At 36.5% G+C, this 144,179-nt stretch overlaps 7 protein-coding genes across 17 annotated transcripts; 4 read left to right on the top strand and 3 right to left on the bottom strand.

Annotated features, from left to right (window-relative positions):
• Nucleotides 1-9,739: 9,739 nt before the first annotated feature.
• Nucleotides 9,740-10,921, top strand: LOC129237666 (Krueppel-like factor 13). The gene is made up of 2 exons (XM_054872545.1): nt 9,740-10,595; nt 10,683-10,921. Exons 1-2 carry the CDS (start codon nt 9,740-9,742, stop codon nt 10,919-10,921), a joined length of 1,095 nt encoding a protein of 364 aa, XP_054728520.1.
• Nucleotides 10,922-60,328: 49,407 nt separating this feature from the next.
• LOC129236421 (uncharacterized) lies at nt 60,329-64,265 on the bottom strand. 2 transcript variants are annotated; one of them, XM_054870805.1, is made up of 5 exons: nt 64,181-64,265; nt 63,993-64,116; nt 63,273-63,578; nt 63,114-63,201; nt 60,329-61,171 (listed from the first exon to the last, which is right to left on the bottom strand). In XM_054870805.1, the coding sequence occupies exons 3-5, from the start codon at nt 63,399-63,401 to the stop codon at nt 60,717-60,719; spliced, it is 672 nt and encodes a 223-aa protein (XP_054726780.1). In that variant the 5' UTR covers nt 63,402-63,578; nt 63,993-64,116; nt 64,181-64,265; the 3' UTR covers nt 60,329-60,716. The 2 variants fall into 2 exon arrangements, with proteins under 2 accessions (XP_054726780.1, XP_054726779.1); XM_054870804.1 differs by having other exon boundaries at nt 63,993-64,245.
• A 1,977-nt stretch (nt 64,266-66,242) lies between these two features.
• Nucleotides 66,243-74,773, top strand: LOC129236420 (ubiquitin thioesterase trabid). The gene is made up of 10 exons (XM_054870803.1): nt 66,243-66,568; nt 67,034-67,441; nt 67,512-68,280; nt 68,346-68,565; nt 68,642-68,749; nt 68,826-69,444; nt 69,510-69,754; nt 70,028-70,239; nt 71,975-72,123; nt 73,860-74,773. The coding sequence occupies exons 2-10, from the start codon at nt 67,311-67,313 to the stop codon at nt 73,936-73,938; spliced, it is 2,532 nt and encodes an 843-aa protein (XP_054726778.1). The 5' UTR covers nt 66,243-66,568; nt 67,034-67,310; the 3' UTR covers nt 73,939-74,773.
• Nucleotides 74,774-79,077: 4,304 nt separating this feature from the next.
• LOC129236419 (actin-binding LIM protein 2) lies at nt 79,078-125,601 on the top strand. Of its 10 annotated transcripts, none has more exons than XM_054870795.1 (12): nt 79,078-79,792; nt 106,560-106,870; nt 109,425-110,102; nt 110,589-110,645; nt 110,975-111,501; nt 111,568-111,741; nt 115,472-115,611; nt 122,186-122,301; nt 124,088-124,154; nt 124,257-124,276; nt 124,337-124,537; nt 124,604-125,601. In XM_054870795.1, exons 1-12 carry the CDS (start codon nt 79,789-79,791, stop codon nt 124,715-124,717), a joined length of 2,409 nt encoding a protein of 802 aa, XP_054726770.1. In that variant the 5' UTR covers nt 79,078-79,788; the 3' UTR covers nt 124,718-125,601. The 10 variants fall into 10 exon arrangements, 9 of the variants coding, with proteins under 9 accessions (XP_054726770.1, XP_054726769.1, XP_054726773.1 ...); XM_054870794.1 differs by having other exon boundaries at nt 124,236-124,276; XM_054870797.1 differs by lacking the exon at nt 122,186-122,301 and adding an exon at nt 117,922-118,010 and having other exon boundaries at nt 79,079-79,792.
• Nucleotides 125,602-131,318: 5,717 nt separating this feature from the next.
• LOC129253012 (uncharacterized) lies at nt 131,319-132,720 on the bottom strand. The gene is made up of 5 exons (XM_054891224.1): nt 132,433-132,720; nt 132,154-132,309; nt 131,955-132,092; nt 131,668-131,882; nt 131,319-131,608 (listed from the first exon to the last, which is right to left on the bottom strand). The coding sequence occupies exons 1-5, from the start codon at nt 132,574-132,576 to the stop codon at nt 131,479-131,481; spliced, it is 783 nt and encodes a 260-aa protein (XP_054747199.1). The 5' UTR covers nt 132,577-132,720; the 3' UTR covers nt 131,319-131,478.
• Nucleotides 132,721-136,031: 3,311 nt separating this feature from the next.
• Nucleotides 136,032-141,019, top strand: LOC129236416 (protein O-GlcNAcase). The gene is made up of 12 exons (XM_054870791.1): nt 136,032-136,448; nt 136,517-136,568; nt 136,630-136,739; nt 136,843-137,066; nt 137,128-137,563; nt 137,638-137,752; nt 137,826-137,911; nt 137,978-138,885; nt 138,960-139,030; nt 139,092-139,537; nt 139,609-139,694; nt 139,760-141,019. Exons 1-12 carry the CDS (start codon nt 136,310-136,312, stop codon nt 140,549-140,551), a joined length of 3,465 nt encoding a protein of 1,154 aa, XP_054726766.1. The 5' UTR covers nt 136,032-136,309; the 3' UTR covers nt 140,552-141,019.
• Nucleotides 140,824-141,938, bottom strand: LOC129236417 (ATP synthase subunit C lysine N-methyltransferase). Its single transcript, XM_054870792.1, has 3 exons — nt 141,572-141,938; nt 141,302-141,483; nt 140,824-141,240 (listed from the first exon to the last, which is right to left on the bottom strand). The coding sequence occupies exons 1-3, from the start codon at nt 141,831-141,833 to the stop codon at nt 141,064-141,066; spliced, it is 621 nt and encodes a 206-aa protein (XP_054726767.1). The 5' UTR covers nt 141,834-141,938; the 3' UTR covers nt 140,824-141,063.
• Nucleotides 141,939-144,179: the final 2,241 nt, after the last annotated feature.

Below are 144,179 nucleotides of genomic sequence, written 5' to 3'. Positions count from 1 at the left end.
TTCGTTGTTCGCATCCTCGTTTAGGCCTTCAAGGTTTATAGGCTTTGTCAAGGCATCGCGTCAATATTAAAGTTGCTCATTTTTGACACCTTGACGATTTTTTGGTTTTATATGACTTAAGTGTACATCTGTATGTATGTCTATGCGCATTTCAACATTTCTCAGTATAAGACGAAATTTAGCAGGATCTTCAGCATTTAAAATTAAGAGAATAGATTGGTGAAAGCAGGCCGAATAAATGTCGTACCGCCAAATGAAAATCACTGTAATACCTCTAATTACTAGTACCGCTCATGATCGAAAATTCTACCAATAATATTTCCCGTTGGCGGGTGCCGTAGCCGAATGGGTTGGTGCGTGACTACCATTCGGAAATGCATGAAACACCAAATGGCCGCAAAAGCGGTCGCCCTTAGGGCAAGCAATGGCAACCCTCACCACCTGACATTTATGTTTTCATAGATCTTTTTTAACATAATCTATAAAAGGTGTAGATGTGGAGTTATGGAAAAACGCGACAACCATGACTTCGGAGTGGTTCTAAATTCTGCATCACTATATTCCTTTTGGGTGAAAATTCTAGAAAAAGTTTGAAATAAATTCTAAGCAGCCTAAATTCCTTTGGCTTACAAATCAGTAAAGACAAAATAATATAGAATTAATATTCTGGGTATAAGAATTCTGTATACAAATTTGTTTTGGGTCATAATTCTGTATTTTGTAAAATACTGCAAAGAAAAATGTTTGTCATGTTTTCAATGAATACTCAAAATGAAGAGAAAGCAGTTGGCAACTCAACAAAAATATATAGATGCTAAAATATATACAAATGTTTCCCTGAAATTGCTTTTATTGTTATTTATATATTTAATTAAAATGTAGAAAATATAAAAATTTCCTTCCAAAGTAATTACAGTTAATAAATACAAAATAATTACTAATTATGTAAAAAAATCTATGTGGGTGATTCTCCGCGCAGAATTCGGTTCATATTATTATTGGCTTTTTTTACAATTAAATAAAAATCAAAACGTAATCTTCACAGTTACGGGTCAAGAATTAAATATGCATAGTGGGCCGAACAAAATGTTTATAATTTTTGTGTTTTTATAAACAATTTAATTGGTGTACACTATGATATATACATACATATGTAGCTATTGACCAACCATTCTTTACCAAAGTAAGCTGTTGGATTGTAGGAGAATTAAAAAAGACTTACCCTTATATTGTACTTTTAAATTTTTAATTGTTTAACAGTAATTGTTTATACAAATTATGAAAAAATTACACTTTTTTCAAAACTATGAATATCACTCGATTATGCAGGAAAAGCTAGAAGGATTTGCTAATGGAAATATTTTTCTTTACGTCATATTTTGTTTACAAATCATTATAGCGCTTCAAATGTCTCCAATTCAGGCTTCATTTTCAGCGCATTAATTAGATCTATTGAACTATTGAATTCATAGGCAAATTAGAATAAATCAGTTTAAAAGTTTGGACATATTTTTATAATTTGTTTAAACAATGATTATTCAATAGTTAGAAATTATTCAATGAAAAGGATAATTTTTACTCGTTTGTGAATTCAACGGTTATTTTGTTTATGGAAATTTATGCGGTAATTTATTATTATTTATCAAACTAGATTTAAATAAAAAACATTTGATTTAGGAAATTTACCTTAGCTTTGATTCTCTTAATAATTTTTTTTTGTCTTTATTTGTTTACATAAATTCACTAAACTTGCACGTGTAACTATTTGAATAAAGCACACGGTTTAATACAAAAAGGCTTCACCATACGCAGAGGCTTCACCGTGACGCACATCTAATACTGATTTTTTCAACAAATTGTCGGCGATTTTCAATTTTTTTCATGTTGAGACCATTTACATTCACTAGACTAATAGTACCACACATTATTTAAGATTAATTATAAATCATTATTAATTTTAATGCAAAATATATGGAGGCTTCACCGTGACGATTCAGTTATTCCCAATACAAGGGTATAAAAGCCAAAAACTTCAATCATGAGATTAATTTCTGCCTTAGTGGATCAAGTTAATTAGTAAAGTTAAATGTTGTTTTTACTAGGGTAAAACTAATTTGGCATTTTATTTTTATGTAAAAAATCAAATTTTTTTGATAGGATTCACCGTGACGCAAAAAAATGGGGACCAGAAATGTCACCCAAAAAAGCATTCAATTTTTTTTTTTTTAATAAGTGTTTTATATTTCTCAATTCTACTACCTTGCACAATACCAAAATGTCAATAACAGTTATACTGATTATTATACTTCACTAAAATATTGGTTTTTATTTTATAACTGATGCTGGGGACAGGCTTCACCGTGACGTTTTGGCACCTTAAACTGCACTTTTGAAGAAAATTCTTTTTTTTTTTTAATATATACGAGTATAACTACTGTTTTTTGTTTGTAAACGCAGAAATTACTTTTTCACGTTGGATTCATTACTGTAAATACTATTTATTTATTTAAAAACGTCTGAGACATGGAATTCTGCGCTACGCCGAGAATCACAATAATTACAAATATTCCCTTAGTTGATTTGTCGCGGATTTGAAAAAAAATTGTAATAAAAATAACGAACAAAATAATAATTTTGAGCTTCCAGGGAGAAGAGAGAGAAAAGGAGCTTTTTCATGGCAGAAATACACCCGGAGTATTGTCATTACCCGCCGAGGGACGACCGCTATTACAAAAACTTTTTCTTCATTTTGGTCTTTCACCGAGATTCGAACCGAAGTTCTCTCTGTGAATTCCGAATTGTAATCACGCACCAACCCATTCGGCTACAGCATTAGGAGAAGGAAATTGGTACTTCGAAATAGCTGAATTCTGCATTTTTGACAGTTCTATGTGGTGTGAATTGTGCAAACAATTAAATTGTTTCATTAAAAGTTGCTTAAAACAAAAGTGAGCAACAGTAAATATAATTATTAACCAAAGCATAATACAGTAGAGCGCCGATTATCCGAAACAATTGGTGCAGAGGGTGTTCGGATAATCGATTTTTCGGATAAACGAACATTGGGGAAATTCCAGTTGTTTGTTGAGGGTAGGGTAATAAAACACGTCATTGGATTAGGAATACATATTATGTATGTAATGCCTTTTAATGATACACTAGAGTACAGTACATATTATGAATAGACACATACACATACATAAATTTTCCATCTTCTCTCTCAAGTGAAAGATTTGAGGGATGACTTGGAGCATTATCAATCACTAATAAAACATTTCCAGTATCTCCAGTTTCTATCTGATGTTTTTTAACCTCTGACCTCTAACTTTTTTTATTCCTTTGAAGCATCTTGGATTATTAAATTTTCCTATGATCAGCAAAGGTAGTCTATGTGTGCCCATATTGTTTCCACATACCATGGCTGTTATGCGGGATTTGCTTGCTTTGAATCCAGGCGCTGCCATTTCTTTTTCGAGGCAGATGATTTGGTTGGCATTCTCTTCCAGTATAACCCAGTTTCGTCTGCATTGTAGAAGTTACTGTCCTTATAACACTTCTTTACAAACAAACTCTTAAAACTTCTTTGAACTTTTTAGCAGATCCAATGTCAGCTGACAGCTTTTCCCCTTGAATATCTAGCTCTTTAATTCCGTGCCTAGACTTGAATCTTTTGAGCCAACCAGCAGATGCTTTAAAATCATTGTCACACCCAAGCTTTCTGTTCATTTCTAATGCCTTTTCGCAAATCAAAGGACCATTTATTGGTTGACCTGGAGCACGTATCTGCATGAACCATGAGTAAACTGCAGTGTCTAGGTTTTGATTTTCTGCCATTTTCATTGTTTTTCTATGCAAGCTTCCATCTTCACTGTCCAGCACGCAAGCAAATTTTGTGATAGATTCACTGTTTTTTTTTTTTAATGTCAGTTATCGTTGAATTCCCAACACCAAACTCTCTAGCTAAACTTGATCCACTTGCACCTTTTTTTAATCGTTCCAAAATTTAAAATTTGTCAGAAAGACTAAGCACAACTCGTTTACGTTTCGGCATTGCTAGGAGTCACACAGCACAAAAAAAAAACCAGCACGGACCGTTAAAACAACACTGAAGCCTGTCAACGTCAATAGTGAAACAAACTGATTAGGCGGATCCGTACTTCTGCCGGCCGCTCGTGTTTTAATGAGAGATTGCCCAAACAAAACTGTCGGTGTCGGATGCGCGTTCGTTTCGCGGCACGATAACACCACCGACGCTGTTATATTTAGGAACTGCGATACTAACTTAACTTCATAAGGTGCGTGACAGAAAGCAAGTATGTACATATGTACAACGCTGTCAATACCTATGAATCATGTTCTAAATATAACATGCTATCGATGAAGACACGGAAAATGCCAAAATCACGATGCTCCTTTGCGTCGCTCTCTGAGTCATTTCTATTAAACGTTTCTATTTCATTTGTACATACTTTTTTCCGAAAAAGACGTCATGTTTCCTTTCGGTTAACCGACGTTTCGGATGACCGGCTTTCGGATGACCGGCTTTCGGATAATCGACGCTCTACTGTATAGCTTTCGGAATAGTAGCAGAACAGGAAACCATTAAGTTAGAGCGTCAGACACTGGCAGCAGCTTTAAGAAGGCATATTCGTGATGAATCAAACTCGTTTGGATTGTCGCATTATTAAAGTTTGCATCATTTTCTATTTTTACAGGTTGAGAAGTAGAAATAGTCGCTTTCAGTATTTGTTGGAGTTGCTTCGAATGCATATACAGCCAAATAAAAAACTTGTTGCTTCTTTTTGCTGAAGGTGGATATCGGACGGGCGGACGTTTATTTGGCTAAGTCCCAAATCAAGTGGTTGAGATGTTTGAAGAACATTTATGTATAGTATGTCCAAAGTGGAGAAATGTATGTAAAGCGGAAGCAATGAGAAATTTGTACTGCGTGCTATTGACACCTGCATCAAAACGTCAAAAAGTGGTTTAGTGCCTAATGCCCTTTTTAGAGTATTTTTCTAAACTCAAACGCAATCTACAAGCATTTCTCACAGATAGTTCAGACCACGAAATCATTGGAAATACATATTTAAAGTTGTGGCTGCTCTGAATTTTCAAGAGTCTACTAATTTAAATATGCTAACGAATCAGATGGCCTGAATTCATTTGGAAATATATGTAGCAAATTTGGCAATTCGGCTCTTGTCATATGCAGAAGTTGAGCGAGTTTTCAGCACCATAAATACTTTTAAAAGCAAACTTTGTAATGGTTTATCCCTTCATACATGAAATGCATTTTTCACTACTTAAAAAAATAATTAAATAGAAAAAATGGTTGGGTTATTTATTTTGCGCCACCAATCCAAATAAGCAGTAAAAAATACATAAATGCGCAAAAACTCAAAGCATAGTATCTAAATGAAACTATCAAAAATTGAAAGACAAAGAAAATATATATTTGCATTCGAGAATAGCAGTTTGGCCAGGAAGGGAAGTATCAAATTATTTTGAAGCCTGCACAGAAGTGTCAATAGATACCGCCAGCAGTGTGTGCTAGTCGATTCTAACAAAACCTAAACGTCATAAACCAAGCTTACACATATGGTAAACAAACTGTTTCGACACATCAGTGATTTTGTTTTGGTATCATATACTGTTGGTTTTGTGAAAATGTCTGATTTTGTGCCGCATAATCGTCATTTTCGGGAAGTGTTGATTTTCCTCTTTCATTCGGAAAACACGGCGGCTGAAGCGCATCGAGAGCTACAAAAAATTTATGGAGATGCTGATTTAAGTGAAACAAAGTGCCGAAATTGATTCCGTCGCTTCCAAGATGGTGATTTTAATGTTGACGACCGTCCGCGTGAAGGAAGGCCAAAAACCTTCGAAGACGCTGAATTGGAGGCATTGCTCAATGAGGATCCGTGTCAAACCCAAGAATAGCTTGCTTCAGTACTAGGAGTTACCCGCCAATCCATTTCCAAGCGATTGCATGATTTGGGAATGTTTCAGAAACAGGGGACTTGGGTTCCTTATGAGTTAAAACCAAGAGATGTTGAACGTCATTTTTTCGCCTGTGAACAACTGCTCCAGCGGCAAAAAAGGAAGGGTTTTCTTTTTCGCATCGTGACGGGTGATGAAAAATGGATTCATTACAGCAAGCCAAAAAAAAAAAACAGTCATGGGGACTGCCCGGTCATGCTTCTTCGTCGTCGCCTCGGCCGAATATTCATGCTGCGAAGGTTATGCTATGTACATATTTGGTGGGACCAAGTTGGTGTTATTTCTTATGAACTGTTAAAATCAAGCGAAACCATCACTGGGGATCGGTATCGACTTCAATTGATCCGATTGAGTCGAGCACTGCGCTAGAAGCGGCCGCAATACGCGGAGAGTTAAGAAAAAGTGATTTTCAGCATGACAACAGTCGGCCTCACGTTGCCAAACCCGTTAAAACCTACCTGGAAACACTGAAATGGGAAATCCTACCCCACCCACCACCTTCTCCAGATATTGCGCCGTCCAATTATCACCTGTTGCGATCGATGGCACATGGTCTAGCTGACCAGCAGTTCCATTCAGCCTCATTTAGCCTCAAAAGATGAAAAGTTTTACCGCGACGGTATACGAGATCTACCGAAAAGATGGGAAAAAGCAGTAGCTAGCGATGGGCAATACTTTCAATGATTCACTTGTAACCATTTTTTCAGAATAAAGTTGTATTTTCATCGAAAAAACAGCGAGAACTTAGTTGCGCACCTAATACATAAATGATCAACACGACTATTTGGAAGCTGGTCTACTGATTGATGGAATAAATGTACCTGCGCCTTTATCTATATGCTGATGATATTCTCTTGCTGGCAGATAATCCCAATGTTATGCAATCTATGATTGAAAAACTGGACAAATATTGCGCTGAGTGGAACATAGAAGTAAATTCAATGAAATCTGAGATGATGGTCTTTAGAAAAGGTGGTCAACTAGCAAAGGTTGAAAAATGTTGGTACAAAGGCAGAGAAATTAAAGTGGTGGCAGAATATAAATATCGTGGTGTCATTCTCACACCCAAAATGGCGTTTGCTAAGCATTTGGAAGCCAGAAATAATTCAGCAAAGGCCATACAAAAATATGCCGCTCAAATCTTTAGCTGACCTCTCACACCACTACTACTACTATTCCACCCAATCACTTTTTTAAACAGTTTTTGTGAAAATATCTCCTTCTCATACAAAACTTGTATGCCCTCTAAGCATTCAGAAATATGTAAATGAAGATTACATCTAAACTTTTCGATTGTATTTAATACATATAAGGTACAGTGTGTATCAGAAGAAAAAGAACCAGTTTTTTCTTTTAACTTAAAGATATATTTCGTTCTGCTTTTGCTGCGTAATAGTCCCACTCAAGGGCTACGACGCCAGTGCTAACTCAGGTTAGTGTCGTTCGAAACTTTCCCGGAAACGCAACCAAACAAAAATGAGTGAGAACGACGCGAAGCGTTTTGAGGCGGTATTTTTATGCACGCATTCGAAAGGACTGAAATTATCTTACGCCGTGGCTGCAAAAGTGATTAAAAAATCAAACAAGTCTGTTGTGATGTGGAATTAGCGGTATAAGGTGTACAAAAATGTTAATGACTTTTTCGAGTGAAGCGAGTGACGACAAAAAAGCAGGATAAAGTGATCGCCCAACTTTTTAAGCGGGTCTTTTCTTTGTGACTACGCCAAGCACGATCAGTTCTTGCTAAAAAGTGAATAGATGTGAGTATCAACACCATCGAACGTCGACTGAAGGAGGCGAACATATCCTACCGTACCACATCATCAAAACCACTGCTCTCAGAAAAACACATTGAGAAACAACAAAACAAGAAAATGGCGTCATAGTATTGGACTGGCATTTTCAGTCCCCAGACGCCAACCCCATTGAAAATGTGTGGAGAACTATAAAAACGCATATTTCCGGAAGACCACTCCCTGATTTAAAGCAACTCGTGCGTAAAGTTCGCAAAATCTAGTCCCATTTGTCGACGAGCTACGCAGAAAAGCTGGTTCAAAGCATGAAGAAGATGCAAGGCTATACTCGACAACGATGGAGACACACGGCTTATTGAGTAATTGCTACTCGTAGTTTTGTACATACTGTCATGTAAAAAAAATTAAATATATATCTTTTATACTTCATGAATAATCGCGGTTCCTTTTTTCTGACACAGACTGTATGTAAAAAAGTAAAACTCACCAGGTGACGTTAGTAATTCAGTGTTAAATCTTACAGAATTTAGCTTTCTTTTACCTGTTTACCTGTTGTTTTACCTGTTTTAAATAGAATTTCCTTAATAGATGCTGCCCAAACCAAACGATGGCTCAACCAGAATAATCATGAATGTGCAATTGATGGTTATGAAAATGAGTTCCATTTTATCCGAGCCCCATCACCCTAACGCCATACCGAAAGTTGCGACATGCCCGCAAAATCGAGGGCGCGCTTAATATGTAAGCCCCCTCGCACATAAACTTAACGACCAACATTATCAACAACAGCAGTGAGTGTGCACACACATAAATACACACACACACGTATACGAACAGCTTTAGCAAATGGCAGAAACCCGCTTTAAATATGAGATCGAGATTGAAAACAATAACAAAAATAGCAATAGCAGAACTTCGATACACTCACCACAACCGTTACGAGGGGGAAAGTTCCTAGGGCGCGCGTTATGGTGTCGCTGTGGGTCGGCGGAAAATAGGATGGGGGTAGGTTGGAACAGAGGCTGATAACTTTTTCAAAAATTGAGCATCCAGTGGTGGGTTTGTCGGTGGGAAAGCGTAAAATTCATAATCAGAAAAAAAGCGTCAGTTAAAGTGCTGTAGCAACACGGCGCATTGACTTTTTGGTATTCGCTCAGAAACACAATTATTATGATCTTCCAACTCAGTACACACACGGCTCATACTAACAGCAACAACAACAACAACTGTGATACAAGAGTAAGCGCTCTAATGTAATGTAATAAATTAAATTTCGCAAAGCATAAAAAGACGATACATACCAGAAGGAAAATAGCTTGGGCAAAGGCAGGAAGCGCTTCAGTAGCCATTGCTGAAAAAATCATCCCCGAATTTCGACAAGCACTTATGTGTGTGAGTGTGCATGTGTATGTGTGAACGCTGTCTGCGAATTGACGAAGGGCACGCAGCCAGCTAACCAGTCAGACAGACAGACAAACATGCAGGCAGGCGAACCTGCCACTCACGAAGGCTCGAACCAGGCAAGATAGAGGCAGGCGACAAAACCGCAGGGATTGCTCTTGTTCATGAATGAATCGAGTCGAGCATTTAAGGGTGGAGTGTAAAAGTGCGCCAATGGCTGTGTGTTTGTGTGTATATGTGTGTGTGTGAGGCCAAGAAGATGGCAGATAAGTTGATTAGTGTAGGTAGTCGAAGGCTCATGTCCTGCCTTAGGACTCTACACATAAATGCTGCGTTCGCTGCTACAGCAGTCAGTTATCGTTGAGATTTCGTACTGTTCGAACGCAGGTGTCGCGCCACCACGGCATTGTCCGCAAGCATTTCGCATTATTTTTTTAAATTTAGTTTCCTTGTTTTTTATTTAATTTTATTGCGTGTTCTGTGAAATTTGGAAAATTATAGCCAATTGAGTACAAAAATATTTTCTTAAAAGTGAAACTACAAACTTTAATTATAAATTGAAAATTTGCAAAAAAAATCAAATGTCTTCGCTGAAAATTCAATTTCCCCCACATACTTTTTCACGTCTCTTCCGCCCCTGGGACATGGCGCCCAACGCAGACGCTGCTAACGCCAACAACGAGACCAGCAACCCCACAATGCCACAGAATCTAAGCATTCATGGTGTGGATACAACACCCACAGCTGCAAAAACAATTAAGGTAGAAGATGAGGAGGTGGAAGTGGATGATGATTATTACCTGCATACGAGTCGTACCTCTGAATGTGCTTCCAACCAAAGTAATTGTAGTCGTCTCAGCGACGAGACCGAACTCTACCAGCGTGAACAGTCTACCACTGACGGCAGAAATTTACTAACACGAATCACTCCAACTACCGCCATATGTCCGACGCAAACGCCCGAGAATGGCTACATTGCAAGACCCACATTAAATAGGGAAATATTTGCGACGCCGCATCACTTTCGCAGCAGAGAAGTGCTTGAATCGCAGCATCAATATCAACTGCACTTGTTGGCACAGAATGTTATGCCACCAACGACGACGGCCCCAGTAGCAATGCCTAACGAATACTTTTATGCGACTAGTACGGCAGCTGCTATGAGCAGAACCAGCGAAGTCATTACAGCGTTGCCTCCCACATCCATCCTGCCCACGTCCAATAGCGCCACGGCTGTAGCAGCAGCAGGATTTGCCGATATGGATGCGTACGCGCTCGATTTAATGGGACGCGAATATGCACGCATTATGGCCGAAGAGGCGCAAACCAAGGCTTTCAATGCGAGAAAACAGCGTCCAAAGAAATTTCGATGCCCACAATGCGAGGTGGCTTTCTCAAATAATGGACAACTAAAGGGACACATACGGATACATACCGGTAAGTTGAGTGACAAAAGTGTTAATCATGTTTCGAAATTACAAAATCGAGATATAAAAATTACTCTTTAAATTTTTATTCTTTAAGGCGAACGTCCTTTCAAATGCCACGTCGAGTCTTGCGGTAAGACATTTACGCGCAATGAGGAGCTGACGCGACACAAACGCATACACACAGGACTACGACCATATCCATGTGCAGTTTGCGGTAAGAAGTTTGGCCGTCGCGACCATCTTAAAAAACACATGAAGACCCATATGCCACAAGAGCGTCAACTGCGACCTGCCATATTAATGCCTATCTACCCGTACCTCTATGGATACTAAGAGACCTTGCAATTTCGCTTCCACCATCATATTGAGCCGGTGTTCTAGCCACAATCCTAGGTAGACACACCGAGTACCTATACCAAACATTGTGTAAATAATGCATAAATGGAAGCAGTCGTAATATTTCAACAAACCCAATAGACGTGTTTACATTTAGCGTTGTCAAAGCCAAGAATTTACTTCAAAAATATTGTATAAATACCCTAAGCAAATATACAGTGGCGAGCTACAAACAAGCATTCATTTAACTAACATTTTCTACAGACTCAGATTAAAAAGTACAAAATTTAAATGAAAACTTGTAGAATTTTTCCAAATTCGGTATAAAACTGGAAAGTATGATTTATATCGTATATATATACGAAAACAAATAACAAAAAAATTCGAAATCGAAAAACATTGTAAATATTAAAAGAAAAATCATCATGCACTCAGTCCTGCCCGCCACTGTACATAAATAAGTAAGTAGACATACTTCTGTGCTTGTATTTTGGATAAAAGGATAAAGGATTCACCTTACAACTACAATTGCCCATAATCGTTCACACAAATGCACAAAAACGCCAAAGTGATGCTCTGACAATGCTTACTCAATTTTGAATACCTACACGTAAATAAAATGCAATCTTATTGATATTAAATTTTGTACTCGGCACTGCTTTATGAATGCATATTTAAGCCATACTTGCACACAATATACACAAATACATAGAAAATATAATATAGAAAGTAAATAGAATATAAGACCTTCAAGCATAAGTAGATTTTAAGTTACACAAAATGAAAATACAGATAATTTTATATAAACTTGTTGTTGTTTCATATAGGGTTTGCTCATAAACTCAGTACACCACCTTGATCCCGGAATATTTTCAGAAAATTCAAAATACAAAGTTTATTTCTGAAAAGTGATATTATCGCCTCACCACCAACTGCCTCGCACTTATGCCAGCGTTTGATCCAGGTAAGGTTAGGTATTTCTGGCTGATCTGAAGAGATCTCACATAGACCACACGGGTCCGTAGTGTTACCAGCGTTGTTGGTGATACATGTCTTGGTGAGTTTTAATAACAGTTTAAAATTTTGTCGGCAATATCCTTCAGAGATGAAAAGTGTATCGATCCCAGGCAGTTGAAACGAGTTCTGCTTAGAGCATGACAGTGGCAAAGGAGGTGTTCTAAGGTAGCCCTTGCTTCTTCGCATAAATTACACGCAACATTCTGGAACAATCCCATTTTAGCTGCTGATATGGAGTGAGACAATGTCCCATCAGCATTTATTTTGGCACTTAGTTCATAGCATTATTTTGGCAATCCTGTAGGAGGTTGAAGCTTCCCATATAGACTGTGCTTCCAGAGTTAGTTCCTCGTCTAGTTCCGTCTTCAAAAGTGAGAGTGAGGCAAATATGTTCGATGTACTCATCCTAGGCAAGCGAGTGCCCGCTTTGGCAAACTCGTCGTCAAATCTCTCATTTTCCTATATTAACACCGTGCGCTGGTATCCAGAAAATTGTGATCTGTCTAATCTCGCAGAGCTCATCCATTTAAGATCTACAGTGTTGCATACATTCCGACCTAGTCATTACAGCCATTATTGCGTTAATTTCAGCTTGACTATCCATGATGATGTTAGTGCGAGTGTTTACTGCAGTAAAGAATGCGGTCTAAAACGCAACCAAAATATATCTGTGTATGTAAAATGTGAACATTTATGTCAGCTGCATCGTATGTCAAATCTGCAACGTTACTAGTTAAGCGGATACTGCAAATCGTGTTGCATTTCAGAAAAGTCCCACAATTCTACGCTCTCATTTTGCCCTTCGCTTTCCTTTTTCGCTTTTTCTTTCAAAAAATCGAGTGTCTCATTGGCAATTGGTTGAACTATTTTCACCCGCCTCATTGGTAACATCATCCAGAGGGGATAAAGCGGCTTAAAATTTTCAGGAGGGATATTAATGGAATGCTTTGTGCTATAAATTTCCTCGAAATCTTGGAAAAAATCCCACGTAGTTGCATCACGCCCTCTTAAATTATTCCTGATTTTTATTCTCTTGTAGGTTGTGAAAGAGATTAACATTAAATTTTCGGAAAATCTGTATTTTGATAAATTATATTCCGGTCGCACCCGCTGAAGTAAATGCTGGTTTCATAGCCAGTCTTACCTTCTACTCAAATATGAACGAGACGTTATCAATAAAACGGTCCGCGGATGACATATGGCAAAAATAAATTTTTTGTTTTTTGGTAGGACTGTTATAAGCTTACATGGCAAATTTCAGCGTGATATGTCACATAGTTTGTTTTCTGTGCTACTGTAAACAAGTCAAGCTCGAGTGTGTTCTTCGAATTTAACGATGGAAATTCAAGTTGAGCAAAGAATTTGTTTGAAATTTTGTTATTCCAACAAAATTTCGGCTTCAGACGCCTTAAAAATGTTGCAGACAACCTATGGGGACTCTGCTCTAGGTTATTGCCTACGCGGATGACGTGGCACTAATTTTTAGACGAGAATTTGTGGATACTCTGTACAATTTGAAGCAGGGATATCTGAACGTAGTTGTTAGATGGGCAACGGATTGTGGCCTGTCGGTGAATCCTCTCAAGACGGAGCTCGTCCTATCTACAAGGAAATATAAAATACCTCGAGCTCAATTTCCCTCAATAGGGGGCGCTCAACTGATGCTTTCTGACAAGGTGAAGTACCTAGATATTATCCTTGACAGTAAGCTTACATGGAAGCCAAATATTGAGGAAAGAGTAAGGAACGTGACAATCGCCTTGTATGGCTGTTATGTTTTTTAGCTATATAATACCATTATAAAGCCAATCTTGTTACATGGAGATGACTTCATGTGGAACTGGTGGAACTCCCTAGAGAGGACGACGTTGGTGAAGAAGGTGGAGAGAGTTCAAAGATCAGTACTCATTGGAATAAATGGGGTGCTTCGAACGACTCCCAATTTGGCGCTCAACGCAATATTAAATGTGGTACCCGTAGACCTCGCAGGCAGAATCGCCACTGCACGTACCGCAATCAGACTGAGGGGTTCGGGCTATAGGCTCAACCTCACTTATGGACGCTCAAGCATTTGACTTTGACAACCAGAACTTTTTCCACTCACATTCCATCAAGGGGAGAGTGGACGGGGGCTACACTCGGAGACAGGGCCTGGTGAACTTGTTCATGGATGGAACGAAGTTGGAAGGAAAGGTTGGCGGAGGAGTTTTTTGCGAGAAGCTCATCATCAGACTCAAATTCAGGTTACCGGACCACTGCAGTATGTTCCAAGCAGAGGGAGCCGCAATCAAGGAAGCAGCTGATTGGCTGCTCACATGCATACTAACTGTTAAGTGGCATTAAATCCAACAGTCTTGGTGGCCAAATTCCTGAATATTGTGAGCTCATTTCTCTCGGGAGTTTCGTTTGATACAAATTAACTGATTCGTTGGCTGTATGACATATTCCAACGCCACATATCGGAATATCTGCCAAAAGAGATCCCATTAAAATATGACAGCAGTCAAAATAAAACAGTGCTAAACAATAAATGGTCAGATCATCTTTAAAGAGTAAACTCAGTAGAGTAGAGCTAGACTCACACCGCAGTAGGAACGAAGTAGTTGCGGCTGAAGTGACAGTAATGTAAATGCATTAACACAGAATGCTACGTGCCACGTAATTTGGAAAGACCTACTTTCCTTCTCTTTTATTCCCGAATTTTCGGTTTTTGTCTTTAGTCTTTCGGATTTGTTTGAAAAACTGTTTATTTCGGAACCACCATAGTTACAAGTTCACGCGCCCCTGAAGTAAAATTCGCCTATACGTGGACATTAGACCGTACCACGGTGCAGGATTTCATTTACTGGTAATAAGGCGGTATGTTAGGGTGGTGGGTAAGTACTAGAACGGAGAATTTCAGTCCAGCGCACTTTGGAACAAAAAAATTATCTTCTCAAAGCAAAAACATTGATATGTCATACTTTAAGATCCGACTATACTATAAATTCTGAAGACATAAGGAAAAAAGTAAAAAGATTGACTCCTACGCTTGGCAAAAAATATTTTTTTTCGAAATTACCTTGCAAAAATACTATAGAACGGCGAACTTTTTTTCGGTACGATCTAGTGCAGATACTCGTACAAATATATTGTCACCGCTTTAAAATACATACATATGTATGTACATATATTATATGAACGAGAATGTAGTTTAAAGTAAGGTATTGAAGGATACTCGTATGTGGTTGTTCGTATTTCGCAAGGTAATGATCAACAATGATGAATACAGTTGACGCTCGCCAACAAAGGGTTCAGCATTTGGATGTGGTATCGCTTGCAAGAGTGGCAAGCGGAACAATATCAAAGGGATTGTGGTCCTTTGTGTGGGAAGAATGGGAAAAATCGAAACTGGCGTCGGAAAAGCCAAAAGTCATTTTTGGCAAAAGAAAATGCGACCATTTATACAGAGTGTCATAGCAAAATATGTATGTATACATACATATGTATATATGTACATTTAGTTGAATTGCACATTAAAAGTACAAATTATATAATTATAAAATTATAAAATTAGATGCATATATACATAGAATTTATTTAGTCAGCACAAGTGCTTAAATTGATTCCAATTTTAATTAATTTTGAAATGGCGACCTGATGCGCCGCTTGCCGAATAAATTACAAATATCTCCAAAACACAAAAAAAGGATGTACTATATAGGGTTTGAATCCATAATCCGTGCAAGCCATAATACAAATTCGCCCCTATCTATCCATCTACGTGGAAAATTTCGGAAAAACTTCAATCGAAAGATAAACATGTTTTGTCTGTGGCCCAAAGGAATTCCATTCAAAGGATTATTAAAAACGAAAGTATTAATTTTTGAAAATTCACTTTTTGTGTAATCTAACCACAGAGTTTTATAAATTTAAAAATGCAATTAAATTATTTCTAATTTAATATTTATTGACAAACTCAAGTGAAGTACTAACTCACCAACCCACAAGTGATACACCAGAGACACAATAGTGGAATTCAACAAAACTTACGAATTTCCCCAATTGTGTAAATGGGAAATTTTGCACAGTGTCTGTCTTGAACGCACTTTAGCTTAGTTTTCTATAATTCTGTCATGAAATTTTAAAAGGAAACAGAGTGGGGATATTGCGTCTTTCAGACGCGCAGCAAATATAGGGTCCGCCATATAACTTTACGGAATTAAAAATGCTATAAAAAAGAAACTACTCAATATTTTTCCAAACTGTTTTTTTTTTATTTTGAAGTACAATCCTTTCGGTTAATGATGAAATACAACTCCATTCATATGGCTGCCTCGGCTAGCCATGCACCATCCCATACGATCGGTCCAATTTTTCAACACATTTTCGATTGTATGCGGCTGTATTTCAGCTATGACATGATGTTCCTGGTGATTCACGAACACTCTCGGCCACAGGTGCCACACTTTTGGGTGTACGCACGGTTTTTGATCGGTCACGCGTTGGTTTGTCAATAAGCAACCCAGTTTCTCTTACTTTTTTCGCAATGTAACGCACATACGCTTGATTCGGTGCTTTTCTTCTTCTTATTGCCGTACGTAATTTTCGTACACATTCTGCAACATTACCATGATTTACAAAGTAATGTCGCAATATTTCCCAGCGTTCTTTGAGCGTATACACAACCATTTTCGTTCAGCGGAAGAATAAAACAAATTTTCTGTCAAATCAGATGACAGCTAAGTATTACCATTCTTCAAATAATACCTAGTTCGAATCCGTAACGATAGATGGCGGGCCCTGTATCAATAACGGTCAATTTTGTCATTGATTAGTTTTTATTCTTGTGTTTGGCAGCAACTAGTGCTTGGAAACGTTTGTCATAAACCAGTGGTGCTTGCATTAGTTTTGTTTTAAGAAATGGCTAAAAGCAACTAACAGAGGATGAAATTCGACGTGCTCTTGATGAAAATGACGACAAAACACTTTTTGTACGTGTGCTGAAAAATTATGATGACCATTGTGCTATTGACAGTTGTTCCGAGAGTGTGACAGTTGACGAGAGAGAACTAACAGAGAAAACGAAGTTGAATAATTATAGAATGAGAGTGATGATGTACCACTGCAAGAATACGTCACAATTGATATTTATAAAGGAAGGGATGGAATTACTTGGAAGTCAGCATCCGACAGACAAACTTGAACGCCTGGGCACAACGTAATTCGCGGTAGTATTTATAAAGTGATTCTTCCTCCAGAATAAATTATTATTGATCCGATAGGCAGTTTCAACGATTTTTTTCAACGATCACGTATTGGATCTTATTGTGAAATATATCTATGCGGAAGAGTCTCGAGTGTTACAAAATCAATTGAAACACACCAACAAAATATAAATACAAACACTTATTGGTCTTTCATTGACCAGAGGCGTCAATAAACAGGAAGATGTGGATTTTAAAGAATACTGGTACCCAATTTTCGCCTATACGATATTTCGAGCTACGATGGGAAAAGATAGATTTGCTTCCTTACTGCGATTCTTAAGATTCGATGATAAAAATACTGGATCTGTGAGGAAGTCACAAGATAAACTTGCACCTGTTAGAGAGTTATCTGAGTACATAAACCAAAATCTAAAAAGTTGTATTCACGTGGAGAAAATCTCACTATTGATGAACAGCTTGTATCTTTTCGAGGACGAGTATCATTCAAACAATATCTAACCAGCAAACCTGATAAATATGGCATAAAAATTTGGTGGATCTGCAACAGTAAAACTAGCTACGCTCTATATGGTATGCCATATCTTGGAAAAGAAGGACAAACCAGAGCTGAAAATTTAGCATATAATATAGTCTACCAGTTATGTGAACCATACTTCGGAAGTAACAAAAATATTGCATTTGACAATTATTTTACAAGTCTTGAAGTTGCAAAAGCTTTGACACAAAATGGACACTTGAGCCCAACAGAAATCGTGACATCGAATCTTATGTCTTTGTATCTTTGCGTAGAAACCAGTGAAATAATCCAAACGTCCAATCAATTTGATCTAAGGCTTGTACTCTTTGCGCATGGTATGGATCAACCAGCTCTTCGTTTAGGATTTTTCAAACAAGAGGGGCAATAGTTTCTAACCCGGGGAGCTACAAAAGAGCAAGGAAAAAATAATAATTTACCATATCTAAAAAATCAGTTAACGACCCCATGTTAGATAAAACTTCCATGCTACTTTTCCTCCATACTATTTCTCCTTAAATAATTACATTATTTTTTCTAACAACCTGTATGTATATACATATTACAGGGTCCGGCACTTTGAGTGTAACCAATTAAAAAGGCCTTAAATTCAATTCAAAGTGAAAAAATATGTGAAAATACTACGAAATTAAGAATAAATTTACTTTTGATCGATATGATCACCTTTTGCTTTGACTATGACCTTGATACAGTCCAGAAACGAATCGCAAGCTGTCCGAATGTGACTTGCTGATATTTTCGCCCACCCGCAAACAATGGCTTTTTTCAGCGCCTCGAGACTGGTGAATTTTTTAGTTCGGAGCTTGCTCTCCAAAATGGCCCGAAGAGAATAATCCATCGGATTCGCGTCTGGTGAATTTGAGAGCCATTGTGTGGACGGCATGAAGTTCGGAACGTTGTTTTTTAGCCATTCTTGGTTCACTTGAGCTTTGTGAGACAGTGCCGAGTCCGGTTGAAACGTCCATGTTCTGCCAACGAAATGTTTGTCTGCCCACAGCTTCAAAGCAGAATACTCTCCCGATAATATTTCGCATTTACCTTGACGCCAGACTCGATGAAAACAATTAGAGAGCGCCCATCTGCGGTTACAGCCGCCCAAACCATTACCTGTGGCGGGTGCTGCCTCCTGGTGGGCAATCGATGACTCAAATTCTCATATGAACGGTCGATTAAATAAACCTCATCGCTTTGAGAGTTTACGAATTGCTCAATTTGAAAAATTTTCGGGTCAGAAGACACAATGTGCGGAAAGTGACCACTTTCGGCCAAGCGAAGCAACTCCTTCTCTCTCTCAAGTCTGACTTGTTGCTGCTTTGGTGTGAGATCATGTGCCTTTTGGATCTTGTAAGGCTTGACTTTGAGATCATTTTTCAGTATGCGCCGTATACTATGGTCAGATATTTTCAGTTCTTTCGCCATTTGATTGGCACTTCCTCGGGGATTTCGCTCAAGTCGCTTCTTCACTCTTTGAACCATTTCACGTGACGTTGCAGTCTTTTGATGACCACCTCCATGACGTTTCGCGATGCTACCAGTATCATTATAACGAGTAACGGTGCGATAAACAAACAGTTTATTTACTTTAAGGTGCTCGAGCTCACGATCGCTGGTTGTGATTTCCCAGTCGAATATAATGCAATCACACTATTACGTTTGAAATCCATTACTGATTTTTCAATACTCTGGACTGCACGACCATCAGCTGCACCTGCGGTCTGAAGTTGGTTGCACTTCGAGTGCCGGACCCTGTAGCACGCTGAGGAAGCTAAGTTGAATAATATATTTCATAAATTGGAAATGTAACTGAAAGTACTGCCAAAATGTAGAAAAGAGTTGCAAACTTCGTGAACCAATAAAAAAAACTGTTAACACTACTGCATATACCCTTTAGCACCTACAATCTTCAGTCTTCAACTATCCAGTAGGGCTAAATTTTCTCACGTAGGATATATTCATGTACGAATACATATTTACATATATACATACAAACATATGTACCGCTGCATATTTCTTTATTCAATCTACTGACGATTTTTCTGTGTCATTCATGCAATTCGCCCTTGTTCGCCAAAACAATGGATTGGTGCCTTTCTTTATACGATTGCCTTCTTTACAACCATCTATTCGTGCACCTTGCATTACCACCATTGCCAAATTGTAGACACACTGTCTGGGCCGGCACAAAGGTATGATTTGGTAGCACAATAGCCAAAGCAACAATCAATGGCTAAGCGTGAAACTGACACTGCAAACTAGACTAACTGCTGTGCGATACTCACACTTTTCTATTCAACAAAATCCATCGACTTTTTGTTCGGTTTTTATTTTCGTTTTTTATTAGTAAAGAAAAGAAAAGGACATTCCTCGATTGATGGAGGCGTGCAAGGAACACCTACATACTACATACCTGTTTGATCGACGGTTGACCATTTTCGATCGAATGCACTGCACGTGGGAAGATTTCCACAGACACTGTGTCGTCGCACAATCACATCAGAGTTTAGCAGCGTAACCCTTGTCGTTAACAACAATTTATATTAATTGTTTAAGTAATTTTTCAAACACAAGATCAGTGCAGAAATCAAAGTTATCGTATGTTACATCGGCAATGCACAAAAGGAATTTAAAGGGGGAAAGACCGAACGTTGTAGGAATATCACCATTGTTGTTCAGTAGTTGTAAAGTATATCACTTCTGACATGATCGCTTGGGCTTTTATTTGCTGAAGATTTTTTTGTCAGAATTTATTGACTTTAATTTGTCACCTTTATAAAAAGTGTAAATCGAGTTAAATCAACAGCTCGGTTGTCAATAGGGTTTGATTGAATGACAAGATGAATCATATAATGTGTTAAATAAGTCTACCGACATACATACATACACATGTGTCATCTGCACTTACAAATGTATGTACATATGTATGTTCATAGATATCAAATTCATAATAGGCTCGCCGTAATGGGTCCGTTGTGACCGTTGCGGAACCGCATTTGACTGACAGCCGAATTGGTTGTCTACAATTTTATAGAGAGTCGTCACATTTGTGCCGTACGTTTTGCCCGAACTTACAAAAGTCGGCCTACTTTCTACCTTTGCAAGTCCGACACTTATTAAATCGGTCTTGAAAATGTAAATGGATTGGGCATACTCTCCGTAGAGAAGTCGAGAATGGTTTTTCAATGGTCCTCACAAGGGAGCCGGAGTAGAGGACGCCCACGACAAACTTAGAAAAGAGGAAAATGTAACTGGATTGGTCATACTCTCCGTAGAGAAGTCGAGAAAGGTTTTTCAATGGTCCCCACAAGCGAGCCGTCATATAGGACGCCCACGGCAAACTTAGAAAAGAGGAAAATGTAACTGGATTGGTCATACTCTCCGTAGAGAAGTCGAGAATGGTTTTCAATGGTCCCCGCAAGCGAGCCGGCATAAAGGCCGCCCACGACAAACTTAGAAAAGAGGAAAATGTAACTGAATTGGGCATACTCTCCGTAGAGAAGTCGAGAATGGTTTTTCAATGGTCCTCACAAGGGAGCCGGCGTAGAGGACGCCCACGACAAACTTAGAAAAGAGGAAAATGTAACTGGATTGGTCATACTCTCCGTAGAGAAGTCGAGAAAGGTTTTTCAATGGTCCCCACAAGCGAGCCGTCATATAGGACGCCCACGGCAAACTTAGAAAAGAGGAAAATGTAACTGGATTGGTCATACTCTCCGTAGAGAAGTCGAGAATGGTTTTCAATGGTCCCCGCAAGCGAGCCGACATAAAGGCCGCCCACGACAAACTTAGAAAAGAGGAAAATGTAACTGAATTGGGCATACTCTCCGTAGAGAAGTCGAGATTGGTTTTTCAATGGTCCTCACAAGGGAGCCGGCGTAGAGGACGCCCACGACAAACTTAGGAAAGAGGAAAATGTAACTGGATTGGTCATACTCTCCGTAGAGAAGTCGAGAATGGTTTTTCAATGGTCCCCACAAGCGAGCCGTCATAAAGGACGCCCACGACAAACTTAGAAAAGAGGAAAATGTAACTGAATTGGTCATACTCTCCGTAGAGAAGTCGAGAAAGGTTTTTCAATGGTCCCCACAAGAGAACCGACAAAGTTAGATGCGCACAATCCTTAATGAGAGCTCTTCCGCCGCCACCTAGAAAGAAATTAGACATTTAGCGACTGACAGAAATAGTTGGAGAGCCTTTGTTTCGGCCCTATTCTCTGACTAGAAGCGGTAATGTGTGCAGAGAGATGTTTTTTATAGTTCCTTGGCTCTTGAAAATTATCTTGAAAATATCTTGAAAATACCATCTAAAAGTATATCTCAAAGAATAAAAGACAAGTGCGGCACAACAAAATATAGGCAGCATCAAATACAGAACAGCGGTTTTTTTTGTATGCGGCATCACTTTCATTGTGGCATCTCTCTTCATTGTCTTCTACATTTGCAGCACCACATGTGATAAGCTATAATTCGATATTTTTTGTCGAAAACTTTGATATTTTAGCATAAACTTAAACATTTAGTTTTTCGTTACAAGATTTATTTGTTCTTTTCTCAGTGAGTTGAAAAACTCATCTCGCCAAAACGATGGGATTAACTCGTGAAAATTGTCCTGCGATAATTTATTACGACGTGGATTTTCGAGACAGGAGTGCATTATTTTGACTTTTGGCATTGAAGCATCACACTTAGCCACTGTGAAACGTTGGTAAAACGAGCTCCAACGTGGCCGTCGATCCTTGCAGAATGAGTTTCGTGAAGGTCTTTCAAAAACTTTTATTGTACCAGAAACAATAGGCGCTGTGCGCCAGTTAATAACGCGGAATCGCCATGTAACATATCGCGAGATAGAGGCTTTAGTGGGTCCAGCATGCATTCAATATTGTATGAATATTTCTTCATCAAGAAGATTTGATCTCGTCGGATACAGCATAATTTCACAATTATCGCCTGTTTTTCGGAAAATCTAGTTATGTCGCAGCTGTACACTTACAGAAACTTAAAACAGTCAATTCTGAGTGGCGCACAATTATTTATTTGCCAGAATTTTTCGGAGAAGTAAGGAAAAAAACCGTCGAATACGAATCATTCTACACCTATGCAATGCGAGCTCTCACGTATCGGCTTACACAAAAGAATTTTTAAGCACTCAAAATATCGAATTAATGGGTCATTCGCCTTTAACACCTATTTATTTCTTTTTGTTGACGAAAATCAAAATTAAAATTGCGAGGTTTAACGTTTTTCAGCGCCTGAAGTAGCTGTTAAAACCTTTAAACTATTCGTTTTAAAGGAATCCATTTCTAAGTGGCAAACGTGTTTTTGGTTATTGGTTTGCAACAAGATTATTTTGGAAAACAATAAAATAATTTTCATTATTATTTTATCTATATATATAAATGTGAAAATCTGTCCCTATATTCGCTTAAAACTCGCGAACTACTACATGGAATCGCATGAATTTTCACACACTTATTAATTTTTGCTCGAGGAACGTCTAGGGCACGGTTTTAATCGCAAATTTAAAAAATTTTAATTCCGGCTATTTCGTTGACATGAATACTTATTTAGAGTCTTTCATTAATATTTTTCAAAAAATTTATCATTAATTATATTTATGAAAATTCGAAAAAAAATACATACATATATATAATCTTATATATAAAATAAAGTCAACTTTTTGTGTGTGTTCGCTAACCGGCCGTGTCTTTGCACCGAATTAAACCAAACTTACACACATTGTTAAGTAGGTATTGAAGATGGTTTACGTATAGTTTGGATACCTATTGGTGGATAGAGCTCGAGATATAGGTCAAAACGTGGACCCGGGTAACCTGCGGATGTGTATGTACAATATGGGTATCAAATGGAAGCTGTTGGTGAATGCTTTAGTACAGAGTATTAGGTAATGAAGATGGCTCCCGTATAGTTTGGATACCTATTGGTAGACAGGGTCTCGAGATATAGGTCAAAACGTGGACCCGGGTAACCTTCGGATGTGTATGTACAATATGGATATCAAATGGAAGCTGTTGGTGAATGCTTCAGTTCAGAGTATTTTTCATGCCACTCCGTTACTAGGGTCTCGAGATAGAGACCAAAACGTGGGCCCTAGAATGTGTTTGTACAATACGGATATCAAATGTATGGGTATCAAATGGAAGCTATTGGTGAATGCTTCAGTTCAGAGTATTTTTCATGCCACTCCGTTACTAGGGTCTCGAGATAGAGACCAAAACGTGGACCCTAGAATGTATTTGTACAATATGGAAATCAAATGGAAGCTGTTGGTGAATGCTTTAGTACAGAGTATTTTTCATGCCGCTCCGTGACTGGGGTCTCGAGATATAAGTCAAAACGTGGACCCGGGTAACCTTTGGTTGTGTATGTACAATATGGGTATCAAATGAAAGCTGTTGATAAGTGCTTTAATACAGGGTAATTTTCATATTATGGATGACTAGGGTCTCGAAATATATGCCAAAACGTGGATCCACCGTGTCTTTGCCCAGCGAAGCGGGCCGGGTTTGCTAGTAATAAATAAAATATAAAAAACAACCCATGTGTCGAACCTCGTCGTTTATCACGGAGAACCTTGAATTGAATCACCTACCAGTCGTTGACACTACAGCAAAACAATTTTCCTCCACATCCAAGGCGAACTTATTTTATTTTTGCTTAGGCGGCTTAAGGTCTGATTACGATGCTGGCATTTATGGTATACAGTTGGAACAGAGACTCTATAAAATGTGTTTTTTTGGGGCATGTACAGTTTTCTTCTTCTTCTTAATTAGCGCGATAACCGCTTACGCGTTTTTGGCCGAGTTTAACAAAGCGGTGCCAGTTGGGCACACCAAAAGAAGCCAAGTCCTTCTCCACCTGATCTTTCCAGTGCAAAGGAGGCCTTCCTCTTCCTCTGCTACCACCAGCTGGTATCACATCGAATACTTTCAGAGCCGGAGCGTTTGTATCCATTCGGACGACATGACTCAGCCAACGTAGCCGCTGCATCTTTATTCGCTGCGCTATGTCTATGTCATCGTAAAGCTCACACAGCTCATCGTTCCATCGAATGCGATATTCGCCGTTGCCAAAGTGCAAAGGTCCAAAAATCTTGCCCAGAATCTTTCTCTCAAACACTCCAAGCGCCGCTTCATCGGATATTGTCATCGTCCACGTTTCTGCGCCCTACGTTAGAAGGGGCATGATGAGAGTCTTGTAGATTGTTATTTTCGTTCGTCGAGAGAGGACTTTACTACTCAATTGCCTACTTAGTCCAAAGATTGGCAAGAGAGATTCTACGTTGTATTTCAAGGCTGACATTGTTATCGGTGTTGATGTTGGTTCCTAAATATACGAAGTCTTTTACAACCTCAAATTCATAACTGTCTTACCTGTAATACCTTCTATAAGCCGGATCGTACGTACATCTAATACACTAGAAGCGTGTTTTCTAGTTGAGTCTTCGGATCGTACGTACATCTAATACGTTAATCCTGTTAATATAATATAATCCATAACGAAATGAATGAATTGGTGCTATGTTCCAACATAGTCGAACCCGTCAGATATTCTCCCAAGAGGCGCTAGTCCAAAGTGGCTTATAATACGCCGTTGGGGAAACACGGGCCATTTTTTTGTGTCACAAAAATTACCTTTACCAAAACAGGACTTGCCGGAATAACGATTTCGTATTTGTTACTACAGCAGGTAGTTCGTTAAACTGCAAATTTTTAATTCATTTAATCGATTATTATGTTTATCATTTTTATCGCCCAACTAGAATAAGAATTTCTGAGCTACTAAACACAGTGCAATTGGAAAAAAGAACTTTTCTACTTATTTTCATAATTCTGATATCACACCTTCGAGATGAATACAAAGCTCTGGAGGCGATAATGTCTACATCAGATATTCGTTCGCTAAAACCATTCCTAAACGACCTATGGATACAAATGATCCAGCTTTGAAAGTAATCGAAGGAGCATCTGCTGATACAGAGGAAATTAAAGCCATACTTTGCATTGGAAAGATCAGGTGGAGAGAGACTTGGTGTGACCAACTGGCGCCAGTTAGCACGAGAAAAAACTACTATCGCTATTTGTTAATCTCGCTAAAATCGCTTAAGCCATTATCGGGCCGTTGAAGAAGAAGAAAAATAAGTATAGAAATTTTAACTTTTAATTGGCGCTTACACTCTTTTAGGTTGTATGACCAAGAACTCCCCCTCCTATTTTTGGGGTGTATCTTTATGTTGTTCCACAAATGGAGGAACGTACAATTTTAAGCCGACTCCGAACGGTAGATGGTTTTTATGATGAACTTTATCATGGCAGAAATACACTCGGAGGTTTGCAATCGCCTGCCAAGGGGCGACCGCTATTAGATAAAACTTGTTCCATTATAATGGTGCTTCGAAGATTCAAGGCTGCACGAAGATTCAAATCTGCGCACGTCCGAATGGTAGTCACGCAGGATTATCCAGGGGTAATGAAGAAAGGCAGTGACAGATACCAATAAAATGTCTTTATATGTTCCATAAATGAGAAGCGCAGATATAAAGCCAATTATTCTGCAAGTACATACATGTGTACATACATACATATGTATGTGAAGTAGACAATCACGTCTGTCAAAGTCGAATTTTTTCAACAGTAACTATTAAAACAAAAAATACTTATTATCTTTTTAGATAACCAGTTTTTATAAATCTTTAAGAATTCGGATAATAAATCGAATAGGTTATAACTTGGAAGACCGGATGCTGTTTAAAATTTGAGTCTAGTAGACTGAAAGCAGAACATTACCCGCGAACCGAACACGGATTTGGAATCCACATGTGTTTTTTCTCAACGAGATCAGCACACCTAATGAGGTGATTATCTACCTCAGGGGCGTAGGTGCAGTTTCACGTGTACATACGAGTTTGTACCCAAAAATGTGTCTACCCAGTGAAATTCACACTTGCGCATTCTTCATGCTGATAGACAGACGGCAAGAGAATGCCCGACGGCGTCAGACGGGATAACTCAGGTCTCTCGGCTCGAACTATTCGTCACGTTGTTTATTTAGCCAACTCATTACGCTGCAAATACTGTACGTGCCAAGATGTAAATATTGGAATACTTATGTAAATACTTCACTGCTGTCGATAGTTGGAACGTATTTGTCCTTTCAAATGCATATCTATTGAAGGCGAGACAGTATGCGAACCCGAAATAGAAAGTAAAGCGAAATGCTTCACTCATTGCACTCAGACTCGTATGTGTGTGTAAATGTAACAGCACAGGCTAACCGCAATGCCAATAGTGCATAATAACCAACTACATAGCTACAACAACAACGAGCACACCAAGTTCTAGGGACAAGAACGTAAACAATAAAACCACAGATTATGCAGAGACAATCGACTTGCAGGGTATTAAGAACGTTTACGGAAGATAAGCTCACCATTTGGCGGTTATAAGGACAAAACCCACCTTTGTGTAAAGGCAAAGAGGCCATATAATCTGGCAAATCGTAGATTACACGCAGTAAAAATAAAAACAAGACTCTATCCGAAAATACCTAGAGCAGATAGTGAGCGCATGCAAATAAATATGGAATATTTTTGCGGAGGTTTATTTACACTAATACATACATATTTGCACCCATACATTATGCGCATGCATATGCATTTGTATATTTAGCAAGGAAGTGACATCTACCATTGACGACGTTCACAACCATTGCATTTATCACATATGTATGTATGTATGTTGGCACACACTGGTATTCAGGACGAATGGTTGGGAACATGTGACACTCGAAAAAAGAATAGAATGAGGCATACATATGTACATACCTGTGCTTGTATGTGCATCCAATGTAAACGAATATATGCATGCATGTGTGGATGGAGTTTTATTTATATGCGTAAGATTACGTATAATATTTGCGTATTCGATATTTGCGGACACAAAATTTGTTCAGCATTTATCTCTTAACTCGGTGCCTAGGCTTGTGTGTGTGTACACACATGATAGGTATACATAGATATGCATGTGAATACATACATATATAACTATGTACGAACATATGTATTTAAGCCTGCGGGATTTCATTCGTTTGTGCTTACACACATACATACATACCTACATATATATACATACATACAGTGGCACAGTAAAGTCTACATACCCCATTGAAAAGCGAGGTTTGGAGATTTCTGTGAACATTGTAGCATTAGAATATATTCCAAACAAATCCAATCTAACAACAAACAATAAATTTTAACAAAAAAATTTTAATCCAAAAATATTTATTAACAAAAACAAACAAAATTCATTTTCCAAACACAGAAAAGTCTGCATACGGCTTTGTAGTGGAGTACACAAAATGCAGTTCTGTACTCAAACAGTGCTACCAATCACTTCAGGCGCCTTTACTAGATACCGTTAGTTAGAAAGAAGTTTAGTTCTTCGATATTTATATTGTAGCTGTGTTAATTTAACCAAAATGGGTAAAGAAATCTGTGTTAAAGTACGTGAGCTAATTGTGAAATATTATAAGGAAAAAAATCTTTAAGAGAGATTGGAGAACTGGTCGGACATCCAAAATTAAGCACTCAAACAATTATTCGGAAATATAATCACACTATTAGTGTAGAAAACAAACCAAGAAGTGGTCGCCCACCTAAACTGACTCCTCGTGCTAAGCGAAAAATATTGTTAGACGTGCAAGAAAATCCAAGAATAACAGCAATAGAAATTGCAAAAACCCTGAAAAATCAGGATATTGCTTCAGAGCATCCAGAAACGGTGAGACATTTATTGAGAAGCAATGGAATCCACAACCGTGTGCCTCGAAAGAAGCCATTCATCAGCAAAATAAATGTGGAGAAACGAGTCGAATTTGCTAAGAAATATATTGATGCATACGAAGATTTTTGGGCTAATGTTTTATTTAGTGACGAAAGCAAGTTCAACGTGTTTGGCTATGATGGCAAACAAAAAGTATGGCGTCGAAATAATGAAGCATTATTGCCCAAAAACTTGCTTCCTACGGTGAAGCACGGTGGTGGCTCCATAATGGTTTGGAGCTGCATGTCAGCGGCTGGGGTGGGTAATTTAACATTTATTGATGTTAATATGGATCGCATGGTATATTTGGACATTCTCAAAGATAATTTGAAGCAATCCGCGAGTAAACTTTTGTCTTACGGCGGGTTGGTACTTTCAGCAAGATAACGACCCAAAACATACCGCTGATGTTGTCAAAGAATGGCTACTATATAATGTGCCCCATCAACTTCATTCCCCACCCCAGTCACCGGATTTGAACTCCATAGAGAATTTATGGGATGAATTGGATCGTCGCATTAGGAAAAGGACAATTAAAAATAAACAGGACCTCAAAAATGCTTTACTTGAAGAGTGGAATTTAATTTCGAATAATTACACAAAAGTATTGGTAAATTCCATGCAAAATAGATTAAATGCTGTTCTAGAAAGTCGTCGCGGACCCACCAAGTATTAATTCTGTTGTCTTTTTATTTCCTTTTAAGTGAAACACTTTCTTTTTACAAAGTATGCAGACTTTTCTGTGTTTGGAAAATGAATTTTGTTTGTTTTTGTTAATAAATATTTTTGGATTAAAATTTTTTTGTTAAAATTTATTGTTTGTTGTTAGATTGGATTTGTTTGGAATATATTCTAATGCTACAATGTTCACAGAAATGTCCAAACCTCGCTTTTCAATGGGGTATGTAGACTTTACTGTGCCACTGTATGTGTAGAATATGCATTTCAATTTGGCGTCAACAAATAATTTGATCGAACAAATAGTGATTTTTTTTTATAAAATACAAACGCACATATGTACATATGTACATATGTGCCCATAATTATGGAAGTGGTCTAAGTCATATATTTAATGAATTGCATTTGAGTAAATTAAAATCTATTTTTGCATTATGCCACCTTTTTATTTAGAATTTTATTTGTGTTGATTGACCGAAATTTATTATGAATATGAAATTTTGTGTGAAAATCTTATGAAAATGTTGTTTTTAAAGTTGGAATTGGCTGAGACCATTTTCAAAATTATATAAGTTATTAATTCATGAAATTAATTTTATTTTTAAAAAAAGCTAGCGGACTTGTGTCCGCTTTTGACTTTATTAAAGTGAATCAAACTTAAGATTAATTACATTATATTTCTTACTTCTACATTACACCTATAATGGCCATCAATGTGCTGACTGTTGTTGACTCGTACAATATGCTGACTGTTGTTGACCCGTTTTGATTGGTAATTTGCTGATCGTTGCTTACGCAACTGGGTTGAAGCGTCAGCGGTTATGCTGATGCGCGTGCAGGGTAGTTGACCATTGTTAAGTGTCAACTTTGTTGAAATTTTGTAAGTTGTTGCGTTAACTTATATACATACATATGTATGTACATAATTGGCGCGTACACTTCTGTTAGGTGTTTGGCCGAACTCCTCCTCCTATTTGTGGCGTGCGTCTTCATGTTGTTCCAAAAATGAAGGGACTTACAGTTTCAAGCCGACTCCGAACGACAGATATTTTTTTATGAGGAGCTTTTTCATGACAGAAATACGCTCGGAGATTTGCCATTGCCTGCCGAGGGGCGACCGCTATTAGAAAAATGTTTTTATTAAATTTGGTTTCACCGAGATTCGATCCAACGTTCTCTCTGTGAATTCCGAATGATAACACAGGTCGACAATGTTTTGTCCTATAAAAGTGTAGTGTCATTACCGAAGTAATTTTTTGCGTAGAATCCGAATCCGGGGTTTAAATTGCTCTATCACGTCCGGATTTTGAGATATCCTAACCTAAAAGTGCAAAAAACGCTGTTTTTGCCCATTTTTGAGGTTATGTAGCTACGCAGATTTTGCTCTTCATAAAAAAGTAAGCATAGTATTGTATTTAAAAGTATAAGTCTTCCTCTTTTAAATGCAGTTGCTTAAATATCTTTTTTTTCACTGAGATATCGCATTTTGAAGTTTTTTTTATTTTTTTTTGTGCGACTATGTAATCGACCGTATCACGTCTCATGTTATCTCAATGGATTTTCGAATATCGAAAAATTCACAAATATGGAAACTTCAAAATGCGATATCTCAGTGAAAAATAAAGATATTTAAGCAAACTCAACGGCACTTAAAAGAGGAAGACTTATACTCTAAAATACTATGCTTACTTTTTTATGAAGAGTGTAGCTACATAACCTCAAAAATGGGCAAAAACAGCGTTTTTGCACTTTTAGGTTAAGATATCTCAAAATCCTGACGTGATAGAGCAATTTAAACCCCGGATTCGGATTCTACGCAAAAAATTACTTCGGAAATGACACTACACTTTTATAGGACATTCCGAACTCATTTTTTGCAGACCTGTGTAATCACGCATCATTTCGGCTACGGCGGCGGCCTGAATAAATAATTTGAATCAGTAAAGCAGTAGTAATATTATTTCAAATAATAACTTTAATGAAATAATTCATGAACCTTTATTAATTATTTATTAATTGTTTTAAAAATAATATATTTTTTCATTTCCTGTTTTTAAGATTATTAAGGGGTTATATATGTACCTTGTGTTGGACTAAAAAATCGAAATTTTTTTTATGGCGTATTCTAAAAGTACATCATCTTAAAAATATAAATTCAAAAAATCATAAATATCGGAGCACTAGAACGAAAGTTACAGAAAGTGGAAGTGCGCAAATTATCCATAAACGAATTGCACGCAAAACTTTAGACGCGATTATCTCGAAGTCGTGTTTTTTGAAAATTACCATCGCGGTGATCATTATTTATCAAAAACTATTTAACCGATTTGCATAAACTTTTTTTTTTAATTATTCGAAGTTACAACCTCGTGACAAATGCACGGTTCACTTTTTATAAATATTTGCATAGTTCGCTGAAATTAATTTTTTTTTTTCAACCCCTCAAAAATCGTTTTTTGGTGCAAAGCGGTTTTCATATCGAGAACATTGTTTTTGGGTAAATAAACCGTTCAGATTCACTAAAAAACATTTTTCTACAATAATCATTTAATTTTTTTGATTTCAGTTGAGTTGCTCATGCGCTACCGTGATCACCGCAAGTCTCTTCTAAAAACGGCGTTTCGGGGGAGGGGCGATATCAACAATAAATAATAACATTTTTTTAAAATAAAAACACCGAAATGTATTTTTCGAGAGTTACCCTTTAGTATGATATACAGTGCTGTGCATATGCTAAGCAACTCGCACCAAGTTTCAATAAACTGGCTATTTACTCTGCAAAAAATAGTCAAACGGTAAGTATTATAATTTTTATTTATTACTTATATGAGTACAAAAAAATATGTAATGACCAAAATAAGAACAACTTCTTTCTCAATTAAATACAACAACAAAACAAAATTAACTCAATTTTAAGCTATGCATAACTGTAAAGAAAACATAGAAGCATATTGAGAAATTGTATCAATGCAATTTAGACGCCTAAAAATTACAATTGTGCCAAAACTGTGAAATTAAAACATGTGTTAAATACCATAATAGCTTTAAATCTTATGTTATTTCGTTGTCCCAGGCTGGCAAAAGTCAATCTGATATTTCAAAATCATTGAAAATTAATAAATCCATGGTTTCTAGATGGATTCATAAATTTAACACTACTGGTAATGTTACAACATTAAGAAGTGGCGGGCGTCCACGCAAACTATCTTATCGTGACGATATTCAAATTAAAAAATTGATTTACAAAACCCCATTTATTTCTTCAAAAGAAATACTTAAAACTCTTAATTTGAATGGCGATTCCTGTATTCGCCAAAAAATATATGATTGGAGTGTTGAGAAATGGAATACGGTTCTATTCAGCGATGAGGTTAAAGTCAATCTTTTTAATTCGGACGGTATGTGCCCAGTAAGACATCAAAAGGGTAACAGACTAAATCCTCGTTATTGTAAGCAGACTTTGAAACATGGTGGAGGTAATGTCATGGTGTGGACATGCTTCTCCGGAAACTGGCTTGGTCCTGTTCATCAAATTGTGGATAAAATTGACCGTTTTATGTATAAGGACATTTTAGAAACAAAAATGCCTACTTATGCAGGATGGCATATGCCACTTCGTTGGGTGTTTCAGCAGGATAATGATTCGAAACACACATCGAAGGTGGTTAAAGATTGGTTCAATGCGAATAGGGTTCAAGTGCTTGATTGGCCAACACAATCACCCGACTTGAATCCGATCGAGAACTTGTTTGCTATTGTAAAGTGGCGAATGGGGTCGTATTGATATACGAACAAAAAGACCTTGTGCAAAGGATTTAAAAAGGAGTGGAAAAGCATCCCAAAAGTTATTTTAAGAAATTTAATTGCCTCAATGCCAAAAAGATGTGCTGCAGTCATAAAAAATGCAGGTTCACATACAAAATATTGAAAAGTTGCTTAAGTTATGCACAGCTTAAAATTGAGTTAATTTTTTTTTATTGTTGTATTTAATTGAGAAAGAAGTTGTTGTTATTTTGGTCATTATTTATTTTTTTATACTCATATAAGTAATAAATAAAAATTATAATACTTACCGTTTGTCTATTTTTTTTCAAAGTAAATAGTCAGTTTATTGAATTTTGGTGCAAGTTGCTTAGCATATGCACAGCACTGTACGCCTCATTTGAATAAAAGTTATAAAACATATTTAAAAAAAATTATGGCAACCGTTCATTTTTTCGGGCTCACAAGGTATATAACCCTTTAAAATGTTCCTGAAAAACTTAACGGATATAAACACATAATACATTTGTGCCCATAATTAGGAAAGTGGTTTCGAGATATTTAATGAATTGCGTTAGAACGAGTTAAAAAATATTTTTACATTATGCAACATTTTAATGTATAATTTTCTTAGTCTTGATTAATTGAGGTAATAACAATAATAATACACTCCATATGTATCTATGCAAATTCGATTTTCCAAATACGCAGAAGGTTTCATTCTTTCATTCATTTGGCCATTTTCAGAGCCTGGTGATAACTATAAATACATAAGTTGAAGCAAAGAACCGCTACTGTATTTTCATCACATATGTATGTATGTAGAAACTCGCACCAGCCATTTTGACTGGCACTCGTCTATGTCTGGTACTCGTAATTGTCAATAACAAAACATAAATTAGAACGAGTAATAGAAACAGAATAGACAAATACAAAAGCTGTAAAATGTAAGTCCTATATTAACTAAACTATAAATAATAATAATAAAGGAGAAATCAATTATGGCATTAAGGAATTTCTCTTCAGTGGCTGATGAGCTTGCCAGGAAGGGGACTGAATTGGCCTCAGAGATCTCCTACCCGGTCATCGGCATCCCCCTGACAATTGTTAAAGGGGAACCGCACAAAGTATTTCGCAGTCAAGCGCAGAAAAGATGGAGCTCCATTTCTTCATGTGCTATTTCGAAAACCCTTTGGCCCCAATACGATATACGAATGACTCAGAAAGTCCTCGCCATTCAATTTCCAAACTCGTAGCTGTGTTTACCAGTCACTGGACAATCGGCACACACCCGGAAAAGCTAGGGTTACCATTTAACCCCCACTGCAGAAGCTGTGGGGACCTTTAAGAGATAGAGGCTGTTGAGCACTTTTTCTGTAAATATCTGAATTTGGCAGCTAGACGATTAAGATCACTGCGCGCTCCTAGGACAGTGCGCCCACCTAAATTCAATAAATCTCCTCCATTATATCAACAGCTCTGGCTGGCTGTAGATATCTGCCTATTGCAGGTCTCATAATGGTATCAAAACGGACCTTCAGTGCTACTTGAAGAGTGCCAGACGGGCACTTCAACCATTTAACCTACATACCTACCATCTACACACAAAATGATGCCTGGAAATCTATATTTTTGATAGAATTCCATTTTGTTTAGGCGTTTTTCAGTGGCACTCATGTCGAAATTTACCCAGCGAGGACACAATCGTGTTTGTAGTGACACCAATACGTCTTTTAGCGCATAGCTAAATGTCGACTGCGACTGTCCGAAATCTTTGTCTACTTCGTGCTGATAGCCTCCCTTTGCAAAAAATCGTAAAACAGAGGATAGTCGGAGACCTGGAGTTATAGACGACGACCTCGCTGAGCATGCGCTGTCTTCAATAAAACTCAAAACGTATGTGAATGAAGCTCTATTTAACCAGTAATTTTTGATAAACCTGTTTTAACCCTTAGAGTACGGAGTCTATTTTATAACATAAAGGACGGAGTGGAGTCACTAAAGTCTCCCACACAAAAATTGTTTTGTTTTGTTTATAAGTTGGCATATTAATATTACAAAGACTGTTAGTAAATTAAAAAACGATAAGCTTTTATACAGGATTTAAAATAAAACTCGACTACCTAAAGGGAAAAAGATAAACTAATCTCAAAGAAAAACCAAACTTATTAAAAAAAAACTAATCTCAATATTTTTCGCTCAATTCTGAGACTTCCTTTGCTTTTCTCACTTTCCTTCTACATTAACACAGCCGCACATATCAACGAATGCATTTCAGTTTGAAAATTCAGCTAACTTGACAAAAAACTTCAAGATTATTTGCTAAATTGTCTTGTTTGCATTGAAGTGAGCTGCTGTCGAAATATCAAAATTTAACATTTAAGGTGTTAGGGGTAGTCATATTTAAAAAAAAAATTGGATTTTTTTGTGTATTTTCTTAAAGTATTATATCATATCTTGAAAATATTGTGTGAAAATTTTAACTGAATCCGACAAATATTTTTCGAGTTATTCATCAATTAAGAAAGGGCATACGGGCGCTGCGGAGCAGATAGCAAAACTTTAAATGCATTTTTCTCAAAACTACGTTTTTTGAACTGGTGATCACTGTAACTTAAAAACCGCTTGGTAGATTTCAATAAAATGTATACTGCTTTTTAAAAGCATAAAACCTCGTGCCTGATCTAGGGATGTTTTTTTGCAAAATTTCAATTTTTTTTAAACAATTAACTTTCGGTTTTTTTTCTCGAAAATCTGAAAATTATTTCCTGAGTCTATCTTTAATTTTGAAAAAAAAACTTCGATCAGGCACAAGATTATCTATTAATAAAACTAATTTCTCCTGTCCAATTGATTTTGAATGAATCTCAAAGGACTTGTGATGATCACCGCAAGGAACTTCTGGAGAAACGGTCTCCACACAAACAGCAATAACTTTTACAATTATTAATTTCTTTCGAAATTTTGCTAAAGTCAAGTCGAAATATGATGTATTAATGCTTTCTTTTTATTTTGACTAGCAAAAAAAATAATTGAAAATCATCAATTTTTCGGGCCTCTGACTACTTCTAACCCCTTAAGTTCGGCAGCACTTTTTTCGTGTTCACATGGAACCCACGATTACAATTTTTCGTATTCGTAGTAGATATTCGTATTCGAAGGTTTTCTACGATGGATTCTATAATAGAAATATATATAAAATAATACAAAGTTCATAAAACTGATTCTTTAGTTCTAGCTACAAAAGTCGTGATATCATTACGGAAAAAAAATGTAATATATCATGCAGTTCTTTTGACTGGGCTGGTTAATCTAGTGTTAGTGTTACATCTTGGCATTGTCATCATGGAAATTATTGGAACCCAAGTTGTATACGTACGTACTTCGCTTATAGTTGGCTAATGAAACAGAAAGTTTAGGATACGGAAGTACTTTTTACAAATCAAATGAGAATCCATATATCAAATATTTGCCGGAATTTTCTTTTCGCTTTTTTCTGGTAATGAACATCATAACTTTCTCTAAGAAGTATCATAATTTCTCTTCCTCACTATTGCATGATTTTTCCTTTTTTTTCAAGTTATTTTTATATCATTTCTTTAAATTATTGACTTAGACCACTTTCATAATTAACATTAAATGAAATCCATATAATGTCGAAATTACAACTAATGGTTCATTTTTGGCGATATCGTAAAAATTACTTTGAGGGGTTATATGTATACAGTTACAGGCCGAAAAAAGCGAATTTTACAGAATTTTTTTCTGAGAAAACTTTTAAATTTTTCTGATCTAAAAATTTATACGCTTATTATGTATTTTAAGTGTATTTTAAGACTTAGTATTAGTAAAAATATTTATTTGAAAAGCTGATGTCCGGAGCTCCTCTCAAAAAAGACCTTTTGCGGTGACCACTATAGCTATGAACTGGATGCTCTGAAATTAAAAAGGCAAAAATAATTCGTTAAAGTAATGTTAAACCTAGTAATTAATCGAAGGAATAATCAAAATGAATTTTTTTGACAAAATGGCAGTTTCTTAAAAAACCCAAAAAATCGATTTTTGACCAAAATTTCGGTCTTAAATTGTTTATAAAAAAAAATTTACTCTGTGGTTAATTACTAAAAATATATGTATACATTAGGGCGAGTCGATTTAAAAATCGCTCATTGCTCTGTGAAAATCATATTCTAGGGATCAAAATAAGAAACTTTGCCGAAGGAACCATACCTCTAAAACGAATTCTGATGTCCCCCAATTTGGGTCGAACGAAAAATCCCACTTTGACCCATTTAGAGTGCTCCAATCGAGTCCAAATGTATGACCGACCCCACTAACTTTGGACGGCCGAACCACCCTTGCCAGTGGCACACCCCCTGGAACTCCCCTGGGGGGTTCCCCATACAATCATTTCAAAATACCACCATTTTTGGCCTTTACATGAGAAAAGAAACTAAAAAGTTCGACCCAAATTGGGGGACTTCAGAATTCGTTTTAGAGGTATGGTTCCTTCGGCAAAGTTTCTTATTTTGATCCCTAGAATATGATTTTCACAGATCAAAGGGTGATATTTTTGCCTCCCCACAAATCGACCCGGCCTAATATGAAGCTTCTATATGAAGATCGTGTTAAATTTTAAGACTAATCGGTTTAGCCGTTTTCGAGTAATGTTGGCCACCGACTTTGAAAACACCATTTTGAGAAAAATGCGTTTTAAGTTTGAAAGGCACTTTACATAAATAGGAAACGCCTTTTCAAATTTGCGTGTAACTTGGTTTAACGGGACCAGTCAATTGTTGTTCACACGGCAATGACGTATGGTAACATGGGCGTAGGCAGCGTTGATTTTTTTCGTATGTAATCAACTCAATCTCAGTTTTCGTAATCAAACAGCTGCGATGACCCCGATTAGCTGATTAGCTGAATTCTTCAAAATCGCTGAGAGCCGGTTAACGGTCTAAAGTTAGCCACACCTCTAAATTCTTCTCATTACGAATTCCTGAGTACGCTGTCACATAAAATGAGAGAATTTTGGCATTTAGTCATCTATGGTTCAGAGGGCAACGAAGTAACATGAGAGTAGGCTGTGTTGAATTTTTTCGTATATCACCCACCCAATCTCAGACAAACCGGTCTCATGACCTCGGTTACATCAACCAATCAGCTGATTTCTTCAAAATCACGGAGAGCCGTTAATGGTCTGATATTGGTCACATTTCAGTATTCTTTAATTCATTTAAATAATGTTAAACCTCATCCTGTTTAAAATTAAGTAAGTGCTGTCTTTCGTCCGTTTCTTTTTTCATTTACGAAATTTTTGGTCACCTTATCTCCTTCAATATGATAACCTAACTTAAATACTTCTGTACTTTCTCAATCCACATCTCCACCTTCTATTTACTAAATGTGTCTTAACATCTGTCAAATTTCTGTTTCGACTTTGTACTGTTTTCTCATGTGGGCAAATTGCTGTCTTAACATTTCATTTTCAAAATAGCATCAAGCCAATCCAATATATTCTGCATTTGCGTATGCAAATGGCGCAGTAAAATGAAAATGGAGTTGTCAGTGGAACTTCGCGATCTACCCCTAACATTTCTGTTTCAGCAGAACTTTTTTAATGTAATCTATAAGTATGTATAATATAGGTATGTATAATATAGGTGTAGATGTACATATGTATGTGGGGTTGCATTCATATTTTTAATCAGACTCTCTTTGTACCAGCGAACACTTGCGCCCAGAATGCGTATATTTATAGTCGTTTTTGTTATGGCATGTAGCCACTTCTTTTATAGCTAGAACCTCTGCCTGATAGACGCTGCAGTAGTCTGGTAGTCTATCGTATCAAGTCCTAATTCTTTTTAAAATATACTGCATCGCCTTATTAAATAGGATCGAATCCAATCAAGGAAAGTTGAATGAAAACCGATACATGCTAATTTAGTTACTAGAATCGTATGGGAGATTTTATCAAAGGCTTTAGAGAAATCCGTGTATATCGCGTCAGTTTGGAAACTATTCTGGAAGCCTGCGTGGCAATCTTCAGAAAAAACGGATAAGTTAGATATCGTAGATCTTGCAACTACAAAACCATGATGTCTGGGACTAATTAGACGTTTAACGCTAAAATATAACTTGTCTTTGACAACAAATTCAATAAGTTTAGATACAGCGATAATTTGGAAATTGGCCTGTAATTTGCAATATCGCTTTTATTACCGCTTTTGAAAATTGGAGTGACTGAAGTCAGCTTCCAATAATCGATAAATATTCCTTCAGCCAAGGATTTGTTAAAAATTAGTTTAAGAGGTTGCACCAAAGAGCAACAAATTTTTAAACAAAGTTACAGAAAGCCCGTCTACATCCAAATGAGAAGAGTTTTTAATCTTTAACAATCCCTCAATGACATCATCATCTGAACAAGTGAACCGAAATCAACTGAAGAAGACAATTTCCTCAAGAAATTAAAGCGAATGGCTGCCAAATGTTCTTTCTTCCTGAATATATTCAGCAGGCAGTTAAGTCGATTTAATATATCGCCAAAAATTCTTCGGATTACTTTTCATGTTAAGTTCAAATATGTGAATGTATTCTTTATATATACAAAGACTTATTTAAAGTACGAAACTTATTCCTATGGAAGATAAAAAAATCATAAAAGCGGGTTTCTTGTGTTAAGGGAGGGGTCTAGTGTTTGAGCATTTTTTTTAATGAATTTTTGAGACTTTGCTTTAGAGATATGAATAGTGAAAATGTAATATATTTAAACTTTTTGTACATTATAAAGCATCATTTCAACAATATTGTACTAAATTTTTGTAAGAAAATATCGGGAAATAAGCCGGTGAGGTAACTTTTCCGAAAACGCCTTTTCCAAAAGGTGATTTGCGGTGACTATCGTATCTAGTTGTAGAATCACCTGAAATAAAAAAAAAACAGAATTATTTGGTTAAATTATCACCAAAAACTGCCCCCCCACTGGCTCCGAATTTTTTTTTTTTCATTTTTACGTTGCCAGCGCGTTTTTGAAGCAAAAAGTGCGATTTTCACTGATTTTTTCGCTGTATAAGTGGAAACCGCCCTTAATGTAAAGCAAAAAAGTGAAAAATCTCTCAGTGGGGGGGGCGGTATTTTATATATAGAAGTTGTATACCAAATTCGAAAAGGATCGGTTAAATATTGTTGAAGTTCTAATAGTCACGGACTTTGAAAAAGTGGTTGCGAGAAAAACGCGTTTGAAAAAAAGGCATTTTTGTAACGCTCCGCTCCAAACGCTCGCAGCTGTCGCAGAGGAGTGGGGACAAAAACGTCTATAACTCCAAAAGTTTTGCTCTGATTGAGCTGAAATTTTGGGACAATATTTTTGAGATGATTTACTATAAGAAAAAGCTATTTCCAAAAAATCGATTTTTTGAAAGTCAAACCCTAGACCCCTCCCTTAACTTGAACTTCTTAAAAAACTTATTTCTCAAATTTTTATGATGTTTGAGTTCTTTCGTGCACCAAGGAATCTTATAATTTACGCGCATAGATCTAGGACTAAAGTCTTAAATATCTTAAAGCATTCAAAGCAACTTCAAAATTGCCTAAAAACACTTCCCAATTAATTTCACGTAACGCGTTATCGAGAGTTTGGAAATCACACCCGGCAAAATTAAAGGAAAAATGAGCGCTATCAGGACTGATTTAAAGAAATTCCTAAAATAACAAGTCTTGCTTTAAAGGAATATGGTGAACATTAATCGGCGATATTGAAGAAGCAGGCTGCGATACAACAAAACTAATGTTGTCGCTTATAAAAATCAAATCTAATAAACGGATCATACTATTAGTTAATCTGTTAATCTGAGTTAGACCCATGCCCAGTAAATTATCAATAAAATAAGATTCAGTAGGACTATTGATATTTGATGGCGTTAGATATACGTTATTATCGAATTTGACAGAATCGCTGTATGTTTTGATGTCACATTTGTGTAATTTATTCGTGTGTTATTTATATATTTATTTTCTTCTTCTTCTTCTTCTTCTTCTTACATTATTATTCGCATTTTCACATTTCCCTCGCCCACCTGTACCAGTGAGACGGCACGCCTCTCTGATGGGCCTAATCTTGTGTTCTATCATTATTGTACTGAAATGTGCGCGGGTATAGTTACATAAAGTTCGGGTCGAACCGCACTTAGCCTTCCTTACTAGTTTCAATCTAAACTTTATATCTGTAAAGCAAAAATGTATCTTAAGTGTTCCTTTCTTCTTCAGGAAAAAAATATTTGTAGTGAATTTAACCATTCTCTGGCCGTTTCTTGCGAATTCTAGATGAAAATTGAGTACCTAAAACACGACCAGACAGTTTGGCAACAATGCCATTGCATAGAATTCTGACCAATAAATTTCCCAATTAAGAAAAGTTGACATTTCCAACTGCGCTACCATACAACATAAGCATTTTATTTATTTGAGATCACTTACAAACTTACAGGGTCTACCAAACACTGGTATCGTTTTGTGTGACTACTCTTATTTGCACAAAATCGCGATTCTCAGTCAGTATTACAATATATTGTATGTACATACATATGTTTATATGTATGTGCATATGTGAGGCACGCTATATGACGTCTGCCTTTGGGAAATACTGCGAACTATTTTTCAAAGTGAATGCTGCGTTTTTGAAAAGCATTTTTACGGAAAGGTGCGTTTTCATCACGCCAGCTGTGGTAATAAAAAAAGATGATATTGGGCTCGGAAAACACACACATGATTATTACCTCTTAACCACGTGTCATATACCCTCTGGAGTTCATAATCGTGAATATTTCTGCTTTTTGTTTTTAGAACTTTTCTCCACACCCAACAGTACTGCGCAAGTTGAGGTTATTTTTATTATTATTGTTTGCCTAAGCGCCGATTATGTCACATATAGTGCCAAAGTTAATGATTTCCACTTTCTTCTGTCGTTGGCTCTGTGTTTAGCTATCGTCCAGGTGAGATTGTTTGCTGGATAATTCCTCTTGAAGGCTGCGTCGCCAAGATCCTTTGGGTCGCCCTCTGCGCCTGTAACCTTGAGAGCTCCACTCTAAGGTCATCGCTGGTATTTTTTGCGTTGGTTATTTAAGAGTATTGTGTAAATCCATATTTGATATCCATTATCGATTTACAAAAGTTTGGAGTTTGGCTGCTATTTCGTGTGATGTTAGCCATTGACATTGACAGAGATGCCATATTCTATCAGTTTGAATAAATAGAAGAAGTGTTAGTTAACATAAGTTTATGAATAGCACAATCGTTAGCGCAAACGACAAATACTGTAGACAAAAATAGCAATTGTCGAATCGTTTAAAGTTAGTGAATCGCACTACAGGTGGTCGCTTCTTAAGGGGTTATACGCAGTTATGAAGCAAATAAAAGACGGGTTGTCAAGGATTTATCCTGAAGAAACTTCAGAATATTTTAATTTGAAAATTTTTTACGGTTATAAAAGCATCCTTCAAGAACGTAACAAAATTTTTTATTTATGAAAATGTTGATTATAGAGCGCGCTGCAGGCGATTTCTGGAACCTCCTTTAAAAAAAGACGATTTACGGTGTACATCGTAACTCAGGATTGGATTATCTGAAATCAAAAAACTAAACAAATTTTGTTAATATATTAATATAGATTATCTAGTAATTAATCGTTCGGCTAATCAAAATAGTGAATTTTCACAAAATGGCAGCTTTTAAAAGAAATGATTTCGATTTTTACGTTAAAATTTGGCCGTAAATTGATTATAAAATGGAAAATAAGTATCAGATTTACAAAAGGAACGATTAATTACTAGAAAATGTATCTTTAAAGATTGAGTTAAAACGGTTGGCCGATCAAACAAGCCGTTTTCGAGATATCGTGTACACCGACTTGAAAAATGCCGTTTTGAAAAAAACACGTTTAAAGTTTCAATACCTACCTTAAAACGTGCCGAGGCATCTCTACATATTTAGGTATAACTCCGAAAGTATTGCTTAGATCTACTTCAAATTTCGTGCGTATACTTTTGAATATATGTACATTACAAAAATGCAATAAAAAAATCGATTTTTTTGAAAGTCATAACTGCGTATAACCCCTTAAGGGGGGAGCCTGGTTTATAAGGTCAAAAAAATCAATTTTTTTTTTTCGTTTTAAGCGAGTCCTAATATATTTCAGAATATTCACACAAAGTTACAGAGCCTAATTCTCAATATTTCCGTAGATACAAGGCCAAAGGTAGGCGAGCGTTAGGTAGTTACGCTGTGACCGGACAACTATAGTACAAACTTTATCTCCTTTTCTCGACCTTTCATTTTTAAGATTTCTTTGAATTGACGTACATGAATGAAAAAAAAACTAATGAACCTTTTGAAATGAATCATAGCTTGTTCCCTTCAGTATTAAATTCTCTTCTATTTGAACTAACAAAATAGATAAAAAAAAATTTTTCTAATATAGATTTTTATACCAAGTCGAAGTGAATTCTTTTTTTATAGAAAGGCATTTTTTTCTTTGAAACCTCCAAAAAGTTGAAATTTTGGAATTTCTCTCAGTTTTCTTAGTTCATCTAGAATAAAAATAATAAAAAATGATAATTAGAAATCCATTTGAATTTTTTGCTTTAGATAATAATTACGAGCTGTATCTTGTACGCCAGTTGGAAACTCCAGCGTTGCAGCGCTTTACTAATTTCTATGTTAAACATTTTTTTCAACTTATTTTAACCAGTACAAAAATTTTTTATACTTTTTAAAAGTTCATTAAAAGATAGAAAAAACTTTGCAGTGCTAAATTAATTTTTTCCTTAAAAAAAAATCGCAAAGAGATGCAATTTTTAGACCTCATAAACCAGACTCCTCCCTTAACACATCAGTGCCAAAGACCTCAAGCCTGATTCGAGCGAACGCTGGGCAGACGCACAGAAAGTGGACCGCCGTCTCATCCTCCTCTCCACATGCTGGGCACAGTGCACTGTCTGAGATTCCTACCTTTTCCACGTGCTTTTGCCCATAGAAAGTGGCACGTCATCAGTCCAACCAGCCTCCTACAGCCCCCTCTGCTTACTGGCCGGAGGAACTACGACAAGCGGTCGGACATGACAGGTAACATCAGTTTTGTCCATCTGCAGCCTCTCTCAGCCAGCTTAGCTCGCTTGTGGGTTAGAGTAACCGGTTTGCTAAACGTGGCTTTAATGGCTGCAGAACGGAGTGGCGGTCTCCGGGCCAAGGAAGTTGACGTATCCTTTTCGGTTACAATGTAATGTTTATTGACTTTTTGTAGGCTGAAATAGAAGATATGATTTTGAACGATTCTTGGTTTCTATTAGCAGTATTTTTGATGACAACAAGCAGCCTGGGAGTTGCTATTGGACTTTGTGCGTTATCGCTGTTATGTGGATAATTCGAAAGCGATTCACATCCACAAGTCGAATATAATTTAAATTGGTCGCTAGCTAAAGCAAGAGTCCATCAACAGGGTCTAAGATTGTGGACAAATTTGGCATCTTTACTTATTTTATATTATGGCGTTTTATTAATTTGATTTTATTTTTAAAATGATACGTGTATTTGGGCCAACCTGTATCTGCGCACGCATGCATGCATCGAAAATGAAAACAATTTGTATTGTGGTGCTGTAGCACGCAAAGTGCCCTTTTTCTTTTATATGCCCAATGCACTCCGCAAACACAAACACACTCCGCACATATAAGCATGCATCTACCTGGCTAGGGATTGCTCGATAGCCCGATAGTCGTTTTCATCTATCTCTACAATGATTACTGAAGTAATAATGATATTTACCTTTGGCTAAATTTGATGTGGCGATCTTCGCTGCGCTTCCTACAATGCGAGTAAAGTAGCACAAATGAATTGGACGCGCTAGAATCTGCATTGTTGACATTGGCGATGCTTTATTATCAACTAAAATGTTCGCCACCAAAGGTGTTGGTAATTCAGATTGTATAAGTATCTCGAATGCACTAAGGTGTGTGTGTGCGTGTAAACACACTTTCTTCTTTCTTTTCATTGCTTCACTTATGTACGTGCTATTGTTTCCTCTTTTGACTTTTGTGTTGCGCCTGCCATTCATTCTTTTCAATAAATTCACGCAAGGAATCCCAAAGTTAAAATCTGAATGTTATAAATATGTCTTTTATCAGAGCAGACAATTAAAAACTTCTCCGTTACTACTTGTGTGGTAGACTATAAGTAGTTTATTGGTAGCACCGCAGTCTTGTTGCGAAATTTCAGTTCGGGCCACCCAGTCGAATAACGCAATTTCTTATTTGTTTTGGTTTCTTTGTGGTTCTTTGTGATTGTTTATGCTGGAAAAGGCCCCTGAATGTCTCTGTGGGTTGTCGAAGAGAGTTAAGTAAAATGTAACAACATCTTAATTCGTAACTCATATAAAAATAATGTAATAATCACAAGTCAAAACAAATTGTATAAAGTGGCATTTTTGCGAAAATCTTTCAATGATCATCCCTTAATCTTGATTTATATGTATGTACTTGCATATGTATGTATGCATTTCGTGGAAATACTGTATTGCATTCCGAAATATGATATCGATTGAATAAATAAAACAAACTGAATGCATACATACATACGTAGGTGCGTTTGTTATTAGCTATGACTCTCCAATTTGAAATCGCGACACAATGCAACAAACGAATAACAAACAGATCTAGCGAAACTGTCCCACTTAACATAATTACACACTTTTTCCAATAGTCTATCATTATTGAAAGCAATTTCAGTTATAGGCAAAGTTCCAAAACTCTCTACTATAGAGTGATTTTTTAAGAACTATAGGAAAGTTTTTCAAAAAAACACACGTAAAATTCAAAAAAATGCATGAAATTTTGATTTAAATCGATAGTACAATCCATACAATTTAATGTTTATAGATTATTTCATGCAAATGTTGACCGCGACTGCGCTTCAAATGGTCCATCCGCTTAGTCCAATTTTGGCATACGCTTTCCAATGTTTCGGCCGGTATCTCACATATAAATGCTTCAATGTTGTCTTCCAATGCGTTAATTGAAGCAGGCTTATCTGAATAGTCATGAACTTTAACATAGCCCCACAAAAAATAATCTAAAGGCGTTATATCGCACGATCTGGGTGGCCAATTGACAGGTCCCGAACGTGAAATAAAATGTTCACCGAACTCGCCTCTCAACAAGTCCATTGTTACGCGTACTGTGTGGCATGTGACACCGTCTTGCTGAAACCACATGTCATGCAAGTCAAGCTCTTGCATTTTGGGAAAAAAAAAAGTTGGATATCATTTCACGGTAGCGCTAACCATTCACAGTTACGTTATGATTCGCAGCATCTTTGCAGAAGTACGGTCCAATGATACCTCCAGCCCATAAACCGCACCAAACTGTAACCTTTTCTGGATAAATTGGTAGCTCTTGCAATTCTTCTGGCTGATCTTCACTCCAAAATCGACAATTCTGCTTATTTACATACCCATTGATCCAAAAATGAGCTTCGTCGCTGAACACAATTTTTCGTTAAAAAAGTGGATCTTAAACTTTCTTAACAGAACACGCAATTTTATTGTTGTTCGTTTGTAAGACGATTCATGGTTAAATTATAGACCAAACTGAAGATGTTTGACAGTGAAACACAACACGAAACGTGCGTCAGCTGCTTAAACCAACTGTTTAAAAAGATAATAGCTAAAAAATCACCCTTTACTTCCAATAGGCGGCACGCAAAAGTCCACCATTTATTCTTCGAATTGGTTGGCGTTTATTCGCTTAAACGAGTAGCTAACCCAAATCTTTTCGCTAATCCTTCCAATGCAAGCCATTCTAACTTCTCTAGCTAATGATTTCGAAGTTCGATGAATTTTCTTTTGCTGGAGTCTCGTCAAACGATCTTGACTAGCGATAGTAAAGGGTTTTGCAATAGCAGGTGTTATCTATCGCTATCGAGAGATGATTAACGATTTTTTATGGCCGGAATTGGATGGTATTGATCTGAACAACGGCGCTACGTGCCACACAAGCGACGAAACCATTGATCTTTTATGGGAAAAGTTTCCGGACCATGTTATCTTTCGAAGAGGTGATCACAATTGGCCACCGAGATCTTGTGATTTAACACCTTGTGACTTTTTCCTATGGGGCCACGTGAAAGAGAAGGTCTATGCCAACAGCCCAGGGTCGATTCAAGACCTCAAAAATAGAATTCGTGAGGCTATCGAGGGCATAGGGCACTGTTTTGTGCGATTTAAAAGCTTTTCGAGAAAGTGTTTCAGGTCATTGACCGGTGTGTACTTCAAGATGTCGGTACAAGACTTTTGGATGGCCTCTACAGACGCAAAACGTTTTCCTTTCATGGCCAAATGCAATTTTCCGAATAGGCAGAAGTCACAGGTAGCCATATCAGGCGAATATGGTGAGCGATTGATGGTTAAAATGCAATTTCTAGTCAAAACATCAGTCACAAGAGTGGGTCGATAAGATCCAATAAGTAAAACGCCAAGATAGAAAATCGCGGTATGGACAGTTGGCACAAACTCCTTGTGGACAATTCATTTAGACGAATGCGCATCGACTTGATATTTGACTTCTCCAAACGCGGGCCTTCCATTCGGCACTTTGACGCTAAGTTTCAGGTTCATGTTGGAAACACCACGTTTCATCACCAGTTACAATGTTGTTAAGGAAGTTCTCGTATTTTCTAGCCTCTTTAATGAGATCTTTCGAATGTTGAATTCCGAGCACTTTTTGGTACTCAGTTAACTTGTGCGGAATGAAACGTGCACAGACTTTACGTAAGCTCAAATGATCAGTTAAAATGCGATAAGTGCGAATTTTTTTTATTCTAGACCACCGGGACCCCTCTTTTCAGAAAACCAACTATGTTCCTGATGTCTACTTTACGCATGTTTTGCGACCTCCCAACGGGTAATTCTTCGAGTATTCTCCCAACTATTTACCCAGCATTTAGCTTCTGCCCAGTTGATACCACAGTGTAGTTTCGAACTGTGAAAATCTGCTGCGGATTCCGGAAAATCATTGCCTTTCATTCCTTAGCGGCGCACAGCCCACAGTATTTTCTTTATTAGTACGTTAAATCTTCAATACCGTTAAATTTAAGTTAAAAATTTGAATTGAAAAAAGTAATCTAACAGTCTCAACAATATTTGTGTCGAAGCTAAATCGATATATAGCAATGGATACCGTTAAAAAAATGTGGGGAATTGTTCATTTAAAAAGCGTCTAAATTTTTTTTTTTTGCTGAAATGTTGGTACAACTGCCCTCTATAGTCTCGCAGAGTTTGAGGGTGATCTATCAATTAGCTAGTTTTTGGCATTTAATCATATCAGTCAACCGCAGGTGTGCTTTGCGATTTTCACTATCGCTAATATCGAACAAAGAATTTGTCTTAAATTTTGTGTTTTGAACGGAATTTCGTGTGCCGAATCATTAAAAATGTTGAAGAAAGCCTATGACGAGTGTGCTTTATCAAAAACACGGTACACGGGTCTACGAGTGGTATAAGGTTTTTGCAGAGGGCCAAGAGATCGTGGATGATTTGCCCCGATTAGGTCGCCCATCAACGTCTTCAACGGATGAAAACGTCGATAAAGTCAAGGAAATGGTGCTGGAAAACCATCATTTAAGTTTGAAGGAGGTTGCTCGTGACCTAAGCGTGTCTCACGAATCAATTCGCAACATTATACACCATCAATTTGGCATGAGACTCGTTCCAAGAGAGTTGAATTTCTTTCGCAAAATTCATTGGAAGGTTGCTGAAGACATACTTGAGCAAGTGAATTCGGACTCAAGTGAGACGTGGGTATATGCGTTTGACATGCAAACCAGTCAACAGGCGGCTGAATGGCGCTATCCACATGAGCCGAAACCCAAAAAACCACGTCAAAGTCGGTCAAAAGTGAAAGTCATGCTACACGTTTTTTTTTTTATTATAATTGTGTTTTGCACTCAGATCTCGTTCCAAATGGTTCTACAGTAGGCAAAAACTATTCTTTGGAAATTATGCGACGTTTAAGAGAGTATGTGCGTAGGAAATGGTCCAATTTTTGGAAAGAAAACTCAACGATTTTGCACCATGATAACGCACCGTCTCTCAAGGCTCATATTGTGAACACTTTTTTGACCAAAAACTCGACAAATAACCATAATCATCGAACAACCACTGTATTCTCTGGCTTTAGCCCCCTGTGACTTTTTCCTTTTCACAAAACTTAAATTACCACCCCGCGGTCGCCGTTTTGCGTCGATAGAGGTCATTAAGGAGCTGAAGGAGCTGAAGAAGGTCTTTTCAAATGAGTTTAAAAGGTGCTTTGATGACTGGACATATGTGGATCATTGGCATATACAGGGTTGGCCATATTAAACTGACCCATTGAGTAACCCTATAACTTTTTACTGTAATTTGAAATCTAAGGTTTACGTCAACAAGCCAAAGACACTAGGCGCACTTAAGGCCAATATCCGACGGGAAATAGCCGCCATATCGGCCGAGACGCTGGCCAAAACTATGGAAAACGCCGAAAAACGGGCACATTACGCTATACGAGCTAAGGGCGACCACTTGCGCGATATCATATTCAAAAAGTGATGTAAACGAATCTCCTTGAACTAAATTAAATGTTTTTCACAATGAAACACAAAAAAATGTTTCTTTTTCCATATTTTTTTAATAATCACATGGGTCAGTTTAATATGGCCAACCCTGTATGTATTGCTTCGAATGGGGCCTATTTTGAAGGCGACAAAATAAATTTTGATGATTAAACAATTATTTTGCATTTTATTGAACAATTCCCGGTACTGTTTTGACAGAATGTATACCAAGTTGGGCTGAATTTTATAAGGTCGTTATCGAAATATACACATTTACCCATTTTTTTTTTTCAATTTTACTGCGCGTATTTTTTTATTTTGTTTTTTGTTTTGGGTTCCTTCTTCTTCTTCTTCTTAATTGGCGCAATAACCGCTTACGCGATTTTGGCCGAGTTTAACAAAGCGCGCCAGTCGTTTCTTTCTCGTGCTAACCGGCGCCAGTTGGACACACCAAGTAAAGCCAAGTTCTTCTCCACCTGATCTTTCCAACGCAAAGGAGGCCTTCCTCTTCCTCTGCTACCACCAGCTGGTACCGCATCAAATACTTTCATTGCCCGTTCGTTTGTATCCATTCGGACGACATGACCCAGCCAGCGTAGCCGCTGGATCTTTATTCGCTGCGCTTAGAGTTGGGTATTTCCCGAGAAAATCCTAATCTCGAGAATCGGGATTTCCCGAAATAACGAAAATTTCAATTCTCGAGATGCGGGATTTCCCGAAAATAATTTTTGAGATTTCTCGAGAATTCTCGAAAATTCGGGAAAAATTCCAAAAAATTAAAAAAAAAATCTAAAACCAGTGTAAGAGCAATGAATTTCATAAAATATTATTTTTATTAAAGTATAAATTATTATACATAAAAAAATATTTGAAAATATTACCATTTCAGTTATTGCAAACAAAAAAGTGAAACAAAAATAATTACAAAAAAATTCAAAACAAAAATAATTCAAGATTATACTTATTAAAATAGGGGGGAAAAGTGATTGTAAACATTATTTCCCAAAATGGTGTTTTAAAAAACACAGACTGTCAATGGCTTCGTCTGACAATCGCGTACGCTTTTTGGACACTAAATTACCCGCTGTAGAAAAATTCCTCTCATTTTGAATCGATGTTGGCTTAACAGTGTTCAAAGCCCCGATCAGTCTTTCAACATTTTGTGTTTTCTCTCCAGTTTTTTCATATAGTTTTAGCTCGTTTCTAAGCGACGAAAAGATCTGGTTCGCCGCATGTTGCGCAATGTCTGCTTTCGGTTTTGAGCACTGCTGAACGTATTTTTCAAGCTGTTTCGCCATATCTTCTTCATCGACGTTGTTGGTTGCAAATACGTCATCATCGTCAGAACTAGACACTGCTTGGTCTTCTTGAATGCTCGTTATTTTCGTGCAGTACTTCATAACCAAACCCAGACCACTTTGGAAGATGATGACACTTTGGAAGATGAAATCCTAAGCAGCTGATACTATTACGAATGAACTCACTTTTTGTTATCGCTTTTATTGGAATTCCATCTTTTGCAGCCAATTTTGCAACAATTTGTTCAAGCGATTCAGGCGAGGAAGAAGTATTGAAAAAGTTGTGAAGAGTTCGGGTCTTCTTGGCTGGTGGCTGTTCTTTTGGAGCCTCATGTTCCCTTCGCTTCATGTTGTGTATCCTCTCCATGTGACGGTGAAATCCAGATGTTGACGATGACTTGCATTTAATGATTTTATTGCATTTCAAACATGTTGCTTCGTCGTCAAATCGCTTGAAAAGCTGCCACACTTGGTCGTATTCGTATTCTGAACTCATGATTTTTAATGCTAAAAATTCAAAATTTGTTTTAAATTTTGTTTTTTAAAGGAAGTAACTAACCGGTACTCACAGTCAACGATACGTCGATTCAAAACTTAAAAATAAGTAATATTTGGACCACAAAATATTTTATTATACGGTGTATAATTTATACTTAATCAGGTACCACAGAATGAAATACACCCGCTCACTACAAAAAATAAATTTACAAACGTCGTCTGTGCAGTCTGCGAACAGATTGAAATTGCTTGACTATTTTCAAAGCATTTCTAATTGCTTAACTGCTGCTATATATAAGAAACACATAAACTAAACTTCTTTAGCTTGATGTTACAGTGCTTTCCCTCGACATAGCATAGCAACGCATCTAGCATTTACTCTGTAGTCACCCTAAAACAAAAAAAAAATAAACAAACAAACAAAAAAATGGAACGGTTATACTATTGTGGCTTTTCGCATAGCAATTGAAATTATGGTGTAAATTGTATGTGATTCTGCGAAACAGTATGCAGTGTGCGATGTAATGGCCGTTACAGTTTGGTGTTTCCAGGTATTAATCATATGTATGTGTATTCTTTTACTTTTGAAAGAATTGTTTTTTCTCTTAATATTTAACAACAAAAATTAAAAAAAAAAAATGGATTTCTCGAGAAATCTTGAAACATTCTCGAGATTCGGGATTTCCCGAAATGCTAAAAATTTCAATTCTCGAGATTCGGGATGGAAAAATATCGAGAATTTCTCGAGAATTCCCGTCGGGAAATTCCCGAAACCCAACTCTAGCTGCGCTATGTCTGTGCCGACGTAAAGCTCATACAGCTCATCGTATATAATATTAAGTCATCGATTTCTTCACGTGCCAGTATTTTGGTTTCCTAGGTTTCCTAGTAAAACCATTGTGAAATGTGCATACATACATATATACATATATGTATGAATGTATGTACATGATTAACCTATTTTGTATTAACAAATGCACTTAAACACATGTGGGGATGTAAGCATACACATACTCGTATAACATGCATCTGCAAGATTGTCTCAATTTACCAGAATTACTTTTTTGCAGAAAATTAAAAAACACAAAAAAATCAAACAACCTATGCGATTGGTCGATTTTGATGGATGGGCTCTTATAGGTGTACAAGTAGTATTGCCATTATAATTGTGATCTCAGTGTCACAACTGTTTTCGTTTTCTACTGTATTCTTTGCCACCTAACGGCAGCCACAGTCGGCTAATTGAGTGCTGCGCAAAGACCCAACACCTCGCTTCACAGGAAGATCGCCACACATGCTGAGCCCACAGCAATCGCTCAAACGTCTTATAAATCCAAAGGAAAAACAGTAGAGAATGGCAAGAAAAACAAATCACACATTAAATGGTGTCATTATGTCACAACTGTGACATTTCGCAAACAAATCAATTAATTGGCATTCTATCCAATTCGTATTGCCTTCTCACTGTCTGTCCCAACGGTACTGATTATGCCAGGATCCTTCATTCTTCAAATTGTTTTGTATGTATTTTGTTTTGATTTTTTACACAAAGACACAGCGGCAGCACTTCCTTCAATTGCTGATCGTCAGCGTCTTCTTATTGTAATGTTTCTTTTTTGGTCAGAAATTGACTTCGCATATGGCAATACACGCTAATGTTGTTGTTGCGAAAAGAATCGAAGCGGAAGAACTGCACACACATACATAAATATGTATTAATACCTGCACACCACATTTCCTTTCCGGCAATTGACTTCTCATCGTTGCACAATTTAAAGCAAAGAAATATAGGTACACCCATACATACATACGTTAACATGCATGCGAGTACATTTAAACCTAAATACATACATATGTATAGACAAGTATGTAGTACATAAATCTGCTTTATAATGTAGAGCCTTGCACCAAATGAAATGAAATGTATTGCTGGAAAAATTATGTCTTCATTTAGAGGCGACGCTGCGGTTTGTGAGGAAACTGGTGATGAGAAAATCCACGGGGATTCATTCAAGGCGCTGTAGGACACTGAATTATGATGTAAACAGATACATAATATAGATGCATATATATCGGTTTATATGTCACCACAAGCTTACATAAATCATAGCACGTATACTTATATATTTAGTATACTCATATGCATGTCTCTTGGACCCACATTTTTCACATGACGGAAAAAAGTATACATCCCAAAAAATATTTACATTTTTACTACTAACGAAGTTGTATATATTTGTGTATGAAAAGAACATGTCTAAAAACTATTTTTTTAAAAAATTAAAAAAAAAATGTTTTTTTAAAATTCATAAATTTTATTCTTTTTTTTTTTATTAATATAAGCCAGCAAATATTTACGCACAGGATACATGTAAGTTCATAATTCTGAATTACCCTCAAAATGTCAAAACAAAATTAAAAGTGTTTCGTTATCATTATGCACACACTAGAAAGCGTTTAGTTATTATCATTGCCAAAAAATAATCAGTGGCGCCTGGTGGCACCTGCAATTGATTAAAACTGAAAGAAACGTTATTAAGCAACACGTTGATACTAGTTTCTGACCGTAGGTAAATGAAGCTCAACTTGCAGATCCAAGAATATGAAGGAATACGATTTTTTTTTTTTTTCGTAAAATTAATTATAAATAGATAACACTGTGCGACAATTTTGGGGTCATCAAAATCAAACCACACCGGACCTTTTTTTCTGAAAATATACCTATTCAATAGCAAAACCCTCGCTGTGTTTTTAAAAGTTAGCTCGATTTTTTTTTTATAGCGTTTTGAAGTTTTCTATTTTCATGAGATTTTGGAGTTTTACCTGTACGCTAAATTTGACTTATAAATCGACCTTTGTTTAATTTAATCGATTTATTTTATCATAGCTTACAAAGAATCTGTGCGACGAATGCTAGATGCTTTTTCCAAAATTGGGGTCCATATGTCGCTAAAAATTCACTTTCTTCACCAACATTTGGACTATTTTAGTCAACAATTGTCGACAGAATCAGATGAGCAAGGAGAGCGCTACCATCAAACTGAGATGCCATTTGAGTCAAGATACCGAGGAAAACGAGCTCCAGGTGCCATACTAGCCGAAATATGTTGGTGGAGTAAACATATTTTTCAATACGACCAGGAAGAAAATGAAGGAAAATGGAGTAACCAGGAGGAAAAAGAATATGAGGTAGAAGAAGAAGAGACAGGCATGGAATTCTTTACTGATGAATCTGATTACTCTGATAATGATGATGTTGAAATTCAATCATTGTCGAAAAGAGCTCGTCTCTAAGGTTTTAGTACGTAAAAATTCTTTATTTTAATAAAAAAAAAAAAAAAAAAATTATAAGAATTCAAGTCTATAATCTTTTTACTTAATCTATTTAATATTTTTACCTACAGAGTTTTTAGATATTTAAAAAAAAATTTAAAGCAGAGTATAAAAAAATTATTTTTATGAAGAAAAATCTTGTTAAAAATTTATTTTTTTAGAAAATAACAAACTTAAAGTTCAGTTTTATGTTTTTATCTTATAAATGACTTTTTTAGTACATTTTGCAACATTTTTGCTAGAAGAAATAGTGAGAAATTTTAATTATTTTCATAATTACAGTAAAAAATGGTAAAAACATACAATTTTTCGAAATTTTGGTATTCAAAATTGCGTATTGAGATATAGGTTCTTCTCAAAATAAGTTTATTTGTACATGTACGAAATTTCTGCATCAAGCTATGACAAAATAAATCCATTAAATCAAACAAAGGTCGATTTATAAGTCAAATTTAGCGTACAGGTAAAACTCCAAAATCTCATGAAAATAGAAAACTTCAAAACGCAATAAAAAAAAAATCGAGCTAACTTTTAAAAACCCAGCGAGGGTTTTGCTATTGAATAGGTATATTTTCAGAAAAAAAAGGTCCGGTGCGGTTTGATTTTTGATGTCGCACTGTGTAATCAAATGCTTTACAGCCTTTGTTCTTCCGGCTAAAATATATAAAAATATCGTACCCTAAATGAAAAATAAAAAATTGGAAGTCGGCTCAAGCAAAAAGAAAAAAAACCACCTTGGGCTTTGAAGTTTTTTCTTGGTCAGTTCAATACTATAAAAAAATTATACTTTTGACATATCTATAAAAAAAAACTGTAAGTCGGAGTTTAGTAATTCTTTTTGATTTTATGGTTGGTTCTATTCTGGAATTTAGAAATACCATTAAACATTGCGTAGGTGGTATGTTGCAAATTTGACTTTTTTCCGCAAAATCCCCAGTGTGCGACATAGGCATAGTGCAGTGAATAAAGATTCAGTGACTTCATTGGCTGGGTCATGTCGTCCGAAAGAATATAAACGCTCCGGTGTTCAAAGTACTCAGTGAGATACCAGATGGTGGTAGCAGGAAAACGCCTCGGTCTTAACAACTTCTGTAAGTCGCCGAACTTTCTGGTAGAATTTTCGGGTGTTGTTCCTATTGGGCAGCATCTCAAGCTCCTCGCACTCACGTTTTTCGGCCTCTCGCTTCTTCTTTCGGATAATACGTTTCTCTTCCTTTCTTAGCTCTCGGTAGCGATCCCACATGGCTCGCATTGCGCCCGATCGCAGCGTGGCTCTATAGGCAGTATCTTTCCTTTCTGCGGAAGCATAACATTCCTCGTCGTACAAATTGTTTTTCTGAATCGCCGGAATCCGATTTCTTCGTCGGCGACGGTACGTAGAGAACGAGAAATGTTGCTCCATTGCTCGTGCATGCCAGATTGTTGAGCAGTACTCTCTGAGAGCAGGAGTGAGAGTCGAGTGGCGAGTCTTCTGGCAGTCTGTTGTGATTGCAGCTTTTCGATATAGAAGATTCTTTGCGTAATTAGATGTACCTTTTTTTGCAGCACAGAGGCGTGTGCGTAATTTGGCAGCAACAAAGTAATGATCCGAGTCGATATTGGGTCCTCGGATCGTAACAACAAATCCGACACCGAATTTGCGCTCCTTTACATGGCAATTTTGTGTGGGCGTAATATGCTTTGTTTGCTCCCAAAATTCAGTCTTGTATTGTGTCGTGTCTGCTGTTGTCATTTTTATTAGCACTCCCCAATATTTGAAGTGCTGAACTCCCTCAAAGGTACATGTCCCGATTCCGATGTTTTCAGGATTTCGTCTCTCTTCGCTGCGCGAGATCTTCAGATCATTTATTCTAAGACCTAATCCTTTGCCACGACTTTCAATGTTGCAAAAGGTTTCAAACCTTTAATTACTTGCCACTATTGTTATTCCTGAGCGACTAAGAAGGCTTCCAAACTTGACTTCATTTCTTATTGAATATTGAAGGAGATAAAAGACAGATGTAGGGCTTTGGCACTGTTTGTTGTACAACTAATTTTCCAGTAGTGCTTCGCTGCCCTCAGTACTCTGAGAACAAGGGTACCGAAATATGAAGGTCTGCCCTCAATACTCTGAGAACAAGGGTACCGAAATATGAAGGTCCCCAGCAGACTGCTTAGAAAAATTAAGCGCTACATCTAAATTGCATGGACCAGAACCATATTGCGGACTTACTAAAACCCACATAAAGGAAATCGTCAACGACAAGCAGAAAACAGAATTTATACGACACTGAGTGGAAGGAATAGGGCAAAGGAGACAAAACAATTTATCCATCCTTCTAGAAGAGCTTAAAATAAGCTTTTAAATCTGGATGGACGTTACGTTGTAGCCTTGGTTATTATTTCAGGAGACTAAACTAAACTTTTTCTTTTTGTTTTATGGGCGTTGTGGTAGTGCACTACACTCAAGTGGCCCTTTGAAACCAAGGCAAGCCTGCTGTTTCGTCGAACTACTCGCATCCGCCAAGCATTAAATCGTGGAGGCAGGCGAATTAGACGCCACTCCTATACCATAGTCTTTCGAAGTCCTTGGCTTCTTTGTTCTCCCTGCTATTGCATCGCACGCTGCCATCCATGTTTCCCCGCTTTGTAGCATGGATTGCACGAAAGACTCAGGGTTGTTATTTCCGTCAAATATGCTGCGAAACTTCAATCTAGAGCCATTGATTCGCCTAGGTTCGAGGAATACATGGTGGACATCTTCTACCACGTTTTCCCCACAGTATTCCATGCTTCGTGTTTCAACCAATAGAGGTATGCTTTGAAGTGTCCATGCTCGGGTAAAAACTGAGTCAGGTAAAAACCCATTTCTCCGTGCTTTCTTTCTAGCCAGCTTTGCAATCTGGTATGCAACAATGTATATATGAAGCGGCCCTTCGTTGTGTTGCTCCATCTATGCATCCAAGTAGGAAAAACTCGTGTAACGGTTGTGTGTGGTGGCGTGTTTCTGTATTCATTGGTAATATCGTCCCCTTAGTATTAAAATAGCCTATAAATTTTTTGATGTTTTGAGAAAATGAATTTCAAACTTTTTGTCGAAAGTAGCTCTCACTCAAATCTCGTTATGTCTGTAAATATTTATTATTTTTTGACTGACGTTTTGACCCACTTTGTGGAACTAGAATTTGACAAAATTTTGACCACATATAAAATCGACGATGGAGAATCCAAAAATTAAAAAAAAAAATAATAGCCTATAGGCTATTGTTATAATAAGGGGACGATATGGAATAAAAAATATTGGAAAGGTGAGATCTAAGGTTCCCCATCATGTTGGTCTCCTTGTCGCGGGGATGAGGCTTAAGTGTTGGTTTGACCCCAATATAATGGGGACCAACCCAACACGAACTAAGAGGGAAGCTCCATATGAGGATTGGCTAGTCATCCACCCGTTTCATGGCAAAATTGGTGGCCATCCAATCACCATATGAAGATCACCGTACCGACGCACCCGTTAATCCTTAACCCTCATCATCCCATCATCTCCTCTCCTCCTTTCTTTTAGTACGACGGAAGCTGGGATAACTAAACCTAGTGGAAGTGTCAGTACATCGAAGCCCTTCACGGCTAGCCCAATTCGTACGGCGAAAGCTGGTGCTGAGGACAAACCTGGCAACAGCAGAAGTGGCGGTACTCACAACAACACTACGGCCAAGAAGTCAATTTCCTCTACCACCAATACCGGGACTAGCCCTGGTAAAGGTGGCAAGGCTGAGTCTGAAACGACTGATACCTCCGCAGTAGCAGAGCCTGCACGGCATGGCTACAAGGAGAGACGTGCTGCCTTCCGGCTACTGGAGCGCCTGAAAACGATTCCAGAGGGGGAGTGGTCGGTTAAACAGAAGCACTCATTTAGCTGGGCGACAAGGGTAATGGAGGAGTCCCCTCGGGGTTCTGAACCGAACCCAAAACGTCAGTTGTCGGACGACCCACCCAGCAACCCCAGCACGTTGAAGAAGCCCCGAATCAACAAGACTTCTCCAGCTACGTACAGCGAAGCTGTCAAAGGCCAACAGCTATGGGCGGTGGTTGATAAAAGCAACCCTGACGGCACTATTTCGCCTGACAATTGGAAGAAAGTGGAAGCCAGGCTCTCAAGCGTCTTCTTCTAAATTCTGAAGGAGAATCCTGGTCCAGCTCCTTTCTGTCGCGATAGTGGATGGCATCAGAGCCATGTGAAGCTAATTGCCTGTGCCGATCAGAGATCCACTGATCTTTATAAAATAGCCATCTCAAGGATTGGCGAAGTATGGCCCGGGTCTAAACTCGAGGTAATTTCAAGGGATGACATCCCTAGTTTACCAAGAGCTAGGGCCTGGTTACCAGCGGAGCCATCAGACCCTCAACGAATCCTTGAAATGCTTCGGGTATGCAATCCAGAGCTTCCTACATCGTCTTGGAAGATCACAAAGCTGGACGATCTCAAGGGCGAGTACCGAAGCGCTACTTTCGTAGTCTGCAAGGACTCGGTGGACGCACTGGCGCGATCTGACGGTGTAGTAAGCTATGGGTTTTCATCCATAACTCTGAGGGTCTACAATAAGGACAAGGCGCCTAACTTAAAGGACCCGGTTGGAGCTGAGATAGGCCCCACGGCGGAATCTGGCTCCGGTCCTAACACTGCTACAGCGCTACGGAAGGCATCTGCTGACGGCAGTATCTCTTCCTTGTTAGATAGAGTACTTGATACTACTCTCACTGATGAGGAAGAGCTACTGGCGTCAGATTCAGATGAGCCCAACAAAACGGTGGTGGAGAGGAAGCCCAGTAACCATGATGTTACGGGTTCTTCAGATTAACCTTCATCACTCAAAGATTGCGTCCGCCAACCTCATAATCCACCTGGCCAAAGGTGGACATCATATTGTCCTGATTCAAGAACCATGGGTATCACATGGACTTGTGTGCGGACTAAGGACTCAAAAATATAAACTGATGTATGCTCGCAACAAAGATAATCCTAGAGCGTGCGTACTAATAGGAAAAGGGATAAATGCTTTCATGCTCTCTAATTACAGCGACACCGATCAATTGACCATTAGCCTGGAGTTGGGAAATGAACGGATGTGGCTATCTTCCTGTTACCTCGCACATGACCACGAGGAGCTACCGAGATCAATATTCAAAAATCTGGTAGCGCAGGCGCAGAAGCTTGGCGCAAAGCTAATTATTGGTGCGGATGTAAATGCGCATCACGAGATATGGGGCAGCACTGATACTAACGCTAGAGGTGAGTGTCTCTTTGATTATCTGATAGGTACTAAACTACAGATTTGCAATAAAGGTAATAAACCTACTTTCATATTTTCATACAGTTGTGGCTGCTACATAGGTCATGCGCGACCGCCTTTCAGGTGATACGAGAAGCATCTAACAAAGAATGTACGCACCAACTACAGAAAAATGCATTTTAAAAAACTTTACTTTTTCATATACATATTTTAAAATTTATTTATGAAAAAAACAATATTTCAGTTAAAATACTTATACATACATTCAGAAAAATAGATATGTATGTAAGTAGATATGTATATAAGTACATAGGAAACTCGAAATACGGAAAATGCAAATTCAAATAAAGTAGGCAGTATAATATTATAATATAGTAAAATAAAATAGTAGAACATTCTTAAGATACATAAATAGTTGAACAAAATGAAATGCTTTTTGGAATATGTACTTTCCTTAGTTTTGGAATATGTACTTTACATAAAGAGAGATAAAATAATTTTGAGGGCGAAAGCCTGAGCAGTTGTTTTCCCTTATAAATATGTTATATTTACCATTACTTTTTAATACCTAAAAAAAATTTTTTTTGAGGAAATTACATTTTTGTGTATAAACATTTGCGTTTTGAGAATTATGATATAGACCAATACACCAGCCTTTAACGAATTAACATCAGTTCGTTTTAATCTAAACAATTTGTTCTATTACGATTTAAAGTAAACTCTTAGTACAGCATTATGGCGCTTTGATTTTTCTCTTCGCTAGGTGGCTCCAGTCGTTGGCGGTCGCGGTGCTCACAACGTTTGGCATGCAACAATACGAAAATATTTAATATAACAACAAGTGTGGAGGCAATTACCAAGTAGAAACTGTAACCCAAAAAAGCTAAACCATGACTATACCAATTACGGTCCTGAACAGCAAGAACATTATGCTGTAAGTATTGATAGAATTGCACAAGCCAGCAGATGAAGGCGATCACTTGAGCTGCTGCTGCTGAAATGTTAGAAACGAATAGTAGTACCATAGTTCCGGGACGTTTTGCCGCAGACGCAGCTTTCAACACAGCTGCAATGGCGGAAATTGCACAACTAAGCAAACCAAAGCCAGTACCCAAAGCCGTGATTAGCCAAAGCCAAAAATTCATTGTTTCTGGCCCGTTTTGGTCGAATGTGTAAACTGCAAGAAAATTCAAAATGAATGAAAACACACATACATACATATGCATTAATGGTGCTACAACAACAAGTTTCTTTTAGTATCATAGGTAGTTTTGACCTTGACCACTATTTTCAATATTATAATATACGTAAGCGGGACGAAATTAATTGTTTTACGCTTGAATTACTATGGGAAACACCTTTTAAAAAATTATTTCTAAATTTTTGTTTTGCTCAAACAGTGCTTTTATTGAAGTTATGGACAAACATCACGATTATTATTATTATTATTGTTGTAACAATGTCAAGGCTCGGCTCGAAAAATTCGTACGAAGTTAATGCATCTGAAGAAGGTTCCAGTTTGGTTTGAAGTTTTTACTAATGATATCAGATACAACTTTTTTTTATAGCTGCTTCTGAAAGCGTAATGCGAACAACAGTTATAATACGTTCATATATGCATTAATCACCTATGAATTCACCAAATTAATCTACCCGTTCACATATGGCAGATTACCTGTAAAATCTACAATCAGCTGTCAATACTGCTTTGAGAGGTTTTTCTTCATAGAAATTATTTTGGTGGAATACTTCGGTGTTTTTGGTTTCTTTATTTATTATTAACGATATGAAGAAGATATAAGGAGAAGGAATAGCTAATTTAATTGCGGAATTAATTGGCCGCTAATGGAAGAAATCCGTATGCGATGTTTACTGAAGTAGCAAAAAATTATGGCAGCATGGGATATTTAATATTACATTTTATAATAGGTAATAAGAGGACAAAACGTTTGTGGGCACACGCTTTTTTCTGTAAAATGAGTCCCTAATTAATAATATTTAACAAAAATGTTAACAGAATTATGTTTACAGACCTGTTTTCTTTGCCGGCATCCATTTCATTTAGTTTTTATTTTGATGTTTCTCCTTACATTCGTAATAATAATTATCGATAACACAGAAAACACAGGGTTGTATGTCAATAAGTATCGTTATTATCTAGGATTATTTTATAATCTCAGATTTTGGGAGAGAAATTTTGTATGGGAAATCACGCTTTTTCACGGATTTTGAGTAAAGCGCGAAAAAGTAGATCATCTACTTATATGTGAACGTACTATTAGGAGCGGGCGGCCGCCGTAGCCGAATGGGTTGGTGCGTGATTACCATTCGGAATTCACAGAGAGAACGTTGGTTCAAATCTCGGTGAAACCAAAATTAATAAAAACATTTTTCTAATAGCGGTCGCCGCTCGGCAGGCAATGGCAAACCTCCGAGTATATTTCTGCCATGAAAAAGCTCCTCATAAAAAAATATCTGCCGCATTCCTTCCAAATCTCAAACAAAAAGGAAGTGATTATTAAAAGATTTTCCAATTCTCCAGAAGAAAAAAAAGTTTTACTGTGAAAAAAATCCTGTATTATGAAAAAAAAATTCCAATTTCAGCAATTTCCTTCAATATTTATATTCAGCAGCGAACCCAGAAGCCCCCGAGCATCATGTTTGAGGAGAATTCACAGTAAAACTTTTTTTTCTTCTGGAGAATTGGAAAATCTTTTAATAATCACTTCCTTTTTGTTTGAGATTTGGAAGGAATGGCTTAGTATTTAAAAAGTGCCACATGACAAATTAAAGTACATGACATAAGCTTTTATTTCGGCATAGGGAAAAATTTTTTTTATTAAAACTGTTCTGGGCAGATGGGGGTGTCCGGTTGGCGAAGAATGCCCCATATATATATTATTAGGAGCAGGGCGCACCTATTATACAGCCTATCAAGCAATCGACATTTTGCATACCGATCACCGATGACCACTGCAAAACTGTGATTTGTCTTAGAGCCAGAAATCGCCAACAATGTCTTAGAAAATTGGACCAACAGGTCATGTAGCATCGATGTTTAAAAGAAACTTGTACTGTATTTGGGCCACCTCTTATTCTATATCTATTTATCTACATACCAATAATAGGTGTAGTGCGTACACCAAACCCATAGTTGAGATCCTTGTTGCCATAAAATAAGCCAAAGTTGATATCACCTTTTGAATCCTTTCAAATACGAAATAGAAAGAGAAGTGGTGTATTGGGATATACAAACATAAATACATTCATTTACTTACTGTGGAATTGAGGCGTTTTGGGTAGGCACGCACCCAATGATTCGTAGTCAAACTGACCAATAAAAGGCCAATTGCGATGCAGCTACCGAAAAAAGTTGAAAAGACTAGTGCCCTTGTGCGTATGCTCATGGTTACGGTTGACTGGCAAGTCGCGGCGCAATTACTTCATCCAAATTAAATTTTTGCAGTTACAGGAATAATACTCCGTTGTCTACGATATGTCTCCTGGTGGCATCAGTCGCCTAACCACTTTCTCCGCCAAAAATGGTAGACGTTGTTGCTATTCCTTTTTATTTGGTCGTTGCACTATCGTGTCATAGAAAATATAGATATACGAGGTAATTCATATAATTAAACGTAAATAATTGCATATGGAGTTGTTGTTTATTGCTTTTTTATTGGTACTTATTTGTTATCTTTGAGCTACGCCAATTAGGAAACAAAAAACTTAGGCCGCGAACTTGATTTGTCTAATATTTTAGTTTCACTACACATGTACATACATACATGCATACATATGATGTATTTTTAATGCATGCCTTGTGCGAGACTTGTGCGAACATAACTGTAGCAGAACAACGCAATCGCATTTTTATGCCTGAACCTGTATCTGTCCCGTCACAAGCCGCACACAAAGGCATTAAATAAAACGGTTTTGGATAAAACCGCATATGCCTACATCCGTACATATTGCTGTAAATAAAATGAATCATTACTTACCACAAATATGCAGTACTTCCAAATTCACATTACTTTTCCTGTGGCATTTGTATTCCATCAATATTTATAAACTATGCACACTTTTTGCACAATGCACATTGATTATTCTAGCTTTCTTACTTATCTAAATATGAAAAATAATTATTTATTTTGTTTACGCACTGAACTTACTTCCGATCTTCAATCACTTTCTTTGTTTCCTTGTCTTCATTTTCAATTTATTGCATATTTTAGTTTCTCTATTTTTATATATTATTTCTCTCTTTGTTGGGCGCGTAACTGATTGACAATCAAAAGATCTCTTGGCACTCCGCGCAAATGCAACTATGTAAACAAGAAAAGCAATATATAATAAGGGTATTCACTTTAAGTTCGTTGCTCCGTTAGGCATTAGCTTTTACGTTTATTTGGTTTTGGTGAATCTAGTGAAATCTACCACCTGGATGCCATGCTTTGGGCTACAAAATCAATCAACTTTTGTAAAATGTTTCATATATCTTTTCAGTCAGACTGAAAAATTTAACAAAGCATAAATTAATTTTCTATGTATACGCTTACAACAGACCTCAAACCTAATTTTTCGACGCGACAAGTATTTCATGTTTTCTCATTCTCACTGGGCAGTTTCCCTCTAGAATTGTTTTTAGTTTCAGAAGAACTGTGTTTTTGGGGGAAAGATGAGGTGAGGCAAAATATTTTCCCCCAAAAAGGGATTCCAACTTGTAGCCTGTTACAACGTACTATGCCATGTGTAATTATGAAAATGTTTCTTCGCAATGTTCAATGTCACGCAGCGCATTAAGTTGTAAAATACACTCAAACAATCTATGTGCGTACAAGATTTGTTCTGCTAATTTTCATTTAGTGTGAAAGAGTGAGAACAATTCTTATCCAGTGTGCTATTTAAGTTATGGTTATGTCCCCTCCCTGTCTGCCAATCTAATATGAAAAAGTCCATTCATGCATTTTTCTCAACACCTAATTTCAAACCAAAAGTTTTTTTCTAACAGCGGTAACCCCTCGGCAGACAATGGCCAACCTCCGAGTGTATTTCTGCCACGAAAAAAGATCCTCATAAGAAACCATTGGACGTTCGGATTCGGCTTAAAACTGTAGGTCGCTCCATTTGGAGAACTACATCAGGACGCACGCCACAAAAATAGGAAGAGCATCTCGGTCAAACACTTGATAGAAGTGTACACAGAAATTATTGACGTGATAACGTCTTATAATTCGATTTAACAGGCTGCACGCACGAAAAAATGTGTCGTTACCTTGCTCATTAGTGTTACCTTGCTCATTGCCGTTACTTTGCTCATTAGTGTTACCTTGCTCATTGTTGTTACCTTGCTCATATGTCGTTACCTTGAATGAACTGCAAGCGAAAGCGCGGAACGAACTACAAAGCAAACAAAGCAAACGAACGGCAACGTTCGACATCTTGCTCTCTCCTACTTAAGTGAGCGTATATATGTATGTATATGCGCATATGTACATATATAAATTCACTTATTTGTATTTGCATATGCCTTCTTATTGATTATTATTAATTTGATTTACTTGAAGAATTTAAAATAAAACCGAGTTTGTTAATAATATCTGTTGTTTTAATGTTATTATTATTTTTTGACGTGATAACGTCTTATAATTCTATGTTATGTTATGTTATGATATGTTATGTTATGTTATGTTATGTTATGTTATGTTATGTTATGTTATGTTATGTTATGTTATGTTATGTTATGTTATGTTATGTTATGTTATGTTATGTTATGTTATGTTATGTTATGTTATGTTATGTTATGTTATGTTATGTTATGTTATGTTATGTTATGTTATGTTATGTTATGTTATCCATACAAAATATCTCTCAAACCAATAAAATTAAAATTTTCTTTTGAAAAATGCAACCATTCAATTAGTATTTTCTTATGACGTTATCACGTTAAACTATCGTCAGTAAACCGACTTTACAGACAACCTCTTTTTATTTATTTTTATTCAACTTCAAACCTCAACACTATCCAAACTTGACAATTTCTATTAGCTTTATTGGGTGTTTCTCCATATGAATTTTATGGATTGCTGCATTTTTGTTTACACCTTGAGGCTGAACGCTCTTATGAAATCATAACTGTATACTTATACGTCAATCAACATATCATCAATATAAAAACTTGTCAATAATTTTTTCCTTTAAAAATTTTTGAAGAAGTCACGAACAACTATTTTCAAAATCCAAAACTCGAATTGAAAAAATATGTAGATTACATTTTTGTGCCAAAACTATTACTCCGATTTTCTAACACATCACCATCGTTTTGCATTTCTGCAAACGCATTGAACTGTCAAAATATTGACGTAATAAATTTGTGGTCCATATTCATTTCCCCAGTCGAGTTCAGTAATTTTTCTATTTGTTGCAATTCTGCAAAAATTCCAAAAAAAAAATTAGAAAAACAAATAAGTATCATGAAATAATAAAATTCGAAGTTAATAAATAAATTGCGGCACGTCGAGTTCAAGTGCGAATGCGTGTGTAGCTGCAATTATTCGTACAAGCAAAGGGGCGGGAGGTGAATATTTTTAATGCTTTTCATGTATTTTTTTCACAATATTGGAGGTGCAGTGAAAGTTTATTGTGCAGTTGCTGACCGTTACTGTTTCGTGTTCCTTTGTTTAGTTCCAATTAAAAATCATAATTAGAATTAATCGACGCGCGTGAAAACTTGGTGTGTACGTCAAAGTAAAGTACTTATTTTGTACCACTTCCGAATATAAAGGGGAAGAAGGGCTGTGTGCTGTAAGAATTACATTTTTGCTAAGTTTATGTCGCATATAATAAAAATCCTGCAAAATTTCGTAAGAGCGTACAAATATTGAATGTCAAGGACATATCCGATTGGCCTTGCCTATATTTAAATAATCTCATTTGCATTTGTTTTTGTCTTCCTTTTGGTTTGACGCTGCTTGCATCCTTCACTGGTATGTATTTCTGCCCTTGGCCGATAAAACACGTCTACGTCGACAATGCCCTCCAGTGCAAAGATAATCTCGTGAAATAGAACAATAAAACAGAGGGGCTGTAAGTGCCGCGCAAACTTCGACAGTAAAAGAAATTTCTAACTCAGAGGCGCTTTGTGTATCCAATTAGATTTCAAAGGTTATAAAATTGTAAACACGCAAATTTCAATTGATAACCAATCGATTAAACTGTCACTCGGGAGCAATTGTGCAGTCTTGTGCCGTGAATTGTAGTATTGCAAACGTAACGCAGTTAGCTTTAGCTCTCAACGTACTGCTTTGCCGGCCCAAGAAATGTGCGATTCCGATGCCAGCAAAGTACAAAAGTGGACATGCGACTATTGCACCTATGAGAATTTTCCCTCGTCACTAAAATGCACTATGTGCAAAGGTTCGAAACCGCTGTTGAATGAGGATATATTTAGGTAAAGTTGTATATTGTATAAATATATATGTACATATATATGCAGTTACTTACAAATGTTGAATTTTTAGGCTCAGTCCTCCACAAACAGCATTCGATGGTGACGAAGAGCGTGGCGCTACCGCCGATGTGGTGGAAGCTTCTAGCCTTAATGCTTGCTATGCACAATCGCGGCAAGACGTACCTTCCACCTTACCTGCTACTGCCTCTCCTTCTGGTTGCGCCAAGTGGGCCTGCAAAATGTGCACCTATTTAAATTGGCCAAGAAGTTTACGCTGTGTACAATGTTGTACCAAACGTGGTACTACTGTTGATGTCAACGTGGATCAACAGGTTTGCAATAGTGGTGAAGCCGCCGCAGTTTCTTTAACGACAAGTGGAAACTTAGACGCAATTGAGGGTCCGCAAGGATACATGGATAAAAGATCAAAGACGGGGGAGGGCAGCGAAACAACTGTTAATAATATTGCGAACCCTAATACAATTTCGTCGAACAATATTAAAGATCAGTTAAAAGCTTTACGTATCACTAATGATATGGAATTGAATAGTAGTAATATTGCGGAAGCGCAAAGGAATGAAGCAAGCAGTCATACATCGCAAATTAACAAAAAATCGAGCAATAGCTATATTCAATCTATAGGCGCTGCTTCGAATAGACTAAGCCCATTTGAACAGTCGTCCACTACTAATATGATTACCGCCACAACTACTACAACCGTTAACACAACTCACTTAAATAATCTTGCTAATACGTCACAGCAGCAACAACAACAACAGCAACACAATCAATCGTCCACGCCTCTGCAGAACTGTTATGTATCCAAATGGGCCTGTAATGTAAGTCAATGATTTTTGTTGATCCTAATTACTTGTGATATAATCAATCTACCATTTACACGCAGACATGTACTTATGAAAATTGGCCAAAAAGTCTTAAATGTTCCATGTGTGGTGAGCCGCGTGATGGAAACGCGACCAGCATAGCTTCTTTGGGGGATAGCAACGCTATCACCGCAACATCCGGGTCATGCAGCAACAAATTCCTCAATGTGAAGGATGAAAACCACGACATGACTGTGTCAACGAATAATACATTCAACAAGAAACATATTTACCAACTAGGTAATGGCAGTCTCTTTTTTATTTGCATAATTTTGATTATAAATCCCAAAAATACGTATGTATGTATGCAATGCAGGTTCTTCTGAGACTATAAACAACTGTGATACCGTACAAGAGCGCCAAGAGCGGCGTCAGCGACAAATACGGCGGCAGGTCGACTGGCAATGGCTTAATGCATGCCTTGGTAAGATTGAATTAATGTTATTGCTTCTTAGAATATTTATTTATAATTTAATCATATCGCTCTTAATACTTTAAAGGCGTTGTGGAGAACAACTATAGCGCTGTAGAGGCGTATTTGTCATGTGGCGGCAATCCTGCGCGTGCTTTAACCGCGACTGAAATTGCTATTTTAAATCGCAACTCGGCATTCGATGTGGGACATACGCTAATTCATTTGGCGATCCGTTTTCATAGAGAAGAGATGTTGCCCATGCTGCTTGCACAGATCTCAGGCTCTGGGCCTGGCATTAAGCGTGTGCCCTCCTATGTCGCACCGGACTTAGCCGCTGATATACGAAGGCACTTTGCCAATACGCTACGCATGCGTAAAACCTCCTTCAATTGTTTCTACGTGCAGGAGCATGCGACATTTGCTTTACCAGCAGAAATAGAAGAATTGCCGATTCAAATTCAAGAACAGCTTTATGATGAACTGTTGGATCGTGATGCACAAAAACAGCTTGAAAACCCTCCCCCAGCACTTAATTGGTCGCTGGAGATAACAGCACGTTTGGGATCGCGTTTATTGGTGTTGTGGAATCGCAGTGCCGGCGACTGTCTGTTAGACTCGGCAATGCAAGCAACTTGGGGCGTATTCGACCGCGACAACACACTTCGTCGAGCCTTGGCGGATACGTTGCATCAATGTGGTCCGATGTAAGTAACACACATATGTATATCCTACATGATGCCGAGTGCCAACACAATTCTCTTTCTACCAGCTTTTATCCACGTTGGAAGGAATACGAAAAGTGGCAGGCATCAATGTTGCATTTCACGCTGGAAGATGCCCAATGGCAAGATGACTGGAGTAATTTGCTATCGTTAGCCAGCCAACCGGGTTCCTCACTGGAACAGTTACACATATTTGCTCTGGCTCATATATTGCGACGACCAATTATAGTTTACGGTGTGAAATATGTTAAAAGTTTTCGCGGCGAGGATATTGGCTATGCGAGATTTGAAGGTAAATTTGAATTTTGAAATATCACGATTGTTGTTGTTGTAGCAGCATAAACATTCCCCATACATATACGGGGAATTCTGCTGAAGTGACAGTTCTTGGCCGGATATAAATTCAGCCTGTCTACGGGAACGTCGACTTTTGCTGCTATAATACCGAAGTTAGGCGTACTTATATCCAGTCAAACATTGTTATTTGAAAAAATATATATCTTAACTGTAGCAATAAAACACTAGAAGTTATTGAATTACATATTTCTCTCGCCGTAAAAAATAGGTCTGTACTTGCCTTTATTTTGGGATCAAAATTTCTGCATAAAATCACCCATTGCGCTCGGCTATACGCGCGGACATTTCAGTGCATTAGTGCCAATGGAACCATTTGCTCGTATCGACCCACGCAGAGATGAACCAGAGGACGTGCGTTATCTGCCATTGATGGATTGCGAATCGAAACTTTTGCCAATACACTTCTTGACTCAAGCAGAGGTAATAGTGAACAAAAATAATAGTAAAAGATTTAACTATTTATTATTTTTTTTTTTTTGTTTTTTGGAATATAGGTTATATTACAACAAAAATCATATAACTCAAAATTTCACACTTTAAACAAAATTAGAGAAAATAAAAAAAAAATCATCAAAATTTCAAATTTTTTAGTTAGAATTTTTAGAAAAATTCTGGGTATGCAGTCTTATAGAGCAATCAATTTTATTTAGTATAATGTTGTTTAAGTTTAAAGTTGGTCAAAACTCGCATTGATATTTGATTATTATTATTAATTTTTTATTTTATTGACGGGGTGCTCTAATTCACATTTTACTACTAGCTTTTCATGCACCACTTTGCTTTCCAAAAGGAGAACGCATTTTTAATGCGCGAAACCAAGAATGATATATTTAGAAGGTTTCGCCTAAGGCGGATTTATTACAGGTGTTAACATCCGCATATAAGTAAAAACATACGTGTATTTTGTTTTTGCTTTTTGAATTCTATAACGTCAAAATCAGCATGTTCTCTTCCACACTTGCCATTTCGTTTCCCCGCCGGGAAAGCCAAAAAAGGGTCCTCTACCCCAATTAACTTTTTTCAAGCCCAATACACATTATACACACAATACATTTTTTTTTTTTTAATTTCACTTTAGATATTATTTGAATCAAGGCACATTCATTAAAGGTGGTGGCACTAGACCAACAATAATATTTTGTACGTTTGATTGTATTGGCAAAGTAGAAATCAAAGAATCAATTCGCCTTGCGTCATTCTGGACTGGCAGGCACATAGTCACGGCGAAAGAAACAAAAAACAAATCAGCTGATTTACCGATACCACCTTTAATAAATTCGCCTTGATTCGAATCAACTATACGTTCTCAATGTAGACAAATGGCAAAGCAAACACACAGATGCAAACAAAACAAATAACTTTGACCTTATTCATATCTACAGCTAAAAAATCAGCTGGACGGATGCCATTATCTGTAATAAATCTACCTTGGTTTGGCTAATAACTATGGTGAAAAAGAAAATTATGAGAATTTTGGCTGTCACGTCCAGTTTCGCCCGAATTCTGCACAATCGTTTCACATCTATTCACTCTCGTCCAATCAGTCATTGTTCAGACGGCAATGAATTGACATTGTGTTGGTTTTTTCGTATATCAGTAATACAATCTTAGCTTTTTCGTAAACAAACCACTTCGTGACCCAGTTACCTCGGCCTATCAGCTGATTCTGTGAAGTTCTTTGAAGCCAGATAACGGCCTGTTATTGGCCACACCTTCACAATTATTTTCACCATGGCCCGAAACAACTTTATTGCTGTTATTGTAGCATGTATGGAGAATACATATACGCGGCAAGGATGATAGATTACCAAGCGTGCTCGTTAGGTATGGTGAAAAACAAATTGAGGGGAACTTTGGATTCCACGTCACTTGGGATGTGTTTAAAAAAATTTAGGTTTTGCTGGCATACGATAAAAATCATCACAGTCAATGCTCATAGCATTCGTTTGTTTACGATTACGGTGAATACAAATGAGCAAAGATTTTTCTAAAAAATCTGACTAAAATGCTTTAAATTTAGATGAAAATGTGGGAAACTTTTTGAAATGTGGTACGAAATATGAAATTTTATTTTGTTGTAGTATAACACTCTCTGTGCTTTTATTGTGACCCCCTCTGTATGTACATTATAAAACAATGCTTTTGAATTTCTCAGATGGGACGCGAAGAGGCTATAATGAGACAGTGGTTGGATGTATGCGTTACAGATGGAGGTCTACTGGTGGCGCAGCAGAAATTGCGCAAACGACCGCTGTTGGTCGCACAAATGCTGGAAGAATGGCTAAACCACTATCGAAGAATCGCGTAAGTGTCGCATAACCAATCGGGTTGGCCACTAAGTAATTGCGGATTTCACTCATAGATGGCTTCAGTTGAATTTTTAGATTTGCAGACATAGTACAAATGTAAAACACATTTTGTTATTTGATAGTTGGTAATTCAGCTGGCAATCAGTAAAAAACGTTTTTTGATCGGTTGCGTAGTTTTCGTTTGGCGTTCGTTGGAAAATGGAAACTCAAAGGGAACACTTTCGTCATATTTTGCTTTTTTATTTCCACAAAGGGAAAACCGCATCACAAGCTCATAAAAAGTTATGTGCTGTTTATGGTGACGAAGCCTTAAAAGAACGGCAGTGACAAAATTGGTTTGCAGTCAAAGATGAAAAACGCCTTGGTCGTCCAGTTGAAGTTGATGACGCCCTAATAAAAGCAATAATCGAATCGGATCGTCACAGTACAACACGTGAGATTGCAGAGAAGCTTCAAGTATCACATACATGCATTGAAAATCCCTTAAAACAACTTGACTATGTTCGAAAACTCGATATATAGGCCCTCACGAACTGAAAGAAACGCATTAACAGCTGCGATTTGCTAAAGAAACGTAATGAAAATGATCCACTTTTAAAACGACTGATAACACAGTCCTGCGAGGGTGAGTTTCTAGAATGGCTGTACTTGTTTCTTGTAGTTTTTTATGCGCTGAAAACGAATCTGACCTTCAAAATGCTCCATCACGTCAGGATTTTTGGTAAATGAAGCCTAAAAGGTCAAAAAATGGCCATTTTAGCCATTTTTGATAATTTTTTTTGGTATAGAAAATTTTTTTTTTTTTCAATTTTCGACGAAAAGGTCGCATAGTACAACCTTTAGCTTTAAAACCCATTTTTTTAAATTATTGTACGATTTTTTAAAAAAAAGTTATGACATTTTGAAATTAACAGTTTCAGTTACGTATACGTTGGGTATAACGTCTATTGGCGTAACTACAAGAAACAAGATCAGCCATTCTAGAAACTGAAAAAAGTTAAATTTCGCAGGCCTTTGAAATTGGCGATGAAAAATGGGTTGTTTACAACAATATCAAGCGGAAAAGATCGTGGAGCAAGCCAGGTGAACCAACTCAAACAACATCAAAAGCTGATATTCAAGAAGGTTTTGTTATCAATTTGGTGGGATTACAAAGGAATTGTTTACTTTGAACTCTTACCACCCAACTGAACGATCAATTCTGATGTCTACATTGGACAACTAACAAAATTAAACAATGCAGTTGAAGAAAAGCGGCCCGAATTGACAAATCGAAAAAGTATTGTATTCCGTCATGACAATGCAAGGCCACACACATCTTTGGCCACTCGGCAAAAATTATTGGAGCCTGGTTGAAATGTTTTGCCACATCCACCATATAGTCCTGACCTTGCACCAACTGATTACTTTTTGTTTCGATCTTTACAAAACTCCTTGAGTGGTAAAAATTTCAATAATGATGATGATGATGTCAAATCGTACCGGTTTCAGTTTTTTGCTAATAAACACCAGAAGTTTTATGAACGTGGAATTATGATGCTGCCTGAAAGATGGCAAATGTTCATTGATCAAAATGGGCAATACATTACAGAATAAAGTTATTTAGTTCCATGAAAAAATTGTCTTCGATTTTCTAAAAAAAATCGCCAATTACTTAGTTGCCAACCCGATATTTCAACCTGGAGTTTTAAAATTCAACTTTGTTTTTATAATTTTCATTTTCCCCTCTAGTCAAGTTATAACGGCACCCTTTGTACGGAGACCGCAGCAAACCGGCTATTCAAGTGAGGGTGACTCTGATGAAGAATAGGTACGAGCAGAATCTAGTTGCAGTTCTTCTTGGGGACAGCGCTCGCGGCGGTAGCATTAAGACACATAACAGACAACAAATATGGTCGTGGCGTATACTTGATAACCGAATCCCAAAACATAAATTGAATACATATATATATATATATAATTACTGAAATGAAATAACTAAAAGTATGGATACCTAGAAAACTTGCATAACGTTATATTGATTACAAAATTTAAAGCATATTTTACGTAGATAATGGATATTAAAGAACTAACGTATTCGTTGGTTCATACGATATATACATAAATATAGCAAGAAAAAAACTACAAAAAATAGCAAATAATTAAAAATCATATCCGTTTCCAATTCAACAGAAATCGTTGATTTTAGTAAAGAAGCTGAGAATTTAATCTAAGGGAAGCATAAATATAAACAAACAATAATGTTTATAACAGAGATCACACCAACTCGTAGATGTGTAAAATATTAAATCGTTAAACTGAAAGGAAAAGTCAAAAGACAAAGCGAATAAGGGATTATAAGGAGAAAAACGATAGCGTCTGAAACTCTGATTAAAACAATTTTCAGATATGCAAAGGCATTGAAAAACATGAATGTTTTGAGTCTCAAGTAAATTTAAAAAAGCAAACTGCAAAAAAAAAAAAATTAATAATAAGAATATGTATTTACAAAATCAAATGAATGTAAAATATGTAATACTTGAAACTAGATAATATTTTATTGTAATGAGTTTCTTTTTGCTGGCCGACACAATTTGTCGGACCAATTTTACCAGTAATTGTCGGTAATTAAAAAAATACATTTATATTAAAAAAAAAAAGAAAAATTAAAATACATCTGCAATAATGATTGAGATAGTAAAGAAATATGAGGTAAATGATGAATGATGTATGAGAAAACATTAATAGTTGCTTACGATTACTTTGTTTTGAAATTATAAATGGATTATTATACTATAAATATTATAATTTTTGTTGGTAATGTTATTAAAAAGAAACTTATGCCCATTTCACACAAATATACTATAAATAAGATGGATTAAAAATCGAAAAGAATTGCATTTACTTGGGTCATCACATTACCTCTTACAAATATGCGATTGTCACAAAAACGGTGGATATTCCCACTGAGTCCTGAGATGGATGTACACTCGTTCCCACGTTAGTCGGTTCTACGTTTCCGGAACGACCCGGATTTATACTGCTACCACAACAATGTGGATGTAAAACAAATAAATAAATAATTGGCGCATACGCTTCTGTTAGGTGTTTGGTTGCGGCCCTCCTGTTTGTGGTATGCGTCTTGATGTTGTTCCACAAATGGAGGGACCTACAGTTTTAAGCCAACTCCGGACAGCAAATGGTTCTTATGAGGAGCTTTTTCATGGCAGAAATACCCTCGTAAGCTCGTCATTGCTTGCCGAGGGTCAACCGCTATTAGAAAAAACTATTTCTATAACTTTGCTCCTTCATGCACGGAGATTCGAACCTACGCACATGGATGTATACTATAATAATTAGACCAATGTTAGCATACGGAGCGGCTTCTGGGTATCGAAAACTGCCTTTTCGAAAGTGCATTGGTGACAGCGAGTATCGTAGGCGATGGAACAATGAGCTGTATGAGCTTTCCGACGACATAGACGTGGTGCAGCGAATAAACATCCAACGTCTACGTTGGCTGAATCATGTCGTCCGAATCGACACAAACGCTCCGGCTCTGAAAGTATTCGATGCGATGTCAGGTGGTGATAGCAAAGCAAGAGGAAGGCCTCCTCTGCGTTGGAAAGAACAGGTAGAGAACGACTTGGCTTCACTTGGAGTTTTCAACAGGTGCTGGTTAGCATCAGAATGCAGCGACTGGCGCGCTTTGTTAAATTTGGTCAAAATCGGTTAAGCGGTTATTGCGCCAATGAAGAAGGAGAAGGAAAAGTTTTGGTAAAGGAAAAGTGATCTCATCCCAGGACATGGAATGCCGGTACGGTGAAGTCACCGATCGTAATCGTCCACCTCATTTAACAATAGGCCCAAGAAACGTACTGTTTCGACGGAGTGGATCCAAAGGGAGAGAGGTATTAGGTGAATGGGTTTGAGTGGGATGGTTAGTGTCATGCGGAGTACAATCATAAGATGACATTGCCGGGCTCGATCCTGGGAGGGGTCGATTCGTGGCGGGAGTTTAGGAAGGTGGTAAGAAACGCCATAAATATCGTTTAAATCCTGCCTGTAAACTGTTGAGTTCTCTAGGTGTTATATATCTTCCTGGATCTCATCAGCATAGTCAAGAGATGCCGCCACTCATCGGGAGTCCATTAGCACCTTCCTAAGCTCCTGACCCCCGAATGCCGTTATCGGAGTCCAATCACTCCACCATCGCAGACGACGCAGCTCCAACTTCCCCGAGAGTCCCGCATAACCTTGGCTGAATTAAGTTCTAGATACTGTAGCAGGCTAATTTCCTACTTATCCAGAATCGACCCCGACATACTAAACATATGTCCGGCATGCGAAGGCACCCCGCGCGACACTAACCACCTTTTCACATGCCCCCTCAAAACCACTCATGTAATACCCCTCTCCCTCTGTACCTAACCTGTCGAAACAGCTAGTTTCCTGGGCCTACCGTTAGATGAGCTAGACGAAGACGACCGGTGATTACACTACACTAACAGGGCAAACTTACTGCTACAACAACAACAACAACAAGATACTTCCTAATGTGCCTGGGAGGTGGCTCAGTCTCTAGCAAGTGCTTGCAGGTGTAGTGCATAAAAGTTCCGAAAAGAAGAGCAACCTATCGAAGATGGCACCCCGTAATTTGGGGCTGTTAATAGTCGGTATTGGCGTGTCATCGACTTTAACCTTCAGCTGTGAATAGGATGATGTCACTTAGACTGAAATTCAGGACCAAACTGGATGATAAAATAAACTGGAGTACACCTTTCGAAAGTAATCGCTCGGATTATATACAGATGAACCGCAAAGGTACTGCAATATATGGCCCGAAAACAAAGCGATCTGTGCCGATGGATAATTTTCCCAGCATTTTTCAAGCGAAAGTGTCTGTCTATGTGCAGAGATCAAATTAGAGAGGAACCTCCGGAATGAACGAATTGCCATTCTGAGCGACAGTCAGGCGGCACCAAGGCATAGCCATTCGTTGAGGTTAATTCCTCATTGGTCCTTGAGTGCATCGAGAAATTAAATTATCTAGGAATACATAACCGTATTCGGCTTATACTGGTCCCAGAATACAGGTGTATACCTGGGAACGAAGTGATGGAAGCATGAGCTAAAGCGGCTGCAGCCTCGTTATTAATAGCATTCAAACCCTTCCCTGTCCTGCCTTCTTTCATCAAGGAAGAGTTTAAAAGAGAAGAAAAAACTAAGGCTACGAAACCTAAGTTGGCACCAAACCATGGGGCTACGTCAGCTGAAGTCCTTACTGGTGAGTATAATCAAAAAAGATTCAACCATCTTATAACCCTCCCTAAAGACAAGCTGAGAATGATCACTAGCATTCTGGGGATATGGTCCATTGACTTCTGTCGATTCTGCGGCCATGCTCTGGAAACTGCAATACAACTCCATATCGAATGTAATACCATAGTTAGAAAAAGAGTAGCGATTATTCGCTCAGCTCAACCCAGCTCCATCTTAGGTTTATTGGAGGAGCTGTGTTTGGATGCAAGTGCAATAGAAGTTCAAACCTCCAATTCCTCTATCATTTTCTTTTCCGTATTGAAAGTCCATATAAAACGTACAACATTCAAATTAGCAGCTTTTATGCTAAAGACAAATTGACTGCTGAAGCTTAGTCGAGGTTTGGCGCTATTGTTCTTAGTTTCTTGTTCTTGTTTGCACTTGGTGCTTTCCTTATCCGTAAGGCTTGCTGTGGGTATGTCGTAGTAGTACTATGTGAGTCTGCCAAGGCACCTAATGCTAGACGCCTACAATATTAGAAGTCAATAATTACGTTGGCCTTGAAAAAATTTTGATACTTGGACCGGCTTTGTTATTATAACATCATAAAGAGAACACTTTTAGTGCGGAGTCACACTGTGCGTTTTCACCGGAGCGGTTGAAACGCATGCGTTTTCACCGCACCGGATCGACATGTCACACTGTACGGTCACTCAGCGACAATCTGCGTCAGTCTGCTGCATTCTGTAAGCACAACAAGATGTCCCGGAAAATTTTGAGAAAAAAAATAATTGCAATTTCGCTATTGGAAGCGGAAGGATTATTGAGAGAGCTAGTGAATCGCCAACACTGGGTCCATCCATTCTTTTCTCATCGTGAATCAACTGAGAAATTTCGACGGTTTTTCGAAAATATTCGCCAACTTCTATCCACGCTTTTTCTCTTGCATTCTTATCACTATATTCTTTTGCACTTTTATCCCAAAGGGCCGGCTTTTCTTGAATGCAAGTTATAAATTTATCCGTATCGAACATGATTGCAAAACGCTGCGTTTGAACCGCACAGTGTGACGGTATTCGTAAGAATATTTGTGTCGTCGATGTCTTCCGGTCTTGCGGTCAAGCCGCATCGCCGCAGCAAGTTGCGGCAACCGTCCGGTAGGTGCGGCGACAACGCATAGTGTGACAACTGTCATACAAACGCGTTCGTCATTGCCATCCTTTCACGCCGGAGCGTTTTCAACGCTCCGGTGAAAACGCACAGTGTGACTCCGCACTTAGACAATCTGCTGAGGGAAAAATCATAGGTCGGTTGGGGGAACGTTTTTTATTCCCCAAAAATGTATGAGGAATGTGTAAAATTTAATTTTATTTTATGTTATATTTGTTCTCATTATAATATTTCAGTTAATTCTATTCAGCATTTTAATTTTTAGTTTAATTCAACCTAATTTTAATTTAAAATATTTTATTGGCTAGGAATAATTTCGAATTGGCAAATAACGTAAGTATAAATGAATAAAAACATACATATATGTATATAATATTTACGTTCTTGGGCATTAGCCAAATTCCGAGCAATATTTCTTTTATCCTAATCGCCCTACACTTTGTTCACTAGTCGCCCTGTGATTCGTATGATATTCGAATCAGGTGCAACCAGAGAACTGTGGCGAATGATTTCGCCTGAAGTTGTCCATCGAATCGACAGCGAAATAAAGTTCATTCGAAAATTGAAGCGGTGCGATATAGTGCTTACAGCGGGTGTGTGGTGGTTAATTTTTTGGTGCGCAAAATTAGGAAAATAAAATTTAGTGGTGTCGCTTATAAGCGGTATCGCATCTCCGTAAAATTAGTTTTAAAAGGAAAAATGCAATAAAAGTTCGTGCGTTTTGGAAATAAAGTAGCGGTGTAAATTCATTTCGATGTCGGTATATTTGCATTTGCAAAACTAAAGTCCAGTGATTTGTGAGTCCTTAGGAAGCTTTACATATTAAAATATTGGAAGTGAAAAGGGAGACGAAGGTCGTCGTGACTGTCTAAGAAGTAATAAATACGGAAAAGATAAGTTATTGATTGATAAAGGGCAAAAAGGTGCTTACTAATTAGAATTGGATATCAAGAGTTCCATTGGGAAAAAAGCTAGTTGGAATCGGTCAATTGGCCAATTGGTTAGTCGATAATCGTTGATACATGTTTATACATGTGTATGTGGTATCGGTAGCGGAGTAGTGGTTAAAGAAATTGTCCAATTTGAGTGGTGTTCCGTAAACGCGAGACTGATTATATTGGTGTGGTGCTTTTCGAACATACAGCAGCGGTGCCTCAACATAATAAAATAACAACAACGTGATATCGAGTGAATTTGTATCAGACAGAGAACGAGTATTTGAGAACCGCGAAAGGGAGCAACGAGCAAAATGGGTAAGAAGAGTGCGAATTTACGCACAAGGTGTGATAATATATATGGTACTATTTGTTAAAAAGAAAATTGTGTAATTAAGAATCCCTCAGATATATTTAAATTAATAGGGTGGGGGAACAAAGTGCTTGAAGTGCGTATATACACATATAACATTTTTATTTTAATTTAACTATGATCTCAGGTGGAGAGGATACTCTAAGATACTCAGCTAAAATACAGTGATGCCACGAAATGGAGAAAAAATATCACAAAAAAACAAAGACTTATTTTTTGGGTCCTACTTTTTTAAATTAACCCATTATGTACTAGCGTTGCCATATGGCAACACTGTAGGTTGAATTTACAGTTATCCAAAACAGCAAAAACCAGCCACCTTAGATTGTTTAAGTTATTATATTCGTGTAACGGAAAGCTTTCACCATTGACGAAGCGATTTTGTTTCTATTTTTTCCTTAAATTCGGCGAGTAAGTCTATGGTTTTTCTAGTGCATTTTGTGAATCGCGAAAAAATGTCGCATCGGAAAAGGTAAGTTGAAATATTTTTCATAAATGTACATATATTTTTTTGGTTGTAAATATTTTAGTATTATGAATGTATAAATATTCTAAAGCAACAACAATTTCTTGTGAACTAATTTCTAATTTTCTGTTGTCGAGGTTATTTCTCAGCGTTGCCAAATGGCAACGCTAGTCCATATGATGTACAACTATTCTAAATAATAACTTTTTTGTGTTAGCTTGAAATTGCATGAGATAGAAGATGAATTGGAACAATGGGATGATGCTCAGGATGTTTACATTGAGCCACCGGAGGTTGCAGAATACACCGACGAGGATTCAGCGGATGAGGATTCTGGTGGATTCATTGACAACTTGACTGGAAGACAACTCTTGGCTACTGCTGAAATCGTCACGCGGAGAACGTCTTTTGAGGAAACCGAAGATGAGGTTACAGCTCATGGTCCAGCTAAAAAGCGTAAAGTCAGCTATAAATGGAAGAAAGCTGACTTGCCAGATTTACCCTCCACCGAATTCGAAACGACAATTTCTCAGGACTACGAAGGCAAGACTTGTACGGATATGTTTGAATTATTTTTTGATGAGGGCGTTTGTCAGTTTCTAATTGACCAGACCACTAAGTACGCATTATTTTTGAACTGCCCAGATCCCCGTATAAACATAGCGGAACTTAAATGTTTTTTTGCCATTTTGATTGTCTCGGGTTATAACAAGTTACCAAGTAAAAAATCGTACTGGGAAACTGGCGATGATATGCGAAATTCTTTGGTATCTAATGCTATGCGGCGAGATAAGTTTATACAAATCATGCGATTTGTTCATGCGAGTGATAATACTCAATTGAACAAGAACGATAGAATGAGTAAATTACGACCGTTGATGAACGTTTTAAAAAATAAGTTTCTTGAGCACATTCCAATCGAACAAGATCTAAACTACGACGAAAGCATGATTGAATATTACGGAAGACATGGATGTAAGCAATGTATTCGGAATAAGCCTATTCGTTTCGGATATAAAGCTTGGTGCCTAAATTCTGTCAGTGGATATTTAGCTAATTTTGAGGTGTATCAAGGTTCGATTCCAGGCTCTAATTTGGAACATGAGCAGAAATTCGGTAAAGCGACAGCTCCAATGCTAACTATGATAAACGAGTTACCTCTAGCTATGCGGACACAAAAGCTGCGGTTTTATTTTGATAATCTTTTCACAGGTATTCCACTATTGATGCACTTGAAAAAGATGGGTTATGGTGGTACTGGTACTCTTCGCCAAAACCGATTACCTAAAGAATGTCCGATTGCTAAAGTTGAAACCATGAAGAAGAGAGAAAGAGGTTCGTATGAATATGCTAGTCAAGGCGACGTCGTTGTAGCCCGCTGGATGGATAACTCTGTTGTGACAGTCGCCTCCACCGATCATAAAGTACACCCGCTTGGTACAGCATCTCGATACTCGAAGGCTTGTAAACAGAAAATCAAAATTCCTCGACCCCATCTTATTGGTGCTTACAATCAATCAATGGGAGGCACAGATCTCATGGATGCTCACATAAATAATTACAGGATTGGTATTCGAAGCAAGAAATGGTGGTGGCCTATCTTTACTTGGCTTATTGATGTTTCAGTAAACAATTCATGGATTTTGATGCGCAAATCCGGTAGGAATATTTCTCAGTTAGATTTCCGTCGTGAAATTGCTCAAACATATTTGAAAAAGTACGCGAATCCTCCAAAAGCGGGCGGCAGACCATCAACCTCTCAGTTTGGAGGAAGGATACTGGAAGGAGTTAGGTTTGACGGATTACATCATTATCCCCGGTCTGTTGACAAGAAACGAAGGTGTGCTGGTGAAAATTGTCAAACTATAGGCAGGGTCACATGTTCAAAGTGTAATGTAGGATTGTGTCTCAAGTGTTTTGAAAAATTTCATACGAAATACTAATTATAATAAAAATAATGTATAACTCTATGAACTATGAATAACTCTACTACAAGATAAGAATAGTTAAACTATAATAAATACTTGTTTTCTTAACACAAATTAAGTTTTATTTCATTCAAAATAATTCATCAAAAATTTTGATTTAAGTACTCGTATGTGCCTTGCGTTGCCATATGGCAACAGTCTAAAACTCAAGAATTATAAAAAAATTTTATATTTTTTTTTCATAATATATTTATTTAGACATCATTTAGTATATCCATGAAAATACTATTAAATATAACGTGTTTTGAAACTCCGTCCCTAATGGGTTAAATCAACTGAGATGTAATATATTATTCTTTCTGCAGTTTCAATTGATTTTTCGTTGATATTTTTCGAAACAAAGAGGCTCTTGTTTTACTATCCTGTTAAGTGTATACGGCCCAACTGATTTCTGTTTTTACATCTAACGTTTATTATCTGTAATAGAAATTCATACTCATCATATGAAAATTCATACTCATCATTAAAATTTTTATTTTATAAAATTTTAAATCATAGTTTACTAGGGAAAAGATTTTTCAAATTACCTTTTTTCGTTAAATAAACCGTATTATTAAATTATTATATTAAATATTGTTTCTTCAACATCAAGTTAGTAGTTATTTTATTGAGCTATAGACTACGTCGCATATTCTTACAAGTTAAGCCTTAAAATTATTGCCTGTGACTAAATTTTATCGAGTTTCTTGAGAGGGCGATCGTAATCTTTAAAATGAGCAAGATCCCTCAATGTTCGTGCAATTGGTGAAAGGGAAAAATTCTTTCGTTTTGACATCACTGCTACAATGTTATGTTTCTCTCTCTTGAACACACACACATTGGCAACTATGTCCACTCCCTGTTTTATTTTCTTTGCGCGATTTATCATAGTTTGCCTTCCTTTTATACGCAAGCTGATTTTACAGTGCCGTGCGAGTGTTAAATCCAATTGGATTTCGAATCTCCGAAAATTCGAAGAATGATATCACCGCTTGCGCCGCAGTCGCTGTAGCTGTTGGCGTACGTCATTCATATTGTTATCGCTATACTACAATTAATTACAGATACCCCACTTCACAGCCGCAACATTTCGTATTTAAAACTGCTGAAGTCTTCGAATATGCAATTCAGTCACGCATTTTACCGTTCGAGGCATTATTTTAATTCTCAATGAATCGTAAGCCGCGCCAAGAGCTTCATTCAAGAAATCAACCAAATGCATTTTTATGGTTAGCGAATGGCTAGATATTTAATCAACGTTTACATACAAACAATCACATAAATCTCTGTTAATTCAATGCAATGCAAAATAGCTAATCATGTTGGTCTAACGAAAAGGGTGTACAGAATATGGTTTTTGTTCAATTAAATATTTAATGGTGGAAAATCTACCTCTAAAATATTAGCACTACGCATTTTGAAACAACAATAACTAACAACAATATTGCTTGCAACATTTTATCCAGAAATTTGTTGTGGAAACAGTAATGTTAGCTTTCGCATTTAAAAATATTTAGTTTTAATATGCAAATGTAGGTATGTATGTACATACCAAGGAATACGCTAAGAAAAAGAAAATTTGTTTATGCTAATTACAACGTTAGTAAAAGTTTATGCGCCGATTAAAAATGGAGGAGCTATCGAAGGTGAAAGGTGAATATCGCAAAATTTACATGACCAAGTACAGCATTGGAAAGGCAATTAAAATACCTTTCTTTTGATATCTCCTCAGTTTTTAATTCGCGCATAAAATAATTAGTACCGTTATAATCAGCATACATCGAGACGGTTTGAATTCTTTACGTTCCCCTACGTATCGGTGTGATAGAAATTTTCAATCAAATCTTCAATTCGGTAATTATATTGTTTTGATTTGTTAATTCGAAATGATAACGGAAATAATCAAAAATAAATTAAAATTTAAAAATATGATCCATCGGTTTTTCTCAAAGCTATACGGACGTTGTGATCAACTAATATCAACTGAACATCGAAAACAGGGATTATTGATTACCATCAACTAACATGTCGAACTAACAGGCTTTTACTTTTCTGCGGATACCTTGGCATAAATTTTCGGCAAAATGGTCAAAAGTCACGAGGTAGCTATTTCTCGAATATTGTGTTTATTACATAAATTCTAAGTGCAGGCACTTATATCATCATATTCTGCATATTTAGCCCCTGCTACTATTCTCTGTTTTCAAATATGAAAAGATGATTCGTCGATAAGAGATATGGGTCTAATGGGAGAGAGACTATCGATGAAACAAAAACCTATTTAGATAGTCTCGAGAAATGCTGGCGACATTTAAATCAATTGGCCGATCGATTCTGAATTACGCTACGCCCGTCTGATCGCTTGGCACTTGTTTTTTGCTAACAATCGGTCTACACGACCTTACTTTCAAGAAGCCAGTTCACGTCTTTGTCAGTTTACATTGAACTGTCGCAGGCAAAAGCTCATGAACACAAAACCAGTAACGCCTTGCAAGTTTTACGAACAGCTGATTAAATAGTTGGTTAATATTTAATTTTTTTTAATTGAGCTACCTCGTATTAAATTAAAAAATAAATAAAGCAAATGAAATGCAAAAACTTAACATCACATGATTTTATTTTGTCCACAATAATTTGTGCCACTTCATCATTGCTGTCAAATGAAGAACATACAATTAGCAATTGTATTGTTGTGACAATCACAGCTTTCTTAATATTTTCCTTGCTTCCGTCTATGCATGTCTGTATATATGTATGTATGTATATGCATACATTTATTGCCAAATTAGTTATTAACCAAGAAGTACAAACATAAAACGCAAAAGATACCTTTAATTCTTTCGATTTGTGCTTCGGAAACAGCAGCAACGGTGACTGGAGGTTGTGGTTAAGAAGCACATATATCATCATTGGCCAATTCCTATTTAATATATGACTTCAAATGAACTTTATAAATTCTATCTAAAACAAAATTAGTTACATTCTCCATTTTTATTTAAATTAGGAATTTTAACTCGATTTGCAAATTTTTATTCGTGTTTATTTTTACTTGCTGTTTTTACCCAGTAAAAGCTTGCAACTTCCCCTCAAAATGAAATTTTATTTTGCTCTCACACTTTCCCCTACTTTGCAAGTTTTTCGGATACATGAACACCAAAACTTAAACAAATCCATTATATTATATATATTATTAACGAATTTAGCTTATTACTTTAAAAGAGCAATTCTTTTAGTGTGTATGAATTTAAAAATACGTAGAATAACTAAATAACTACAAACTTATTTTTAATTTAAAAGGTATTAATAAAGCATTCGCCACGAACATTAAAGCGCATGAACTTTAGTGGAAGCAATAACAGTGATTCACCAAGTTTTTGAAGTTATATTTTGGTCAATACCTAGTAAGGCTTTCATCGATAAATGGGTTGAACGTACTCTTATTACATCTTAATGAATGACTCCCTGGCTTCAACAACGACAGGTCCTATGGGTTCCTTTACTGCTTGTTTTCAATAAATGTTCTTTGTGCTTCTGTTCATATAAATTTTAAGTTTCCTGTTGAATATACTTACAAATATGAAAGTAAATATTATACATATGCAGATTGACTCCCAACAGAGTTGTGCAATTGTTTGAGTTCGTTCAAGTATAAGAAAAAACCCAACTCCAACATTTAGCAAAGGCGCTCTCTACACCATCAAAGAATTTTCACCAAAAGACCTCATCACAGACTTCTTGAATGTGCAATAAATCGGTCCACGTCATCTAAAATTAATATTTTCGGATCTAAATACATAATATAAAAATCGAAATGTTGTTTAGTTATTTGTTCGAGGGGATTTTATGCTTGCTTTGTTGTGGCGCGTCAATAACAGATGTATGTATCTGCATATTTAAGTTTCAGATCGACTTTACATGGTAACGATCTTAAAGCACAATTTATTTAACATCATTTATCTTTTATTTGGATACAACTTTGCATCGAATTATTGAAAAGAAATTCACGGCCTAATGATATGAAAATTTTCTTCAAATGGTAAAGAACCTAATAAAAAGCTTCACATAATTTTCTACTGCAAATATTGATTGAGTTAGCTGAAATCGTGACTGTGAGATTATTTCAAAAGTTTGCCTGCACCAAATACAGATTTAATTTCACAAATAATTTGTTGAAGTGCAATTAAAAGTTTTTGATTTTAAAATAATTATTATTACACACATACATATGAACATATAAATTCGAGTATTCGTATGATTACATATGAACATATATCTTCATACTTATTATGTATCTTGAATTGTGTGTGCCTGTCTTCTCATGGATTTGTAAGCAAAATGAAGCGATTCACTAGAGTTCGTGAATGTGGGTCACCTGCACTTGACTCTCTGCCAGTTAGTTCAATTGAATTTAATTTTAATTTCCTTGTTTCTTCTTCGGCTAAGCGGCACTCCTCTCCTTATTTTTCACTTGTATTATTTTTTTCTTTGTTTTGCCATTTACTTCCTCACATTTGCCGTATCGTTCGCCCCGTCACATAGTCAACTTAGATTGAGTGGCGTCAGTGCTACTCGAATGAAGTGAATGTGACTATTGGTAACTGAGGCGGCAGAAGCAGGAGCAGCAGCAGCAGCAGCAATATAAAAATGTCAAACACAACACAGAGTGTAGAGCATGAGTAGCCGTGACAGCGCTGTGAAGGAACTGTGTGGGAGCTGCATTAGGGTGGGCACATAATTAGTTTTCCTACTTATGTAGGTTATGTTATTTTACCAACAATACTCCCATTGCACGCTATTTGTTGATCATCGGGGAATGGCGTTGACCTCTTCACGTCCGAGAAATTATTTTTTTTATTGTATAATGTAGTGTAATTTTAACAATTTAATAACATATACGATTTAAAGGGCGACTATTCAGTGGGGGTACATAAATTTAATTAGAAACGATGGGTATTATGTGTGTGAGACATGTAAGTATATGTGTACATAGCATATACGAAATAGAAGAAAAATGTAAGTATTTCACCCAATACGAGGTTATTTGGAAGAATCATTCCATAAGTAAATGTAGTAAAAATGTTTCATTTGGCGATTATTTAATTTGATCCTCCTTCATTTTATGTTAAAAAATATATATATGTATGTATATATATAATATTTATATTGTTTAACTCATACATTTTCCATTGCATGTTTGTTTCATGGGACGGGTCTGAAGTCCAGCGCACAACCAGCTCTTGCGCAAGAAAAATGGGCACAAGTTTGCCTCTAGGCCAAGGCGTCAGCACTGAAAGAAAACAAATGAATACAAGAGAAAGAATACACGAAGGGATGTAGAAAGCAAAAGAAAAACTGTCTTTGGAGGCTTTATCATTCAAATTTTTTAAATATTTTTTTATCTAAACAACCAAATATTCCCTGATTGATGTATAACCAAGTAACTTAGACCCAAAAGCTTGTTCATTCTCTGTGCTGACGTCTCTCAAAACAGCAAATTCTGTCAAATTCGTTAAAGAAACAAAGTAGCAGGACTGTTAATGGCGCGCCACCTTTGTGTTCTCTACATCATGGATGGAGAGAGTAATAAGGTGGCGCCGGTTGTGGTACCGCTGCTTTGCTCTCAGCGAATTTGACATGGCGATGTGACGTGCATTCTCTGATGCGCGCAATCTCGTTTCTAACATTCTTGCATCTTGGGATTGGGATGTTTTATTAAATATCGCGTTGCTTACTCTCAGACAAACACTCACTTGTTGCCGCACATACTGCCGTATAGCCTCTGGTGACGGACAAGCATTGTTTGACAAGAACTTTATATGTGTGCGTGTCGGCTGATTGACGCTAATATCTAAAATTTTTGATTTTCATCATTCAAAAGCCGACAACAAGTATGTGTGACACGACGACACCCGACTGCACTAACACACACAAAGCTCAGTCAAGCATGCTGGATCGTCTCCCGAGGCCAGTAGACTCTCGTGAGCACTTAAACCCATGATGGAAAGAATAATGAGATGGCGCCTATCGTGGTACCGTTACTTTGCTCTCAGCGAATTTAACAATGAGTTACATCGTTTTAGCACCAGTACAATTTTCGTAACTTGATTTAGGATTTTTTTTTTGTTATTTAGTCTCGGAAGCTGCAGTGTTGCCTAGCTTTGGATATAAAAACGCACTAAAATGTCCATTTCAAGAAAATAAAAACCAAATTTTTATTGAATTACTTAAAGAACTTTGTATGCGCGACAAATTGTCTTTAAAATGTGCGTTTTTTTTAACAAATGTTATGTAAAATTGAATTCGAGTTTGTTTTTTTGTTAAGAAAACGACTTTTTTGCTATATTTGAGGTTATGTAACAAGATTTTTGTAAAAATGTCGTTATGGTTTCTTCAGTATTTTCTGGTATTTTGTTGCTTATTTTAACTATTAATACACCTCTTCATGCCCTACGTCCCACTAAGGATTTAGGACCGGAAGAAACGATTAAACCTCTAAGGTTTTAATTCGCATTCAGTAATTTCAAAAGCTTTTTAAAATGTGTAAAAAAGTTTTCAATGTTAAGAAGAGTTGAGAAAGGGACATTTAATATTCTTGCATAACCTTAAAAGGAGCAAAAAATTAAATTTACACTTTCAAAATATCAAATTTTATAAGAACCAACAAATTTTCATTAACACTAAAATCTTCTCAGAGTGACCTTTTAACATTCTTTTTTTTAATAATAAAGTTTTTTCTTTTTAACTTATAGTTTCGGTAGCTTTAAATTAAAAATAAGAAACAAACACCAACTTAAAAATTTTCACATTTTGATACATAAAAAAGCATTAAATTTATTGCGAAGAGCAAATGGTTGGCAACACTGCACAACTTGGCAAAAGTGACGTCACGCACTCTCTGATGGGCGCAGTCTTGTTTCTATCATTCTTGCCTTAAACCGAACAAGCGTATTTGGTTGCTAAACAGAGAATACTTAACACAAAACAACCGGAAGTTGAGAGCTGCTTGAACTATGCAAAATAATCGTTTCTGGTCACCCAAAGGTGAATTGTAATTAAATACTTGTACCACTTTTGTGGAAAAATGCAAAAACAATCTTTGGACGTCTCTTGCCCTTAATCCCTAAAAAAGTTTCGAAAATGTTCCGTTCAAGACACACACCAACACAGTCCAAGAAGACATAGACAGAAGCTAGACCTGCAACTGCACATTTTCTTGAAAAAAAAATTTGGTAAACTACACCTTTTGGTATGGAATTAGAACATTTTCAGTGGAGCACTAAACTATGCAATACATATGTACATATTATGTTGTTGTTGTGAGAAAAAAAATTGTGTGGATGGTTAACAAATGGGAACCTTTTGATTGAAAAAACAAAATTGGGTCACTATCAGCACTTTACCACAGTTGGTGCTCTCTACGCCTATTACTTCTTTCTCTAGCTTTCACATACATACGAGCACATAGATGAAGATTCTGACTCAAACTTTTGTTAATTTTTTGGCCCCTGAAATAAAAAAATTAGAAACTCCTTTCGCTGCTTCGAAATAAACATTCGAACTTCTGACGTTATTTTAATTAATGTATGTATCTACGTACGTACATACATAGTATGTACAAATATGCGTGTATATGAAAATTTACATGAAGAATTCGTTCGTATGTGCTCAATTAGCAGCTCCGAATGACATCATCGACTCCACATGAAGGCTTAACCGTGTCATATGAGCCTACAAACAAGCACACTCAAATACAAATTTATATGTATGTATATACATACATAAATATGTATGTAGGCTTTAAGAGAACCACTTGTAATAAATAAAATGTAAACAAAATTTCATTAAAATCATCTTCCACAAGGAATTAAATAAACTTATATTTTTTTTAAATATAGTGATATTTATATATATGTATTTATATTTCTGCACGATTGACTCATGTATGTATGTATATAAGAATGTTTGCATACGAACATTGTCATTTGTTGATAACACCACTGTGAGAACTTATGAGAACAATGAAAATGTTGATTGCATAATACTAACTACGCCCGACCTGTTTTTTAACAAACAAAAATAAAAACAACAAATGAAAAAAATCGGACTTTCTAACGAACGAACATTTTTTAGTATCGTGGCGTTAACGATGGTTTACGATGATGAGAAGCGGTGCGAAGCGAACGTCTGTCTAGTACGTCATACCCTGACTTAACCAGCTGAACTTGCAAACATTCACAGCTTTTTGGGTTGCTTATGTGCAATATATGAGTAGACATTAGTATATACATACAAAGATTTATTTATTTGGTATATAGGTATGTGCTTGTGTACAAACATATATGTTTGACGATACGTATATGTACGTTAAAAGCTATTATGTTAGTACAGACTATAAATGTATACGTTTTTACGTATATACTTATGTATGTAAAACCACTTTTTAGAGTAGTTAGAAATGTACATACATATAACCGGCACACATTCACTGGAGTCTCCGCCTGTGTGTCATGAGTATAATGTATTTGTGTGAGAAAAAGTAAATGATGGCCTTATCATCTCGATTTAATTGAATTTAATTTTTTTTTGTTTAATGAATTCTTTCTACAAATACTTATAACTTTTGTAGATATTGAATAATGAATGCAGTAATAAAGCCAAATGCCTTGTTTTATTTAAGAATTTTTTTCTTTCACACCTTGCTTTTAAATGTAGATATTCGTAGTAATGCTTGAAATATTTTTTAAAAGTAGCGTTCTTTCGAATCTATTATAATTTTTATTTACAAGATATAACAAATCATATGATTTGATCGAATTCAATTATAGGTACCGAACTTCTAACTATTATTGGCATCAAAAATACACATCCACATATTATATGTGTGTATGTATTACTTATTTTATTTGTAAATATTTTCATTATGTTGTAAATTTGTTTTAAAGCGGAAAATGAGGTAAAAGTAATCGAGCTTTTTTTTCATATTTAATTGTATTTCAAATATACATACACATACATATGTATATGTATGTATATATTTTTTTATAACACAAATGACAGAAGCTGTCTATCGCCGGCGAAAATTTTGTTTATTTACTTATGTACATTCATCTGATTCACTAAATATTTTTAGTAAAATTTGGCAAACAAAATGCTTCATTTCTGATTAAATAGAAATAAAATCAACACAAAATTTAATTCAATAAAATGAGGCGTATATTTTATGAGCAGCTATTTTTAGTATAACTGAGAATGTCGAAAATTCAATTTATTACAAAGGTATGCTTGAAAATACCATATGGATGTGAAGTCTTTTCAAATGCGCCCAAATAATGTGAGGTGAAATGGTCAGTCCAGTTTAGCAAACATTTAATGAATGAAAGAGATTGCGCAATAGAAACCTGATAAATTGAATTTTTTTTTATTGGTTGAGCTGTGAATTTCACGTAATATCCCTGCTGGTTCACAGGATACTCTGATCTACTCTTTGGATTATTTTTTAAAGGGATATTTGACATTGATTATGTATATGTAAGGCAATATCTGCAAATTTATTCTTGGTACACGGTTTTTACTTTTCGAAACAATTCAAATTTGAATTTCCAATTTGCACACATACCGTACGTAAATCCCATGCAACTATTGCCCCGGTAGGATATCTTTAATCTATAATAGGATAATATAAGTAGTTGCATCTGATCTGGCCGCCTCTGTATACTGAAAGTCATAATTAAATTTTAATGGTTTATACCCTAACTAATAGGATGGTAAAGATTTAGAAAAACAAAGAATTAATTTTTGTTTGTATTTTGTTTATATTTTAAATCTGTTAACTACAGCTATCTCTCCGAGCTTTCCGCATTTCTATGTAAAAAAATGTAATCTGAAGGTTCCATGTTTTGCCTTTATTTCCAAATAATGGCAGTATTTACTTCATTTTATTAGAGAAGAATAAGTATTAACGACAAATATAAAGTAATTGATTAATTAATGCTCTAGTGGCTTTCGCAGTGACTGAGAAAATGTGCAGATAATTGAAGTACGGCTTTAGTGAAATTCACCAAGACGATTTGAAGGTAATAAAAGCTTAAATGTATCCACTTCCCACCATTATATCGTAAATAATCCAAACAGGATAAAACCAAATTACTCACTAAATTGCTGTTGCAACGATATCAAAGCATTTGTTCGCCTACAACTAGGACACACAATTACCGCCCATTCATACGTTTTCAATGGTTCCAGTCCTCCTTGTTGTCAACACTGTCATTTTGCACCAATCAGAAAAAGTATCTTTCGTAATTAAATACCTTCTACACTGTTAAAAAAACTATTTCCTCAGAATGGATTGAAAAAATTGATGTGAAATTTTTTTCTTTTACGTAGTTATTATATTTTGACCATAGTCCTAATTAATTAAGCTTTCTAGTCCCACCTGTTACATGTACAGACCTTTAAGTTACATCTAAGGCCTTTAAGTTAACTACAAGTATCTCTTATTTTTACATCTGCGAGCCGAAGGTGCTGGCAGCCAGTGTTTCTTTTTTTACTTGTAAGAATAATGTATTATTAAATAAATAAAAAGCTTAAATTTACTGTGGAAAGGAACTCTACGACTTATTTCAGTATTTTTTTCGGAAAATTTTTTACAAGAAGCCTTCCAAAGTATACAGGAATTTTCAACAATTAGTGTTTCCAGTGAGGCCAATTATTGAGTCTGTCGGAGAGGTACATAGATATATCTTTCTCTGATATTTTGCTAAATTCCATGGCATTTGTATTAGTAGAATCAGATTTTTTGTAAACGCAATGGCAGGCTTCAACGCAGTTTCCATCAAAACTGTGCGTGAGTTCATCAAATATCAGCCGAAATATTCATTGAAATTTATGGAATTAGTACATTTGCTGGTAATATCATGCAGCATCATAATTGCGCAATCATATCGTTCGATCTTTTTCACCGTTCCCACGACAGTCGGTTCTACGTTACCGGAACGACCCGGATTTATATCCGGCCAAGGACTGTCACTTCAGTAGCATTCCCCATATATGTATGAGGAATGTTTATGCTGCTACAACAAAAACAACAACAACAACCTATTTTTTTTTTACTAAAATAGACATTTGAACTAACAACTACAAATCATATTCGCCTGATTTGTCAATAAAACTTTTGTTTACCACCTCAAAAAAAAAAATTCATTAGCCGCTGATATACGAACGATATACTTGTAAGAGCGAAAAAGACCTGTACCAGCATCCTCAAGAACATTTCTTTAGCGATCTAAAACTCTCATTCAATGTGGCTTTCGACTGCGCAGTTGCTGAATTGGCGGTGTCGAATAAAATAAATCGGTTGATCTGATTAAGGGTTCATCTTGTCAATGAAATAAAAGTAATTTGCGAACGGCTCCAAAAAAATTAGAATAATGTAAAATAAGCTTTTGTACTGTGGAGATGAAAGAATAACAAAAAGAGAGCGAGTATTAGGGGAAGTATTGAAGCTTATCTGTTCTACACAGGGTGTTCGAGGCAATTAATAACTGAAAAGTTGAAATGTGTCTGCTTATTGCTTTCAAACACCCCATTTACACGATGTCTCCACTGGAAGGGAAACATTTTGTTCGAGGGTGAAGGACGGCCGCGGAAGAGGGAAGGGAATTTGTCTCCTGTACTGGCGACACGCTTTGTGCTTCTTATTCGTATTTCCAATCTTAAAGCAATTTTTGACAGTTGCTTCATTTGTTTTCTTCTTCTGTGGTAGAAGGTTCGGAGTTATGTGTTGGTTTTCAAGCAAACGGAAGATAACAAAGATGACAAACATCCGAACACTGCTTGGGAAATGCAGGATTATTTTTGCTAGTTAAGTAGGTATAATTTAATATATATAATGGAGCATTTTTATGTTGAATTCTAATTTTACCCGCATTTCTAGATACTCAAGTTAATTTTAAGTTAATTATTTATGTATGAAGTATTTTTAATTTAATTTTTTTTATTCAAGTACAATAATTTATAAATATATTTCAATAAAAAAAACAACAAATTATTTATTATTTAACCAGTTTGCATTTTTCATTCATATATTTAAGAAACTGTTGTCGAACGCTCTCTGCTTTACATGTAAGCGCGTGCTAGAATACATCCGAACCAGACGATGTTAAAGCATTAATGTCAAAATGTTGCCGAAAACAATTTTGCCCGTGTGTCCGCGAATGAGACATGAAAAGAGAAATTCCAGTGTCTCCCTTCCAGATGTCTCCGTGTGTAAATGGGGTGAAACTTAAAGCCAACTAATTTAATTGTATATTTAACATAATCTCAATTTACTATTTAAAAGAATTTGTGTACATTTTATACACATACAAATATTTATTTAACTATAAAGCGTTAGCATGTAAAAAAAAAATAATTACCTCAAATATTAACATTGTTAGGTACAAACAATTAGCATAAACGCTAATTTGAATTTCAATTTGACAAACTAATCAATTTTGCACGTACATTGTTTGCAGATTTGAAATATTTCTCGCCAGAAGTATATACCAGTTTTATATTTTTCATCAAAGGCACAACTGACTGAGCATTTCGCATCAACCTGTGAATATATCTTAACACGTTTAAATATTTTCTTATTCACTCCATACTATTTTCATTCTCAAATGAAGCCTACCTATTTGTTATTTTTTCAGTAGGCGTATACGTGTACCACCGGTAATTCTAAATGAAAGAGTAGTGATACATATTTAAATTCTGGTAATTAATAAAAAATTAATTCGAACCACACTTAGAAGCTCAATTTCTAAAATAGGCGCCATTTCCATGCGCGGCTCTTCAGCATCATACTCATCTAATAATAGCCCAGACAGACAGCGGCGTTAAGCGGAATTATCGGCGCAGTTAATTCTGATTAAAATTGTAGGGTGACAGACGGGTGTTATGCGGATGACTGAACAGTTGATTTGCTTATTGGATAGTTCTATCAGTAAAAGATGGACCGCAAACAAAAAATAGGGGTATAAGCTGCCCTGATACTAAAAAATAATTATTTATTTTTAAAAATTCTTAAATTGCAATTTCTCCCAAGTATGGTGCCGTCAGAACAGAAAATAAAGGAATAAAAAGAAGAGATAGAATAAGTGAAAGTGTGAATAAGCCTCTTGTTTTCGCCAAGCTTTAGCTAGTGGAACAGATGCAGCCACTGATATAAATAAACATATTTTGGCAGCGCTGGCAGCCTAAATAGTTATACCAGTTTTATGAGATATGCTTTCACATTCGGATGTTTCGTCAAGGGAGCGAGCAGAGAAGTGGCGAATAGAAGAGGCCTAAAGGCTTGTGTATTTTCTGTACTGACGTCACTCAAATGCCAAATTCATAAAAAATATCGTAGCTGTCTTCGGCAAGTAGCGATCTTCTGTTTTCTCTACATCATAATTTTGTATTCTATCATTCAATAATTATAATTATTGTGGCTTTTGTTTTTTCTTTTACCCAATTTTTATAATGTTGTTGACCGAGTTTCTTTGAAATGAAGAGCGAACGATACTTGGATGAAATGAGATATTTGCGTGAGTGTGTGAGTGCTTAGTTAATGGATTTTAAAGTATGGTAATCGTTTTTTGGCTCCCGATACGTAAATTGCTATTTCGAAAAAGACGTTTCAATTAACTTGGGCCATTGAAGAAGTAAGCGATGATCAACTTCAATCAGAAGAAGTTGATTTCGATAAAATTTAACCACAAAAATATTAATTACCAACGAGAGCTTCCCTGCCAAAGACCGAAAATTCATTAAAAAATGAATATTTAATGCTTCAGGCGGGATTACTGCACTTAATTTTTTAAGTTACTCCCACAGCCTTTGACGACATCTAAATTTAAAATTACCGGCTCATACTACGATCGAGAGGCCAGAGCTATTAGAAAAACTATAATATTATCTCACATTTTGGCGAATCGAACTAACAGCCGATATGCCAAACACAAACACACTAAAAAGCTATTTAGCAATAGTGGGGGAAAAATAGAAGCTTTTGTTCTAAAAATCCATCAACGTAAAGTGCAGTATTTTTCATGAAGTCGGTTGAAGAAGAAATAATATGTAGTGCATACTTCTTGTTTTAATTCAAAATTTATTATGATGCAAATTAAAAGCACATCCTTTGGCACATCCTTTGGTCTTCTCCATTTTTGGGGCGCGTCTTGATTTTCTTACGCCGTCTTCGATTGTCAGATACTTTTTATGAGAGGCTTTTCTTGGCAGAAATACAATCATTTAATTAATTTCAAAATTTCAATTAAAAAAAATTAATACCGAACAACATACATAGCTCTTATTACACGCCTCATTTTTAGCTGCATTAAAATAAATTAAAAACTCAACTATAAAAAATACGTCCTGAGTTTTTTTATTGCTCAGAAAATAAAATATTATACATTTCGTATTTATAGAATTTGAAATAGTGTTTTGATTATTATTGTAGAAGGAGCGTTAGAATATGTAAATATTTGTATTGGTAACCGTGAAGAATAGTTTAAAGATAATAAAATAAATACCAATGCATAATTGAAACGTGTTTGTTATATTTGCAAACCCGTATGCTTTCTGAACATGTTTCTATGTGTACATACACTTGCCAGAAAAAGTATCTGTACACAAAGAAATGAAAGCAACATATTAAGAAATTCTTGTAAAAAACTAAAACATTTTAAACTTTTATGAAATAATTTTTGGTTAATAATTTTTCTACAATTTCTATACATTTTTTTCCTAGTACATCTTTTAAAATTAAATTTCACAAAACAAAAAAAAAAAACTTCACTTCAACGAAGAAAAAAAATTTCTGTACGCACGAAAACAGGGATTCGCCGCAGTATGCAGTGGCATATTCATACCCAATAACGGTTTTATTTTAGTTTGTAATTGATTTTGCTGTGATTACATTACTTTGGAGGCATTTTAAAGTTTTTCTGTTCAAGAAATAGCGATGGACCTTAAAACCAAGGAAATTAGTGTTGGCGAGAGAAAAATTATCCTGAAACTTAGAAATGAAGGCAAAACTTCCCCGCAAATTCATAGGAAGAACTCACTCTTCTGTAAAGTATGTCGTGCAAACATACAATACAACTGGTTCAATTGCGTCAAAGCCACGTTCTGGTCGACTTGCTAGGTCTTGCTGACCGTACGTGAGAAACAAACCATATTGTATTCAGTGAAAAATAATCGTCGAAAAACGGGTTCTCAAATAAGTAAAAACCTTTCAAATACCTTTGGCAAGCGTGTACACGACGATACTGTACGTAAAATACTTAAAAAGGATGGGTATCGCGGACGTGTAGCACGAGAAACCCGTACATATCCGAAATCAACAGAAAATAACGCATGGATATTTTGTAAACGAATACATTAATAAGCCTCCAGAAATTTAGGAACGTGTTCTATTTTCGGATGAAAGCAAGAATTGCATATTTGGCATTAGAGGAAGAAAACTTGTGTGGCGTATGAACGGTACTGCGCTCGAAAAAGAACATTTTGCGCATCTTTTCTTATTTAAATATTTTAAAGGCTAGCATGATGCAAAGCGTTCAACAGTTGGAGCTTGGTGATGATTTCTGGTTTCAGTGATTGCTGTATAATACAAATCACCAATTGTACTTAGGATAAAATGTATAGAAATTGTGGACAAATTTCTGCCTAAACATTTCTCATAAAAGTTTGAATTGTTTTAGTTTTTTTAATAACGATTTTTTTAATATGTTGCTTTCATTTCTTTGTGTACGGATACTTTTTTTAGCAAGTGTATATGTACGCTGAAGGGTTGCTTGGACCGACAGAGGAATTACTCTTTAAAAACGCAGCTATATTATATATTCTACAATGTTATTTTTAAATTCCTGGATTTTTTTTTTTTGTCAATATTTTAAAAAATTTTAATCTTTTACATTCTACCTATTTGTCGGGAAATTTAAATAAGCCAATGTGGATAATGGCAATAATGTTATTGCTAAGTAACTGTAAATGCATGTAATGTAGCATTTTATTGCCCTACTAATCCCTATCCAAACAATGAGTTTGTTGCGCTGCAAATGAGTCGGTCCCTATATATGTTTTGTCGATTCATGCACACACACACACATACGCATGGTTGGAATGCATAGAGCAAGTGGTTGTATTTGTAATTTCTCTCTCTTTCATTGCGCAACTCTTCGAATCATCTATTTTCGTATTTTGTTTTTCCAGAGTGTAGGAATTTATATACATACATACATATGTGCATATGTGTACATGTGTACGTATTCTCTATTTAAATTGTGTGGTTTTTAGACGAAAAAATTTAAAGTATTCAAATTTGTAAGCCCAAATTTTTAGTAGCGGGCGGAGTATAACATTACGATTTCTTTCACTCAGGGGATAATATTAAAATAAAAAAAAAAAATTGTTTAATTATATTGGGTTCTAAGGGGATTTTTTTGCGAAGTTGTGGTTTTATTTAGAAGCAATTTATTCAAATTACATACTTTCATTGGAAAATAATTTTTTTTTTTTAAGTTGTTTTCTCATCTTGCCCTCAACCTCACTTTGAATTGCCCTTTGAATATTTGTCAATTTCAAAACCACTGCAACGAACGGGTAACTTATTTGAAAATTACGAATTGAACTCAAATTGACTAATAGCGCTTAGATGATTTTCAACAAAAAAACTGATGTACGAAATTTTATAAGAAATATCAACTAACCTTTCTGGTCAAATACTCATTTTTTGTAGATATTTTTTAGGAATTTTTTTTTTAAGAAAATAAAATGCGATCGTTTTGATTTTATAGCATGTTATTATTAACATCAAATAATATATTATACAAAAAAAAAATTATTTTGTAGTAGTGTGGCACCAAAGTAAGCGTGTTAAAAACAATATAGGTGGCGTGTCCACAGGATTTTGGCTCTTCAGGACATTTGAAACGAAAAAGTTAAACCGATTATTATTCTGTAGGCTTGTCATTCTGGAAGGTGCTACTTTCGTTTCAGCCCTGATTTCCACCCTAAAAACATACCTTTTTTTTAAAGTCCGCCATTTTATTATTTTTCAAAAAAATTTCCCTATTTTGTCATCAGTAGCAACACTAAAGCTAGAGATACACAGCTACAGATTTCGGTTTGAATGCGAATAAGATAAAATAAAAAAATTTAATTCAGGCAAAAGATTTCGGTATGTTTTATAAATATTTATTAAGTATATTGAAAATGAATTGACGTGGCGCACTTACATATTTTATTAGTATAATACATCCCCTGAAGCCGAGTAGGCTTGTTCGTGTCTACCATTCGGTTGGTCCTGAATTTGGAGCCCATTAGGGACATGAAATATGAAATGAAAGGTTTTTTGTGATGGCGGTCTTCTCCCCTTGACACACATTTCTGTTATTCATTCAAGAGTATGTTTATACATTAGGGTGACTCACCAAAGAAAGTTGTTATTTTCTTACCAGACAATAAAATTTATTATATTTGAAAATTTACACAAAAATATTACGGAAATATATTATATTAAAATTTACGTTTATTTGGAAAATACTCCCAAAATCGATATTTTTATTATAAATAAAACTAGTTTTTAAATGAGTATATGTATGTATTTTTCCGAAAAAAAAGAGTTTGAAGCTGGAATTGGAGGTGGCGTAACCATAACCATAGCCGCAACATTATAGCATTTGTCGATTAGTCATGCCGTAACCATAAACAGCTGATATTGAAACAGAATTAATGACAACATTTGCATTTTGTCACAAAAAAAAAACACGGATAATTTTCCACTAAGTCAATTAATTTTTCGTCGTTCATTTCTAATATTCAAATTTTTATCGCAACCATCAAAACAAATAAAGTATTTCACAGCAGCTTTCACGACTATAGTGCAGCACCTATACTCGTTTACAGTGTTGCCCATGTTTGATCAGGAAAGCCGCGTTTCCGCAACGACCTGGATTTATATCCGGCCAAGGACTGTCACTCCAGCAGCATTCCCCGTATGTAAGTATGGGGAATGTTTATGCTGCGACAACAACAACAACATCAGATTACGATTACGGCTAAGGTACGGCACCACTAATCGCAGTTTAAGCTTAGAAAGTCTGCATAAAAAATGTTAATTGTATCAACGAAAGCGATCTGATGTACCCTAATGTACGTACATATTTAATAGTATTTGTAACTATCACACTGAACAAGGCCAATATTTCTTTTACAGCAACACAACAAAAGTGAGGTCAGAGGAGGAGGAAGTCACGTCAGTATTATTATACACACTTTCAGAGCCTTTGTTTTCAAGTATTTTTCTTTATTCATACTTTGAACTTGAATTTAATTAAATATTGGCCGACAATTTGTTTTCATGTTGTTATTACATTTCTTATTCGTTGTATGTATGTACACTTCACACATGTATGTAATTATTATGTTTCTAGGCATATGTTAGCTTACTTAATTATAACCAGTTTGTTATTTTTACTTCTTGCCTTTCATGAATTTAAATTTTTCACATAAGTTACATGTGAATGGAAAGCGGAAGATCTAACTAGGTTTTAACAATGCGGCTTCACGCTCAATTTTTTTGTCAGTTGTTCAAGAAAGCTTCAAAGCAAACTCTTACATACGTGTACGAGATATAGTAAGTTAAGAATCCCAAATTTTTTAAATTAAAATAAGCTGGACTCAATTTGTATCACGCTTAAAGTTTCGTGGAAATAGGGCATACCCTAATTTATACGAGAAAACTTCTAAAACAGAGAAAATGAGTCTCGGTCCATTTAGTTACCTACGTAACTTATTTTAGCAAGCAAAAACCGAACTGATTCCGAAATGTTTTCTATTTGAACCAATTATATTTTTGCGTAGTGAAATATGCCAGGTAAATTCATAAAAAATGTGCAGGCACTTTCTCTGGTATCATTTCGTGTTCACTGCTCATTACACAAAATCTTTTGCTTTAGAAAAATCAAAATTCCCATGAAGTTCACCATTGATGAAAGTTATAGAGTTTTATAGTGCAGACGCAGTGCTAGCCATAATTCTAAATGCTAGTTTAACTGTGATGAATTTTTTTAACTGAGTTTAATACTGCGAAATTGGGCGTGTCAGCGTAGCTAACTGCAAAGCGTAGTTAAACCAGCACTGAAAACTGGCCCTAACTTAAATGTAAATTGGTATTCAAGTACATTTTTCTAATCATTAATCTAATGTATTTTTTTGGTGAAAGTGAAGTAAACACTCCGAAATGTAGGCAATTGGGTCATAACACGCGTAGTTTCAATGTTTTTGAGTTAATTGCCTTTTCAAATTTGTATAATTAAATTTCCTACATTTTTTCAGTTACATTTTTTCAGTGTTACGAAAAAATATGTGTGATGCCATAAAAATCAGACTTTGACATTTTTTAATTATTACATAAAAACGTATGACTGCTTATGGTATCTCGATCTAAACTAAGATAATGCAAGAATTTAAAAGACAACCGGTTTCATATCCAGATTGTATGGGTAAAGTGTTGGGAGCATAATTATTCTACAGATTGGCAATCTCACAGGATACATTTTTATATTTCCAAAAACCTCTTTCATTCAACGTATCTCTAAACAACTCTCTAACCTCAGACAGGTAATGGCAAATATATGCATAGGTATTCTGCTAGGCAGCCGTCTCACGTGGCGATTGCACATATTTTTAAAGCGGAAAGAACTTGGGCTGAATCTCCGTTCACTTTACTGGTTACTTGGCCACAAATCAGACTTTTCGTTAGACAGTGAAGTCCTCATATACAGAACAATTCTTAAGGGAGGGGTCTAGGGTTTGACTTTCAAATCGATTTTTTGGAAATAGCTTTTTCTTATAGTAAATCATCTCAAAAATATTGTCCCAAAATTTCAGCTCAATCGGAGCAAAACTTTTGGAGTTATAGACGTTTTTGTCCCCACTCCTCTGCGACAGCTGCGAGCGTTTGGAGCGGAGCGTTACGTTTTTCTCGAAACCACTTTTTCAAAGTTCGTGACTATTAGAACTTCAACAATATTTAACCGATCCTTTTCAAATTTGGTATACAACTTCTATATATAAAATACCATACCAATTGAATTGTAACTATAAATAATACTAAATGTTATTTTTTATGACAGATTGTGTGTAGTAAATGGGGTTAAAAAAAAACTTTTGGTGCTTAATTTGAATTTCAAAAATCTCTCTCAGATCTGCTTTTATTTCCTTGGAGTTAAAAAGTTAATTTGAGTGTAATATATTATATATAAGGTTGTCAAAAAAGTCTTGCGGTATTTTTATTGAATTTTCAATTGTTCATAAAATTGGTTATAATAATCCGATTTAAGTCAAATATGCGCCGTTTTGTTCGATGACGAGTTCCCAACGAGATGCCAACTTCATAATGCCCCTCTTATAGAAGCTCGCTTCCCTATTGTCAAAAAACTCGGAGAGCCAATTTTCACAGGACTCTCTTGAGGACAACTTCCGACTACCAAGCTCGTTCGCCATGGACAGAAATAGGTGGTAATCACATGGTGCGAGATCCGGACTATACGGTGGATGCAAAAGAACCTCCCATCCGAGCTCCCGGAGCTTCTGGCGCGTCACCAAAGATGTGTGTGGCCTGGCGTTGTCCTGATGGAAGACAATTCGGCCTCTGTTGATCAAAGATGGCCTCTTCTGCATGAGTGTTTCATTCAAGCGGTCCAGTTGTTGGCAGTACAGGTCCGAATTGAGCGTTTGGCCATAGGGGAGCAGCTCATAGTGGATGATTCCCTGCCAATCCCACCAAACTCACAGAAGAACCTTCCTGGTCGTCAATCCAGGCTTGGCCACCGTCTGGGCAGCTTCACCGCTTTTCGACCACGACCGTTTGCGCTTCACGTTGTCGTAAGTGACCCACTTTTCATCGCCAGTCACCATCCGCTTCAAAAACGGGTCGATTTTGTTGCGATTCAGAAGCGATTCGCATGCATCCATACGGGCAAAAATGTTTTTTTGCGTCAAGTCGTGTGGCACCCATACATCGAGCTTCTTTTTGAATCCAAGCTTCTTCAAATGGTTTATAACGGTTTGATGACTCATGCCCAACTCTTGGCCGATGCTACGGCTGCTACTATGCCGGTCCTTTCGATCAATTCAGCGATTTTATCGCAATTTTCGACGACAGGCCTTCCGGACCGTGGCGCATCTTCACCTCTGCACCAGAACGAAAACGTTGAAACCATCGTTGTGCGGTGGAAATGGAAACTGTATCGGGTCCATAAACTGCACAAATTTTATTGGCAGCATGAGATGCATTTTTGCCTTTATCGTAGTAGTACTGTAAAATATGCCGTATTTTCTCTTTATTTTGCTCAATGTTTGCGACGCTATAACTCACGAGCGACTAAAAGCAAACAACAATTAATCAAACACGTGTTAGCACGTGAAAAGAGCTTTCCAAAAAGCTCTAGCGTGAACCGATGCGACGAATACAACTAGAACTATGCGCTTGCAAAGACAAGCTTGCGGAAATACCGCAAGACTTTTTTGCCAACCTTATATTATTACTCTTACGAGTATAGCAGCAGGAAATTGAGCTTTGCTGTGAAGCTTCAATATTTTCGTGTACTGTCGTACATACAATCATAGGTTATTTTTACAATAATTGATCATAAGATAAACAAATTAACAATAAAATTAAAAATATTGTTAGTAGTAAAGAAGTTGAAATTGTGAAGGTATGTATATGAATATATAATAAAACTAGCTTTAACCCGCGGCTCCGCTCGCGTAAGAGCAGTTTTGAGGGATTTAGGATATGTAGATATATAAAAGAATTACAAACAATAGCTTCATAGAAAATAATTTTGTATTAATAACCATAATATTACAATACCCGGCATCCGTTGCTATGCCTCGTTGAATAAAATCAAAACAACCAATCAGAAAAATACCAAGCAAAATTATTTTTATTAATTTTCTATCTCAAACCGTTTTTAAACTTTGCATTTGGGTCATAGTTTAACAGCTTATGCGGATTATGAAGTCTAGAGTGTGCTATAAATAGTGGGAAATAGGAAAAACTAAGATTTTTTAGATTAAATTTAAGCAAATATTCGATTATTAGTGACGAATGAGAGTGGGGCGCGGCCTGGGGGCTGTGGGAAGGGAGTTCCATCATAAAAACATGCCTATAACCTTCATTGGGTGAAAATATGAATGTATAAAAATGTTTACGCCATTTGTTTCGTAGTGATGCGCGGACAACGTACAGACATTCACCTTTATAGTATAGAAGATTAGGTATTAATAGTGCAACTTTCTTACAAATATTTGCTATAATTTTTCTTACAGTACACTGAGTCATTCCATGAAACTACGCAAATAGCCAAGATTACTTGTGAAATTAAATGATCTGTCCACTCCAATTGAGTTTTTTCAAAACCTATGCCACTTTGGCTGCCACTTCGATCGGCATAGCCGAATGGTTGATGCGTGACCACCATTCGGGAGTCGAATCTTCGTGCATGAAAATATGAAAAAGTTTTTTGTAATAGCGGTCCCTTCTCGTCAGGCAATGGCAAACCTCCGAGTGTATTGCTGCCATGAAAAAGCCCTCATAAAAACCATTTTCCGTTCGAAGTCGGCTTAAAACTGTAGATCCCTCCGTTTGTGAAACAACATCAAGACGCACACCACAAATAGCAGGATATTATTATTATTTTGCTTTGGTAGATATTTCTTCCTAAAAACCGTAGCGGTGTCAGAACTTGGAGGCGTGCTGAAATGATTTCGAATTTCTTGAATAAAAATCCTCCTCCTAGACAGGGGTATGGTACACTAGACAAGGCTAGTTTACTGGGAAGCAGCCCTTGGCCGGGAAAACCCCGAGTCGTTCCGGTAACGTAGAACCGGTTGCCATGGGAATGGCGTTTGAACAGTGTAGTAGCGCTCCTTGTATGTTTTTATCTTTATGGTCACGACTGCATTTTCCAAAATCCAAAACTCTGCAATATCCTCTGATTGCTAAGCGTACGTTTTCTGAAAAGTTATTTTAATAAATATTTGTTGCAATAGTCAATAGGGCTGTGTGACTCTCCATTTGTATGATATTATAATTTATTTAAAATATGTTAACTCTATAATTTGTTACTATTGATCCAAAAAATAAAAATATGGTAAAGTCCTACCACTAGTAATAAAGTAGATTGGGCCGGCTTCGCGGAATTCGGACACGGCTGTCGCGGCTCGCTTCATACCCGTTGAAAGGATTAAGGATATTCGTCCCAGCAGAAGCAGCGAGCCGTTTTAGCAAACGAGCGTGACCACCTATCCCAGGCCGATACCGGGATTCCCCGAATAAAATATCCGAATAGAACTGATCTTGAACAGATTTTGAAAAATATGGGTCCATCGGAGTAGCCTATATCACAAGGGTATTAAACTTGTCATGGTCAGTCTTATACTGATAGAAAAAGTGGTTCCACTACTGAAACCTGGGAAACTCACTAACAAAATAGAGCCTTATTGCACGTTATCTCTCTTTTCCCCAGTAGTGAAGACACTTGAAGCCCTAGTAGCGTTGGACCTCGAAGGCTTTCGATACAGTCATTTCACGCTACTAGATGGGGTACCATTAGATCAGATTGACAACGACGACCGGTGACTTCACCGTGACCGTTCCCACGACAGTCGGTTCTACTTAACCAGAACGACCCGGACTTATATCCGGCCAAGGACTGTCACTTCAGCATCATACCTCTTATATGCACGGGGAATGTTTATGCTGCTACAACAACAACAACCACTTTAATAAAGTTAATATAGAAGCGGTGATTCGCAGAAATAAGGGCAGCTGGTCTATCGATCAAGACAATAATGGGCAAATATCTGATGCAGGAGATAATCAGTAACATTGCTTTTCGAAGCGGCTTAGAAACAGTTTTTGAATTAACGGCGTACAAAAATATTCCAAATTTGTAATACATTATGAATTTTAGTTACTAACTTCGATAGCCAGAGCAAGTACCGTTAAAAAAATGTTAACATGCGCAGTAAAAGGTGCACTTTCTGTGTACCCTAATAAATGTTTGCCAGTCTGTTAAGTCTGCTAAACAAAAACAAATTTTACAGACAGCCACTGTTAGTATTTGCTAATTACGTGCATATTTAATGTCCACTGTTTTATTACATTCAACTTAAATAATTGCTTGTTTTATTTTGTCGCTCCGGGTAGCTTAAACAACGTTTATGTTCTTTATCTTTCAGGAAAGCAAAAAATTTATTGTGCTAAATGCGATAAAAAGTGTTCCGGCGAGGTGCTACGTGTGGCCGATAAGCATTTCCACAAAGCTTGCTTTCAATGTTGTCAATGCAAAAAGTCGCTCGCCACTGGCGGATTCTTTACCAAAGATGGCGTTTACTACTGCATTCCCGACTATCAGCGTCTCTACGGCACGAAGTGTGCCGCTTGCCAACAGTATGTCGAGGGTGAAGTGGTCTCGACCATGGGAAAGACGTATCACCAAAAGTGTTTCACGTGCTCGAAATGTAGCAACCCTTTTAAATCAGGAAGCAAGGTAAGCAAATAGTTTTTTTGTTTTTATTGAATAGCCTATTGCCAACAAGAATTCAAAGGCATCACGTTTCGGAAATGTCAAGCGTTGTGGCACAATGGGACCAGTTGCCTATAGGTGGCTAACCAGAGCTGCCTGTATTTTTATGTAAAGAGGACCATTTGCATGCTTCATGTTTGTGGTTTGTTTTTGCATTACCAAATTAAGAGAATCTTACGTTTATTACAGAAAATATTTATTTTAAAGTAATTTTCTGCTACCATTTACGCAGAACATCCTAAGATATTTTAAATTCCTTTGTACGCGTTTTCCTGTTTTCGAAGATTTTTGTACGTACATTCGACTTTCAAATTTTTTCTATTTTATATTGGTACACTCGTCTCGAAGATATGTTCACGGCTTTAGCAATATAGCATTTTTAGTTTGTTTGTGAGAGGCATAAATAAGACAAGAGACGATTTTCTGATAATCGAAAGTCGAATGTACGTTGCCCGCAAAATTTAAATCCTTCACCTTATTTTTTGAACACACCTCATATACAGGGTAGTCCATATAATGATTTTTTCTTAGTCATTCGGCCACCGTAGCCGAATGGGTTGGTCGTGACTATCATTTGGAAGTGCGTAGGTTCGAATATCCGTGCATGAAACAGCAAAATGATAGAAACACTTTTTCTAATAGCGGTCGACCTCGGCAGGCAATAGCCAGTGTGTTTCTGCCACGAAAAAGCTCCTAATAAAAAATCATTTGCTGTTCGGAGTCGGCTTCCATTTGTGGAACAACATCAAGACGCACGCCACAAATAGAAGGAGGAACTCGGCCAACACCTCAGACAAATATATGCGCTAATTATTTAGTTATTTTTTTTTTCATGTTATTTTGGCAATGACAGCATTGAAATCTTGAAAGAATGTCAGTATATTATGCCCGCGGCACAGAGTGGATCGTATTACGCTTATACAACGTTGGGGAAACTTATTTCCAAAGCCAATGTTGTGTAGCCCAAATACTGAATTCATTGAAAAGTAGTCAAATTCATATTTTCTGACGAAGCACATTTTCATACCGGCGGCTATGTTAACAAATCGGTCCAATGATTCTTGTAGTTTCTGCGACCAATCCCAGGAGAGTCCAATGCACTTTTTCCTTGAATGTAGCGCGGAGACGGTTGAGACATCTCGGCCAATTGTAGCTAGAATAAAGGCACATACGCTCAATCCAACCCAGCTCTATCTTGAGTTTAATAAGGGTTTGGATGAGGTACTGTGATGAGTAGAGGCTTCGAAACACTATGAGGTCGAGGTGAAAACCTCTTACTCGTATAAAATCTATCTACCTATGTATCTGTGTTAACAAGCCGCATCTGGGGATCGGAAAACCCGCACTAAATCATCGAGAAATTATGCTTAGTTTGAAGCGGTGGCCCATTATTTTTTCCAACGTTGAGCTCTACAAAGACTTGGTAAATAATTTTTTTTTTTTTTTTTCGTAAATTGAAAACATGGACTTGGACGACCTTTGGTTTCAGCGAATAGGGCGCAATGCCACACTCGTGTTTTCAGTCGTCTTAGCGATGTTAATTGGCCACTTCGGAGCTGCAATTTGGCTGTGTTAGACTTTTTTGTTAGGTGCCGTAAAGGGCCGATGTTATGCAAAAAATCTATTAACGATTCAGGGCCTTAAGGTGAATATAGAACAAATACTTCTGGAGATAGAGCGAGAAACCGTGACCAAGATCTTGGAAAACTGGGTTAACGGGCTAGATAAATAATAGGAATGTTTACTCTTGTGAATAAATCAATAATATTATATAACGTAAAATTTGATGTTTGCTCATGTTTTTGAATTTGTAAAAAGAAGCAACTATATGGATCACCTTGTATACATACAGTCCATAAAAAAAATTAATAAAAATCAACGTTATTTTATAGACACTTCAAACTTGCATATTTAAAATTCTGAAAATTCTGGTCATAAAGTTGAAAGTTTTAATTAAATTTTGAAAAATTTTGTACAAAGTTTGAAAGTTTGCGTTAAATGGTTATTGCTGTAGTAATGTATTTATAATTTGCAGCGAGGTGTATATGAGAAGAAATCGTAAGAAATCGAATGAATAGTAGTTAGAGCAAATTTTTCTTCTTCAATTTGTGGTATCTGCCTTGCTCTTGTTCAACAAATGGAGGGAACTACAGATTGATGGTTGATGGTTTTTTTTCGAAAACCTTTTTCATGGCATCGTAGGTTTGCGATTGACTGCCTGCCGATAGGTGATTGCTATAAGAAAAAACCACTTTCTATCTCTAGCTGTTTTCTGTCCATAGTGGGGTTTGAACCCGGCCCTATGCGATTCCCATGGCAGCCGGGCTGCCGTCCCAGTAAACTAGCCCTGTCTAGTGTACCGTATCCCATCCCACCCCGCCCCTATCGAATGGTAATCAAGCACAAACCTATTCAACTACATCGGCCGCGTATACTACAATTAAAATTCGGTGGAAATGGGCTATTGAATGATATTTTTCAAAACGTATTGCAAACTGTTTTCATTTTTTGGTTACAGGTAACAAATACCGGCAAAGAGGTGTTATGTGAAAATTGTATTCCAGCTGCTGCTTCATCGCCCATCCGACAACCGCCGACCACTGCCGAAACGTCGCGTAAGGAAGGCACGGTTTCACCAGTTCCAAAAGCTGAAAGTCCAACACGTGCCACTGCACACCAGCAGATGACTAGTGGCGTGGTGTCGGATAAAGCGCATCTGAAGGAAGACTATGACCCGAACGACTGTGCCGGATGCGGTGAATTATTGAAGGAGGGTCAAGCATTAGTTGCGTTGGATCGACAGTGGCATGTTTGGTGTTTCCGTTGCAAAGCATGTAATGCCGTACTAAACGGCGAATATATGGGCAAGGATGGTGTGCCGTACTGTGAGAAGTGCTATCAAAAATCATTTGGTGTCAAATGTGCTTACTGTAATCGCTTTATTAGCGGAAAAGTGTTACAAGCAGGTGATAATCATCACTTTCATCCGACATGCGCACGTTGTACGAAGTGCGGCGATCCATTCGGAGATGGCGAAGAAATGTACCTACAAGGTAGCGCTATTTGGCATCCACGCTGTGGTCCTGGACCGTCTGAATCCGGCATAATATTAAATGGTGGAGGCCCAGCCGTCGGTAATGGTGGGTTCACGGACACTGAATGCGATCGTATAAGCTCTAGTGCGCTCAGTGATATGGTAAGTGGAGATGGTTCGGTGTTGTGCTAACCACTGCAATGGACTAACCCTTTAATATTGTAAATAAATTATTTCATAATCAGTTGTAAGCTTTATCGGTAAATTTGTGAGTTTGAAGCATGATGAGCTGCACAAAATAATATTCTTGCACTGCGCACCTGTATATGATTGTGTAGCTGCACGTCCCACCTATCACCTCTCCACTCCCCAAATGCAGACGATTTTTACATGGAATTGAAAATACACCTCAATGGATCAGTATGTTAATGCCGTTGGTTGTGCGCATGTGTATGGCTAGTACCTTCCGAGAGAGACGAGACTACCTACCAAACAAACCAATCACCTCTACTGCCCTCTCCGCCTGTGAATTCCTTCGAGCACCGATTTTTCCTAATCTTCCTTCTCCACACTTGATTATTATTTTCTCCCGTATTTATTGTTTATTTTTCACAATTTGAGCTTGCAATGGTTTTCTGTTGTTTTCAGTACACGCGCTCCAGAACGCCGAGTTTTAATGGTTCACTTTATTCCTCTAGCCGAAAGGTTTGTTTTTCTTTAAGTTTATTTGTTTATTTTTTTTCTTATTTTTTGTTTTTGTATATAAGTACATATCACATTTTTGATTTGGAATATTTTTCTTAACTTTTTTGATAATTAAAATTTTTTGGTTTTCTTACGTTTGCGCTTTAATATATACGTATACACAAATCACAATCAAAATCACAAATCAACACTAATTACAAAGAATATTAATTTGCTTAGTTAATTTTACAATAAAAAAAATAAAACAATTAACTTGAAAGGTTTTCATATATACTCAATTATTTGCTTTTCAATAAGTAACTAATTGCTGCTTAATGTCGATTTTACAGCACTACCGTACCGTTAGTCCCGGGCTAATCTTACGTGAATATGGCCGTCCCGGTGGTGAAGATATTTCGCGTATTTATACGTACAGCTACTTGACAGATGCTCCACACTACTTACGCAAGCCAATTGATCCGTACGATAAAATGCCTTTGTCACCACATTTCCATCGACCGCCGTCGTACGCCACCAGTACAGCTGGTTCAACGGCAGGCAGTCGGCCACCGTCACGGCCTCATTCACGCAGTCGCAGCGCCATGAAAGTACTTGTAGATGCGATCCGGTCGGAGACGCCTCGCCCCAAGAGCCCTGCCATGAACAACGAAGAGCCCATAGAGCTGTCTCACTATCCAGCTGCAAAGAAGCCACCGCCGGGCGAAAAACCGAAAATTGAAAGGGATGATTTCCCAGCACCGCCTTACCCATATACAGATCCAGAGCGTAGGCGCCGCTACAGTGATACTTATAGAGGTGTTGCTACTTCCGATGATGACGACGAAGTCGACAATAGGAAAAATGGAGACGCTGACACGTGAGCAACTGGAAATTTATGTCTACCTGTTTTGGACACTTTCTTTTTCTCATTTGTACACTATAGGCGTCTACATCGTGAGGCTGAAGAGCTGGAAAAATTGAATTCGGGCATAGGTTCAGTTATTGCTAAAGATTTAAAGGAACACGCAAAATATAGAAAATGGAAACAACAGAATTTAGACCCGAGAAATGCATCACGTACCCCATCGGCAGCCAAAGAACCTATACTCAAGTTAAGGTATGTTAAGGGAAACTTTGCTGCTTTAGTTTGTTAAATATGTACAGTGTCGGACAAAAATATTGAGCTGAGTACTTATCTGAATCCACTTAACATGGAGAATCTTGAAGAATTACACAACAAATTGTATTTAAAGCCACATAAATCAACACGATATTTTAATTTACCCATAAATATTATTAACGAAATTTTATTGGGTATTCTACGAAAATCACAAAGCATAATATAACACTTTAAGCTGTTAAGCATAGTACTAAGTTCGCGTTTCACGTGAAATGGCTGTGAAAATACATACAAATTACATTGCCGTGAAATATGCGTGAAATCTCGTATGTATCTCACGCCAGCAACATGATAGCAGCAACATTTTTTCACACCTATTTAGATTAGGTTCTCTACGAGGTTTGCACTTTGACCTCATGATTTTTTATGCCCTCTGCTCATCACAGTACCTCAGCCAGACCCTGTCCCTTATTAAACTCAGAATAGACCTGAGTTGGATTGAGCGTATGTGCCTTTCTTCTGGCTGCAGTTAGCCATGATGTCTCAGCCTTCTCCGCGTTGTAGGGCTACATTCTAGGAGAAGGTGCATTGGACTCTTCTGGCATTGGTCGCAGAGACGACAAGAGTCAGTAGGCCATATCCCGGTTATGTGCAGATGACTACGCAGTCTGCAGTGGCCTGTGAGAATGCCCGTGAGTATGCTCAGTTTATCCTTGGGGATGTTTATGAGTCTTTCAAACCTCTTTTGGTTGTACCCGCCCAGTATAGATTTCGCCTGGCGTAGCCCCCATAGTTTGGAGCCTGCAAACCTCCCTTAGCCCTAGCTCTCCTTGATGGTGTGTTGTCCCATAGCAAGGAAGGGCTCAGGACATATTAAAGGCGAGGCCGCAGCCTCTCTCGCCAATGCGTCCGCTATTTCGTTCCCAAATTAGCCGGCTGCGATTGTACCTATTTAAAATGCTCATGCCATTTAAAATTTCGCGCAAACTGACAGTTCGTTTGCGAGTGAAGTGCCTGAGTTCAAACACTCCGCATTATTAAGCGAAATGTTTTCGCAGAGAGTGTAAGTAAATCTTGTTTATATCTTTTTGTGGAAATAAATTTTATTTATATTTATATTTGTTTAAAACACTTTTCTTACAAAAAATTGTCAATTGCTTTTGGGGCGATGCTCATAAATTTCTTCTCATTTGACAATCAATACTGCTGGCGAAATTTCACGACTATGAAGTTAGTACCAGCCTTTATGAATGATCATACTATAGAAGGCTATAAAAAATGCAGTTATTTATTGACAGCTGAACACACATACATTATTTTGATTATTTCCATTTTTTTTTTTTTTTTTTTTTTTTTTGTTTTTGAATAAAAGTCTCGTCATAATCAGTCATACCAAAAAGGACTAAATAAGGATATCTCATGAATTTAGCCAAAATGGCAGAAAAAAACCATTCAAATGAATTTAAAAACTTAATAATCTGTAATTACAAAAACTGTTTATCGCACAAGGCCATTTGTGAAAAGTTTTGTTCACCTAAATTAGAAGTAAGTTTCGTTTTAAACAAATTTAAAAAGTCGGAAACCGTCAAAACATTTCATTTTGGCGGACAACCACGAAGTGCCCCTTTTAAAGAAAACACAGGGATATTAAAACATTTACAAAATAAAAACATTTAATTGGAAAAATATCACGACAAATCAGTAGTCAGCGTCAGCGTCACTTAAGTCACTTCACTTAACAATAAGCAGTCGAAAAGTTCAGAAAAGAGTTTGCGAGCTGGATTAAAAAGTTATAGATAGTCAAAAATCATATTCATATCCAACAAAAATGGCAATTTGCTCAGCATCATTTTGGCTGGTCAGTGCAGAAATGGAAAACCGTTCCATTTTCCGATGAATCAAAGTTTAACTTGAAAAACTCAGACGAAATGAGAAGAGTGCGCCGACCAGAAAGTAAGCGGTTCGATCCTCGATAATGACAAGCAGGGAAGAAGAGTCATAATGGTATGGGGCTGCCTTTTAGGATACGGCATTGGATATCTTGAACGAACTAACGGCATAATGGATAAATTTATGTATGCTACAACAACAACCTTTCCCGCAATAGTCGGTTCTACCTAACCGGAACGACCCGGATTTATATCTGCCCAAGGACAGTTACTTCGGCAACATGCACCGTGTGGAGAATGCTTATGCTGCTAGGTTAGGTTAGGTTAGGTTGATATGGTTGCCCAGGGAATGGGCACACTTGGACGAAGAAAGATTCGTCCTTTGTAATGCCATTATGGAGGGATGAGGCGGGAGAGAAAGACCAATGTGATACAGGGAGAGGGCGGGGAGAGATGGTGCTGGGATGGTTAGGAGCGTGCGGATTACGAACGATGACTATGTTTGCGTCGACCGCTTAATGCTGCTGATGAAATTCATCAGATTTTTAATGTCAGCACCAGCTATATCAGCAGGAGTGGCAAAGAAGTAGGAGCCAAGATGCCTAGATCTTAGCCCCGCCAGAGCAGGGCAGCTAAGGAGAAGGTGCTGAGATGATTCCACCTCATCCTCCATACATCCAACGCAAAAAGGACTCGAGGCGATTCCAAGTCTCACAGCATGCATTCCTCGCGCATTGTGTTCTGTGAGAGAGCCCACGAGATTAGAGAGCTGATATTTTGTCAGCCTCAAAAGCTCGCCCGAGCGCCTCCAGTCCACACGTGGCCAGAAGGATTTCGCGACTTTACACGTTTTTGTACTTGCCCAGCGCTCGCTGAGTTGGTGCGATGATAATCTTTCCAGAAGCAGACCGCAGGTAGTCAGGGGGATCCCGATTCTCTCCCTTCGCGGGGAAATCACCTCGCATGTCCCTTGTCTGGCCAGCTCATCTGCCTCACAGTTTCCAGCAATGTCGCTGTGACCAGGAACCCAGATGAGGCTGATGTTAAAGAATTCGGACGCAGTCGAAAGCGAGGTCAAGCATTCCTTGACCAATTCCGAATGCACCGTCATAAACCCGAGGGCCCTTATTGCCGCTTAGCTGTCGGAGTAAATATTTACTTTCTTGGCCGTTAATACGCATTTGAGCAGCCAATCGGCTGCTTCCTTGATTGCGGCTACCTCTGCGTGGAACACACTGCAGTGGTCCGGTAGCCTGAATTTGAGTATGATGGGGAGCTCCTCGTAAAAGACTCCTCCGCCAACCTTTCCTTCCAACTTCGATCCATCCGTGAACAAGTTCACCAGGCCCTGCCCCCAAGTGTAGCCCTCCGTCCACTCTTCCCTTGACGGAATATAAGTGGAGAAGGTTCCGGTTGGACAAAACGAGGGTATACTGCTGCTACAACAACAAATTTTTGTACATACAAGGGGCGCAAAATTAATCAACCTATCGGAAGATTTGTGATTTGAGGCAGCAAAAAATGCTTGGAATAGCATTCCGAACAACATCATCAATAATCGAATTGATTCTATGTCAAACAGATGGAAAACAGTACTTCAAAATAAAGGCTAAGCTGTGAAATATTTATTATTATACTCGAAATTCATATGTCTTGTCGCATAGTTTATAGTTGTATATGCTACTTTTAATTTCAAAGTGATATTTCGACCATGAATTTATAAAGCAGTATTTAATCTTGTTTTATAATTGCGTAAGAGTAAAATATGTTTTGTCCGACATTATAGATATGTATGTATTATTTGCCCAAATCAATGTAACTTTTCATTAATAAAATAGATACGAATCGCCCATTGGTGCTTCACCATCGCGTAATTTGGATCATCAGAAGCCTTTCTACGAAGATGAAATATTTGATCGGTCAACAAGTTACAGAGGATCGTTAGGCAAATCGCTTGGTAATGCGCCCAGCTACAACGGTAGGTTGCAAAACAAGTACTGCACATATTTCTATCAAATTACAATTGCTCCTTAGTAAATAAAAATTAAGCAAAATAACGTTTTCACAATTAGAAGGAATTATAATAAGACACTTTTCGAACAGCAGGCAAAATCAAATTATTTTTTTCGAAATCGAATTATTTCATTTCGAGCACCAACCGATCTGAAAAGCAATATGAACGTCGATATCTTTATGAACCCTTTTTATATTGGAAGTGTAATATGAGGTATATTTATATACTATATATATAATTGGCGCATAAATGGTTTGCTGGGTGTTTGGCCGAGCTCCTCCTTCTATTCTATTTGTGGTGTCCGTCTTGATGTTTTATCACATATAGAGGGGCTAACAGTTTTATGCCGTAGCTTTGCTGATGATTTTTAATTAGAAGCATTTTACATGACAGATATGCACTAGAAGATTTTGACATTGCTTGCCGAGGGCCCAAGACTCTTACAAAAACCACTTTTTCTTTTTTTTAGTATTTCATGAGTTTTTAACCAGGTCCTACAAAATGGTGGCCACTCTGACATCCTAAAAGTCCCCGAATTTGCATGTTATATTAAAACATTATACCCGAATGTGTTTGTGTCTATTTAACGTTTAGTAGGGCCCAGGTCGTAATCCACCGTCGCCGTGAAAAACCAAATCATAGAAAAATTGTTTTCTAATAGCGGTCGCCCCTCGGGAAACATTGGCAAACCCCCGGGTGTATTTCTTCCATGAAAAATCTCCTCATTAAAAATCATTTGCCGCTCAGAAGCGTCATAGAACTGTAGGTTTATGGAAAAACATCAAGACGCACACCACAACTTGGAAAATGACCTCTGCCAAACATCCAACAAAGGATGTATGCGCCAATTTTACAATAATATGTATATATACATAAATATACGTATGATGTGCTACATCTGCCGCAAAGGAGTAAAATGCGTAGTTTATATATATTATATATCCATTTTTGTTCCCACAACAGCCGATGCTGTGTTACTGGAAGTTTAACTGTAGTGAATTTTAACTAGAGTTAAATATTCAAAAACAAAAACAAAAAATGGTCCATGGCATTTGCTACGCCTAAAAGGTGCAATTAAGGGGGTCTTCTGGTCTCGAGGCCCTGAAATGAAGGGTTTTTTTGGGGATTGATTGTGACAAATCCTGTGAATATTTAAAAAAAAATTTTTTTTATTTTAAAGGTACATGTCTTGGCTTTTAAAAAATGGTTTTGACTTTGAAAAAAATTAACACCCGCGACCTTGAAATGGCGCTGAAGACGTCCACCTCCAAACGAAACAGGTCTCCATTTTGGTCACGGTTTTTCCACCTGGGTAATCAGAAAGCAAAAATTAGATTGCGTTGTCTTCAGAGTTGCCCTGGTTAAGTTTTCCCGTGACAGATTTTTTTTTTTTTTAATTTTTTTCAAAAGTTATGCAACAATTTGCTAAAAAAATTTTTTTTTTGCTCATTTTTTGAACTTTAAAAGGTTATAAAAATGGAATGAAAAAAAATTTCAAAAATCGTACACGGGGAAACTTAGCGGTAAGTTTTCCGAACCTTTTAAGACCAAAACCATTGAAATCGGAGTATAACTACTATGAAAAGTGTGACCAAAATGCTTTAAAAACACGATTTTCGGGGAAACGCGTTTAAAGATAAAGTTTATGATAAAACGGCCGGAAAAAATGCGATTTTCAAAAAATCCTTTCTGTGGCGTATTCTCGCATACACATACAACAAAATTATGCAAAAAAAAAAATCGATTTTTTTTCGCTGGAGACCAGAAGACCCCCTTAAAACTGTTATTATTATTTTTTTTTTTGTAAAGGTATTTTCAGTGAGGGTTTTACGGTGAAGAATTTTCAACTTATGTTTACAAACAAGATTGCACGTTTCAATTACCTTCAGGTGGAAAGTAGCGTTAAACTCTACTATTTTTGTCTATGAGGGTAACATGTCTCCGGCACTTGTTACATTTGAATAAATAGCTGTATTAAATTTTGTGAATTCAAAATCACACTACAAAAGTCCATCAGTAAAAACAAAGCGATGCATGTATAATTAGGCTTATTTCATGTCTAAACTAAAACTAAGCATATTTAGGCAGTTAACGCTTCCGGATTATTAAAAAAAAGCCATTTTCGTACAATCGCGTAACGGGAATATTTGTAACACTCTATCCATGCCTATGACAGTGTCGTTTATTTTATTTTCTAGTTATTATAATTTTAATAAGGCTTACATTGGGCGTTTTATACACAAAACTAAATTACATATTTGAAATATAATATAGCGATACATTCCTACCGATCTCCACCAAGACCAGGATATGGATTGAAAACTTCGACTTTGCCGCCATCAATACGCAATGGCTATAGTTCCGTAAGTGTAATCAAAATATGTGGCTTCTATGCTGGTGCGAAAGTCATGCTGTTCGGCTCGCTTAAATTATTGGTGATTGGTAGTGCTACTACGTTTCATATTGAATAAAACTTCATTTGTGATTAACACTTTGTATTGTCGTTAACAATGTCTAATCGGACATAACCTATAAGAATTATAGCAAATTCTTTTAACTGCGACGTAACATAATCCGTTATCTTGGTACATATACTCGATCATAGCTACGTTCTATACCGTATATAAAATAAATATAGATTTGAGGTATAAAATGTCACCAAACAGTTACTGACCAACTGCGCTGATCAGTTTGTTACCCTTTGGAATTGCTTTTTTTTTTATAACTTTTATTGTTAGCTTTGATTTTGGTTAAGCCAGCGCTTTTATAGCACTGTAATAATAAACTTGCTTATATATACATATAAATTGTATTTAAAAATGTTATTAGGATAATATACTCGGGCCTGTTCGTAAATGCATCACTGCGTAGCATCTGATACGCATCATGTTCATAAATGCAAAAATTGGCAACACTGCAACTCATAAGTGGTCGAAAATGCAACAATGCAGTATATTGTGCGCAAATAGCAGCAAAACACAAATCATAAAAATGGCTGATGCAACAGATTTGTGCTGATTAGCAGTGACAGTGCAGAATAATCATATTATGCAGCGCAGTGATGCATTTACGAATAGGCTCCTCGCCTACATCTACATACGAGTACATGAGTAAGCATGGCTGATTCGAACTGCCCATGCAAAGATGTATTCTTTCTTGGTAGTACTGATATTTGGTGTTTCCATATTAGAAAAAAAAAACAATTTAAATGCATCCTTTCATTCAGAATTGCACCAACCTTTTCAAACTCTTCTATCGGCAGTGGTTCACGCTTATGGATTTTGCTCTGTGTACTGTGTCTATAATTTTGAAAGTGGCCTAAGTCACAAATTTCTTATTATGAGACAATTAAGGTTTTGCATTTGTTTGGATGAAAAAATATTTTTCTATTGTGATTTACTATGTATGTATGTGCTTTCTTGGCTTTTTTGCCTTGAATAATATAAAAATGTATTATCAGTGTTAGGTTTTGTGCTAATTTGTTGTTTTAGCTCTAAATAACTCATGCTCGATTTCACCAATTAATTTTAAATTTTGTCAGGTTGCTCAACATTTAGGATGTACAATTTCAATACGAAACTTTGCTATTTTAAATTTTAACAGTCTGATAAATTCCAAATTGATTGGTCAAAGCGGGCATTGAATCATTTTTAGAATCAACTAAATAACCAACATATACAAATTTGAAGCAAGTAAATATGAGCTTAATTGAAAACAAAAATTTGGTACAAAACAAAATCAGTCAAAAACAATAATGAATTTTTGAATGTTTTAAATTTATTTTATTAAAATATTGCATTGAAGTTTTTGAATATTAGACTATTACATGATTTAATAGTAAAAGGTTTGCTCAATAAGCAGCTTTCTCGTGCCCTCTTAACAAATCGACTCTCTTAGCAAGTCACTGGGTTGTTAGTTCTAGAAATGTTGAGTAAAAGTGGAGAAAAAGTAAAATTTGTAGAAAAAACATTTAATATTCAAAATAGTGTGCTTAGGAGCAACAACTCGCTCAATAATTCGTATCGGTATGTCCAGGAATAGTAGGGCATGGAATAAATCCCTACATAACGCTTAAGGGGTTAGGGGTAGTCAGAGGCCCGAAAAAATTATGATTTTCACGAATTTTTTTTTTGCTACTTAATTAATTTATTTAACAAAAATAAAAACATAGCATAAAAACATCATGTTTTAACTTGACTTCACCAAAATTTCAAAAAAAAAAATTAATAATTGCAAAAGTTATCGCTGTTTGTGTGAAGCCCGTTTCTCCAGAAGTCCCTTGCGGTGAACATCACAAGTCCTTGCAGATTCATCTAAAACCAATCGGACAAGAAAAATTAGTTTTATTAATAGATAATCTTGTGCCTGATCGAAGCTTTTTTTTTTCAAAATGAACAAAATGGCGGCCTCAGAAAATTTTTTCCAGATTTTAGAAAAAAAAAACCAACAGTTAATTGTTAAAAAAAAAATCGAAATTTTTGAAAAAAAAAATCCTTCGATCAGGCACAAGTTTTTTATGTTTTTCAAAAGCTGTATAAATTTTATTGAAATCTACGTAGCGGTTTTTAAGTTACAGTGTTCACCAGTTTGAAAAACATAGTTTTGAGAAAAACGCATTTAAAGTTTTGCTATCGGCTCCGGAGCGGCCGAGCGCCCTTTGTTAATTGTTGAATAACTTAAAAAGTATTTGTCGGATTCACTTCAAATTTTTACACAATATTTTTAAAACATTATACTTTAAGAAAATGCAAAAAAAATCGATTTTTTGAAAATTCTGACTACCCCTAACCCCTTAAGCTAGGACATAAGAGAATCATTGGGACAATGTGTGCGAAAAGTGGTTTTTTTGCTCACCCGAAACCAATGCATTAATGGAGAACTTATGAGACTTTATTTCTTATGATGTAATTTTGTAATTTGCAAAGCGCTTGCATTTCCCAAACAGTTACAACAGGGAGAATAATTGGATGGATAGCATCGGCGTGATCAAATAAACGCTAAAAAAAACACTTTTCATGAATTTATTGTAGCGAAACGGTTCAAGTCAGTTTATTAAAAGTTGTTGCATATTATAAAGTAACATTTCAAGAATATTTGATAAAATTTTCATGTAAAAATATTGCAAAATGAGCGAATGAGAGCACATTTACATACGTAGACGTCTTTTCAAAAATACATTTTGCAGTAGTCAGCATATCTCAGCGTAGAATCATCTGAAATCAAAAAAATCGAATAATTTAGTTAAAGTATGAGTTAAACTTCCCCCCAACGTTTATTTTGACGATTTATTTTCATTTTCAGCCATTTGGTAGTCGTTTGAAGTAAAAAGTGATTTTTGACGAAAAAATGCCGCCATTTTGTAGGTGTAAAACCACCTTAATATAAAAAAAAATGGCGAATAAAAAACGTTGGGGGGAGGTTTTTTATATGTAAAATATGTGTGCAAAATTTCAAAAGGATCGGTTGACTAGTTTTCAAATGCCAATGACTACGCACTTTAAAAAAAAAAGGTTCGAGAAAACCGCGTTTAAAGTTTTAAGTTATGAAAACGCGCAACTGCTGCGTCTCGGCAGATGTTTGAGGCGGCTCGGCTTTATGCTCTATAACTTAAAAAGTTTTGCTCGGATTGACTTAAAATTTTAACACGGTATTTTTGAAATGTTTTACTACAATAACATGCAAAAAAAATCGATTTTTATCCCTTGAAAAAATTTCTGAACATAGATTAAGTGAACGTGATTTCAAATTACTAATAAACATTTTTTTTTTTTACTTAGTGACTTAGACTACTTTTTCAATTATATGCATATACCAAAGCCATGTAACTTTTGTTATATTTTTAAATCTTCAATGGTATCTAAATACCTAAACAGTCAGGAGAACACCCCGTCAAATATCTACATATTTATCTATAGAACTTTTTATAATTACCTGAACTTTTGACCTAATATTCTCATTTCCAACTCTTCCTCTGAATTGTCACTGTATTTTTTTCTTTTAATGCTGCTTTTGGCTTGTGATCGTGTATATTACCCGTGTTGCTCAACCAATATATATTTACATATATACATATATATGTATATGAATTCGTAAACCACTTGCACATTTATTGCACACTCGGTGCTGGACAACATAAAACAATGTGTATTGCATATAACAACAACAACGTAACGACCATTTTTGATTCTGGTGTCTGGTGATTACTACCCAATTTGCATATTTATCAACTATAACAACGCGCTATTCTGTTCGTTCATCCTCATCATCAAATGGTAAACTCTTCATACTCGTCGATCATTTTTGACTGTCAAATATCACCAATATCATATCAAAAACGCTTCATTTGCAATTCATTGAACATTTGCTTGGACGCTTCGTTCTACATACAATCAACGCTCATCATTCGCTTTGTGGCTACAATCCATTCATGCCTGCATGCCTATACAACATACACGTATACGAACATACGAACACATACGCACGCACAAACATATGTACATGTGGTTTTTATATGTATGCATACACATTCGTTACATAGTGGTGAGCGCCTTGCGACATGTCCCTAAACCAGGATACGGCTTGGCTCCACGCTCACATACATTCAGTGCATCCACTCCGGCCGGTGGCACTACTGCTGTGCACCCTGTTGCTACTGTAAGCGCTTTCAATATGTTGCTTTATTTGAAAATGCTTAATGACTTCTTCTGAATTGTTTTTATTTCCTACTTGCAAATATTTCTTACTACATATTCATAAGTAATAGCTACTAAGTTGTTTGTGTTTTCTATACTCATCTTATAATTTGTTTTTGATTTTTTTTTTTATTGTCAAAAAAATACTACCAGTTTGACTGTTATGAGTTTAACGGTAAAACGGACGATTTACAGTTTTCACATACTTCTCATAGTTGTTGTGTATAATTACAAAAAAATTCAAGCGATTTTCCATTGTACCAACGACAACATAAATAAACACCTAATCTTATTTAGTTTTATTATTTGCTTGTTGCTCATAATGGCCAAGAACATTGTCCAATTTTACTAAAGACATTTTATTCCTATTAAATTTCCAAAGCAATTTCTTAGTGCAAAGTATTTCAACTTCAATTTATTACTCCAGAAACTTTTGTACTGAATTAACCTAATGTTCCGCTATTATCTTAGCTAGGAGCTCGTAAACATATGTAGTTACACAATTTCTGAAAATGAAAGAATATAACATATCGGCTTGAGCTTTTTACGATTTGGTAAGAATACGCCAATATTTTTTTGAACAGTTGTACACTAAATTAAATTGTTTTTCTAAGTCAACAAGAACAACACGAATTTGTATTCGTGTATGTAATGACTGGAAAATGTTTTTTTTTCTGTTACAACAATAACAATGCCTACTAAATAGTACTCCAAAATTTTCGTGATGCCATTTACAACCACACAAATACAACATAAGCCGTCGCGGCCGCGTATACTTAAAACTATGTTTGTAAAGGGTGATCAATTTTAAGGTATCGGATTTTAAATTGAAATAAAACCACGACAATTCAAACTTTATTATTTTTATGTGGAACCATTCGTGACCTTTATGTATTTTTTCAAGATAATCCTTTTCAAATATTGGCCACAACTGCGCCGTAATTAGGCCATCGGTAAACACCAATTTTTGAATCTCTCACTGGAGATATCTAGTGAATAACTTTAGTAATGTTATCCACAAAGCATTTAGACTTTGCATGCCCCCACAAATAAAAGTCCAAAGGTGTGTTATCAAACGATCTTGGTGGCCAATTCACTGGTCAGAGACGAGAGATGAATTGCTCAACGAAACGACGACGCAGTAAATCCATTTTTCACGCGTGCTCTTAAAACAAAACCCTATTGGAAAAAGTACCTTCTATCTTATCACCCTTTTTTTAGCACGTTACGACGGCTAACTCAATGATTGTGTAAACTTTAAATTAACTACCATACACGAAGAGAGTTGATTTTCGTATTACTTTCTCAGAATTATTTGATAAGATATCGTAAAATGTACCGTTTAATATTTATAAATGCAAATTAGCGACACGACAATGAATAATTACCTTTTTTTTTATTGCTTTTTTAGTATTTTTTTTCGTTTTTTGTTTTTAAAAATCCGCAATACATTCAATACGTGCACTACTCTTATTATTATTAATTTTTTTTTTTTTAATTCTGTATACTTTCTGTAATTTGTGGTTCTTGTTTATAATTTTTAAGAGGAATTTATTTGTTTGTTTAGCTTGGCACGGCATGAAGTTGAATTTATGATTTGGGTCTTACTTTGCACCTTTGTAGATTTGCTTATCACTTCACAAGAATTTTCCAGACATCTGCACATAACAATTTCAATTTTCAAAACACAACAGTTCAACAGTTGGTATATTTACATAATTTTAACTTTCCTTTTTACCAACTATTAGGATTTTTCATATGGAGGTCTTGTGGATAAAACTCATAGCACAGATTTAAGTTGCGGAAAATCGGAAGGCAAGTACCCATTAAGCAAAGTTTTGTAAATAAATGTTTAGACTTTTTTATTTTTAATTTTTTTGCACTCTTTTTTTATAGCTTCAGTTGATTCCATTACAGATGGTGATAGGCGTGTTTTGGTAAGTACTTTCTATGCTCAATAGGAAGAAACTCGTCATTATAAACAAATTTATTGATAGATGGGTGGCGAGCTTCCCGCTTCTAGCACTTATTCGGGTGTTTTGTCCTATCATTATCCACAAACTGGGTTGATACGCCGCAGTCTACCAAACATGGCACACTCTTTGCTGGTACACGAGCCGGCTAAGATTTATCCTTATCATTTATTAATCATCACAAACTATCGTCTGCCAACAGATGTTGATCGCTGCAACTTAGAGGTAACTTCAAGCGTTTTAAGCTATTGAATATATTATATTTTAACACATTTCAATCTTATTTTGTAGCGTCATTTATCCGATGTAGAATTTGAGCATGTTTTGCAGTGCTCTCGATCCGAGTTCTATCGACTACCCCAATGGAGACGAAACGAGCTGAAACGACGAGCTAAGCTTTTCTAAGTGAACAAAACCATTGAATCAACATTTCTCTACCGGATTATTGGCTGGATAATAGGACTGTCTCAACCCACACATGCACCTGCGATTGTTCGTAGCTTAGAAAAAAAAAAATTATACATATATAGATATATATGCATCGTTATTACAAACGATTATTCAAATTAAATAGGCTCATCGTGTACACTTGCTTTAGCATAGCAAAGCAAAATCAACGAGTCAACGTCTATAGCTTAGCCGCTATTCACGTCTGCCACACTCACAGGAGAAAAAACTATAGAAACTAAATGCTCCAAACGATAGAAAAAGAAATGCGCTAGACCGCCCCCTTTGTAACCAAATCGACTACCAACTATCTTCTAATAGTGAATAAGATTAAGTTGTATTGCCTGAATGCAAATATTGACCGTTAAAAAAAAAAACAAGAAAATAATCGGACAAGCTTTACAGCTTTACAATACGAGTACGCAAAAATAGTAAAACTTAAACAAATTCTGAGCTTTTTCTATTTTATATAGCATATTACTTTCGTTCGCAATTATATTGTATTTATATACGTGCATATACCTGTATTTTTTAAATTATATTAAAAGAGAATATTGCGAAAGCTGACACTACACATATATGTATGTACACATTTGCATGTATGCTGACTTCTACTGATTTCTATATATTTTTGATTTCCTTTATGCATTTGCATTTATTCGCGTATTATTAAGGCGAAATAGGTCGAAAAGCAGAAATGATGCTAAAGTACTAATTTGCTTTCTAAAGAACACATGCATAGAAACATGCGATTAAGATACGAGTATAACACGCTGAAAATCTGATAATTGCATTAAAAAAATGTATTTATAAATATATGCTTAACATTTATTTAATGTGAATCGTTTAATTCTTTATTTACTAAGAAAATTTCTTGCAGTAAGTAGAAATAATACAACTAATAACGGAACCCAGCATCCCGAATCACGGGAAAAAATTTAGAAGAGATTTAATTTGCTGAAGTGGCCTCTGCCATTTGAAAACACATATTTATTTATTCATTTCATTTAGTTATTTACTTATTTATTTATCAACAAACAGGATGCTTACCGACTATAAGATATATAGATACAAACAAAGACCTTATGTCAAGAGTCTTATAAGGGCTTAGGGGTAGTCAGAGTTTTCAAAATATTGGATTTTTTTTGCATTTTCTTAAAGTATTTTTCCCCCCCTTGCTCACTCCTCTCTGGAGCATAGGGCCTCGACGAGACTTATCTTGCGTTGGTTTCGTTAATATATTTGATTTCAGACAGGATAGGTGATTAGCCTAAGTGGTGGAAAATGCCCACCTGTCGTTGCTTAGCCTTTTTAACACACTTTTATTAGGTCGGGTTGTATGTATGTATGTATGTAACGGAATCTTTGAGCTTAATTTTCACTGGCTTCTAAAAATCTGATCGACTTGAAATTTTGCACACCTATCAGGGACCGATGACAATGCAATAATTTGATAAAAGTTTTCCATTATCCTTATTAGGATTGCCAGGATTAATATTTTCTTTTTTTACCTGTGGGCAAAAAGTAAGGTGAATTTGGTTGTAAAATGAAAAATCTTTATTTATTCTTATAAATCAGTTTCATCCCCTTCAAAACAATCCCCTCTCGGTGAAATACACTTATGCCAACGATTTTTCCAATCCCCGAGAGTTAAAAGCGTGGGATGCATTTTGCTTCACTTTCATAACCTTCTGTACATAGGTAGTTGCCAATAGAATGATTGTAATATTTACTATATCAAGCATCCCACGCTTTTAACTCTAATTTGAATTCTTCTATTTGTATCTTAATTTTTGTTATAATTCTGTTCTGAGGTAGTTGACTATGACTGATCGTTCGATTTGCTATTACTTCATTATAGGTCCCTTTGTCATTAAAATTTATTTTCTACTTTTTAGTTCGATTAGCAATAAAAGCGTGTTTTTTAGTTTTTTTTTTTAACTATTTTTTATTTACTGCTCTTGAAGTATAATATCTTAAAAATATTGTGTGAAAATTTGAAGTGAATCCGCCAAGTACTTTCCGAGTTATTCAATTAATATTATTAACAAAGGGCGCTCCAGAGCTCGCTAGCAAAACTTAAAATGCGTTTTTCTCAACACTATGTTTTTTGAACTGGTAATCACTGTAACTTAAAAACCGCTTGGTAGATTTCAATAAAATGTATACTGCTTTTGAAAAACAAAAAAAAATTCGAAGGATTTTTTTTCAAAATTTCGATTTTTTAACAATTAATTGTCGGTTTTTTTGCGAAAATGTGAAAAATATTTCCTGAGGCCGACATATTGTTAATCTTGAAAAAAAAGCTTCGATCAGGCACAAGATTGGCTGTGTTCGTAAATACAACATGACTTGCAGCATAAGCATCAGTGGCAACACTGCAAGTTTGACATTTGATACTTCTTATACAATTTTTGACAATTTGCAAATACGTTTGTTTGCATTTTTGAACGCGTATAATACTAAAATGGAAATTTTGCTGAATCTAACACTAGACGAAATTTGTGAGCAAAGAAAAGATAGATTTTTTTTAAATTTAAGAAAAAGAAGGCTATTGAAGTCAAAGAGAAAAATGTTTAGTACAAATGTTTGTCTTTAAAAAGAAAAATACCTAAAAACAAATCGTTTATTAAAACAATAAAGCCGTTTCCCGAGGACATTTTCTATTCCCATTTCCGAATGAATTGGGCCACTTTTAAAGTAAGGTTTTATAAGTTTTATGAAAATTAATAATTTATAGTTTCACTTTAATAATTTGCTGTTGGAGGAGTCATTGAGTGCCTTGTACCATAAACTTCGCCGAAGTCCTCAAAATACCTCCAGGATGTAGCTTTTCTACCGGAAGAATTATTTCTTTTCTTAATGCGCTTGTACGTTACCAAGAGATTTAAGCATTTTCTCTGCGCTTTGGTACTGTCCATTCTTATATTGGGATTTACATTTTTAATTTCGGTCACAACTTTCTTCCACAATACATTTTTTTTCCTTCTACCCGATTTAAACTCGTCCTCCATATTCAACCGTACTCTCAGCAATAACTGTGTCTCCGCATTACTGAGATTTTCACTAAAAATGTAAAAATAGTAATTTATACAATTATTATTAACATAATTTAACTAAATTTCAATACAAAAATTAAAATAAAACAGTTTTGCTTACTTTTCATCAGACATCGTAGTTAAATGCAGTAAACAATTTTTTGATAGAAATTATGTGTGACAACTGATAGAATTGTTGTCTTTTTGAACGCTTGATTATTGCAGTGCTGCGATATTGGCATTTCTGAACGTTCTGTTTGTTATGCAATTGTAGTTTGCGCGTCATGTTGCATTTACGAACACAGCCATTATCTATTAATAAAACTAATTTCTCTTGTCCGATTGATTTTTGATGAATCTCCAAGGCAATTTTTTAAAAAAGATATTTACAAAGTTTAAGGGGGAAGTCTACTGTGACAAGGGAAAAAACAGGCTTATTTTCCGGATTTTATTTCTAACAAAATATTGCTCGTACATAAAATCTATTTAAACTCTTATCTTTATTATATATTTAAGTTTTTGAAAAAAAAAATTTAAGTCAAAATATTCAAAATGGCCGCTGTGGCACTTCTGCAAGCGCAGGTCCGCTTTTCTTAGGTGCCTAAACGGTGTACATGAAATCTTACGTTTCGGTGATCTAAAACAAAAAAACAAAATATTGTTATCATATACATAGTATTGACTGTCGTCTGACGTAGGATTATGTCGATAAAAAATTTTGGCGTTGAAAAAAAAATTCTTGAAATTTTTTTCTTTTTTTTGCCTAAAATTGATGTTACTATTGTTTATAACAATTTAACAAATAACGATATCAAAAAAATCCTATGTCAGACGAGAGACACTATTACAGAGAATATATAATTAAATTTTTAAGCTGATTCATTTATCAGAACTCGAGATATCGTGTACACCGTATACAAAAACTTAGTTTCGAGAAAAATGCGTTTAAAGTTTCAGTATTAGCAGGTACGCGCTTTGGAGCGCTTCGGGAAAAGGTCGAAATTTCAACGAAGAAAAATTTAGCCAGCTGTAACACATATTGTACCTTATTTAAGAGGGTTCAAAGTATTTTTTAAGCTAATAAAAAAAAATCGATTTTTTGAAAAATACACAGTAGACTTCCCCCTTAAAAAAAAGTTGTTTTTTCCAAATTTATGAACATTTTTAGTTTATATAAGAAAATAATTTTTTTTACTCATTTTTTAAACGTCAAATTCGCCAATAGATATAAAAGTTAATTTTCTTCGTCTTGATTGGTTTCGCCTAAGCGAGTTTAACAAAGCGCGCCAGTTGGAAATACCCAGTGAAGCCAAGTCCTCTACCTGATCTTTCTTACCACCAGCTGATACCGCATCGAATACTTTCGAACAACATGGCTCATACAACGAAACCGCTGGATCTTTATTCGCTGCACTATTTCTATGTCGTCGTAAAACTCATGCACGTCATTATTCCATCGCCTAAGATATTCGCCGTCGCTAACGTGCAAAGGCCCAAAAATCTTCCGCAGAATCTTTCTCTGAAATACTCCGACACCTCAGTGGATTTTGTCATCGACCAAGCTCCTGCGCCATACGTTAGGACGGGCATGACGAGAGCATTGTAGAGTGTTAGTTTAGTTCGTAGAGAAAGGTCTTTACTGCTCAGTTGCCTGCTTAATCCAAAGTAGCACTTGTTAGCAAGAGGGATTTTACGTTGGATTTCAAGGCTGGCATTATTATCGGTGTTAATGATGGTTCCTAAATAAACGAGGTATTTTACAGCCTCGAAATTATAGCTGTCAACAGTGAAGTAAAAGTTTCTGATGTACCCCCATCCCCCTGCAACGCCTATACAATGAGGCATCCATGCTTTTTGTGATGGAGCACAACAAAATGCTCAGCAAGCAGTTTCTTCTGGGGTGCTACCGTAACAAAACACTGTCGAGATCCAGGACAAAATACAATTACTGTACCGGACATTATACAGACAAACACTAAACAATATTTATCGGGAAACACTTACCACCTTTCTAAACTCTCAACCAACGACCAACACCTCTTGCAGACGAAGTGCTTCAGCTACCTCGCGAGACCCGTGTTACTTTGGTCAAATTGCGTTAAACTCGTATTTTTCCAGAATCGACCCTGACAAATCCAATATATGTATGTCCAACATGAAACACTAACCATCTAACCTACTCCCCTGTGGCCCCAACCTTTCGAAACATCAGGTTTTCTGCGTCTACCGTTAAATTAGTTAGACGAAAATGGCAGGTGACTATATCGCACTGACAGGGTTCAGTAAGCAACAGAAGAAGCTAGTATTAACTACGTCTAAGACATGTAGTAAGACAGAAAAGTTGTTGTTGTTGTTGTAGCAGTATCTTCGCCCTGTCAGTGTAGTGTAGTTACCAGTCGTCTTCGTCTAGCTCATCTAACGGTAGGCCCAGGAAACTAGCTGTTTCGACGGGTTGGGTCCAGAGGGAGAGAGGTGTTAGATGAGTGGGTTTTATAGGGCATGTGAAAAGGTGGTTAGTGTCGTGCGGGGTGCCTTCACATGCCTTACATATGTTTGGTATGTCGGGGTCGATTCTGGATAGGTAGGAGTTTAACCTGCTACAGTATCCAGAACGTAATTGTGCCAAAATTACGCGGGGCTCTCGGGGAAGCTGGAGCTCTTCGTCTGCGATAGGTGGCGGTTGGACTCCGATAACGGCATTCGGGGATCGGGAGCTTAAGAAGGTGGTAAGGGTCTCCCGATGAATGTCGTTTATGGCCTGTCTGTACACTGTCTGATCCTGGAGTGGTCTGTCAGTTTTTTCCTGGATCTCGTCCACGTAATTAAGGAGATGTCTCCTGATGTGCCTGGGAGGTGGCTCAGGCACAAGCAGGTGTCTGCATGGGTGAGGCCTGCGGTAACACCCTAGCAGAAACTGCTTGCCGAGCATTAAAGGAGCACTTACAGGGAGCATGTGAGCCTCGTCGAGCAGGTGTTGGATTGGCGACATCATTATCGGTGTTAAAGAAAGGAAAGATCTTTTAGGGCGATGTGAAAAAAAGAAAAAAAATACCTTATAGAATAATTATAAATAAATATTAATTCCAAACATATCCTCAGGTTTTGACTTTCCAAAACTTTTGTAACTTGTCAAGTTCTTAGTTAGTTTCAGAAAGTGTGCGATGAATGATTCATGAAAACGATTGATATTTAATCATTTTCTTCAACCGTAAGATTCCTTAACTTATTTATATTAATGAAACTTTATAAAAAATTTTTTGTCTAACTTTGATATGAAATGGAGGGATCTTCGTTTACTTAAAAATGCACTGGCCGGTTTGACAATGTCCCGCGAGGGGCGATTGCTACTTGGAAATTTTCTGTTGTTCGAGATTTCATATCGAACCTAGGACAAACCGTCCACGACAACCGCCAGTCATCATTACAAACCACAATGTAACTGTCACTCCAACAACATTCCCCGTGATGCATGGGGAATGTTTATGCCGCAACAACAACAACAACATTACAAACGACAAAAATTCTATTTGTAAAAATGGAGTGTGAGTTTTATTGTAAAAATACATGTATTCGTAGTTAATTTGACTATAGTGTGCGCATTTGCTGTGAGTATTAGGAAGAGGAATGCTTCGGAAGGCTTCTGTGTTTTGTTCAGTGCAGTATATTTGATCGACACTGTCGCTATGTTATTATTTCTATTTTTGGATGTAGCGAGGTATCATCAGCACGAAGATCATGAGTGAGAAGGGTTTTCATTACTGTCAAACTGCTTCCAATTATTTGTTTATGATAAATCTGACGCGTGACAAAACTGAAAGAAAGTAGATAAGTAATAGCAATACATTTAAGCTTTTGCAATCCATGAAATACCCCATATTGTCATAAAAGTCGCGCTCTTCTTCTTGCCACTCGGAAATTGTGCATTCTAAAGAACTACATCCATTTGCTACACATTTTTTAGACACCAAGTTGAGCATTGGTTCGGCGACTTTGTGAAAGGGATAGTCTGGCGCCACAGCGAAACGGTACATCCAAGCAGCGTTGTAGAGAGAATTGTGTTTTTTCACGCTTACGGTAGCGATAATCTGAAAACAAATACATTCATAAAATATACTAAATTTATAATACAACATTAAGTACATTGGATATTGTCCTACCTTTTTTCTAAACTTGTTTTTATATGATTGTTCATATGGAGATTCCTCCAAAAATATTTGGAATGTCGCTTCTCGTGGTTTGAGACGAAATATAAATGGCTCATAGCACTCTGCTACTAGGCTTTGTGATGGTTTTGTCTAATGTTTAAAGAAATACAACTGATTTAATATTCCTTTGTATAATTAACTTATTTATTACATTCATGAGTTCAACTGCTTTTGCGTAAAAAGAAAAGTAGGTGCCAGAGTACAAAAAAAATATACAGCCGGGAATGGTCATTGCACAAAAATGTAGTGGCACTCCAATGAAAATGAAGAGTATAGCCCATGTTATTACAATGAATTGTAAAGTTATCTGAAAATGTTCATACAGTATATAATAATTATGAATATTTTTGCACCCATATACATACATATGTATGTATGTATCTGAATATGTTCATTCGGTCAAGGACAATGCTTCATTAAATCAACATACCTCTCTAAAACAAAAGCAGTAGAACGACTTCTTTACGAAGGACATAATATAGTCGCGCACCAGTTCTTGGCATTTAAGCTCATCATCATCGCGGTAGTTGCGTATTACAATGAATGGCTGCATTGGTACGTCCGTTAGGTTCATCTGATTGTAAGAATTTTAATAACTCCTCACGCAAACATCCTACAACATTTCGAAGGACTCTACAAATATATTTCAAGAATGAAAACAAATGAAAATTGGGATGATACTCCCGAAGACGAGTATTACTAAATAAATCGATTGAAGATTGTTGTTTACTAGTGCTTAACCTTTAACTGTCGCATATTTTCTCTTTGACCTTTAGCGATGGGAATAGAAAACCATTAAACCAAATATATGTAGTAGGGGTTTTCACACCGACTTTGTTGCTTCGTTGCTTGGCAGTTTACGTATATTTCGTTTTTGTAAATCCAACGAAAGTGATTAGCACCAAGTAACGAGGAGTCGCGGTGGCAAGCTTGACAATTTATCGGTATTTGCCAAATTAAAAATCAATTGTTTGTCATTTGATGGTCAGGCGCCAAGTTTAATCTTAAAATAACAAAAATATCAAGAAAAAAGTAAGTGCGTAATATTTGTAGTCAAATTTCAGTGGGATTAAATAGAAAATATGCACCGTTAGGTGAATTTTATATAATTAATTGAGAGGCGGCCGTCGTAGTCGAATGTTTGGTGCGTGACTACCATTCGGAATTCAGAGAGAACGTAGGCTCGAATCTCGGTGAAAAACCGAAACGAAGAAAACGTTTTTTCTAATAGCGGTCGCTCCTTGGCAGGCAATGGCAAACCTCCGAGTGTATTTCTGCTATGAAAAAGCTCCTCATAAAAAATATCTGCCATTCGGAGTCGGCTTGAAACTGTAGGTCCCTCCATTTGTGGAACAACATCAAGATGGACACCACAAATAGGTGGAGGAGCTCGACCAAACACCCAAAAAGGGTATATGCGCCGATTATATATACATATGCAAATTTCATTACCTTCAATTGAACTAACTTGCTCCACAGCACTGTTTATTAATTGATTAATAATTTTTCTCGCTATATTTCGGCACTTACAGTTTTTTGTTTTAAATTGTACTTGTATATAATGAAATTACTATAAGTGAGCTGGTGGGAAAGAACATTTTTAAGCTAAGCTAATAAATCAAAAGCGTCGTTGTTCACAGCGAAACATATTTTATCCATCGAATTAACCGCCAAAGTAATAAATTGTTGTAAATACCTCTAGTTGTGGCAGTGCCCAGAAGAAAGACGGGCGGAACCTACAAAGTCGCTGCTTCTAATGTTATAATACGTTCACATATGCATTAATCGCCTATAAATTCACCAAATTAATCTACCCGTTCACATATGGCAGATTACCTGCAAAATTGACAATCAGCTGTCAATACTGCTTTCAGAGGTTTTTCTTCATAGAAATTATTTTGGTGGAATATTTCGGTGTTTTTGATCTGTTTAATTATTACTTACGATATGAAGAAAATACAAGGAGAAGGAATAGGTAATTTAATTGCGCAATTGGCTGCTAATAATAAACAGTTGGAGGAAATCCGTATGAGACGTTTACTGTGGTTGCAAAAAATTATGGCAGCAATGTTAAGTAATAAGAGGAGAAAACGTTTATTTTTTCTGTAAAATGAATTTATAATCAACAATATTTAACAACAATTTTATTAGGATTATGTTCACAGACCTGTTTTCTTTGTCGGCGTCCATTTCCTTTAGTTTGTACAGAGAACGTAAATTCATGGAGAAGGCGCAGTCCCGGCCCGTTCCTTATTTTGGGCTCTAACAAAATACGGGTAAGAAAACGAAATCAGCGCAAGTTAACAGTAGGAAATTAATTAATATGGCTGCCGGAGAGAAATGAGAGACGTTCTCTGGTTTGTATTTTGATGTTTTTCCTTACATTCGTAATAATAATTATCGATAACACAGAAAACACATGTTTGTATGTCGAAAAGTACCGTTATTATAAAGGATTATTTTATAATATCAGATTTTGGGAGAGAAATTTTGTATGGGAAATCACGCTTTTTAATTACGGATTTTGAGTTAAGCGCGAGAAAGTAGATCATCTACTTATATGTGAACGTAGTATAAGAAACGTGGCAAGATAAAACGGATCATTATCTATATTGCATATTTGAACGAATACGAATGGTTATAATGAACATGGCGGAACGGTGGGAATCGTAAATATATGTGAAATTTAATTTATTTTATTTATTACATTCATTTGGATGTTTTTTTATTGAGAAATCATTATAACTCTCTTAAATGTTTTTCCATTTGATTGCGCTATACTCCGTCCCGTTCCTTATCCGTCCCGTCCCGTTTCTATCCCATACTTAAAATATATATATATTATATTTATGGTGGCCGCCGTAGCCGAATAGGTTGGTGCGTGATTACCATTCGGAATTCACAGAGAGGTCGTTGGTTCGAATCTTGGTGAAAGCAAAATTAATAAAAACATTTTTGTAATAGCGGTCACCCCTCGGCAGGCAATGGCATACCTCGGAGTGTATTTCTGCCATGAAAAAGCTCCTCATAAAAAATATCTGCCATTCGGAGTCGGTTCGAAACTGTCGGTCCCTCCATTTGTGGAACAACATCAAGATGGGCACCACAAATAGGAGGAGAGCTCGACCAAACACCTAACAGAAGTGTACGCGCCAATTATTTTTTTTTTTTTATACATATTTTTATAAATAATTGGCTCTTACACGCTCCTCCTCCAATTCTTAATGCGAATGTGAAAAAAATTGCTAGAGGCGTTTGTATACGTGTGATTTTATGTCTTCCTCTAATTTATGGAATTTGTCGACAAATTTAACATTAGCTATACTGCTTTTTGTACTTAACAGTGAAGAAAATGTTCATCACATATGAAAAATCACAATTGGTGTAGTTTTTAGCCACAGTTTGACGAATAAAACTTGATGTAAATATCCAACACGTACAAAAGAAAATCGAACAATGTATTTTGCTTTATTTTCTTAATATTTCATAAAACATAACCTCATATTTTTATTATTAATTGAATTCCTGCATTGCGGTGTAGCACTGGAAGGGGACATCTTGGCTACTATCACGAATTTCATCCGTCATCCAAAAAACAAAGTACTCCTCTTTTCACCACCTTACGATTACGAATTCATTTGCCCTGGGCCATTATTTCTGGCTTATTAGCGATCTGAAGAGTTCAGTTTTTAATAATTTTGATTGAAAATCAAAAATCATAAAATTGTAAAATACCTACTTAAACTTCCAATGCTGCGGACACGTGCACAGGCTGCACCAAATAATTATCTGCTTTGAGTTCTGGAGGTAAAAAAAGAGGTTATATCTAAAAAATCTAGATTATAAAAAAATCAAAACTATTGAAAGCATTGACTTGTGCATTAGTTTGCAATTATTGTACGGAAGTCTTCGGCCACATTTTCATTTGCCGGTCCTCAAAATCGTTTCCAACACTTTTTCTAGATTTTGCCATTTATCGACTTAACTCGATATCGATTGCAGTTTTAATTTTACATTGACAAAAGTAAAATCCAGCGGCTTTATTGCAGTAGTTCGCATTTTCGCAATAGTTTTGTCTGAAAGCCTAATTAAAATTTGTGCACAATAAATACACTGACGGTATGCTTTAATGACTTTTATTAAATTCGAGATATTCTACATGCGTTAGAACTTTGTGGAAACGAATTTGATAAAAAAACGTAGTTCAATTTTTTCCTAAAAGCAAGTAACCGTATCCAAACAATACGCAAAGATTTTAATAATCTTGATCGTTGAACTTGTTTGGTTGTAATTGTAAACCTCTTATAATGGAGGAGTCGCTTAATGTAGAAGTTGAGGAAGCAATGCCAGAGGAAAGGCAGACGGATGAGAGCAGTCCTGCGAACCTTACCAAAGAGAAGCGGGATCGCAAGGAAAAACGAAATTTTATATGCGGTGTAATCGAAGGTATGTTGAATGAAGAGCTCTTTTGGGTAAATTTGACTTTTAATCTATTTTGTTGTTATTGTTCGGAGGTTTCTATGGCAGGCCATGGACAACGGAGCAACGTAAGGACCTTTTTAGAAAGTGAGTATGAAATCACTCTGTTAAACGGTGTTACAAATGTTGATATCCGAATTTTGTTTAGGTTAAAAAAATGGGGTATGGATTCATACGTCTACGCACCTAAGGACGATTATAAGCATCGAGCTTACTGGCGTGAATTATATACAGTGGAAGAAGCTGACCATCTAACAAGTATGTATATTGAGAAACGACTATACAGATTTGTTTTTCAGCACAGTTCTATGAAAATGTATCTTTTTTCCTGCTGACATTTCGTTCCTAAATACTTTTGCAGGCTTAATAACTGCAGCTAGAGAGCACGATGTAATATTTTACTATGCTCTTTCACCTGGCTTGGATATGTCTTACAGTAGTCAAAAAGAAATCCAAACCCTCAAGCGAAAACTTGATCAGGTTTCACAATTCGGATGTGAAGCATTTGCTTTGCTCTTTGACGATATCGACTCGGAATTGTCTAAAGTAGATAAAGAAGCTTTCCAGACATTTGCCAATGCGCAGGTAATGCAGTATTTGCTTGATTTATATTGAATTTTATAAAACATACTTTTCTCCAAATTAGGTGTCTGTAACTAACGAAATATTTTCACATCTGGGCAACCCGAAATTTCTGTTTTGCCCTACGCAGTATTGTAGTTCTCGTGCGATACCAACAGTGCACGATTCTGAGTATTTAAACACATTAGGCTCTAAACTTAATCACGATATAGACATAATGTGGACCGGAAGTAAAGTAATCTCTAAAATTATTAGTCTGGAATCCATTCAAGAAATAACGGAAGTACTACGTCGACCGCCTGTTATTTGGGATAATTTACATGCTAACGATTACGACCAGAAACGGGTTTTTCTTGGTCCCTATTCAGGTCGTTCGCCAGAATTAATTCCACATTTACGAGGAGTTATGACAAATCCAAACTGTGAGTTTCACGCTAACACCATTGCCATTCACTCTTTGGCCAGTTGGTCGAAATGCAGTCTTGATTCAAAAGTTAATAGTAAGTAATCCACCTTGTTTTCAAATGAATTAGTAGTCACTTTATTTACTCTAATATATGCGTTAATCAAAAAGGTTCACTTTCGGCGGACATTAAATTGGAAACTGAAAACGAAGATGGAACGAATGAGGAAGAGCTGCCATTGGATTGTTTATCAAAAAATATGTATCATCCACGTATTGCGTTAAAGTAAGATATAATCAAGGGATATACTTATTGATAGGTCACAATTTACAATAAACTGATTAATATTTTATTTTAGAAACGCTATAGATGAATGGCTGCCGGAGTTCTTTTTAACGAAAGAAGCTTGGGGTCCTATTACGAAGCCGCAGCCACAAGTGACAAGTAAGAACCTACATGTAATATAAATTTGAATTACTCTTCAATTCTATACCCTTTCTATTTACTTAGTGGTTATGCCTATTATACCAATTATACCGTCTATCAACACCTGCATGAGTTTGACGACAACAACCACAACATCTACTAGTACGAAAACTATCACAGTGCCCGAAGTGAACACTACACAGCTTCAAGCTTTGGCAGACGTTTGCAGCACAGTTAACTCATCCGTTATTAACCCGATTGGAAATCCAGTAATGAATTCCTTGGTTTCTCCAACAAAAGTTGTTACAAATGACGACATTGTAAATCCAATTTCTACTTCTGTGGCTTCAAATATTGAGTTGCCTAAAAAGATCCCAATATCTATTGTGGCAGTGCCAATAATGCACACGAAGGCAGTGGAGGATATATTGCCTAGAAATGTAGATACGGAAGACGATGGTAAAACGGCGCATTCTGAACTTGGGCTACCAACAGCGATCACTTCAGTACCGATAACGAACGAAAATAATTTAGAAGCTTCGCAGGCGGCTATAGTTGAAGTAAATATTAAGGATTGTACTGAGAGTGCGGAGGAAGTCAATAAGATGGACAAATTAATTACCGAGAAAGCTGAAGTGCTAACAACCGAATCAGAAGATTTGAACACGATTAATGAAAACAAGACATTAGCCGTTGCGCAGAATGAAAGTGATGGAGCAGTCGTTGAAAGGGACACAGTTTTATCGATAGATACCAGCGCTACACCGGGGGAAATTATAAATACCACAGAGACGCTACCTATGATAGATGAGCACACTTTAAGCCCGCTCAGTGCAACTAGCGCAGGGGGCAATGAGCCGATGGAGTGCAGTAGCAGCTTAGCTTCGCAAGCTTCCGGAAAAGAAGATCGCAAAATTATCTCTGAGGACGTGGTAATGGCTGAAGGCGTGGAAGATGATGACGTTTGCAATGGCTCCATGAACGACTTGAATGTAAATGATTTCTAATTTAAAATTTGTGTACGCAAAAGCTTTCATACTAACACTTCTAATATTTTCTAATGCAGAATAGCATGCAGGTTGAAAGCTCGGGGGGTTCGCCAATCTCCAATGCCGACATGAAAGATTATGAGGACAAGTATGTGTTTTAATGCAGCAATGCATATTTTACTAAATCCATGTCTTTGTTCAAAACTTAGAACCATTCCTGAAGCCGGTAGTAGCAGCCGTATTACAGTGGAGGATCTTTACTTACTATGTGATCTCTTTTATCTTCCGTTCGAGCATGGAAGTCGTGGTGCTAAGCTATTAAACGAGTTTAACTGGTTGAAAGCAAATGCAGGCGTTTTATTGGGGATCGACAAAGCTGTTAGAAAATGTTCAAATGCGGATGGCGCAGTATCACCGAAACCAGAGGTAGCCGAGTGGATGCAACGTGCCGAATCTTTCTCTAAACACTGCAATGCTGTACACGAACTACTGCGCAAAATTGCCAATTGTGCTAACAAGGAGATATGTCACGATCTATTTTCTTACGTGTGGGATATTGCAGGGACTTTAACTCTTTTAAACGCTTTTGTAAAATGGTTAAGTCTTGGCCATTTTCCGGCTAATGTGCAAACATATACCCAGGGTACATACACATGTAAGCATAGATTGAAGGAAAGGGACATAAAATTATTTTTATATGGTGTATTTGACATAAAATAATTACAGGGTTTAGTAAGGGCTGGAAGGAGGCCTTCATGTCCGGCGATCAAGAACCTTGGGTATTTCGAGGTGGGCTCATTGCCGATTTACAGGTAAAATTTAAATCACATTTTTTTTGATAAGTTTTCTATATTTTACGTTTTCTCCCATTTTGAAGCGTCTAATGCCTGTGGATTCCGGTAATGACTTGTTTATGTATAAACTGCCTGAACTGCCAACAAGTGACTATCATTTGTTACGTCCATATACACCAATTGACGAAGTTGAGTTGGGACAGATTTGTACCCGAGCTTTTCTACAACTCGGCACACTATACTCTGAGGAAAAGTCGGTTGAATGCGAGAATTTGGTGGAAACATTGTTACCCAGTCATTTGCGTGAACTCATTGCAGACAACATTATTGGCCATTTTGTGACTATGTATCCTCAATTATGTATTGTAGCTCATGACGCTTCCAATGCCATTGTTGGTTATGCTGCAGCTGCCTTAAATGTACACACTTTCATGCAAAGTATGGAAGTTTGCTGGATACCTTCGATGAGGGAAAAATACGCGCAGTCTTTACTGGAGAAAGACGTTATAAACGGTACTGCCAACGAAAAATGGCAGCAGTTAGGAATGCCTTCTGGACTTAACGCCTTACTGATTGAGATGATACGTGAATTTCACAATTATGAATATCAATGTCCGGCGGAAGTCAGCAATGCATATCCCTCTGTGATGACAGCCGCTGCCTTAAAAGATGCTCTGTTGCGTGATCAGGGTATTTTGAAGCGTCTGATAACAGTGGCATTAGCAACATTGCGTTCCAATGGTTGCTTTGGTGTGCATGTTCGCTTGTCGGTTAAGGATTCCGAAAATTTACGACAGCATTATGCAAAAATCGGTTTTACTGAAGTGTATCGTGACCATGAGCACAAATATATTTATGTTGGACGACGTTTTTAGCAACTGCCAGCTCAATCGTGCATAACTAATCTGCTAAAGATGTTTAAACTGTCGACGAATATGAAAACAGTATAGATGAGAAATTAAGAAGTGAACATTTCTTTTTTTCTTGTTAATATATGTAATTACATAATCATTTTGGCCATCAAAAGGGACTCTAAGAAATTGGTTATTCCTAGCCAAGATTTTGCTAAACGGCAAGCGGACTAACTTCCTTACACTCCAATCCCAGTTTAATTCACCATCATTTAACGTTATTAAAAGCATCGGTATTTGCTCTCTGACTGACTTCTTACTCCATTCGAATAATAAAATATGTATTGTAAAAATGTATGCACTTTTTATGTACATATGTATGTAAGCAGTTATCAGTAATTTGCTGTCTTATTTCTCGTGTTCAGCTTGTGTCCACCTGCAGCAGTATATCAAAAATACACAGCCAGCGAATAAAAACTTGATAAAATTAAACAGTGGTATTTTTTTTGTCGAAGAGTGTAAATTTTTTTATTTTTCTAGTTTGTCGTCTCACTGCTCTTTGGTTTGGCCTTATCTAAATCGTAAAACCAAACGGTATCAACGCCATCTCCAGTAACACGCTGTGGTTGCAAATTCGGAAGTGGAAAGCGGCACGCAATAATTTTTGAATTACTCTGTGCCTCCGCAATTAGCTTATTTTCTAAGTCTTTCATCTATGCCAAAGAAACTATTAATAATTTATTTACTATAAAATAGTTTTGCGAGCAAGCCTACCATCTGTTCCACCCCGAATATAACTACATAATCATACGGCGCTACGCTGTATTTCCACAGATCTCGCCTAAAGAATTTCGTTTGTCCCTGCACACCTTGCCGTAGAGCTGACAGGCGGGAATACCAAACTAGCCAAGGATTCAATTCAACTCCGTCGGCAAGTAGTCCATTTTCAGCGGCAGCTAATAATGAAATGTTAAATTTGTATTTATTTATAAATTGAATGTAATCACAGAATAATCAGATTTTCTGATAACCTAGATTCTGTACCTATAACAATTCGGCCATCACCGGATCCTATGTCCAATAACTTGCTTCGCGAGTTCTTAGGTAAGAAGCTGAGCACATTTCTAACCTGCTCGTTGGTGGCGGGTACGTAAGGAAGGCATATTCGTCGAAAAGCAGGCGCTACAAAGGACGCACAAATAACACTCAGTCCAACAGCAATTCCACCAGTAGCCGCTATACAAATTTTAGCTGTTGTGGAAATGCCTTTACGTTTTGTTGCACTATCTTCGATCAAATATTCCATGGCATTTGAATAATTCAACCATAGATTCGGTTTCTAAATTTCTCTCACATCTATTTACGAACCTTGTGAAAGATAGGTGGTTATTAAACGGCATGCTATAGAAGATCGACATAAGCAAAGTGCGAAACGAAATTAGAAGAGGAAAACAGTATGTTCAGAGTTTTAGCCTCTGGCCACGGCCCAGCATTGCTTGTCAAGCACTTTATATATGTGCGTGTCGGGTGCTTGTCGTTTGCCTGGTAACGTTCAAAACAAAAAGCGATCAATCCACAGTTGTATTTAGAAGTAAATATGTATGTCGTCATCGGATGATGAATTTTTATTACTTGCAACTATTACAGTTTTGTTAAAAAAAAGAAGAAAATAGATAAAAAAAAGTGTGGATGAAGAGAATAAGGGTAATTATTTAGAAGAGCGGCCCTTCAGAAAATCAATATTTTTGTAAAATTTTTTCAATGATATCAATAAAATGTATTGTAAAAGAGTGTTTAAGATCGGGGGAACTATACTTTTATGTAGGATTTACTGTTAATATGAATATCAAATCCGGCGGGCGACACAACAAGAATTACCGCTTGAACATTATATAAGTGTTTTGAAATGTTGTCCAACTCCGGCTACGCAATCCACAGTATTTTTGCGTAGAACTCCTTTTCGCGTGGGCGGCCTTCGGCCGCGCTTCAAAAAAATAACCCTCATCAGTCCAACTCCGGCTACGCAATCCACAGTATTTTTGCGTAGAACTGCTTTTCGCGTGGGCGGCCTTCGGCCGCGCTTCAAAAAAATAACCCTCATCAGTCCAACTCCGGCTACGCAATCCACAGTATTTTTGCGTAGAATTCCTTTTCGCGTGGGCGGCCTTCGGCCGCGCTTCAAAAAAATAACCCTCATCAGTCCAACTCCGGCTACGCAATCCACAATATTTTTGCGTAGAACTCCTTAAACACTCTTTTACAATACATTTTATTGATATCATTGAAAAAATTTTACAAAAATATTGATTTTCTGAAGGGCCGCCGGATTTGATATTCATATTAACAGTAAATCCTACATAAAAGTATAGTTCCCCCGATCTTAAACACTCTTTTACAATACATTTTATTGATATCATTGAAAAAATTTTACAAAAATATTGATTTTCTGAAGGGCCGCTCTTCTAAATAATTACCAGAATAAGTAAGGGAAATAAATTTGAGTTTGGGATATTTTACAAAAATTAAAGGTAATCTGCTTTAACTTATTCTGTTCGTTGTTTGAGAATTTTTTTGTTACCCACATTCTGTGTTATATTAAAAAATCGCACTAAGTCATGTTTTTAATTATACCTTATGTTTTTCGGGTTCATAACTTTATTATTATTAAATTACTTATGTATATCAGTTTTAAATAATTTCATTTACATATAAATTTTTTAATTTTTTGCTTATTTATGTACATATTTCATACGGATTGTGCTTATTTTTAGTATATGTAGGTGTTTACGAGTAAAATACTATTGGGCAACCGCACACTAAATACTATCCTCAATGCTAAATACAACACTGCGTTTTGTCCATCAGATTCCGACACGATCAAAAAAGTAAGCGTCAAACGAAAATATCAAAAATTTTTGATTTTCATCAAGCATCGTACGAGTAGCCGACAACAAATACGTGTGTCACGACGCCACCCGACTGCACTAACACATACAAAGCGCAGTCAAGCATGCTGGATGGTGACCAGGGGCTATTTGCTAAAACAGTGTTACTTATTTGAATTTGGTGGTTTGAATGTCAATGTGATGTTTTTTATTGTTGCATTGTTTAAATTCTGATAGAAAGGAATATTGATAAGTAATGTGCAAAACAGAATTGCAGCGGACAGATGGTAACGGACTGACGGAGAGTAATGGACTGACGGTACCCTCCGTCAAAATTAGAACAAATTCAGTTGAAAGGATTCGCACAGAATTTTGGCGCGAACGGGTTTCTTTCTGTCGGTTATTTTTACGGTAGGAAATTATTTTAATACATTTTTATTTTCTTTTCCGAGTTGAAGACACAGCTTTGCTTTTCTGATCACTTAAGGAAATTTGTGGGAAATAATAAGCACATATTTATTCGATTTACCCTAGAAAACCCGCAAAATATCAATAAATTAGAAATAAGTTTTTTTTCGTAATAAAGATCTTCACAGAGCTGCTTAATAAATATAGAAAACGAAAAGATTTCTCTACAAAACTACATTTATTTTAACCACAAAATGTCAGCTGAAAACCGTCTCATCGCAATTATGTTTAACCGAACGAATTCACCGACTGGAGTGGATCAGCTATTCATCACCCATTAAACCGTTACCTGCCGTCCG

The sequence above is a fragment of the Anastrepha obliqua genome, chromosome 1, assembly GCF_027943255.1.
Source record: "Anastrepha obliqua isolate idAnaObli1 chromosome 1, idAnaObli1_1.0, whole genome shotgun sequence".
NCBI classification, from domain to species: Eukaryota; Metazoa; Arthropoda; class Insecta; order Diptera; family Tephritidae; genus Anastrepha; species Anastrepha obliqua.
The sequence above is the reverse complement of the archived record's forward strand: the minus strand, read 5'-3'. Positions and strand labels throughout refer to the sequence as shown.

What these genes read in the sequence shown, in the direction of transcription:
- LOC129237666 (XM_054872545.1), top strand. Translation starts at nt 9,740, where the DNA reads ATGTCTTCGCTGAAAATTCAATTTCCCCCACATACTTTTTCACGTCTC. An exon ending in ACACATACGGATACATACCG is followed by an intron (nt 10,596 to 10,682) that starts GTAAGTTGAGTG and finishes TTATTCTTTAAG; the next exon opens with GCGAACGTCCTTTCAAATGC.
- LOC129236421 (XM_054870805.1), bottom strand. Translation starts at nt 63,401, where the DNA reads ATGAGCATACGCACAAGGGCACTAGTCTTTTCAACTTTTTTCGGTAGC. An exon ending in CAAAACGCCTCAATTCCACA is followed by an intron (nt 63,202 to 63,272) that starts GTAAGTAAATGA and finishes CGTATTTGAAAG; the next exon opens with GATTCAAAAGGTGATATCAA. An exon ending in ACGCACTACACCTATTATTG is followed by an intron (nt 61,172 to 63,113) that starts GTATGTAGATAA and finishes ATTTTCTTGCAG; the next exon opens with TTTACACATTCGACCAAAAC.
- LOC129236420 (XM_054870803.1), top strand. Translation starts at nt 67,311, where the DNA reads ATGTGCGATTCCGATGCCAGCAAAGTACAAAAGTGGACATGCGACTAT. An exon ending in GAAACATATTTACCAACTAG is followed by an intron (nt 68,566 to 68,641) that starts GTAATGGCAGTC and finishes TATGCAATGCAG; the next exon opens with GTTCTTCTGAGACTATAAAC. An exon ending in TGGCTATGCGAGATTTGAAG is followed by an intron (nt 69,755 to 70,027) that starts GTAAATTTGAAT and finishes CGTAAAAAATAG; the next exon opens with GTCTGTACTTGCCTTTATTT.
- LOC129236419 (XM_054870794.1), top strand. An exon ending in CTAGTGCGCTCAGTGATATG is followed by an intron (nt 110,103 to 110,588) that starts GTAAGTGGAGAT and finishes TGTTGTTTTCAG; the next exon opens with TACACGCGCTCCAGAACGCC. An exon ending in CTGTGCACCCTGTTGCTACT is followed by an intron (nt 122,302 to 124,087) that starts GTAAGCGCTTTC and finishes ACCAACTATTAG; the next exon opens with GATTTTTCATATGGAGGTCT.
- LOC129253012 (XM_054891224.1), bottom strand. Translation starts at nt 132,576, where the DNA reads ATGAACCTAACGGACGTACCAATGCAGCCATTCATTGTAATACGCAAC. An exon ending in AAGCAGTTGAACTCATGAAT is followed by an intron (nt 132,093 to 132,153) that starts GTAATAAATAAG and finishes TTTAAACATTAG; the next exon opens with ACAAAACCATCACAAAGCCT. An exon ending in GACTTTTATGACAATATGGG is followed by an intron (nt 131,609 to 131,667) that starts GTATTTCATGGA and finishes ACTTTCTTTCAG; the next exon opens with TTTTGTCACGCGTCAGATTT.
- LOC129236416 (XM_054870791.1), top strand. Translation starts at nt 136,310, where the DNA reads ATGGAGGAGTCGCTTAATGTAGAAGTTGAGGAAGCAATGCCAGAGGAA. An exon ending in GCCGCAGCCACAAGTGACAA is followed by an intron (nt 137,912 to 137,977) that starts GTAAGAACCTAC and finishes CTATTTACTTAG; the next exon opens with TGGTTATGCCTATTATACCA. An exon ending in TACCCAGGGTACATACACAT is followed by an intron (nt 139,538 to 139,608) that starts GTAAGCATAGAT and finishes AAATAATTACAG; the next exon opens with GGTTTAGTAAGGGCTGGAAG.
- LOC129236417 (XM_054870792.1), bottom strand. Translation starts at nt 141,833, where the DNA reads ATGGAATATTTGATCGAAGATAGTGCAACAAAACGTAAAGGCATTTCC. An exon ending in TGATGGCCGAATTGTTATAG is followed by an intron (nt 141,484 to 141,571) that starts GTACAGAATCTA and finishes TTTCATTATTAG; the next exon opens with CTGCCGCTGAAAATGGACTA. An exon ending in TATTCGGGGTGGAACAGATG is followed by an intron (nt 141,241 to 141,301) that starts GTAGGCTTGCTC and finishes TCTTTGGCATAG; the next exon opens with ATGAAAGACTTAGAAAATAA.